Here is a 117,248-nt window from a genome sequence, read left to right as displayed (position 1 = left end):
TTTTAAACCCGCACATCGGGCAGATCCTCATCTAGTATATCATAATTCATAAATAAGGTTTGGAACTGATTTTAAATTTTAAGAGAGTTTTTTTTGTTTTTTTCAACCATTGGGCCACAACTGGCCGGCCCATTAGCCAAATTTCTACATTCGTAGGAGCCGGGACTCGATCTCGGGTATGATGGTGCCTTCTACAAATGGACTTACCTCCTGCCATGCACTAAGGTCACTTCACTTAAGAGAGTTTTTTTTTTTCAAATGTGGCGCAGCAATATTTTCTTAAAAACTGACTAGTGAATTAGTTTTATGAATTAATTTCAGAATGTGACTTTGTCTCTTAAAATCTCTCTCATAGTAGTAGTATGATTTGTTTGCTCAAAAAAAAGAAAGTAGTAGTATGATTTAAGAGAGTTTTTAAGAGAGTTAATGAATTACTCATGAACAAAAGTTGTAAAATTTACTCATGAACAAAAATTGTAAAATTCTAAAAAAATGAATATCAAGACCCAGATCCATAAAAATCGAAGCAAAGATAGCGAAAAATGATAGATATAAAACGTCTTAGTAGTGAAGAGGGGAAAAGAGAGAAAGTTTCTATAATAGTCTTCAATTCTGAAAGCAAAATCTTCAAGCTTAGGACTCTCAAACCTGAAATCAAGTAATGACAACATTTATCACAGTTTGACAATTTTTAAAACAAAGACAATAGAGACCCATTTGAAAAACATGAATGTCTTATTTAAGCAAGAAAAAAAATTATGTTTGGGTATGTAGCGGGATGAGTTTGTGTATTAATAAAAATTAAAAATTATATCATTAATTGTTAGTAAATCATCAGTTTATTATTTTGTTTAAACCATCGACTTAGAATATTAGGCGTATCTAATTGAGTTTATTAAATTACGATTATGTAAAATAAACAAGCAGTACTATGTTGTATCACGGGTTATATTCTGAATTTAACAATTTAAATTGGTAAACCTAAATTTTTAAACCGGTAAACCTAAATAATATATAGATATAAGGAATATACATTTAAAATTTACAAAACATTAGTCATATATATATATATATATATTTAATCTACTAAAAATTTATATTTATATTTTACTTTTAAAAATATAGTCACGTGGTGTACCGCGGGTTAAAATCTAGTTATGTATCATAAATAAGGTTTGGAACTGATTTTAAATTTTAAGATAGTTTTTTTCAAACGTGGCTCAACAATATTTTCTTAAAAACTGACTAATGAATTAGTTTTATGAATTAATTTCGGAATGTGACTTTGTCTCTTAAAAACTCTCTCATAGTAGTAGTATGATTTAAGAGAGTTTTTAAAGAGTTAATGAATTACTCATGAACAAAAATTGTAAAATTTACTCATGAACAAAAGTTGTAAAATTCTAAAAAAATGAATATCAGGACCCAAATCCATAAAAATCGAAGCAAAGATAGCGAAAAATGATAGATATAAAATGTCTTAGTAGTGAAGAGGGGAAAAGAGAGAAAGTTTCCATAATAATCTTCAATTCTGAAAGCAAAATCTTCAAGCTTAGGACTCTCAAACTTGAAATCAAGTAATGACAACATTTATCACAGTTTGACAAATTTTAAAACAAATGGTTAAGAAAGACAATAGAGACCCATACCAGTCACATCACACATATAGAGAAAATCAGTCACAAGATTTTCTCGCCGGACAATTCTTATATAGCTCCATGATCAATCCCATTACTATCTTGCGTATCCCAGAATGGTACCCCATTACTATCGGTTCCAAAACCTGTGATTAAGAGAAAATGTCCATAAGATACTTTTCAAAGTCATCATCATAATCTTCACCCTTTGGAAATCAATAAAATGATTGTAATTAACGTGTTTTGTAGATGCTTTGAACCTTCTGCCAGGCGTAGGCAGCTTTTCAAATGAACTAAGTCTTCTAGTCTAGATGTGTGTTCTACATACCTTGAATAGTAAAGTACTTTTGTTTTTTTTTTTTTTTCATATTGAAGACAAGAACTTGACATATGCAAAAACTTCAGACGTGGTGTTTTCTATTTTTTACGTACATTGAAACAAAACCGCCTCCGTTGTCCTCGTTGTTGCCTTTCGGATATATAATCAATCTCCTGAATTATATATATACATATATATATATATATATATATATATTAGCATAAGTAAGTAAGAAAGATTAATTGATATTCTTTTTCTATGATGAAGTTTGAACAATTTTGGAACTAATGTAAATATAGTAAAATCATCGTCTATACGTATTTCATGCATACATGTCTCATAAAGTCATAAAACATAAATATTACCGATGGAGTACTAAGCTACGTAGGCCTGCTAATGTAAAGGCTAGATTCTAGATACATACCAGACACACCCACCTACCCTGAAACGACGAGATTAGTATTTTTCATTGTTAAGTTGTGTGAGATTCTCAATTTTGACGGAGTAGGAAGAAGGAGGATGTTCCGTTAAGCTGTTCACAATCGTAGAAGTTGGATTTGACCATGTTGTTTTGCCGAATGACACTACAAGAAAATAATTTTATTAAGACGAAATATTTAGTCACAATACAAAGTATTTAGTCACAATATAAACATTGTTACGAATTTGTGACGATTTTTGAATGGTTGCAATACAATGGTCACAAATTTTTATTTGTAACAAAAACGTCACAAGAGTTGCAACGAATATATTAGTAACCATTTTGTCATCAATAACTACAACACCAAAAAGTAACAAAACTGTCTTAATTACAGACTAACAAAACGTCTTTAAATCGTCACAATTCGTGTTTAAAATAACGTTTTAATTATGTATCTTATTGTTACGAAACTATAGTCTCAAATGGTCACAAATGATAATTAGAAATTTGTTGCAAAATTTTAACAAATACTCAAAAATCATGATATTTTGTGACTATCGTAATGTCCAATTTTATCATTAGAAGTTATTTTCAAATGGTGTTATTAATAAAAATTCATTGCATATGATAAAAATTATAACTAAAAAATCAATCTCAAAACAATATTATTTTTTAAATTTATTATCATACAAATTTTTTATAATCATAAACATTAAATATACATTATAAGCTATCTTTATTCTTAAAAAAAAAAAAATCACAAATTCGTCCAGATGAACATATTCGATGATAACTTCCATGTTATAACTCCTATGGAAACTATTTCAGGCATTCTGGAAAGTTAAGACTCAGATCTTTCCAACAGTTGGTAGATCAGCTTCTGGTTCAATTTGTAGCAGTGGGAAACGATTTCACAAGATGACTGATGTTAATTCGCGGATCTGCGCAGAATAGGTTTGAGAAAACATGTATAACTTTTAATCTACAAAAGGGGTTACAAAATATTTTGGGGAAAACTTACATCTTTGGGTTGGGAAATTGATCACCAAAATTCGTCCATAAAAGAGTCTGTTTACCCCTTATTTTCCACCATCTCCTAGAACATGTAATATCTGTCCTTAATCTCAATTGTGGCTCCTTGTTCTATTTCTCTCAAATGGTTCACTCTCTCTCTCTCTAGGTTATGGAGGCACGAAATTATAAAGAATAAAACCCTAATCATCTCTTAAATAAGTCTGGTTAAATTAGGGTTAGAGACTTGGCTTAATGGGCTTTGTATAAATGACATAACAATTTATACTATTTTATGACTAATGTTTACTCATTTTTATGTCACAAACTGTGACTTGCATATCTTTTATAAGTTCATAACTAATTTGCAACAACATATTGGTCACAATGTAGTCATAAGAGTGACAATTAATATTATCGTAGCATATTTGTCACTAATTGTGACAAACTTTTGTTACTGAGTTTTTTCGTCATAATATAGTGACGAAAATACTATGAATTTGTTACAAATAAACTTAGTCATAATATCGTATTTAAAGTGTCACAAATTTGTGACGGAAATTTTTTGTCTCAAAAATACGTCTCAATAAACTTATTTTCTTGTAGTGTGAGTACGCTGTTTGCATACGAAATTGAGTTGCCCATTCTTTCATGAACCTTAGAAAAGCATGAAGAATGTTTTGATAGATAGAGATATCCTACTATATTAATTGGGAAGTACAAATATAAAACTAACTTTAAAATATGTAAAAAATTACATTTAATTGTCATTAGGAAAACTTAATTAAAATTAATTAATTAATTAAATAAATGTAACTAATTAAAAAACAAAAATAGGGGACACATCAAATAAAATAAATTGTAAAAAATAAAACAAAATCTATTAGAATCAAAACTAATTTATACTTTAAAAATTTTAACAGATAAGATTTAATTGCTCTTTTTTATATGTTACTTATATATTTTTACTTCACAACTATAGCAAGAATTTTGTTTAATCGACAAAGGTTTAAACAATTTTACTCATTACATGCAAATCTTTTATTGACAGATTTTCAATAAACAATTTTAAAATACAAAAATTATAATATAAGCAACATAATAAATAACATAATGACAAAATAAATTATTACAAATGTTCATAAAAAAAAAGTTCAGCCCGCGGTTTTCTGCAGGATAGTATCCACTATATATATATATATATATAGAAAAAACACAATCTCTTATAATATATATTTTTCAACTGTTTAATGTTATTTAATCAAAGATTCATCGTAATCACTTTGTTATTTAACTTATATATTTCAACATGTAGAATTCTTTCTCTACCTTTCCTTTTTTTTAAGAACAATACTTGGGTTCACTCCTAGGGATGAACCTCTCCATTCACCCCCTTATAAATAAGGAAATAAAATCTGTATACATTATTATAAAATTACAAAATTTAAACCGCTCTTTAATAAACCCAAACCGACACATATAAAATCTAAACCCTAACCATCTCATTTGTGAACCGAAACCGATATATAATTTCGTTCTACTTGTAAAATCTAAACCCTAACCATCTTATTTGTGAACCCAAACCGACATATAATTTCGTTCTAATTGTGAAATCTAAACCCTAACATCTCATTTGTGAACCCAAACCGACATAGAATTTTGTTCTACTTGTAAAATCTAAACTCTAACCATCTCATTTGTGAACCCAAACCGACATATAATATCGTTCTAATTGTAAAATCTAAACCCTAACCACCTCATTTGTAAATCCAAACCGACATATAATTTTGTTTTATTTGTTAAATCTAAACTATAACCACTTCATTTGTAAACCCAAACCGACATATAATTTTATTTTAATTTTAAAAATCTAAACCAAGCCAATATTTAACTTTCCTTAATTAAAAGTATACAAAATTTGTTTCCTTAATTTGATTTGCTTTTTAATTTAATTTTGATTTATTTTTTAAATGAAATATTAGATGGAAGATTCTGATTGGCTGAAAGAAGAGGGGGTGAATGGAGAACCTAAGTATTTTTTTTTTTTTAATATAAAAAGTTAAAAACAATACAATCTTACGATATCATTATCTAACTAAAAAAATGATTGCCAAGATTTTGTAAGTAATATATAGGTCAAATATTTATAAAGTGAGAGTCAACATAATTTCGTATCTTGGCTTAAAATTGTAAGTTGATCCAATGGTAAAAAGTATATCATCCAGTACCATAGTTCATTGTGTATTTGTGTTTATGTGATCTTCCATCTTCAATCTTCAATTGCTTGACCGTGATTGTATTCAAAGAAACCCCAAATGGTATTAACTGGCGAAGACCACAATCATATAATCAAATCAGTGTAGTTATCTATTTAAGTTGGGGCTCTTGCTAGCTTTCCCGTTTTGAAAATTAAGACAGTTCATCGTTTTGCGTTTTAGTTTGACAAATATTAATCTCAACCAAACCGCAAACCTACTTCGACTTGAAATTCTCGCCGAGTTTCCCGACTCTGTCCTTAAACTCTTCTACAGTCTCCTTAGCCTTCACTATAGATACACTTCTGATCTCATCAACCCTCAAGCTCGTCTGTCTCCACACTTCCTCTGCTTTAGACTTGGTTTTCATTTTCAGGTCTTTGGTTTTGTTCCCTATTCCATGAACTTGTTGTTTCAAGGCTGATATCAGAAGGCTTATTTTCTCAATGATCGAGTAGATTACTTCTTTGGATTTCTCTCCTACATCTTCCGCCATCTTCTTGAGCTTAGCAATCAGACTTCCAGCTCTTTTCATGGTTCCTTCGACAGGATTTTGCTTTCCTACGTTCCGCCAAGTAGATTCCGTTGTAGTCTGTTCATGGAGGTCACTGTCAACAATCACTTTTAGGCCATACTTCTCCCAACGTCCTCTAGCTTCTTTCAGCACTTTTGCTTGTTCTCTTGCTCTTCTCGCTTCATCCTCAGCCCAATCCCTTTAAAACCAAAACTCAAAACCGTAAATGACCTGAAAGAGCTAAACTCTCATATGTTTGACTAGTCACATTTCTCAATATAAAAGCTTTTGAGTGTAACTATTCAATGTAGATCAAAAGAGTACAGTCCATTCCTCCTTTGCTTCTACCTCACTGTGTAAGATCTATTCATGCTCATTTGATTTTGCTTGGAAAAGATAATATATTCTATACCTGGCTATGGATAAAGCGTTCCTTTCAACTTCAAGCTCGTTTTGCAATCGGAGTATCTCTTGGTTTTCATCCTCCACTTGCTTTTGAAGTCTATCAAACCTCTCTTTCTCGTACGACATCTCTGCCTTGTTACTCACAAGGCTTTGAAGTTGTTCCTCAAGCTCATTTCGTATCCTCGCAAGAGCCTCCATTTCTGTTTCAATAGATGTGCGTTCTCTCTCCAATGCAAGAGTCTCCTCTTCTTTCTCAACTCTAAGTCTCGCCAGCTCCGACTTTGCTTCTTCAGCCATTTTCTCCACTGCATCTACTAGTTCCTTTTCTCTTAAAAGCTCTTTCTCGAAGCTAGCATTTATATCCTTCTCGACCTGAGCAACCAGCGCGTTATGTGCAGAAACCACGTTTTCAGCCATAGCTTCTGCTTCAATACGAGCTAGCTCCTCACCAACTACTTCAAAAGCGTCACCAATTGCAAGAGAAACAGCTGTTTGGGCTTTTGTAACCGCTTTAGACGGCTGAAACAATCTGGTACGCCCTAGAGGGAAACATGACTTTTAAAATACAAAACGCGGTTGTGGAACTCTGATGATATTATTACTTAAGAAGCAAGTGAATCTCACTCACCAAAAGCTAGTGCTGTTATTCCATGTTCTCCAGCGGATAAGTCAGCTAAAAGGGCAGGCCACGCTTCTGGGTTTATTTTATCAATGTCAAGAAAACCAGATAGTTGGTATAGCTTCTGAAAAAGGAAAAGTAGTTGTGTAAGGTTTACGACACTCTAAATGACTAAATGTGGAAAATGCGAAAGAAAGGAATAGAAAAAGAACCTTGCTATCAGCTTCTGGGAGCTGTCGGTATTCCAACGCCATCTTCCAGCTCAGAAGATCCTGACGTGTTAGAGGGCTATAGAGAAAAAAATAGATAAGAAGAGTGGAAATCACATAGCAGTAGCTAAGCTTTTATAGCTTATATGGTTGGATGAAAATAAATAGCATTTCTACCTTTCTGGAGAGAACGTAAACCGACTGCTCTCAGTAGAAGGCACGTTTTGGTTAGAGAGGTTGCTTGAAATAAGTCCTGCCTCTGCCAAACCTATACTTTCCAATTAAAATGAAGAAATCAGATCAAATATAACTAACTTCATTGACTCAGATTAAACATAACTTCATTGCTCAGTATGAAGGTAAAAGATAATCTAATGATCACCTTGAATGAATGGAAAGTCAGGATCTTCAGGTGTGATATCGTCAAATGCAAGTTCAGTAACATTCTCAATGTACATGGCAGGATATACTTTTGATGCTGAGTTCCTGTAATGGATGAAGGTAAATTTCACGATGTGAGACATTGAAACATTTCACAATGTTTCAAGAGAAACTTTTGAGAATTACCTCGACAGAGTATTGCTTGCAGAAACCACCCAACGAGCAAATTCACGGCGTGTACATAAATCATAAGGCAGAGCATGGGATTCAATAACCTGGAAGAGCAATCAGTTCTTATCAACTCACAAAATTGTTGCATTCATAGTAATCTGGAAGTTAGAAAACAGTACCTTCAAAGCTTGTAAAGCTGAAAACATTTGACTTTGAACTGGATCCACAATCGTCGGAAAGATAGGTTCCATAGGATCTACTTGTGGAACTGTAGAAGGAGCAGGTATCCCTGTATAACGGCGGGTCTTCAGCTTTTCGTTCGGGGTTTCAGAGGTATGCGTACCTACTCCATCCAACTCTGTTGATGAGGTGTATCTCTCAGCTAAGCTTTCTGATGCTTTCTCACCCTCGTCATTTTCTTTGCTAGTAGACTCAGATTTCGACACCACATCTATGTCACCCCGAGATAAAACAGAAGAATCTAAACTAACATCCATCAAAAGGAACACTTATGAATAAACAGGCAAGTGACATTGAGAGGTAAGATAATGAAATATTGGTTGCAAGACTTATCAAGCTTGGTACATTCGTGTGTCCATACCTCTAGAGCTTTCCTGGTTACCTTGCTCCGTTACATTAGATCCCTCATCCCCAACACCAACAGTGCTGATTTGATCACTTGAACTTTCAGCAACAGTAGTCACTAAAACTTCTACTTTTGGTCCTAAACATTTATCAAAAATTCGAACTTTACTAGTTGGAATCAACTACATTGTATCACAATTCCCATTGAAACACATACTTAAACCATTGCGCTTGTAAGATAAAGCCGCGTAAGTTAACCCAACAAAGAGAACCATCCCAGCCACTCCAGATAATAAAGTTCCTAACAACAAAAAAAAAAAATCAAAACTTTAATATGAATCAACCAAAGTAAACCCATCACAGTATCTAATCATAAAAATCGTACCTTTAAACCAATCTGCAGTGTTCTCGTCGTCATCTGAATCAGCCCACCCACGAAATCGATCCGACCCACCCAAATCGCGACCCGGTTCAGCGTTCTGTGCAACGCTTGAATATGATGATGATATCCGAAGACGGCGACTGAGCTTTGTCATCTTCGCTCTTGCCGGAGCTTTGAAGGTACCGTAATTGAGGGCAATTCTGAGCTGGAGAGAGCTTGGTGTCGTCCATGTCGCCATTGTAGACGCCATAGTTGTTGTTCAGTAAGATTTTTCCCAGACGATGATTACATTTTTTTGATTCGTTGCTTCATTAGACAGACGAGACAAAGAAACGTGATACGAACCTTTTCGTATAATTACGAGAAAGGCCCCTTTGATATATACTATTTCCAATTTTTACCCACCGTAATTTATTAGTTTTTTATTCGCACATCATTTATTTTACACTTACACATTAATGACTATCTACAATGGTTACTCATTTACAACACCCACTTTTTTCCTTTTAACACTCCACATCATCTTCTCTCTTCCACATCATTATTCAACACATACATAACTTTTACTCTCTACAATGGTTTTGTTTAACAAAATTACAACACCTTACCCCACCATTTTTATTTCATATTTTTTATTTTATTACGATCACGCTAAAACAAAAAAGAGATATTTAAAGCTAAAACAAAAGATTATTAGAGACTAAACCTTTTTTTTATCTAAAGAAGGGTTTTTTTTTTCTGTGTCCAAATCAAATGAAAGTAGTATCAATTTATAGAGAATGAAAAGTTATAAATTTTGATATAAATTTTGATATATTTATTTATAAATATTATGAAATAATTGAAGTTATATAATTTGAGATAAAAAAAACATAAAAATCTAAACAACCAATCAAAATACAACATCTCTCACATTTATCTTCTTCCTTCCACTTTCACGGGTGTTGATATTTATCAACACAAAATTTGCCACATCACTTACTTTTCATTTACCACAAACCATTGTAGTGGGATTTTTTTTTCAACTGTTGTAATATTGTTTACAACGAACCATTGTAAGTGGTCTTAGAGGTACACATCACAACAGATTGTTGCCTAGCTAGTTTGTCACTTTAGGTAACCTGTGGGAAGCAATAACAGATAACAATTGTTAATATTAGGTATTTGATAATCATAACTAATCATTTCATCAAAACTAATACAACTATAATTTATATATACTCACATTTAATAAATGATATATTACAAAATAGTTTTAGGTGAAGAGTAACTTAAAAAATTTAGATTAAGAAATCACAATAAAATTTTAGGTGAAGAGTAAAAAAAAAATACTTTTAAAAATCACATTAAAAGTAAAATGACACTTTCAGTAAAAAAAACCAAAACTCCAAACATATTTATACATATTTTTAACTCTCCATCCTCCTCGATCAAACTCCCTAAATCATTGCTAATAATAATACTCCCTCTGTTTCATAATTTAATATGTTATAGATGAGATTTTTCTTTCATAATATAAGATGTTTATAATTTTCTATGCAACTTTTAAATTAATGTAATATTTTCTATTATGCAATATTGTTTTTTATTGGTTGAAATTTTTAAAAGTAAAATTTTTTTAATCTACGTGTTTTTAGTTAAAATATCATACATTTTAAAATAGAAAAAATATTATATTTATTTCAAATTAGTTGTCTTTTAAACTTTTTTACACATATTTAATAATTATGTATTTTATTACTCTTAATGCATTGTTTAATTTGATATTATCAATTAATAAGGTTTAATGATAACGATAAAATTGAAAAACCTGTCAAAAATGTGCAAACCACAACTAATTTGAAACAATTTTTAACCCAAGAAAAGAAAACAAACACCATCTTTTTCTGAAAAACGTAAATTACATTAATTAGTGAAATTACAAAGAAATACAAGCAAGAGGTAATTCCCGTATCCGGAAAAACAAGACTCATGTGTACAACAAATATACTATCTATATATACATTTTTTCAGACATTTATGAAATAAATCCTAGAGTTGGAACTTATTTACAATCATGCCATTAACATTAATTTTACAATTAATTTTTATTTTAAATAATATAAAATTTGGAATCTAACTAAAGAAGATTTTCTCCTATTCAAATTTCCAAAAGTATCAGACCAACACCCACTAGCATTTAATATTTTATATTTATACATTCTTTAAAAACTGTTGATAATAATTTATTTTCATGTGTTTGAAAGCCAAGTGATTAAACTATTTGATAATAACTTTAATTTTAAAAAAATTTGGGGCCCAAACTGACACAAATTGTTAAAAAAAACATTACGTCGTCACCGAAGTGTTTTTCAGTAGCTAATATATTAATATATAGATTTTTGATCCATACTAATAAGAAACAATTGATATAAATAAAACTTTACAAAAAAACACTCTACCATTTTAATTGACTTGCACAACTATAAATACAAAAGTATTAAATGATATAGAGATAAAACAACCAAAATTACAAAATCAAATTATAGCATACTCATATAATTATAAAAATAAAATATATTATGTAATACTATTATCTCTACATTGTAAATGAAAAAAAAAATTACAAAAAAAATATATTTTTTGACTGAATTAAATTTAGTGAATTAATAAGGATATCCTAACTTGTATATAATAAACCACTACATGTAGACAACGGAAATTATACACTACATAATGTATTGATGTAATACTATAGTTGAAAGGACCTATCCTTTTTTTTTAATAATAAATAATAAATATAATATAGTATATAAACTACAACTAGTGGTCCCATATCCACTAGCCACCTAGCCACAATCACAAACAACATCGGAATAACCATACCAATATCCAATAATAAACCAATAATAATCCAATATTATAGCATAAACAATATTCCAATACCAAACAACAAGAAACATGAAACTAGCAACCTAGCAATATTTCTAATGACTCAACTCTAGCAACCTAGCAATGCCAGACAACATCCAATCGAGTCCCTAGAACATCCTCCTCTTCATTGCCTTGATTCCACGATTACACTTTGCCTTTACCTGCACCACAAACACAAATTGAGATGCATGAGTATTTGATAAACACTCAGTGAGGCAATCCTCCATCTACTGGGCTATACACACAAGCAATAAGATCTCTACATGCCACAATCAACAATCAATAAAACAAACCAGCCATTATACAAAGCATGCAACATCCGTCGTAGCTGAAAGAAGGGTGTTGATCGACACTGACAATCTGGTGTCGACCGACACCATGCCCGACACTCCCAAAAACCCTAGTTTGTGTCGACCGACACCTCTACATGGTGTCGATCGACACTCACCAAAGTCTCGAGCCGTCCTTGCGTTGGTGTCGACCGACACCCCAACTAGTGTTGACCGACAACGATGATTTCCTTCGATCAAAAACTCCGAATCTCGCCTCCAATCTTCTCCAATCCGCTCCATGCGTTCCCAGAAGCCAAAGCCCAGCCATAGCAGCGACGAAATTCCATAGAGAGCTCAAAGAAACTACCACATAAGCATCAAATCACAGAAAAACTAGAGATCTTAGCTTAGATAATCCATGGTCATGCACTCACCTCTTGCAGGAAGTTTCTGACCAACAATGGACGAATCCACACTCTCAGCAAGCTTCCCACACGATCCTAGCCTTGAATCCTCACTCCCACAGCAAGATCTCTCCCACAAAGCTTTGAAATCTCACAAACTCTCTCTAAAACCTCAAGAACCAACTCTCTCTTTTGTTTTTCTCTAAAAGCGGCGAAACAAGACAAAAACACGACCCTAGGTCGTTTTCCCCCTTTTACAACTCGGTTCAATGGTTTCCTTAAACCAAACCGGCCAAAATCGACGATTAAAACAATACGATCGAACCAGAAAAACAATGGTGTTGACCGACACCTCCTTGGTGTCGATCGACACCCTCACCCAAAACGCACAATTTAGTTTGCGGGTGTTACAATAGTAGATTAAAAAATACAAAATATATTATACTATATATACATTTTTTGAGACATTTATGAAATAAATCCTCGAGTTGGAACTTATTTACAATCATGCCATTAACATTAATTTTACAATTATTATTTTTATTTTAAATAATATCAAATTTGGAATCTAACTTAAGAAGATTTTCTCCTATTCAAATTTCCAAAAGTATCAGACCAACACCCACTAGCATTTAATATTTTATATTTAATTAATACATTCTTTAAAAATTGTTGATAATAACTTATTTTCATGTATTTGAAAGCCAAGTGATTAAACTATTTTATAATAACTTTAATTTTAAAAAAATTTGGGGCCCGAACTGACACAAATTGTTAAAAAAAACATTACGTCGTCACCGAAGTGTTTTTCAGTAGCTAATATATTAATATATAGATTTTTGATCCATACTAATAAGAAACAATTGATATAAATAAAACTTTACAAAAAAACACTCCACCATTTTAATTGACTTGCACAACTATAAATACAAAAGTATTAAATGATATAGAGATAAAACAACCAAAACTACAAAATCAAATTATAGCATACTCATATAATTATAAAAATAAAATATATTATGTAATACTATTATCTCTACATTGTAAATGAAAAAAAAAATCACAAAAAAATATATTTTTTGACTGAATTAAATTTAGTGAATTAATAAGGATATCCTAACTTGTATATAATAAACCACTACATGTAGACAACGGAAATTATACACTACATAATGTATTGATGTAATACTATAGTTGAAAGGACTGACCCATTTTTTTTAATAATAAATAATAAATATAATATAGTATATAAACTACAACTAGTGGTCCCATATCCACTAGCCACCTAGCCACAATCACAATCAACAGCGGAATAACCATACCAATATCCAATAATAAACCAATAATAATCCAATATTATAGCATAATCAATATTTTTTTTTTGAATTACTAAGAGGTTCCGGGCCTAGGCCCGTACATCCTCTCGGGCCAGGGACCAGAGCATTTTATATGGTCCCCTCCCAAGCGCCGTCCCTCGAACCAGCGACCTCTAGACTTTGCCAAAGAGTCTTTACCAATTGAGCTATCGACGCTTGGTTAGCATAAGCAATATTCCGATACCAAACAACAAGAAACATGAAACCAGCAACCTAGCAATGTTTCTAATGACTCAACTCTAGCAACCTAGCAATGCCAGACAACATCCAATCGAGTCCCTAAAACATCCTCTTCATTGCCTTGATTCCACGATCACACTTTGCTTTTACCTGCACCACAAACACAAATTGAGATGCATGAGTATTTGATAAACTCTCAGTGAGACAATCCTCCATCTACTGGGCTATACACACAAGCAATAAGATCTCTACATGCCACAATCAACATTCAATAAAACAAACCAGCCAATATACAAAGCATGCAACATCCGTCGTAGCTGAAAGAAGGGTGTCGACCGACACCAGATGGTGTTGATCGATACTGACAATCTGGTGTCGACCGACACCATGCCCGACACTCCCGAAAACCCTGGTTTGTGTCGACCTACACCTCCACATGGTGTAGATCGACACTCACCAAAGTCTTGAGCCGTCCTCGCGTTGGTGTCGACTGACACCCCAACTGGTGTCGACCGACACCCCAACTGGTGTCGACCGACACCGATGCCGAGCATCGATTTTCTTCGATCAAAAACTCCGAATCTCGCCTCTAATCTTCTCCAACCCGCTCCATGCGTTCCCAGAAGCCAAAGCCCAGCCATAGCAGCGACGAAATACCATAGAGAGCTCAAAGAAACTACCACATAAGCACCAAATCATAGAAAAACTAGAGATCTTAGCTTAGATAATCCATGGTCATGCACTCACCTCTTGCAGGAAGTTTCTGACCAACAATGGACAAATCCACACTACCAGCAAGCTTCCCACACGATCCTAGCCTTGGATCCTCACTCCCCCAGCAAGATCTCTCCCACAAAGCTTTGAAATCTCACAAACTCTCTCTAGAACCTCAAGAACCAACTCTCTCTTTTGTTTTTCTCTAAAAGCGGCGAAACAAGACAAAAACACGACCCTAGGTCGTTTTCCCCCTTTTACAACTCGGTTCAATGGTTTCCTTAAACCAAACCGGCCAAAATCGACGATTAAAACAATTCGATCGAACCAGAAAAACAATGGTGTCGACCGACACCTCCTTGGTGTCGATCGACACCCTCACCCAAAACGCACAATTTAGTTTGCGGGTGTTACAATAGTAGATTAAAAAATACAAAATATATTATATACATACTAGATAAGGACCCGCTCGATGTGCGGATCTAACGTTTTGTAAATTAAATTAAATATAACAAAAATATATTAAAATTTGTTGTAAGTTCTTTATAAGTTTTATTTTTTCTATAATACACTGATTTATATCTATTTACAAATATTTTATGTATGTTACCATTAAAAATATATTTTTTACATCTAAATATGTTGTATGTTACAAATATATTTTTTACCACCACCTAGAAAATGTCTGTATGAATACATTAAACCAACTATTATATATTTCTTTACTTTCACTTTTGCATAGTTTTTTTATTTACTAAAATTTTTGGCTCAAAAAATTTTTGAATAAAAAGATATTACATATATACTAATCAGTGATGTATCATCACAGTAGTGTATGACCAACCATGGAGAGAACCTCAGCTCCGCCCTCCTCCCTTATGAAGAGAACCTTGCATCCAAACTCCTCCACCATGGAGAGAACCTTGGCTCCGCCTTCCTCCCTTGGGGAAATAACTTTACGTCTAACATTCTCCACCTTCTTCCCTTGGGGAGATAACCTTGCGTCCAACCTCCTCCGCCATCGAGAGAAACTCGGCTATGCCCTCTTCCTGTATGGAGAGAACATGTTCACGTCTTTTAGCTACCTAATAATGGGTTGTTGCGACAACCAATGAAACTAAAGACCTTTTTCTAACGCCGCAAAATTTTTTGATAGTAGCTAATGTTAAATTTTCCAATGTCTTCGTGGAAGTGTCTTTGAAACACCATGATGTAGCCTCTGTCCACTCCTAGTCCATGTGTCTACCTTCCTTGGTGGATCACACATCTAATCACGGCTTGTTGGACCACCCATATCTAACGACCGGTTTATTACGTTCAGGAGTTTTTAGATACTTGTTTACCGACCCTACACATCACCACATGATCTTTTCCTGTGTTTTTTCCTCACTCACACAGTTCCGACAGTCACTTCCCGGAAGGTCACCTATCTTGAATCTACTCCTGCTCAAGGACGCTTAACTCTGGAGTTCTCTTAGGATACTTGACCGAAAAGATAATTGAACTTTGGTGACATAGGTGGCCAAATCAATTTTTTTTAACTTATCCGCAAACCAGGGTGTCACAGTCTCTGAGCTCCTATGGATCTATCAGCAACTATTTATGTTTTTCCAACCTATCTATTTATGTTTGTTGTAAGCTTATGTTTGATTAGCCTATTTTATCCAACCATTAGGTTGATGAGTTTCTACTCGTTATCTCCCTTTAAGATTGAATGAATGATAACAATTATGTTTGTACAAAAAGGTCTACGATCAACCAATCAAGGTTGAAAAATTAGAAAAAAATTAGTTTGACATAATTATAGAAATAATAGAAAATTATAAGCACGATAATATGAATCCCAAATAATTCAAAGATGATAAATATATATTAAATAGAAAAATCTAAAAATACTACAATAAAATTTTAAAATACAGTATTAGAAAAAAGATATATATATTAATTTTTTTTTGGGTCTTACGTCTTCCAAACTGAAAAAGGAGAAAGTATGTGAAAATTTTGGTTAAAAAAAAATAAAATAAAATTTACCTTTCCATTAAAATAGGTTTACCAATAAAACAAAGTTAAAAGGAGTGTTTTTGAATAAAATATTTTGTAATTTGAAAAAATGAGACGATCGATGTTTATATAGAAGTGAGTATTTACAAAATTAGAATTAATAATTAACTGTATATTTTTCTTAATCCCATTTCTATTTTTTGTAGAATTAATAACTTAAATTGAAAAGAAGTAAATAATGTTATAATTTCAAATTTTATGAAATATATATAAAGTCTCCTCCTAATTTTTTTTTTTAAAAACTTTTTAATTTTTGAAATTTTTTGATATTTATCCTTTCACATCATTAATATTGTTTAAAACAAAATATTCTAATTCTTTTGTTGTAATCTCAAATCCCAATATTAACTTTTACATATGTCAAAATCTTGTTAATGACTAACTTTTAAAACCCAACTTTATATAATAAGATATAGTTAATATAATAAAGAAATTTTAATTTGTATTTCTAAACAAAAAATATAGTCCCGCGGTGTACCGCAGGTGAATATCTAGTATATAAAAAAAAGTCGAGACCTTAAATTTTGATCTGCCGACCAAAAAAAAAAAAACTGATCCTAATTAATCAAACTCAAAAAATATCTAGCTTGTCGTTGTGCGTTAGGCGCAGGCGGATATAGCCGGAGAACCTCGTTCATCACCCAACTCATATGCATTTAATGATCACAAGTTTTGTTTCGTTGGGGCATCCGCAATGGGGGAACACTTTTGGGTATTCTTAGAGTAAAAATATTATGAAAATAATGTAAGATTATTTAGATCTTTTCATAAGAAGTTAGTTATTGGGAGAACATGTTTAAGATCATAAGATTTAATAATATAATATTCTTAAACATATTACAATTATAAAAACTTATAAAATAACATTTAAATTGCAAACTTATAAAACTTTTACTAAAATTCAAATTACAATACCAAATTTTTATGAAACAAAAAAACATTGTACATAAAATAAAATGAAAACCAAACAAACATATTACTTAATTAATTAAAGCACACAAACATTTTATTTAATTAATACATAGTTTAGTGTTCAAATTTATTCCATATATTCTCAATCAAATCCTCCTTTAATTTGTGATGTGCTTGTCTATCACGAATTATTGTATGGCCATCATCTAAACCATCAAAATTTGAAGGCATATTTACTGAAAACGTAAGATCCGGAGTAGTTCCGGTTCCATCTTCTTGTTGGAATTCTTGTTCGTCATAGAGTGTGTATGAATTTCGTTCATCTTCGACAATCATATTATGGAGTATGAGACATGCTCTCATAATATATGCAATTTTACCCTTTGACCATAAAAGAGATGGATTTTTAATCATGGTGAATCTAGATTGCAGAACTTCAAATGCACGCTCAACATCTTTTTGTACACCTTCTTGACGTTCTGCAAACAAATGATGTTTCGGGTGTTGTGGTTGTGGGATGGAATTAACAAATGTTGTCCATTCGGGGTAAATAGCATCCGTCAGATAGTAAGCTAAATTATACTCACTTCCGTTGACATAGTACGTAACTTCGGGAGTTCGTCCGTAAATAATGTCATTAAATACTGGTGACTGATCAATAATATTTAAATTATTACAAGTACCTGGAGCTCCAAAAATGCGTGCCATATCCAGAGATCTTGTGAAGCTACCGCCTCCAAAACAATTGTTGGTTTACCGGTGCCTCGTGAATATATTCCTTTCCAAGCGGTTGGGTAATTTTTCCACTTCCAATGCATACAGTCGATACTTCCAACCATCCCGGGAAAACCCCGCTGTTCTCCATAAAAGAGTAGCCTTTGAAGATCCTCTGGTGTGGGTCGGCGTAGGCATTCAGTGCCAAACAAGTCAACTATTCTAAACATTTACGAGCAGTCGATTCAGCAAGACGTATATATTCGTCAACCGAGCCCGACCCAGTCCCATATGCTAATAGTCGAATTGCTGCAGTACATTGTTGTAGCGGTGATAAACCATTCCGGAAGGTTGCATCCTTTTTTGGTTTAAAATATGGAACTTCTTCACTGAGACGATTCACGATACGCAAGAACAATGACTTGTTCATTCGAAACCGTCGGCGAAATTGCCTCTCTGTGTAAGTCGGATTATCAGAAAAATAATCGTTCCACAAACGTTCGTGCCCTTCTTCCCGTTTTCTATCGATATATATATATATACGTGTATTCCTTTCGACCGGAATTTCCTCTTCAGCAGCTTCAAATTGGTTACTAAATTGCTCTTGAAAAAATTGGTTTAAACTATCATTATGCAGATCATAATGGTAGTGAAAATTGTTGGAAGAAGATGCCATAAAAGCTATGTATTAATAAGATGAACAAAAGAAAATAATACAAGAGAATAAACTTGCAATTTGTAGATAGAGAGAGAAGAGAATTGTATGTTTTTGGTGAGAGAAAGAAATTGGTTTATGAGAAAATGTATGTTTGATTTTGATGATTTACACTCTTGTGCTCTTCTGATATATATAGAGGGTAAATACATGAGCATGTGATACTTCAAGTTCAGTGTGACTCTGTCTTTTTAATACATGTGATACTTCATTTTCGGACAAACACATGTGAACTTTGGTCTTTGTTGATTTCCAAATTCTTGTGACTCTGTCTATAAAACTAAAATCCAAACAAAGAAAACAAATTCATGTGACTCTGTCTTTAAAACTAAAATCCAAACAAACAAAACAAATTCATGTGACTCAATCTTTAAAACTACAATCTAAATACCAAATTGTGCCTACAATCATACATTAGTCGATCCACAGCTTCACTACTAGCCGATCAAAAGCCTAATCTAATTTACTTAGTAAACAAGATAAATACCACTAGCAAAACACTCATACCGAAGCAAACAACAACTACAAATTCAGGGGCCATTTGAAACAATGGTTTCTTCTCTCGTGCCTCAGTAACAAGCCTCTCCAGGTTCAACAACCTCTGATTTGAATGGTTTTGTTGGTCCTTGAGCTGGATCAGTTGGTCCTTGAGCTGGTTGAGTTGTGTCTCAAAATCATGAAGTGGTTCAGCTTCACGGCTCCATAGACTTGTGTATCCAATCTCAGTTGATGGTTGCGGAGGATAGTAACAGGTCTTAGCCTCCTCCTCTTCAGAACTATAGTCTAATGGGCTGTTTATACCATAGTCGTATAAAGAGTCCATGTCTTCTTCAACCTGAAACCAAAAACACATAGATAAGTATAACAATGAAAACAAAAACAAGTTTGTGAAGGCTTGCCAACGATTATGAAACAGGTAATAAATCAGAATGCAATCAGAATTCAAAAACAAAAGAAAGATTTAGGAACCAAACATAAGCCGATTCATTAAAAACATAAACTAGAGTTAAAACAAACGTAAACATAAGACAAACATACTTAAAACAAACATAAACTAGAGTTAAAACAAACATAAACTAGAGTTAAAACAAACATAAACATAAGTCTTATGCCCGCGGGCATAGCCCAATAAGACACATAGCGGAGCGGGCATGGGCTTAGTCATTGAAGCCCAAATATTCGCGGGCATAGCGGGCTGGCCCGTTTGGTCGGCGGATTGAAGCGGGTTTACCCATCGCGGATTGCGGGTTTGCGGATTACCCGATAGAACATTCTTCTTCTTCTTCCGTTCTTCGTCTTCGTCTCCCACAGTCCCACTTTCGATCACGTCTTCCATCTTCTTCTTCTTTCTTTCGACCACTTCTTCCATCTTCTTCTAAAACTAACAAGGCAATTAGAGATTTACATCTTCTAATCGAGTAAGTGGCACTTACCATGTCCTCTCAATTTCTAAAAGTAACAAGGCAATTAGAGATTTAAAACTGATTTTTATGGTCAGATGATTTCAAATTGTACTAGCAAGAGTTACAGAAATCGTGAACTTAAGTCTCAGTGGCGTTTATTTCATCTGTCAGGTTCTTGAGATATTGAGTCATGGTAACAAGAGAGTGAAGCATCAGATTGGTATGACTAAGAACATACGCAGGCCTTAGTTTTATAGCGACTCTGGCTGTAATTTATCATGCTTTCAGTAGTAGAGGCTAGTTCCTAAATCTTAATCATCGTCGTCAGTCGTCACTCGCTATATATCTTTGCGATTTTATCCAAGTTCTAAAGCTGTTTTTTTTTGTTTTTTTAGTCCCTCACCTACGATCGTGTGATTTTCGGTTTGTATGTAAGAAACTGGGTTTTTGGGTTTTCTAAATCATCGTTTAAGGTTTGATTGAAACTATGAAGAAAGCTGAGTTTCTATGCTTCTTCTCTGCTTCATAGGAGCGTCGTTTCTAGTGGTAAGACTTGATTTATAATTAAAAAGACCACATCTTTTTACTTGCTCAGATCTTGTAGGCATAAAATGTGTTCTTAAGAAGTTGATGTAAAGACTTCATCTTTGAGATGTATGAATAGATTTTAATATTGTTTCTCTCGTCAGGATTTCTATCAGGCAACAGATGGTGGCACAATTGTTTTGGATTGGTTAATGCATTATGATGGTTGGTGTTAACAAATAATAATAACACATTTGCTGTTTTCAGTTTTTTGATTCATGGTATTACAACTATTTGTTGTTCTCTGTAGTTGTGGAAGACATATCACAGGTGGTCAATGGCTCAAATCCTGGAACTGATAGAACTCCAATTGCTATTGTGGTGCTAGGGCTCACTAGTGATTCTTCTGCTGCTGTAAATTTCATCACTCCTTTCTACTTTATTTCTCTGTTTCAGTTTCTTACTCTTTCTCATGTATCTCTTGTTTTTGTTCTGTTATATTTCTACTGTATATTAAACATATTGCGTTCAGGTTAGCAAAGGAAGGATGGAATGTTGTTGTGCAAAACCATCGTGGACTTGGAGGGATATCTTTAACCGTGAGTTTCCTTGTATTGATATTGAGTTCTAGGTTTTGTTTTATTTGTCTAGATGATATTTTGGATCACAGGTGCGTGGCTGTACTGATTTTATATATTAATTAATGACTTGCTAGAAGAATATGATCAATCTTGCTATCAAGTTCACCATTACATGTTCTGGATTAAGCATGACAATATCTTTGATCTTATTAAAGGGATTTATTGGCTTTGCAATCTTATTTCCTTTTCATAAGCATATCATTTTTGAGGTTGATTTTATTGAATATGCATGTGGTTTGGGTAAATTATGAATCATTGACTGACTCTTTAAATCATTAATCAGTCGGACTGTGTCTACACTGCTGGGTGGACAGAAGATCTTCGGAAAGTAATTGATCACATCCATACTCAGTTCCCAGAGGCTCCTTTATTTGCTGTTGGAACAAGCATTGGTGCCAACGTTCTGGTATACCACCTCTTATTTACCTTTGGTTACCCCTTAGTCTTGCTTCAAATATAGTGGTTACGTTTAGGTTCATATACTCTAATAACATTGAACCATGTAATGTGCACCTTACACTACACATATTGACGTATTGTACCTTACACTACACATATTGACGTATTACGTATGTGCACCATTTTGTATTGAACATGTTTACTAGAAATGTAAATGCCCGCGGGCATGCCCGTTAGTCCGCAAAGCTAAGCGGGGCGGACATGGGCAGTGATACGTCGCCCGCCGCCCGTGGCGGACCTGTCCGCGGCGGATCACTGAAAATACGGGACCGTCACGGTCTGTCCGTTCGGGCGCGGGCATGCCCGTTTGACACCCCATAAGACAAACATACTACAACGGACATGTCATCATTTGTTTCATCTAAGTTAAAACAGTTCAGCATTAGCTTCTTCTTTAGAGCTTTCTCATCTTCATCTAGAGTTTCTTTCGTGGCAATGAGAGTGTCAAGAATGGACATCTTTTGAAGTTCTTTCATGCCCTCTAAATCCTTTTTTTTGATCTCCCATATGTGACTAAACTCTGCAGATGGTGCAGCCTTCTCTTTACCTTTGTTCCTTAATTTTTTCATTGCCTTTATGTCAGTAGGCCTGCTCTCGTGCTCACCCACAATAGACCCTGAAGATGGTGCAGCATCATCGGCTTTTCTTTTGTTAGAGCTGGTTGTCTTTGGAGTGGGGTTCATAGCCTCCAGATTAATCCATTTCTGTTCATAGCGGAGCACATTCCAAGCATACTCCAAACCAAACTTCCTCTTGTACAACTTAGTGTAGATTTGGTGAGCATTCTGCAGAATGTCCAAATCATTCATGCCACTAGCTTTCTCGCCCTTTGACTCTGCATAAGCTCCACAGAACCTGCTCACTTCCTTGCTGATTTTTCGCCATCTTTGTCTACAATGGTCAGGGCGCCTTAGTTCACCACCACCAAGTACATGATCACTTGATGCATAATAGTCACCAATACGCTTCCAAAAGTTTCCAAGCGGTTGGTCATTCCCAACTATTGCATCCTTTGATGTGTTTAACCAGCCGCTTATTAGGACTAAGTTATCTTGTGTGGACCATATCCTTCTCTCCCTATGCTGTTCTGCTATCTCTTCTGGTTGACTAGGAGGTTGACTCGGCTGTGAACTAGTTTGTGAACTAAAAGAAGGGATTTGAGAGGAACCAATGTTTACATTGGGAGCAAATCTGTCATATGGGAAGTTAAGAAGGCTAAAGTAGGATTAAGTTAAGAAGGCTAAAGTAGGATTGAGACTGACTATTAGGAGTATTATTTGATTCCATAGCAATCAGATTTAACACGGAAGAAGGTGAGGAAGAGAGATTATTGGAAAGTTCTTAGAGATTGGTAAGAAAGAAGGAAATAAGATTGGTTAATATAGAGAAGTTAAGAAGATCATTAAATTCAAAGTTTGGTGTTGTTACAGACTTTTAATTGTAAATAACCATTACCTACTTTAGTCAAATCAGAAGTAAATAAAGGTCATTGAGTGTTAATGCATTGAACTCAGTTTTTAAAGTTTAGTCTCCTATTAGCCGAGAACATGACTAAAACCACTCAAACATATTATACAAGAGATAAACCAATTAACCATCCGAGACCATCACAACTAAACTCTGAGAAACTCACTATACAAGCAAACAACACTGTACAAGCAACTACAATCACCTAAAATCTGTGAATAACCACTTACTACACTACTACACAAACCACTCAAACATATTATACAAGAGATAAACCAATCAACCATCCGAGACCATCACTACTCAAGACTGCAAAACTCACTATACAATCAAACAACACTTTACAAGCAACTACAATCACATAAAATCTGTGAATAACCACGTACTACACTAACCACAACACCACTCAAATCAGGAAACCAAGCTGGTCCAATCTTGCATTACATATAGTGAGTTTGACTTACCTTTTACTTTCGAGTAATGCAGGTTTGTTGATGGTTATCCGATTTAATTTGTCCTGGTTAACCTCACCTAGAAGCCTCAGAAACAAAGCAAAATCGATTAATGTTCATCAGTGTAAGGTTGATTTCAAATACAACAAACGACACTCAAAATTCACTCAAACAAATCCTATATCGATTAATCAAAATCTTTTACTGACAGATGATCTGAAACCCTATAACATGATACTAAATCGAAACCTAATTTAGAGATTTCAAGACCCTAAATCGAAGAAACATCAATGAAACAATAAAGAACAGAGGACACGACGGGACTACCTTGTCTATATCGCCGGAGATGAGATTTGCGAGACAAAGGAGACGAGGAGATCTCTTGAGCTTGGCGAGACAGAGGAGAGAGAGGAGACGAGGAGATCTCTTGAGTTTGGCGAGACAGAGGAGATGAGGAGATCTCTTGACTTGCGAGACAGAGACGAAATTGCCTCTCGATTTTGGTGTTTTAATGGCCGAAAAACACACCTTAATTGGAGAAATTGGTGACCAGAAAGCTATCGCCGTTTGGGAGAGAAACAAGAAAACCCTAGCAGCCACGATATCAAACAAAATGAGAAATGAAAAGATCTCTCGGTTGCAAAAAATTGTTTCTAATCAGAGTATGCCACTTCACACTAGAACTAGGCCAAAAACAGTTCTAGTTTAAAATCCATCAACATGTTCTAAGTCCACTTTTACAATATTTTTATTTTAAAAAAAGCTTTAGAACACCCAACATGTTTTACCGATAAAGGTGGCCTTAATATTTATACAAAAATCAAAGGTAAGCGATTCAATTAGTTTTTAACTATGAAATGTTAATATTTAATTAAAGTATGACTAATGACACTTGTGTCACACGTTTTTGTCATGGATGAGAACAGATAGAATATGCATTATGAGTAAAGATATCAGATAACGTGGGTGCTTCACTTATTTGCCAGCGCAGTCGTTGACTAGTTTTGATCTAGAGAGGCGACGCGCCTCTATGCTTTGATCATGAGACTTCTTTGTGACCATGAGACTTTGACCACAGTGGTGTATATTAAATAGGCTTAAATTTACCTAAGGTGTATATTAATTATGTAGTATCAGACTACAATATATCCACATTTACGTGCATTAACTTCCTCTATCTTTTTTAAAATAAAGAAAAAAGAAAATGTGAACATGCCAAATTGTAGATTATTTTGTAAACGCGTCCAAATATAATGTATGCATGCATATAATTAAGCACGTGGATTGTTGTGTACTGTGTTTGGTAACGTACCTTTTTTAGTCCGGCAAGTTTGTTATATTCAATCTTGGAATCTCCGATGAGTTGTCTAATCTCTTCCCTGATCGAGTCTTGCCACTCGGGATGAATCGCGAGAAGCATGAACGTCCACGTAAGTGCTAAAGCCGTCGTCTCGTGGCCAGCGAAGAAGAACGTCTTGCATTCGTCCACAAGCTCCTTTGCCGTAAAATTCCCTGTATGATCCGCTTTAATCAACATTCCGAGAAGATCGTGGCCTTGGTCGTCACCTTTGACTAAAGACCTCTTCCGTTCGTTTATGAACGACAAAAGGCGACCATCGATCTCTCGGCCTAGCTCCTTTGCTTTAACGTTTTGCTTGAAATTCAAAATGTTGCTGAACGGTACGCCTACGTAGCGATTTGAGTTGAAGAGAGCGAATTGCACAGCTCTTAGGTTTTTGAGGACTTGAACTCCATTTTCTCCCGTGACTCCGAAGCTTGTCTTAGCGATTATTTCACCAGCTGTTCCTATGATCTCGCTTTCCATGTCAAATTCGGGATTGCCCGAGTTTATTTGTATCGTCCATCGATCCAACATGTTGGAGATTGATTCCACCATCATGTTTGTCATTGCCTAATAATTAAGACGATCAATTAAAAGCATTGAGAAAATGAGAAATATTCTATTATGACCCTTTGAATTGAATGAGTCTAATAACTTTATCAATAGTCTTTTTAACACCATAAGACCTTGAAATTTATTTGTCATGATAAATGGTGGCTCATGCTTTTGAGGAAGGACTATAAAGTCTAATTTGTTGAAATAGATTAGTCACCCTATTAATTTTCTACAATATTTTGGACTCTTGCCAATGTAAATGGTAAAAAAGAGTAATGATTATAATTATACCTTAAGATTAAGAGGGGCAAATGCAGGTGTTATGATGTGGCGATGTCTTGTCCAGTCGTCACTTTCGACCATAACCAAACCGGTACCAAACATAGGCTCTCTGTCTTTCTTGAAAACATTTGGTTTCCCCCAACTCTTCCCCAATACACCTTTCGACATGACACTCAAGAATTCAGGATCCGCAACGTACACGAACGGCTCTATCCCTAGCCAGTAAACAAACACTTTCCCTGTGTTACATAAGACGTAACCAATGATAAATGTTAATAATTACATAATGTTGGTAGCCAAACCGGTCATATGGTATATATCAATGTCAGGAACTTAATAAGATACATGTAAGAATGGAGACTGATTAGTTACCGTAGTCTTGTTGCCACCGAGCGAAATGTGGAAGTGCAATGGAGTGTATGTCATGGTTGATAATAGTAGAAGATTTGCTATTATCTACCATTAACGAAGCCATCTTCAGCTTCTTCATGTCATTAAGGTTTCCTAATGGAAAACTAGGTTGTGGACCTAAAAATCCGTTATCTCTAAGCTTCTTTTGAGTTCGAACTGGCAATATCCAGCAACGCAAGGAGAGCTTGAAGAACACAAGGCAAAGAACTACAACGGAAACGTTGAGAGGAGCGTCGCGGCTCGGGTTGTTGTGTGGTGGGAAGATGAGTTTAGAGAGGAAGAAGAAGTAGATGAGAGTGAGGATCGTTACGAGACCACTTGCGGAGAGAACGATGATTATTGCGAGGATGTTTAGTTGCCGGAATGAAAAGAAGCCGGTGGTTTTTCCGGTTGATGGTGTTTGGGTTTGTTGATGATGTTGTTCTTCTTCTTTTGGTAAGGTTATGTCGTTGTACGTTGGACCGACACCTCCAGACATTGTTCTTCTCCAGACACCTCCAGACATTATTTGAGGAAATATTAGCATAGGCTATATAGGCGAATATTTCTTCCCTATGTCACGCTAATTCTGAAAATTTCCTCAAAATGCTGTTTTATTATCTGACTAGATTTATTGATTTCTGAATTCCAGCTCTAATATGTAGTAAGTTATTCTTGACCTAAACATAAAAATAAAAATAAAAAAGAGGAACTATATAAAAACAGCAGTAGCGACGTAATTTTCTTAAAATGTGTAAGTACCTTTTGAGTAAAGAATTACTTGTACCAAAATTTAATATATTTCAAGATTTGGGCTGTGGAATGGAACATATAATTATGGAGTTGTTAAGGAACTTTTGTGGGATAAATAAACATGTTACATCTTTGTGGGATTTTTGATGCTTTATCACAGAGGTCACACTAATTTTATTTATTTATTGAATTTATTCTCTCTTTTTTTCACCAAAAGTAAATTTCATAGATTTGATATGTTTTGTATTTTCATGTATTTTAAATTTTATTTCGGAAAAACTAGACAAATAAAAATTATTTGTAACAACTTATTTTTGATATGATAGTTATATATATGTTGTAGTAAGCTTATTAAAAATATTAGCATAGGCTATATAGGCGAATATTTTAAGCTTAACATTGGTTGACTCCTTTTGCATGAAAATATTAGATCATAGGCAAATATTATTTGTAACAACTTAACTTTGGTTGACTCCTTTTGCATGAAAATATTATTTGTAACAACTTAACTTTGGTTGACTCCTTTTGCATGAAAAAATTAGATCATAGGCAAATATTTTAAGCTTATTGAAAGTTTTGGGCTTTTCGATATATTTTGGTGGGCTCTCGGCGGTGGCGAAAACCCTGATCGGATAGTGTATCAAATTTCTGAACCCTAGCTTACCATAATCGTTGTTGATATTCTTCTATGGAGAACAACGAAATCCCAATTCGGCTATGTAAGTCCCTTCTATTTCTTCGTTCTTTTTTGTAGATTTTAATTAGTTTTTTTTTTCTTTTTCTTTCCAGTACGAGGCCGGTAGGCTCTTTTCCTTGCTTTTCCTTATTTTTACTTGAATTTCACACAGTTATGTCTCATCCCCAAAAAGCTAAACTCACCTCTTATGAGTGACTTGAGACCTATAAGCCTGTGTTCGGTTCTATACAAGGTGGTAGCAAAGATCCTAATGGCCAGCAACTCGTTGAAATCTTCCGTGGAAAATTTAGTGGGAGGAAGGTTAAAAAGATCTTCCAAGTAGCTCAACAAAGGGTTAGAAACTTTTGCTGTTGTTACATCTTGTGTCTATTGTACATCTAACATTAGTAATTTGTTACAGATGAATGAAAAATATGAAGCTGATGCATTCATTGAGTCATGCGTGAGGAAAATTGATCGAGCTATGGAGGCTACAGCAGATAAATATGCAGATTTCCAATGTGTGTATGATGAGTTAAAGTTGTGTTTAAGAAAATGCTTTACAATATCTGAGATACAGAGTCATATGGAGACTTCCTTTGGCTTACCTGGAAATGATACTGAGGAGTTAATTATTCGCGCAATTCGTCCGTTTCATACGGCTTATCTTCTCTTTGCCGAAGATGCTTCTCGACAGCGACAAGAAGTACCAGAGGTTGAGGAAAACACTGGTGGGAATGAAGGTGGAGAAATATATGTAGAGGAACCAGAGGCAGTAATTGCTGGAGGGATGGACGAGCATCATGTTGTTACTGATGCTGAGAGTGCAAGTCAGTCAAGTGGTATCAGGGAAGGTCAGGTTGAAGTAAATGCTGGAGGGATGGACGAGCATCAAGTTGTTACTGATTCAAGTGGTATCGGGGAGAGTCAGGAAATTTTAAATCCAAATCCAGTTCTAAGCCGAAATCAGAGGAAAACACAGAGGAAGAACCAGAGAAAGCAGGAGAAAAAGAGGGAGACAGCCAATGTTGGTAGAACTGAGCCAACCAATGAGACCACCAGTGTTGCTAAAAATGAGCCAACCAATGAGACCACCAATGTCGGTACAAATGAGTCAACCAATGAGCCAACCAATGTTGGTGGTGAGCTAACCAATGTCGGTATTCTTTCTTCTCTTAAAGAAGTTGTGGAATCTGTTGAGATTCTAAAAAGTGAAATGAAAGGAATCAAAAAGGACTTGAGTGTACTAAATTCACTCCCTATGGAGTTGAAGGAGGTAAGTTTGATTTTTACTGTGTGTTATTTACTGTGTTTAAAAAACTCTTGATTCATTTGTCTCTTTTATGGCAGATTCTTCATAAGCATAATGAAGTGCTTAAGATTATTCCGGATTTGCGAACAAAGCCCGAACTATAGAGATGGTCGAGTCTTCTTTGAAGAGGCTTGTTGACAGTTCAATAGTTTCCACTTTGGCGGAAGCAACCGTAAGAGCAATTGGCACTGGTATTTTTAGTAAGGATTCAGGAAGGGTTGAAAGGGTTTGAAGATTCTGTTGTGGAAAATGTCACGTCAAAGTATTTGCAACGCTCTTCTTCTCTCTGATCGTCTCTAGATGTTGCTGTTTCAACTGTCTAGGGTTTTACATTTTTTCACTCGCCTGGAAATCTATCGAGTTATGAAGAAATACTCTGTTTTTATTCAATCGTCTTATTAGTTGTTTTTTTAAAATTAAGAAGTTTGGGCCATTGGATATTAATGTAAGCTACAAAATTGTCATAAAAATTTTTTTCATCGGGTCAACAGTAAAAAAAAAAATCATCCCCTATATATTAATAGAGAAGCATTTTCAGATGTGTCGTCGCCAGAACATTTGAAGATTTAATTGCAATTAAGCATCTCAAGATAAACATATTTACAAAAATAAGTCTTTTGATTTATTAAATGTGCCATTAAAATATATAAGAAAATCTTTATTTTATTATTATTTACATAAATGTGTCATTAGAATATATAAGGTAATATTTCTTTCTATTAGTTTTTTAAAATGAAAGACTTCATCAACTATTAAAAAAAAGAAAATATAGTTAATAATTTAATTATCAGTTTCATAACATAATGAATTATTTAAAGTAAATTTTATTTCATAAACTATTAAAAAACTTATTCATCTATTTAACTTTTTGAAATACAAAACTTATTCTCCGATTTTAAAAAAAAATGATGACTATTTAAGTACTCCCTCTGTTTCACAATAAGGTGGTGTTATTGAATTGTAGATTTTAAAAGAATCTGATAGATTTAGAAATCCAGTGTTATTGAATAGTGTATTTTTAAAAATCCATTAAAATCTAGGGTTATTCAATATCCATTAGATTTTGTGTTAATTTGGATTTGAACGTACTTTGGTTCTCAGATACAAAGAAACACAATACTACACTTTTGTCAGGGATTTCTTTTCTTTTTTCTTTCTCTCCCTCTCTTTTCTTTCTCTACTAGTGTTTGATTTGGAATTTGAGAGCGTGATTCCCTTTGTTCCTTCACTTCTCATGTTTCTGATTGAAAATCTCTAGATTTGGTTTTGTAGTATCTCGATCGGATTTGACTATCTTCTCTTTGTTTCTTTTACTCATCCAGTGAGAAGGAATCGTCTTTCATGTATTCTTCTGTGTAATCGACTGTCTTGTTTGGTTAGAAGCTCAAGGTAAACCTTAAGTTCTTCTTTTACCTTACTTATTCATCGGATCTGCGTATTTTGGGAGTTTTTTTCGTGTTCTTTAACCTTTTTTTTCTTTCTTTCTGAGTCCTAGGCTCCTAGGTTTATAGGCATGATCTGTAACTTCATCTCTGTTAGGGCTTAGGGCTTTAGAGTTATTAACTTTTGATTCTCATGTTATGGCACTGATAATCATTCAAAGGAGGATCATCGTCGAGCAAATCATTAGATGAAGGAAGTGCTTCTGGTTCAAGAAAGAACGGTTCAAAGCATAGTAAGAATCTGAAAGCAGAGGAAGCTTATAAGAATGGTGAAGGAGCAGTTCAAGTTGAGAGTGGGAGGAAAGTGATGGTTGTTGTGGACACAACTTCACAATCAGTGAGAAATTCATCTAGCCAAAGATAATTTTTTTTTTGCTTCTCACTATTCCTTGCGCTGCATGTTCATCTTAAGTTAAGAGCTTTCATTTCTCAAAGCATAGGTTTTATAGTTCACCTGTCTTTGTTTTCCAGTTTATACTGCCTGATCATCTTCTTTGCTAAAAGATATCCTATACTGATAGAACAGCTTTCATCTGAATAATTTTTAAGTTTCTTGGGATGTTTGGTACTAATGTTCACAGACTGAAATGACAACTGCCGAAAGAGAACTTGATCAAAATACAAATTTTGATTGGAACCGTATACAAGAGAGTGGAAAAGAATTGGTACCAGTTTTTGGACCTGGATAACCGGACGACTTGTCAATCTTTGGAACAGGTACTCTTTGTGATGATATTTGTTTTCAGGGATTTCATTTCCTTGTTGATGTCTTATGCCCATTTCATTTCCTTTGCCAGTTGCTACTTGGCAGCTACGATGCAAGTTGTTTTCTCTACCCCTTCATTTATTTCAAGGTAGATGCCACTGCCCATATTTCTTGTTTTTTTCACTTGTATAACTTAAATCAAAACAAACCTTTTGCTTCTTATCTCCACTATAGTAACTTTTGGTTCTGAGATTGTTGCAGATACTTTTCACATCAGTGCTTATAAGATGGCTTTTGAGATGGCTCCTGCTGATCCTGGCTTTGGATGATACATGCTTTAGTTTCTGTTTTTTTTTTTTTTTTTCTCTGTTTGATTTAATATGATCAAAAACAAAGGACTGAAGACGATGATGAAACTGCAAAACAACCAGAAAAGACAAGGCAAAGATGTGATGATGTAAATGGTAGTAATGAAGAGAAGAAGACTATGAGTGATGATAGAACAAAGGAAGCAGAGTGTTTGCTCCACAAAGATAGAGAAAAACATAGATGCATTGAAAAGCTTTGCAGTTTAGTTAAGATGGAAGAAGATATTGATGAAAGATTGAGGCAGAGAAAGCTTGCAATAAAGGAGATAGGAGTAAAGCTGGAGGCCCGTATGATCAAGGTGGAGAAGAGTTTGGCCAAGATTAGAAAATGGAAAACCAGACCAAAAATGCAGTTTCTGCCTAGCTAGTTATGCCATTTGATCTGAAACTTTTCAAGAGTATCCCCTAAGTAAGTCATGGATATTAAAAATTAAACAATGTCCCTTACTCGCAGGCAAATGACAAAACTTTATGGTGCTAGTATTAGAAATATATATCAAATGTGGGGAATCAATACTTTCGCTTTTGGATTTAGGTGTCAGAGAAGACTATTATCGATAACTTGTTATGCGTTTTTGGTTAAACGATAAATTATTTTAATATTTAACTTAAAAAAGAAAATCTATAACAATCATCAAAAATAAATTAGTAATGACTTTCAAATCCACTATAAAATCCACACAAATACATTGGACTTTAAAATCCACTATTGTCAAATGTTAATTCAAGTCCATTAAAAACCTTAATCCAATAACATCTCCTATTGTCAAATGTTACAATAGTGGATTAAGGCGTTAACTGATATTTGTGGCATATTCTTATCTTCCCCTTCACTATCTCCCCATAACACTTCTTCAGCATCCACAAATTCCTCCTCCACCTCCATACTATACAGTTGAGTCTTCTTATGAACCAAATAATGTTCTGGAGTGTACTTCTCATCGCAAAGGAAACAAAGCCCTTTTGCTCTTCTCTCACTCATTTCCTGTTGAGATAACTTCTTTGGAGTTTGAGCAAATGACTTAGCAGTTCCTTTTCCCCACTGCGACTCTGTCTTCACTTCATTATCCCTTATAAAACGGGCAGGAGGAGTAACACTGTTTGCTTTAGGAGACCAGGTTGTATTAAAAGGTTTCTTTGGATGCGCCTTTTCATATAACCGTCCCAACAACAAACAATGTCTAACAGTTCTTGGTTGAAACATTCTAACATGCATTTGAGTATCCAACCGCAGCCCCGCTAAGTAAGCACTCACCAAATACTCCTCTGAGAGTTTAACACGCAACTTAATCAACTCAAACCTCTGGTGATACTCCACTATACCATCAGTCTCTTGCAACTGCTTGAGTTCAGCCATCGGATCATCACATACATCCTCAAACCTCTCTTTCAACAACAGAACATACGCATTCCAATCATATAAAACTTCTAATCCTTCCCTCGTCTGCACAAACGAGTGATGCCACGCCGCCGCATGACTATCAAAATGTATCGCTGCCGTTTTAACTTTCATATCCTCCGGCGTAAAATCGACCCCAAAAAACTCCTCAGCCTTAAACAACCACTCCTTCATGTTACTACCATCAAACCTAGGGAAGTCGATTCTACCTAACCTCGTAACACCAGCATAATAGTGTTGAGCATCAGATCTTACCGGATCAGTACGTCGTTCTCTTCGCTGCTCCGAGCGAGGTGCTACAGGCGTTGGAGATACAGGATCTACTAAGTCTGGTGAATATGGAGCTCCATGACTCGGACCAGCCACTCCATGACTCGGACCAGATTCTCCATGACTCAAACCAGGCATCGATCTACCTTCGTGCACCACCTTGTAAAGATCCGCCAAATATTTCAACGTTTCCTGATGTCGCTCTTCCATCCGTGATTCAAGCTGAAACAGCTCCAACCTCGTCGCACTTTGGTTCTCTAACTCCGATTCCAAATCCGCTGACATCGCTTCCTTCTCCTTCTTCGTATCTGCTCCCGATCTAGTTTCCACCATTTTTTCCGAGGAACAACCTCGCTCTGATACCTTTGAAGCAGTAAAACTCACAATCGCAAATACAGAACAGTAACCTCAAGAATCCAATTGAATAATCCACTCAAAGTAAAAGAAATACTCAATTTGACATTCATAAAACACCAAATCGAAATCGCCAGCTCTCGAATTGAGAGAAACCCAGCAAGAACTTTTTAGAGAGTTTTTTTACAAGTTTTTTTATCACAAATGATTCGACATAATGAAAAACGTGAGTTCCTTCCTCTCTTAAAGCCTCTAACGACCAGTTTTGATCGTCCAATCCTTAGCCGACACGCGTCTTTTTCTTATTTGCTACCCACACAACTTGCTACTCGCACGTGTTAGTCACACGCTCCCTGGTTCTGCATCATAATCATAAAAATCGTACCTTTAAACCAATCTGCAGTGTTCTCGTCGTCATCCGAATCAGCCCATCCACAAAATCGATCCGACCCACCCAAATCGCGACCCGGTTCAGCGTTCTGTGCAACGCTTGAAGATGATGATATCCGGAGACGGCGACTTAGCTTTATCATCTTCGCTCTCGCCGGAGCTTTGAAGGTACCGTAATTGAGGGCAATTCTGAGCTGGAGAGAGCTTGGTGTCGTCCATGTCGCCATCGTAGACGCCATAGTTGTTCTGTTTAGTAAGATTTTTCCACAGACGATGATTACATTTTTTTGGTTCGTTGCTTCATTAGACAGACGAGACAAGAAACGTGATACGAACCTTTTCCTATAATTACGAGAAAGGTCCCTTTGATATTATACTATTTCCAGTTTTTACCCACCGTAATTTATTAGGTTTTTTACCCACACATCATTTATTTTACACTTACACATTAATATAGATGTTAGAGATACACTTCACAACAGATTGTTGCCTAGCTAGTTTATCACTTTAGGTAAACCAGTGGGAAGCAATTACAGATAACAATTGTTAATATTAGATTATTAGGTATTTGATAATCGTAATTAATCATAGTATCTATAGCTAATTAATTAAGGATAACAATTACTAATATTAGATTATTAGGTATTTGATAATCGTAATTAATCATTTCACCAAAACTAATACAACTATAATTTATATATACTCATATTTAATAAATGATATATTACAAAAATTAATTGAATAGTTTTAGGTGAAGAGTCAGTTAAAAAAATTAGTTTAAGAAATCACAATAAAATTTGAGGTGAAGAGTAAATTTTTTTAAAAAATAGTCTTAAAAATCACATTAAAAAGTAAAATGACACTTTCAGTAAAACAAAACTAAAACTCCGAACATATTTATATATTTTTTAACCCTCCACTCTCTTCAAACTTCCTAAATCATTGTTAATAGTATTACTCCATCCGTTTCATAATATATAATGTTATAGTGAAGATTTTTTATTTTATAATATAGGATGTTTTCAATTTTCTATGCAATTTTTAGATTAATGTAATATTTTTTTGTTGGTTGAACTTTTTAAAAGTAAACATTTTTTAATCTACGTGTTTTAGTTAAAATATCCTACATTTAAAATGGAAAGAATATTATATTTGTTTCCAGTTAGTTGTCTTTCAAACTTTTTTACACATATTTAATAATTATGTATTTTATTACTCTTAATGAATTGTTTTATTTGATATTACTCCCTCCGTTTATTTTTACTTGTCGTTCTGGACTTAATTTTTTGTTTCATATTACTTGTCGTTTTGTATTTACGATGCAACTTTATGAATCAAATTTTCAGTTTTACCGCTAACTTTTAGCCTATTAATTACTTATATCAAATGAAATAGTGTATTAATGAAGGATAAAATAGAAAATTTAAATGTTTTCTTAATATGTGTGAAATTGGCTAGAATGACAAGTAATTTAAAACAGAGGAAGTATCAATTAATAAAGTTTAATGATAACGATAAAATTGAAAAACCTGTCAAAAATGTGGAAAACACAACTAATTTGAAACAAATCTTAACCCAAGAAAAGAACACAAACACCATCTTTTTCTGAAAAACGTATATTGCATTAATTAGTGAAATTACAAAGAAATACAAGAAAGAGGTAATTCCCGTATCCGGAAAAACAAGACTCGTGTGTACAAATATAATTAAAAAAAAAAAAAAAAAAAAAAAGTCGAGACCTTAAATTTTGATCTGCCGACCAAAAAAAAATGAAAACTGATCCTAATTAATCAAACTCAAAAAGTAAAAAACTTTTTGTTCTCGTAACTTGTGCGTTAATGCAAGCTAAAGTGGTTTCACAATTAGAGGCAAACCGTAACCTGGTCTAAGAGAGAGCATATACGTCGGCGAATGACGATAACCGGGCGAAACCGAGATTTCGAACCGGGACAAAACCAATGACAAGACAATCTTATACTCCATGGTCGTCAAATTCCGACCGATACACATCCTCCCTCCGAAACCAAACGGCATAAAACCCATCTTGTTCTTACAACCACCGTACAAATCGCCGTCGAATCTCTCCGGCTTAAACTCGTTAACGTCGTCTCCCCACAACTCTACGTCGTGGTGCATCGCCACCACATCGATCCAAATGTTTGTTCCATTCGGAATCACTCGGCCGTTCACGTCAATGTCTGTCCTAGCTTGTCGTTGTGCGTTAGGCGCAGGCGGGTATAGCCGGAGAACCTCGTTCATCACCCAGCTCATCTGCATTTAGTGATCACAAGTTTTGTTTCGTTAATATTTATACAAAAATCAAGAGGTAAGTGATTGAATTAATTTTTAATTATGAAGTGTTAATATTTAATTAAAGTATGACTAATGACATTTGTGTCACACGTTTTTATCATGGATAGAATATGCATTAAGAGTAGAGATATCTGATAACGTGGGTGCTTCACTTATTTGCCAGCGCAGTCGTTGACTAGTTTTGATCTAGAGAGGCGACGCGCCTCTATGCTTTGATCTACTACGTTTCGTATATTTTGACTTCTTTGTGACCATTAGACTTTGACCACAGTGGTCAGATGTATATTTGTTAGGCTTAAATTATACTTTAGGTGTATATTAATTATGTAGTATCAGGCTACATTATATCCACATTTACATGCATTAACTTCTTTTTTTTTCTTTTTCTTATAAAGAAAATGTGAACATGCCAAATTGTAGATTATTTTGTGAACGCGTCCAAATATAATGTATGCATGGATATAATTAAGCACGTGAATTGTTGTGTACTGTGTTTGGTAACGTACCTTTTTTAGTCCGGCAAGTTTGTTATATTCAATCTTGGAATCTCCGATGACTTGTCTAATCTCTTCCCTGATTGTGTCTTGCCACTCGGGATGGATCGCGAGAAGCATGAACGTCCACGTGAGCGCTAAAGCCGTCGTTTCGTGGCCAGCGAAGAAGAAGGTCTTGCATTCGTCCACAAGCTCCTTTGCCGTAAAATTCCCTGTATGATCTGCCTTTAGCAACATTCCGAGAAGATCGTGGCCTTGGTCGCCACCTTTGACTAAAGACCTCTTCCGTTCGTTTATGAACGACAAAAGGCGACCATCGATCTCTCGGCCTAGCTCCTTTGCTTTAACGTTTTGCTTGAAATTCAAAATGTTGCTGAACGGTACGCCTACGTAGCGATTTGAGTTGAAGAGAGCGAATTGCACAGCTCGTAGGTTTTTGAGGACTTGAACTCCATTTTCTCCCGTGACTCCGAAGCTTGTCTTAGCGATTATTTCACCAGCTGTTCCTATGATCTCGCTTTCCATGTCAAATTCGGGATTGCCCGAGTTTATTTGTATTGTCCATCGATCCAACATGTTGGAGATTGATTCCACCATCATGTTTGTCATTGCCTAATAATAAAGACGATCAATTAAAAGCAATGAGAAAATGAGAAATATTCTAGTATGACCCTTTGAATTGAATGAGTCTAATAACTTTATCAATAGTCTTTTTAACACCATAAGACCTTGAAATTTATGTCATGAAAAATGGTGGCTGATGCTTTTGAGGAAGGACTATAAAGTCTAATTTGTTGAAATAGATTAGTCACCCTATTAATTTTCTACAATATTTTGGACTCTTGCCAATGTAAACGGTAAAAAAGAGTAATGATTATAATTATACCTTAAGATTAAGTGGGGCAAATGCAGGAGTTATGATGTGGCGATGTCTTGTCCAATCGTCACCTTCGACCATAACCAAACCCGTACCAAACATTGGCTCTCTGTCTTTCTTGAAAACATTTGGTTTCCCCCAACTCTTCCCCAATACACCTTTCGACATGACACTCAAGAATTCAGGATCCGCAACGTACACGAACGGCTCTAACCCTAGCCAGTAAACAAACACTTTCCCTGCGTTACATAAGACGTAACCAATGATAAATGTTAATAATTACATATAGTAATGTTGGTAGCAAACCGATCATATGGTATATATGAATGTCAGGGATTTAATAAGATACATGTAAGAATGGAGACTGATTAGTTACCGTAGTCTTGTTGCCACCGAGCGAAATGTGGAAGTGCAATGGAGTGTATGTCATGGTTGATAATAGTGGAAGATTTGCTATTATCCACCATTAACGAAGCCATCTTCAGTTTCTTCATGTCATTAAGGTTTCCTAATGGAAAACTAGGTTGTGGACCTAAAAATCCGTTATCCCTAAGCTTCTTTTGAGTTCGAACTGGCAATATCCAGCAACGCAAGAAGAGTTTGAAGAACACAAGGCAAAGAACTACAACGGAAACGTTGAAGAACATGTACCAAACTCGAGGCACCTCAAGAAACTCCATCCCGGTCTCTCAAAATATTTATGTATAAGAACAAAAAAAAAGAAAAAATATGCGTGTACTTTTTTTTTAGTTCTTGTGAGGAATTGTATACGAGGGAGTGATGTAGGTGCAATATGGGGTTGTTGTATTAAGAATGTTTGCTGGTGAAATATTGGAATGAACCAAATGAGGTATTTATAGATGTTATCTAGGTTCGGGTCTTGAAGAATGTCAGACTTTGACCAATAGACTCCCGCTTCCTCTATATTGTATTTTTATTTTAGTTTATGTTGCATATAACATAACGTTTCTTTACCATTTTTTGGTCAAACATTATCGGCATTTTGCTTCTGTGTCCTTTTTTGTTTCCATTTCTCTAATAGTATCATTCCTTGCACAGTTTGTATCTCCCGGCTGCTTTTTTGAATAAATGAAAGTTATGTGAATGTGAGTTATGTTGTTGTCTTTTAATCCTTTTTGGCAAAAAAGGTTATAAAAAATAACTTTCCTCTTTTTTAATTATTATTTTTTTGTCAACTGAAAAAAAAAAATTGTTTTCTTTTTGAACCGATAAATTACTTACTTACGGTATAACTTTTTCTGTATTACTTAGGTTATATAACTAGTAGCTATGTTTTAAACTAAAACGCTAACTAAGCTTATATATACACGTACGGTTTTGCCTTGTTATGGTTTTTTCCCTTATATTTTGTATTGCTTCAATAACACATATGTAAATAGAAAAAAATAAATGACGGTACAACTTCTATAAATTGATACTATTGAGACGATATTTATCTCAAAACTTAAAAACACAAATTAATTGATAAATATAATTTATTGACTTAGTGAAATTTTGCCTTAAAATTAGATTTCTTTCTCTTTTAAAAAAAAAAACTTTTCTTGAAAAATTATGCAGTGCTAACTCATTAAAAAAGTATTCATGAAAAGTAAACTTCTTTGCAATAGTTATTAGTCATATTATTGATGAATTCTAAATTTCAAGAACGATAACTGAATACTATATATTAGAGTTATAGAAAAATGTAAATTGCAAAATAATGTATCTATAATCATCTTTTAATATGTTTTCTTATCACGTATGAAAATCTGAAAATTGGATTAATTAGGAACAAAGTGAGTATGATTTAAAAAGTTGGTTAGTGAAAAGTATAATATTTGGTTTACAATATAAAAATTACGTTTCAACCATAATCAAGTGATTTTTGTTTGTCAACAAAATCAAGTGAATTTGTACATGTGAAATGCTATAGTTTTTGGACCCAATATGTGAAATCGATGAGAGTCACGCTACCTAACTATAATTGTGAGAAAGAATCTTAAATGCTCTAACAGTTCAATGTGAAACCCTTATGTTTTTAATCTGTTAGCCCAAATTAGATCGAGCCACACATCAATCTACAATCTATTATAAACCACATAACATTGTTATATCTGGCATGGACCACTGGATCTCTTTCTCAGTAGGACACATATTTTTTTCTTTTGTCCTTTTTCCATTTTTTATGGAGTTGACAAAAAAGAAGAAGAAGACACATGTGCGTTATATAATAAATATGGTTTATTAGTTACTTATTGTTACAAACCTTATTATAATATATGTTTTAAGTATCGAGTTTAGAGAGTAATAGTCAAAGGTTTCGCGTATGAACTTACTATGAATGATGAACCATATTTTTTTAATCACACGCGTAGAGCTGCTACGACTTGTACTAAGAACACAAGACCTGACATATACGAAATAAGAACACAAGACCTGACAAATACGATAATTAGGTCCTCTTTAAACAGCCGTTTTTTTTCCTTAACAAACAACTTTTTAAAAAAATTTGGTTTGTAGATGGTAAATTCTGTTTGTTCTTCTACGTTTAGAGTCTAATCTTTGTACCAACAATACCATCTCACACCAATAGTACTACAGCAAGTGGTGACACATTAGTAGCACCAATCATTTGAAAACTCTTTTAAAACATAAGATACCAACAGGTCCAACACCCACCAAAACAAAAACACATAAGTTATGCGTTTACTATTAAATTCGAAATTTAAAATATTTTTTTTCCAAAAAAAAACATAATAATTCAAGTCTTCCAGAATTTTGTTTTTATTAATCCTAAATGCAAAACGCTCGATGTAAAAAAAAAAAGCACCATATACAAACAATTTGTTTCCGTTGGACATTTAACATTTACTATCGACAAAATTAATTTTTGTTTAAAATGCTTAATATTGTTAGTTCATTTGGAAAGGAGTAGAAAAAGTAAATGCAAACAATCAATTAAAAAATATTTTTTTTTTACTCTTTCTGTTTCATATTACTTGTTATTCAAGATAATTTCACGCATAATAAAAAAGGAATAATTAAAATTTCTGTTTTACTTTTCATTAGTAAACTATTTTATTTAATCTAAGTAGTAGTAAGCTAAAAGTTAGAGACAATTGAAAATTTGTTTCATAAATTTGCATCCTAAATACAAAAAAACATTTAATAACAAAAAATTAATTTTAAAAGGATAACTAAAAAAATAGGAGTAATATTTACTTTTTTTTCTTTGAACAACCGAGTAATATTTACATATGTCAATTTTCTTAATTCAAATTAATCACACCTTAGTTTATTTGGGGGAAAATTAAACTTTTTCTAGTAATTTCTTTTTACTATGCCACTAAACAAGTCAACGAGATCTAACACCGTAGGATAACACTATGGCTCCGACTGATATAGTTTTAGAGGAGAATTAACAGGAACAAAAAGAGAAGATAAGAAAAGTTACTATAAATAGAGTAAAAGAGTATTAAACTTTTTCATTTTGTAAAATACTAGCCTCAAAGTTGTAATTTTCAATGTTGTATAACTACCCATGCTCATCTGGAATTGTACAAAGTATCAAGTTTCGACTAGATGCTCTTATGCATATGCATGCTAAATGTTACAGCACTGTCATATAAACACTTTATCTTCTTTCTTTTTTTTTTTGTTGAAAGACTTAACACTTTGTCATTTTCTTATTAACGGAATAGCGATGCGACAGTTATGTGACAGAAATTGTCGTATATTTAGATTTAACCACTAAAACTCATGTGAATGAAACCAAAAGTAGTTGTTTGTTAGTGTTCTTGATCGAGGCCAGTTTATGTTTATAGGTATATAGGTCCACCAGCTTCCTCATTTAAGATTTTTTTTTCTCTAATATATATATTTCTATTGGAGAAATAAATAAATATATATATATGTATATGGTTATTAGAAATATATATACGTATATCCGTATATGGTTGGTTACACACTTACACCGCGTAGATTGGTCGGAGTGAGCTAGTTAGTATAAGCACCCAACTATCTCTGTTTTGCCCCAAAACTACAAATTAAGATTACATCTCATAATCCATATCATAAAACTCCGCAATAATCATACAATTCATACAAAACCAAAAACGATAAACGTTTGGAACTGCATCACACGCGTTACGTATTTCATTTATACATATATGCCCTCAAATACCAAAAAGGCAAAAATATTTTTGGATTTCTTTTTTGTGTGTGTAAAAATTGATAAAAATTACTGAAAGTGGTAAAAATTGACCGACATGAGTTTAATCGCCGTCCAATCCATGATATATATAAGGGTCAGCGAATCTTTTTGAATTTTCCAACCACGAAAAGGGTTTATTCGCAAAATAAAAGAAAAAAAAAATATTTATCTCATGGAATCGTGCACCGCAGAACAATTTATGTCAAACTTTTTTTTGAATAAGTTTTACCACTTTCAGAATGAAGAGTGGTCGGCGAGTTTATAACTTATAAGGGTGCATGTCAAACTCTATAAGCTAGAATAAAAGCACATTTATATAGACATTAATTAGTAATCATCGGGATGCAAAGTCAAACTCTAGATAAGCTAGACATTGATAAGTATAAGTTTATATTATATGTTCACCAAAGTTTTCCCAAAACAATATAATTATCTCCTCCATGCCAAAGTTACAACATTATCTAATTGGTTTGGGATTATATCGATCTATAATACGTCTATATATAACTTAATACGTACATATTGTCTCCTACTTCGTTTTCCCACGTGCATCACGTTACTTAAGTCTAAAGGAGCTTCAAGTAATAATTGAAAATGAGTATATTATACCTTTTGTTTTATTGAAAATACCATATTAATAATTCATACCGTACGTTTGAAGCCTCAATTTCAAACAGTTTGTTGCACTCAACTATTCTTTGCATATTGTAATAATTGATGTTTTAACCCAAACATGTTTCACTTGAAGTGATGTTTTATTTTTAATGTATTTAAAATCAAGAAAATTCTCAAAAATAGCACCAAAATAAGTTTTTTTTTTTAAATTTAGCACAACATCTCTAAAATTTCAAAATAGCAATATATTTCAAAATTAATCTTCCAAAATTAAATTCTAAATTCAAAATACTAAACCATATCCCTTAAAACTATACCCTAAATGTGAAATTGAGAACCCAAACATAAAACAAAATTCTAAAAATTATTTTTAAATATTTTAATGTGTGAAATAGTGCTAATTTTGGAAATTTATGGAATATGTGTGCTATAATTGTCCATAAAACTTATTTTTAATGCTATTTTAAAGTATTTATCTAAAATCAATTAATTAATTTATGTTTTATAGTTACAGCTTGTATATTCCAGTTTGTTTTTTTCTTGGTTAAATAGTGATTAAAAATAATAATAATAAATGATTCCTTAATATATCTGTTAAAACTCTAAACATCAAATAAAATGATATTAGATGGTGTAAAACTTTAGACTTATACTTACCCATATAATCAATATCTTTCTCATAATTTGATAAATTAATATCCAAGTCTCATGATCGCCTAAACCATAAATTTTAGAGACCATGTTGATTACGAAAGTATAACATTTTTTTAAGAATGTCACTAACAAATACTTTTAAAATTTCGTATAAAATAGTTTGAAAAAAATAATTGATATTTTTTACATTTTTAATAATTTTAATTTATATTTTGTTAATATGTATTAGTATTTTGACATTTTAATTTATATTTACGAAACAGGATATCCACTAATGTCAGGAAATCTAAATCTGGATAGCTTTTTTTCTGAGTCTGTTGAATTTAATTCCAAATCTAAAAAGAAACTTAGAATATCTTAGAATCTTTGCTTCTATAAAGTTTCCTTCCATCCACACAAGTTGATTCATCTGTCTAGCGATCGCTTTCATGATTTCACCAACATGTAACTCGTTGGGTTGATTGACATAATTGAATCAGTGCACGCAATAAGTTATTTGTATTGACAAAATTGAAGCATCAGTGCTGACGCACAAACTAAGTTATTTGTTTTGTAACCAAAACAAACGGTATTGAAAAGTACATAATTTTTTCTTCATTCAACAAAGTAATGTTACATGCATTAATTTGATAACCAGTTTCATTTATTATTTATCGTTTCTTTTTGATATATACAATTTTAGAACTAATTTAAAATCAAAAAATAATTTATAAATATAATTCCGTTTTCATTTTTTTTTTCTGAATTAGCAGAACTAACTTGCGCTACTCTTTAAGTAACCATTCTTCTATTTATTTTATGAGAAACTTTTTTTTTTGTATGAGATCAAATATGGTAGTTAGAATACCAAGCTAAGGGGAAAGGTTTCATTTCGTGATTCCCTTATTTGTTTAGACACATTAGTCTAGTACTACTCATCCAGTCACCGTGTTTCAGTGCTGTTTGAGATTAAATAAAAGAACAATATTTTCTTAGATTCACCTACTGGTTTTTTCTGAGATTCTTTTCGTCTACACTATTTGTTCTCCAACACTCCAAAACTAGAGTGGACCGATCGTTTACAAAGAATTCTTGGGTAGGAGAAACAACTCACAAGAGTCTGAACCTGTCCTCTAAGGTACATAACAATCCAAACAAATTAGAAGTAAAAAGAAGAATAAGAGTCTATATCGGGATAACGTGATCATGATGACTGATATATATACTTTGTCCATGAATATGTTAGTAGAGATCAATGAAGGAATACTTCAACTTGAGGGTCAAAAAGGTTGGTTCGGGTCAAAAGGGTTGGTTCTCTAACACCATAACATAATTTATAAACGCTTCTTTAATTCCATATACATGTAGAACAGTAGAAGTGATCTTGTATCTATACATATTGAGATTTCCTTATTCTGTACGTATTTTCAATTTCCACAACCCGTAATAATAACCATCAATCTTGATTTTCACAAGTCCTTTTCTTTTAAATGCTTCTACAGCCTTAAAAGCCATGCTCCAATCAGCCCTCTAAAACTCAATTCAAATTCTTCAAAAATCAGAAGTGATGTAATCTAGCCTTGATACATAATCATTGAATGTATATTCTCCTTAGGGTCACCACAATATCTTATTAGTACCTGATTGTCTTGTATTGGCCAATGGCCAACATACCAATTTAAGACTAACAATGTTCCGTACGTATGGAAAATCTATTGGATTGAATGGGCTATTTCGTTTGCCGGCCCATGGTTTAAATGTTTTAACAATACTGGCGTGGTTGATTGGTTGTATGTTTTATTTGTATGGGTTGAATGTTTCAGCATATAAATATAGGTCATATGTATAATAGTAACATGATTCCTGTCGCTATCACGTTTTGATTCTTTAGTGCAAGGTAAAAACGAAAAAGAGAGCTGTGGCCCATATACCATTGGTGAAATGACACGATACCTCGCTAAATTAATTATGGTGAGACTTTAGTAAACCGCTAACCACATGATACATATAGGACTGTTTGTCTAATAAAGACACAGAGGTTGAGAACATGACAAGTTTTCTTCTTTGTCGAGGAAACTATGGAAGTTTCCTAACGGTACCGAAATATATTAAATCTCCTAATTCTATAGTTGACACGTAACAGAAAATCGACATCAAATCTTTCTACTGTGAAATCAGTTATAGTTAACTAATTATTAGAAATATCTCAAATGATAAAGGTACATACATTATTTGTTATTCCACATGCAAAGATCCGGAGATAAATAGGTTTTGTCTAAATTTCATGATTATATATTAGTAATATATTGTTATAAGAAATTCACTTTTTAAAAGTTGAGCTGCTAAATGAAGATAGATATTTAGAAGCATATTAAATGTGAACTATAATTTTTTTTTGAATAAAAAATGTGAACTATAATTGTATCATATTAAGTACGTATAAGAAGGTAAAACACGTACGTTTTTGAATCCTACATATATTGTGGGAGGCATAATTGATTTGATTGAATAAAATGCATTAGATTTGGATTACATGTTCTTCTCAAAGGAGGCGTCCCGGTCCTGCAGTCTCCACTATCTCCTGAACCATTTTCCAGTGGACTAGGTCGCTATGGTCACCGCATCACGACCGTTGTATGTCGGCCTTCTTAAAACTGATCGGATTAAGTCGTAACTACTAAACCAGTCATAGAACCTTAAAACAGACAAAGTCAGTTTTGGTTAGGTTTATGGAACCATATACTGATCTCACGTATATTTAACGTCTAGCGTAATTTCTGGACAACAGAATTTTGGATCTATTTGTGTAAAATAAATATCTAACTCCTAAGGACGACTCGTGACTGTCCCATTAAGTTTCACTGTCGATAAAGCATGGTACAAAACTTTGGCAGTAATCTCCACGTCTCGACTATATGCCGTCATTTACGGAGAAACAACATCTCTTTTGTTTGTTTTTTTCCCCATCCGAACTACTTTTCTCACCTTATTAAATAACTATGCATTATAGTATCAATCAAAATACCCTATAAATTCTTACCAAAAAACAAAAAAAAAAGAATCCCCTATAAAGCTTACGTACGAATTTATAGATCTATATATATTGTTTTCTTGGTCTATACATATATAAAATTAAGTAAAAAAGACTCAATTAGTCCACCAAAATTATTACCTATGGAGAATATGGTTTTATGCCAGATTTTGGGAAAAAGTGAGTCAAGGTTTCACATCACGACTTTGACTGCATAATCTTCGGCATTAACAACGGAATTATTATATACGTCAAGCAGAATTTTCCATTTTACATACTTTTCTATTGAGATGGAAACATGGTTTTTGTTGATTAATCAAAGTTTTTGCCTAACTAATTTAACTACGATTTTTCAGTGACCATCCATCCATCCATGTAAAACGATCTCCTTGGTGTTTCATTTGTCAAACAGTACTGTCGTTACTCATTGAAATTAGTGAAAGAATATAAAAATGTATAAACCTTTAAATATTTTAAAATTAAAATTATTCATTTGTTATCCTTCTATAAATAGGCTATCGCTCCAACACCTATACACCACAACCAAAAGAAACCTTTCCTCTTCGTTAGGCAAATTTGCTCTCAACATTTTCTTTTATTATTCTCTTTGTGTGTCTCCACTTCACAACATGGCTTTGAAGACGGTATTCGTTACTTCTATGCTTCTCCTTGCCATCTATTCGCAAACGACGCTAGGTAAGTTTCTTCGCTATCTATATCGAAATTATCTTACATGTATACAAGTTACATAATACTATTATAAAACATGTTGAACTTTTTGCATCGTTAAATTGGGCAAAGCTGTATTAGTAATTTGGTACTTGACTATATGTTCAGCTTAACTAAAGAAAATTTTAAAGGTATATATACACTATTGTTATTGCATGTACAAATGTTAAAGTAGCAATATTTGAATCAATGTTGTAGGGCACGAAGTGAAGTGCGAGAATCTTGATGAAGACACGTGCGCCTTCGCAGTTTCGTCGACAGGAAAGCGCTGCGTTTTGGAGAAGAGCGTGAGGAGGAGTGGGATCGAGGTGTACTCGTGTCGATCATCCGGGATAGAATCAGACAAGGTCACAAACATAATTGAATCAAACGAGTGCATTGAAGCGTGTGGTCTAGACCGCAAATCTTTGGGTATATCTTCGGACGCATTGTTGGAATCTCGGTTTACACAGAAGCTCTGCTCGGATAAATGCTTCAAGCAGTGCCCTAACGTCGTCGATCTCTTTTACAACCTTGCTGCTGGCGAAGGTACGGTGTTAAGAGACCGATTCAGTTTAAATTACTATTTTCTCTAATAGAGTTCTGTTTAATTGGTTTGTTTGGTTTACAATTAATATAGGAGTGTTTTTGCCAAAGCTATGTGAATCACAAGAAGGGAAGACAAGAAGAGCAATGTCAGAAATTAGGAGCTCGGGAATTGCAATGGACACTCTTGGACCAGTTGGACCGGTCAGGTTGGGTGAGATGGCACCGGAGCCGGCTACTTCAGTCGACATCATGCCTAATGTGCCGGCACCTTCACCGTACTAATTAAGACAAAAGATAAGGGGGGAGATCAACACGTACCATGTCATGAGTTCCCAAAGAGAATAATCAAGAGATTTATGTTTAGTCCGATATCGATGTAATGTTTTTGCTTATATATATGTAGTATTTCATAAAACACACCACGATCCACGAGGTAAGATTAGGTGCGCGTTCTTGTATAAGTTATATGTACGAGTAACGTCTTATATTATATAATCAAATAATTTGAGTTTTCTCATTAGAACAAGTAAACGTTTTAACCGTGCACTGTGTCCATTCCTAGTTGATACCGTAGTAAGGGAAGCATTCTCTCATACAGTGGGATAAGTTTTGCCATGCTTATGTAGTAAAGTTAGGCAGGACACATGACTCTCAAACAATACTTTGACTTTGGTCTAAAATGTGAAATAAGCCCATCAATTTTACAATAATTGCAAACAAAATCATGTATAAAAGTCAAGTATGGTAAGAAATTTATCATACCATCATTTTCAGAAAATTGGTAGGATTTCACCATGTTATAATACACGTCTGTTGAAAATAAAAAGTCCAAAAACCAAACCCACATGTAACATGTTTAAGCTTTTTAATCATTTACTGATCTACACATATTTTGCAACATCAAATATTTATTTACCAATAACAAACAGAAAAAGAAAAGAAAACATTAAAACATTAGAATTTTAAAATGTTGATTCTAGACACGCTCTCTAACCACGACAAAATTGTGTTTAAAAGCCCAAAGAAAATTATTAGGTTTAAGAAGATTTGGGCCTGATGAAGCCAAGCCCGTTAAAAAAACACAACATCCCCTAGCAAGTGCTTCTGCCTGCGTCTCTCTCAACGAACCAAGAAACAAACAATTTTGTGTCTCTCTCTCGTCTTCACTGCCTCTATCGCCGCCGGCGGAAAAATCAATCAGTCTCATTCCCTGTATACAGTTAGTCGAGAATGGTGAACCAAAGGCGGAGACTTGCGCAGAAGCGTTACAAAGAAGCTCATCCAGAGCTGTTTCCAAAAGCAGAACCAACGCCACCAAAGGACCCTGACAAGAAGAAGAAGAAGAAGAGCTTGTTTAAGAAAAAGAAACCTGGATCCTCCACTGATAGAGCTCAGAGAAAAGGGTCTTCGACGAGGCATCCTCTCCGAGTTCCTGGTATGAAACCTGGAGAAGGCTGTTTTATCTGTCACTCCAAAACCCATATTGCTAAGCTCTGCCCTGAGAAAGCTGAGTGGGAGAGAAAGAAGGTTTGTTCTTTTCTGGAATTTCTTCTTTAGTCAGTGGTTTTGAGATTAGGGTTTTGGTTCAATTTGGTTTTAGGATTTGAGTAGGTTTTTGGTAGCTCTTGTGAGAATCAATTTAGGGTTTAGTTAAGTTGAAAGATATGTTTTTGTTGTTTCTTAGACCAAAATGGCACAAACTCAAAAGATGAGAAGCTTTAATGCTTTGTTTTAGTAGTTAAGGTTTTGTTGTATTGCTTGTAGATATGCTTGCAATGTAGGAGAAGAGGGCATAGTCTTAAAAACTGCCCAGACAAGAAAGATGACAGCCTTGAGAAGAAGATCTGTTACAATTGTGGAGATACTGGCCATTCACTTTCTCATTGTCCTTACCCTTTGGAAGATGGTAAGTCTCCTTTTATTTTCTCTTATCAGCTATTATGTCTTAAATCAGGATCGGGAAGCTTATTGTGTTTCTTATTACATTGGATAAAAGTAGCATTAAGAGTTGTTGACTGAAGTGTAGTTCATGTTATTTGGAGTGTTAGTAGAAGTTACCCATGAAATTGTACTTGTGGCTCTACTATATTCATTTATGTCTGTTAAAAAGTCATTAAGGTTTGATAATGGTTTCTGTTTTGATGCTTTTGTAGGAGGGACCAAATTTGCAAGTTGTTTCATATGCAAGGGACAAGGGCACATAAGCAAGAACTGTCCTCAAAACAAGCATGGAATCTACCCAATGGTACAATGCTCAAATCTTGTTTTGATCCTTTTCCTTTTCCTCAGAGAAGACGATTTTGATATGTTGATGGGCTTTCTTTTGCAGGGTGGGTGTTGTAAAGTATGCGGGAGTGTGGCGCATCTCGTCAAAGACTGTCCCGATAAAGCTACCCAAGAGTCAGCCCAACCAAAGAGGAGTTCAAGTAACGTTTTCCTTTGCTACACTCTTTCAATTGTTGAGCTTATAACTTGTTATTCTAGATTCCTAGTCAAGTAGTTTCTCTTTCATTTGAACTTACCGTTCAAGTGATTTGGGATAGTAGTAAATGGCAATCTCTTTTTATCTTATAAAGACCATAACTTGATCCCTGCCTTAAACGACAGGATTTGATGCTACACCAAGAGGAAAGCTCACTAAGCTTAGTGGGGACGATCTTGAGGACGATTTCACTGAAGAGCCCAAAAGCATCAAGATCTCTGATGATTCAGATGAGAAGACACCTAAAAAGAAACAAGGTCCAAAGATTGTCAATTTCGTTGGATGAACACAAACTGAAACCAGAGGATCTAAAAGGGTCATCAATTTTGTAGGAAGTATCAAATTTTTGTTCACTATCTGCGTTATAGAGTTTGTGTAAGGACAAATTGTTGCTATTTAAGATTCTGAACAATGTTATGTAATGGAACCAAACCACAGAGTCAATTCTCTTTTTGAATTATCTTCTATACCGAAAAAACCAAACCGTAAACTGATTTGTCAACCCAATCCTAAGACTAACATAGTCTCGGATAAGGATGTTAATATGCTAAATATAGAGTAAGAAGCAAAATGTCCGGAAAGAAAGGATTGGTTAGGCGAGAATTTGAAGGACAGAGAGGAAAAAAAGGTATGGTTTTGATGTTAAAAGAGGATAAAAGCATTAATGGTTTGTCCGAGTTCGTCTCCGTTGGCCTCTTCAAATCAAATTAAGAAGTTTTTTCTTTCACAAAAATTTTTCATTTCCCTTTTCCTTCATTCTATTATTCATCTCTCCTCCCACAAAAGAGGACAAAACCAAAAAAAAAAAACTACAAAGTCCTATTTTTCTTTCTCCCATTGATTTGTTATCTTAGGTTTTTATCTTCTTCATCAAGCAAACGCCATGGTGTGTTCTCTCTATTCTCCTTTTCTTTTTTTTTTTGTAATAAGATTGCAGTTAGATATTTCCAACGTTGTTTATGTTCGCGTTTACATATTTAAACAGTGTTTTTTTCCATGTAAAACCGTATCTTTCAGTATTTTAAATTGGTATTTGCAAGAAGAATAAATGGAATAAAATGAATGTGATTAGAGATGAATTGAAAATGGAAGTTAGAGAGACGTAGGAATGGGATGTATATAGTTTTGGAATTAGGATGAATGTTATATTTTATTTCACCTCTGAAAATGTTATGTAAACGCACAAAATGATAAGTTGGCGCATTTGAAATAAACATATAGATGACTTAACGGTGTTTTTGATTAATATTTTTGGGTTTGACTGACGTAAAAAAGGCGAATGCGGCATCTGGGATGGCGGTAGAGGACGAGTGTAAGCTCAAGTTTTTGGAGCTAAAAGCGAAGAGAAACTATAGGTTCATAATATTCAGGATAGATGGACAACAAGTGGTGGTGGAAAAGCTGGGAAGCCCCGCGGAAACCTACGACGATTTCACCAATGCCCTACCGCCCAATGAGTGCCGCTATGCTGTTTATGACTTTGATTTCACCACTACTGAGAATATCCAGAAGAGCAAGATCTTCTTCATAGCATGGTAATATCATATACATACAACTTTGAACATTCATTTTCATGTTACATTGATCATATAAAACATGTTATATTTATGGATGATGAACTTTAGGTCACCGGATTCGTCGAGGGTAAGGATGAAGATGGTGTATGCGAGCTCAAAGGATAGGTTCAAGAGAGAACTGGATGGGATTCAGGTGGAGTTACAAGCTACTGATCCGAGCGAGATGAGTCTTGACATCATCATAAGTCGAGCTCTCTAGATATTATATATATCTTCTCCCTGCTTTTCTATATATATTCATAAATTAATCATGGTCAAATCAAACAATTCCTTCATGTTATATGTAACTTTGAGTCTTGGTTTCATTCATTCTTTCTCCTCTTGACTATTTTTTTTTTTTTAATTTTTAAAATTTTTAAGTTACTTTTTTAAATTGACATGGGTTTGTTAAACACTTTCTCGCTTGGGACAAGATGAAACCATGTTCGTGTAATATGTTGCATACATTCGTTGAAAAATAAATAATTTATAAAAGTGTTCAGTTCATTTGTTTCAACGAGATGTCGATATGTCCGAGTGGTTAAGGAGACAGACTTGAAATCTGTTGGGCTTCGCCCGCGCAGGTTCGAACCCTGCTGTCGACGATTTATTTTGTACTTTTTTTCTTTAATATATCTCATTAAGCCCACATCGATAAAAATGACATACAAACAGGGAGTTTTGGAGGTTACGGAACCGGGTGGTTGGGGGAGAACCAATTAAAACTCTCAAACTCAAACCATCTTGCACAAGGGTTGTTATCTGAAATCATCAATATTACAATTACGGAAACCACAACAAACAATAAATGAAAACAAGTCCACATATGCTTCAATTATAAAAGCCAATAGAGAGAATGTAACGGAAACAAATATTATTACATTTGTGTATTTTGGGTTCAATCCAAGTTTTGTCCTTCGAAGAAATCGTTAAGCATTCGCTCAAGATCCTCAGGAGTGAACCTTATATACTTCTGTGGGTTCTTACCATCTTCTACGATCGGCCTGAGACAAACAAAGCAACAACATTATACTTTTTTTGTACTTTCTTCAAGGACAAGAAACCATACAAATTACTAATCTTACAAAATTGGTTAAAAGTTGTATGTACCTGTTAAGCTTGAGAAAAGATTTGTAGGGAGGTAAAAGAATCTCTGCAATAGCAAGCCTAAGAGATTCGCGTAACTCAATGTCCGGAACTATCCATTGGCATTGTCTCTGGTGAAGCTCTTCAAATTGAGAATTGAAAGTATTGAATTTGTCTTCTAGTAATGTTTTTGTTATATTTTCATCCTCTATCGAACTGCTCCCACTCGATTGAACCGTGATACACTGCAAAAGCTGCATATATGACAAAACACTCTTAAATAAAAGTGATGCAAAACACTCTTTACCATATGTGACAAAAAAAACCTAGCTATAAAGTGATGCAAACCTTATTACAAGAAATTGTCTGGTACCGCTGTGCGTGTTGTTGTACGATTCTTCCATATGTTTGAACCCAGTCATCACCCAACCAATTCCTTGCTTCTTCAGTCCTGTGACAAATAGTAGTTAGTCTCTTTGAGATAACATGGTAAAAGGCTTTCGTTATATATGTTTAAGAGAAATTGGAGCCAAAGAAGCAGAACCAAACCTTTTGAAATTTCTCACTATGTAATACATATTATTCATTAAGAATAGTTGAGTTAATGCTGCATCTTCGCACTGTCTTGATTTACCATCCAAATTGTTCCGTAAAGCCCTCATGATCCCCGTTATCGCAGATTTCAGCTCGGTATCAGGATCCTTAGCACTATCAAGCTCTTGAATAAGTAGCCTCAAGGTCGATTTGTAACTGTTTCAAGTTCCAGAAATAGTCATGCAAAAATCACTGATAAGTTGTTTTTGAGAAAAAAAAAATACTCACTCGAACAAGTACTTGACGTATGTTACAACGTAACTAGTTAGCGGATGTACGGATCCATCCATAACAGCAGTTTCAGTCGTATCCATTTCAACAGCGTCTTCGAAATCAGCAATAGTTTCTTGCACTGTCTGAGCTAAGAGCTTAGTCAGATTCAGTGCATCTTCTTTCATTTCGGTACAAGGTTTGCTTGCAAAGAGCAACTCAAACTATGTTTCAAATCAAAGGAAAAGAAAGATCAGATGTGCTAGCACAACAAACACTTGGAGGAGGGTGTAAATAAATGTTACCTCTGATTGAAGCTCTGTCATTATCTCATACATATCTATCATAACAAACTGTTTATCCGGTGATCGGCTAATGGCAATAGCATAGCCGAAACTAAGAAGCATATCAAAACTAACTGTTGTGATTTCAGCAAAAGATTGATCCCTGAGTGGCTCCACACCATCCATTATTTGGTTGCAGATTTTTTTTTCCATAGCAAATAACAGTTTCACCTGTTTTCAACGTCAACAAATCAAGAGGGATCTCATTTACAATCTATAAGGTACAGATATTCTATACATACATATAAAATGGTTTTATTAGTGGGTTTAATTCGTACTGATATTCGCATGTAATGGATCCAGTTCTTAATCTTGGCGCCTAAGATATCCCACTTCATTTTGTGAACATCATCTTTGCTAAGTCTCTCGACACCTAATTTCTGAAGGCTCTGCTCCAACACTGCCTTACGAGTATCCCTTCAAAATGACGAAAAGTAATATATTATTAATCACTACTGTATATAACCATTTAAATGAGTTTCTACTTTCTACTATATATATATATAAGTGTTAGAAGTTAAATAGATATTGGACCTGTAAGTTTTGATAAGTTGTTGCTGATGACCAGCTTTAACCATCTGTTGGGCTAAATCATGAAGCAGAGGCAAAACCATTGGTGGGATGCTTGTTGGGACCGAATAGCCGGCTTTCTCTAAGCCACTACCTTCACCGTCTGGTGATGGCCAAAGATTGCTTGGGAGACACTCAAAAAGGTGATCAGGTTCTATTGGCTTGCTACACATTTTGAAGGAGATAATAAAAAATGGTAAGACCATTTAATTCTTTATAAAAAAAAAAAAAAAAGATAAGTAAAAACATACATAATAGTGTTGAAAAAAGCAAATTTGAAGGACAATCAAATTGTATATTTAAAGACGAACCTGTAATTTTCCAGAATCTCTTTGAACTTACACGGATCATATATTGTGGTTATATCATCAACCTTACCATCTTTATGTAACACAAGATCATGTTCATCTATAAAATGAGCGTTGTCTTTTCCTCTTTCGTCTACCTTGATAGATTCATCGTTGGGTTTGTCTTCAAATGCTATCAACTCATGAAGATCAGACTTGTGCAATACTTGAGACATTTGTGTTATATGTGTATGGGTCTGTTCATAATGACTAACGACTACTTTGGTTAAATATAATTAATGTTCATCATAGTCATGACGACTTTTTCCTCATTTGCCACTAGCTATATATTTACACGACATTGACTTAGCATGTTAGTATTTCCTTAATGCCATTTGAACAAAACTATAGGCTAAAGAATTCCCACATTTTCTACAACGAATAGAAGCTCATTTAGGAACCTAACTACCGTATGTACATTATAATATGTATGAAATTAGTTAACACAACTACGACATGTTTACAATTTGTTTACATACAGAATGTCAATTTTACAATACATATAAATTAGTTAAGATTTGCATAAATCAAGATACATAGCATAAATCATATATATAAACTCTACTACACCATATAGTCCATATACAAACCTAATCAATTGGCATTAATTATATAAAATCATGTCTAATGTCCATGATCATGACCTTTTTCTCGTTTGAATTCTTCTTTCAAACTGTAATTTTTCTAGTTGCGACTTGTACTATTTAAAAAAATTAAACACTATATTAAAAGAAATCTGACTTAGCAATTTAGTATTTATTCATGCAACTTGAAGAGTATACTAAAGAAGTTTAACATTTTCTGCAGCATTGTATAAACTCGGGCGCGCGGATGCGTAGTTTTAAAACTTTGATAAATTTAGTATTGATACTACGAAAATGCAAATGGGCTGAATCATTGAAATAGTTCTTATTTAAACATTATACGGGATATAGCCAATTCACTTTTACAGCTCAAAAAACATGACTTCATCAATGATTCAATGTTACAGTTCGAAGAGAAATAAATCTAAAAGGAGGAAAAAAAACCTTACAGAAAAGTTGAGACCTTAACTTATAAATAGCAAAACAAAAGAAGAGAATGTACAACAAAATGGAAACAAACATTAATACATATCTATCTCTTGGGCTCACTCCAAGTCTTGCCTTCGAAGAACTCGTTAAGCATCCGCTCAAGATCCTCAGGACTGAACCTTATGTACTTCTGTGGGTTCTTACCACTTTCTATCATCGGCCTAAGACATATAACAGAAACAAAGCAACAACATATTTATTACTTTCTTGAGGAGCACGAAACAAAATCTGTCTACAAGTGTTTTTTGATCATACCCGAAACGTTTGAGAAACGATCTGAAGGCAGGTAAAAGGACCTCCGCAACAGCAAGTCTAAGAGATTCACGCAACTCGCTGTCAGGAACTGTCCATTGGCATTGTCTTTGGTGAAGCTCTTCAAACTGAGAATTGAAAGTTTTAAATCTGTCTTTTACTGATGCTCTTGATATATTAGAGTTGTCTACCGGACCGCTCCCACTCGACTGAACCGTGAGACACTGCAAAATCTGCAGAAGAAATGGCTATTCAGAAAAAATACTATTAGATCTGTTTCAGAGCATAAACCTGAAACGTTTTAGTAAACCTTTGCCCAAGAAACTCTCTTGTACTGATTTGCGTGTTGTTGTACAATTCTTCGATGTATTTGAACCCAATCATCACCCAATAAATCCTTTGCTTCTGACCTGTGAAAATGTAAAGTCTAATTCAGGATTACGTTTTAGGCTTTGGTTTTGTTAAGATCAGAACACAACCCATAGCAAAAAACCTAACCTCCTGACAGATCTCACAATGTAGTGAACATTGTTCATTAGGAAAAGTTGAGTTAATGCTGCATCTTTGTACTGTTTCGATTTACCATCCAGATTGTTCTGTAAAGCGTGCATGATCCTCGTTGTCACAGCTCCCAGCTCAGTATCAGGATCTTTACAGTCAAACTCTTGAAAAAGTAGCCTCAACGTCGATTGATAACTGTGTTTCCAAAATTCCAAAAAATTAGTCCAACAAAAACACAGACAATTTCTGTTGCATTCGTAAAGTTTACTTACTCGAACAAGAACTTGACGTAATTTATGACATAGCTAGTAAGAGGATGCACGGTTCCATCCATAACCGCGGTTTTCGTAGCATCCTTTTCAACCGCTTCTTCAAAATCAGCAAAAGTTTCTTGAGCTGTTTGAGCTAATCGCTTTGTCAGATTCAGCGCAGAATCTTTCATCTCGGTACAAGGTTGGCTTCCAAAGAGCAACTCAATCTATATAAATGAAAAAAAATTAGGTGCGGTAAACACACATATTTTTTTGTGTGAGACATTAAAATATGTTACCTCGGGCTGAAGCTCTCTCATTATTTCATACATGTCTAACAGAACAAACAGTTTCTCAGGTGATCTCTTGCTTTTAGCAATAGCTTCCCCAAAACTAAGCAGCACAGCTACACTATTTACAGTGACTTCACCAAAACACTGATCTCTTAGAGACTCAACTCCATCGAGTATTTGATCACATATTTTCTTTTCCGCAGCAAACAACAGTTTCACCTGTCCCAAAGCAAGTGCCGTGTCAATGAAGGAAACCGTAACTAATATATGAAGGTGTTATTGTTTTTTTCTGGAAGAGTGTTGTATACTGATATTCGCATGTAATGGATCCAATTCCCAATCTTGGCCTCTAAGACCTCCCATTGCATTCTTTGAACATCATCTTTGCTAAGCCTCTCCACACCTAGTTTTCGCAAACTCTGTTCCAACACCGCAGCTCGAGTATCCCTAATAAATTACAAATACTAACATAGATCGGTATACACATCTTATGAAGTTACTGACAGAGACTAGCCTTGAAAAGAGGAAAATGTATTAATATCAGTGGAACTAGAAAAAGTTGGACCTGTAAGTTTTGAAAAGTTGTTGCTGATGACCAGCTTGAACCATTTGTTGAGCCAAATCATGAAGCAGAGGCAAGACTCTCGGAGGAATGACTGTTGGGACTGTAAAAATAGCGTTTTCTAAGCTCTTATGATGCGGATCATGGCTCTTTCCGCCGCCACCACCACCTTCACCTTCTGATGATGGTCTAAGATTGCTTGGAAGACATTCGAAAAGGCGGTCAGGTTCCATTGGCTTGCTAAAATTGTTGAAAGAAAAGATCAAGTGTTAGTAAACAATCCTTGCACAAAGCAAGCAAATTAGCTTCATTGATTAGGCACAAGTGTAAATATCTGTATAATCTAAAGTAAGAGAACCTGTAGTTTTGCAGTATCTGTCTGAACTCATCCTCTAGCTTTGATAGAGCTTTAGAGAGTAAACCGGTAGCATGACTAATAACTCCACTGGCACTCTTGAACATCTTGTTGTTGCTGAAAAATTTGATAGTTCCTCTCAGTTGATCAATTGCTTCTAGGTAACTTTCAAGATCCTCATGTGGTCCTCTCAGTATTTTAGCTTCCGCCTGACAAACATAGATGAATCAATCTTTATTCAGCTTAGTTATTAATTCTGCCTTACACACACAAAAAAGAAACTGATCTTAGATTTAACTGAAGATAAAACCCTCCTTCTTACCAAGAACAGAGTTTGTATTAGTAACAGAATATATCACAATGTGACCTACTAGCCAAAGAAGAGCTTGACAACAAACCTCAAATTACCAAGCTTTACGTGTTCAAGCTAGATTAACAATAACTAGAGCCCAGAGCTTGCCAAATATTGTGGACCAGATTACTATTCATCTTAGTCATTTAACTCATACAACCCACTCAAAACCTCTTACCCGGAGAAGAGTACAACATGAACCTCGAATTCTCCACATTAACACTTGTTAGGGTAAAATCAAGTTAGATAACCATACATAGAGATAAAACCTTAAAAGCCGCTTAATCATTTAGACTCCTAACAGAAAAAAGTAAGGGTTCACTGCATAAGAAAGAGACATTGCTACTTTTGTTTACATGTTGCATTCTCCACAAAAGTTTCATGTGGACAGATAAAGGAAAATTAACATTAAAGAGAAATTTTAAACATCATCATACAGGTCTTAACAGAGTCAGGGGAAAGGAATGATTACTTGAAAGACAAGCAAATAAAAGGAGAAGCGTGTATATAAGGGAGAGTGTAAGAGAAAAGACCAAACCTTTTTAGTGAGATCAAATTGATCCAATATAACCTCAGCTGCTTTTAATGTCTTGTCAATGTTCTCGTGAGCTCTCCTTATAAAATGTGTTCTTATCTACACAAACACCATTATCACACACAACAATAAATAGATTAAAAAAAAAAAGCTAAAATACCAAATGAAATTAGCCAAGAATCCAAAATTCGATTTCGACAGAGATAGATCTTAGATTCCCACAAACCTAGAAAACAAATGTAAAGAGACCCTAAAATCCAAAAACAGAGAGATGAAGAAATGGAACCTGGGTGGGACGCATGGCTGTTTCAAGAGCCGAGAGACGGTGGTCAAAGGAACCTAGGATTCCGACCATGTTGTCGGTGATGGTCTGGCTCTTTTGTAGAGACTCCTTCATCAAACCTGCTCGTTCGGTTAGGGCCTCCATCGCTTGAGCCACCCCCATTTTTTTTTTTTTGTTTTTGTTCCTGATTTTGGATCGAAGAAGAAAGAAATATGGTGAAATTGATCAACAGAGATTGTGTGGGAGAATTCAGAAGTTTTTTTGGGGATTGGGAAAAATGCAAAATGTGGTGGCCGGTGTGTAGTTGGAGACGCTCCTCTAAGATTTGTTGTGAGAGGATTGATAAAATTAAAATGTCTTCATACGATTTTGCTTAAGCTATCGTTTTTGCGTACTTTTTTGCTTTTCGTTTTCACCTTTTTAGGTTGATTTTGTGGGTCATCATCGTATACTTGTTTTTTTATTTATTTTTTATTTAATTGGGTAACAATTAAATTTAGCCACGTTTAGTTGACGGTGGTTTTGGGTTTCCATAAATTTTGGTACCCGATACTTATAATTGGAACCAAATTTTTAAAAATAAAATTCAATTAATAAAAGGGTTTTCTTGGTGGTGTGATAATTGATAACTATGGGAGACATTTTAAGTGATTAATTTATGTAAAATTTATACATCATATACTATTTAATTATTGATTTTTTAAAATATTCTGAAATTCACTGTTATTGAACTAATGATATAAAAATATACTTTAAAATCTAATGTTATTCAAATTAGTTTGTGGATTTAGACTTTAATAATTTTTAAAGATTATGAAGAATTTGAGAGGATTTTTTTAGTTAAAAATACATATATCCAAATTTTTATGGTTTTAGGCAGCATTTGAAAGAATTTTACAATAAATCATATCAATTTTCCTAAAACCATCTAAATCATTTTAAATTTCATAAAAACTAAAATCACTTCGAATATTAGATTGAATATATCCCTTATAATCTTGCGAGTTGTTCGAGTGAATCTATGAATTTAAAGACTTTAGGCAAAAAAAAAAATTATGGTTTTGCTTAAGAAAAAGACTCGGCTGCGTTCAAGATGCTCCAAAGACTTGGATACATCTTTTAAATAATTCATGTGTTGATTCCACACTCACCATTTTAAAAATGCTTTCATAGAAACGGGTCACATTCGTTATTATCGATTTGGTTTATTAATTTCATAGAATACATATCTTTTGTAAACATCAAATTATTGAATTAACCAACATTTGATGATTAAAACCAATCTGTAGACGTCGACAAAAAAAAAAAAAAAAAAAACCAATCTGTAGACAAATTGGTTTAGAATAATTTACGGGGAATACTTTTTCTTTCTATTATGTGATTTTATAGTTGTCACGAAGTTTTTTACTATTCATTATTTTATGAATGACAAAAATATAAGTTTTTCACTCATGGATAAGTGATAGTGGCAAGAAGACAAGTGATGGAAAAACGAGCATGTGTGACAAGTGTCGCGACCATGTTTTGTTTGATAAATATCATAAGCATGCATGACAAGTAGTGGTATAAATTTGTCGTCCGTACTATATAGAAGTTAGTGATTCCCACTTGTCATTCATGCTTTCGTTTCTACTTTAACAAATATTTAAAAGTAAATTCAAAGAACTAAGATATTTTTTCACATATAAAATATGTGAATTAGTAAATCGTGAAACAACACAATAATCACACATACTTGAAAGAATAAGTTTATGCGTACGCAGAGAAAAATCTATTTCTTATTATATAAAGATCAAGCATTCATTTTTCATCCAACATTCTTTTTGAGAGATACTTCGCTTACACTAAACAATGGTATTTTGCTAACCAACTTTTATGTCTATCTGTATTTAGTTAACTAAGATGTTTAAAGATTTTGAGTTTACGTCACTAATTTCTACTTGCAAATTAAAGTAGCTACATGTATTGTCCACGAAAATAGTTGATTCTACCCTGATATATCTCGATCATTGTCATGATTGCGGTTTGATCAGCATGGTTTTAACGACGTGTCTTGACATCTGCGCGCTCCGGCCATTGGATTGAGGGGAAATTCTAGAGTTTAGATATGTTGACCAACAAATTAATTACTGTATCTAGGGAATTCCAAATATTAATTGATGAAGATCCCTTACATAAAAATGGCAAACTCTTTAGGATAGTGAAGAATAAAATTTACAGTCATACCAAAAATAAAACATCTATTTAGGTTGAATATAATTTATTTTAGGCAAATAAAATATATTCTATCTAAAATTTAATATTTGTAAGGACTGTAGTTTATTTCTATCCTTGTTACTATAACATTATTATCATCCTATGTCATCATTGAGAAGTGTTTTTTTTTTGTTTTTTTAGTGTCTACGCTCTCCGAATCATCACAGTTTCTATGGTTCATCTCTTTCTTCGTCTTCTTCTCACTATTTTGTAATTTCCATGTCAATCCGATCGATATCGGTTTTGATCTTTCCGATCGTTGGTTTCATCTGAGTTTTGTTAAGTTTTTGTAGTTGATAGAAATGAAATATTTCTCCTCTAAATTATTCTAAGGTTGGAATTTAGGGTTTTTCACACATGAATTGATGTAGGGTTTAGGGTTTCGATTTAAAGCCACGGTTTCGTTTGGCTCACGGAAATACATTAGAAACGAGTTTGAGATAGCCAAAATCGTTTGTTCTTTGTTCATTTTAGTGATCAAACCAATTGATAATTTTCAGCAAACCTGATATTTTAGACTAGGAACTTGTCAAATCATGTAATATCACATTTTTTTCTTACGTTTTTACAGAATATTATTTTCCCTAATCGTTAATTTTTTTTTTCTCTTTTGAAGAAAAGAGAGCTTTGATTGAGAATGGCAGAAACTGATCAGGTGGATGATGGCTATGGTAGGTGTTTGCGTTACTCTCCTTTTCTTTTTGTTTGGGTTTGTGCTTTGACATTATACCTTTGTGTTACAGCAGTTTAAATGTGTGTGTTTTTTTTTCTTTTCCCACAGGCCTTAAACCCTCTGAATTATTTGGAAAACATACATTTAAGATTGAGAATTTTTTAAGAATCGGCAAAAAGACGATCCGTAGCCGTCTTTTTGAAGTCGGCGGCTGCGAATGGTAACATGGCATCTTATTATCTTTCTCATCTTTATACTTTGTCGCAACAAAAACTTGGTGTTATGGTTTTTTAAGCTTTTGTTTTGTTACTTTTATATGTCAGGTATATTTTAGTTTATCCCGAGGGATGTGATGTTTCCGGTTTTCTCTCCTTATTTCTCTGTGTTGGAAACTATGATCAACTTCTTCCAGGTTTGTATTTTTGCCCACTGGTCTGCATTGCCCCTTTGCTCTCTCTGTCTCTCTCTCTGGATACTTAGTCATGTATGTTATTTTGCCATCTTGGACACTAGGCTGGAGTCATCTTGCTCAGTTTACTATTTCTGTGGTGAATAAAGATCCAAAGAGGTCTAAGTTTTCAGGTGATTATTTTTAGTCTACGTTTGCTTGCTTCCGTTTCAAATATGGCAGACAACTGAGTTCATCTCTTGTAAGCAGATACGCTGCACCAGTTTTGGAAGAAAGAGCATGATTGGGGATGGAAAAAGTTTATGGAGTTACCGAACTTAAAGTATGGGTTCATAGATGATTTTAACTCTCTTACAATTACTGCTCAAGTTCAGGTGATCAGGTAATGCAAGATTGACTCTATATATGTACTCCCAATTTAATTTAAACATATGTGATAAGTTTATATTCTTTCTTTCATCCGGTCTCACTGATTTATGCATTGTGGATTATAAAATATCCCTATAATTGGTCCTTGCAGAGAGAGGGTGGACCGACCTTTTCGCTGCCTTGATTATGGTTACAAGAGAGAACTTGTTAGGGTGTATTTGCCAAATGTAGAGCTTATTTTCCGACGTTTTGTGCAAGAGAAAAGAAGCAAGCTTGAGAAGTTAATGGAGGACAAGGCAAGATGGACAAGGTATATCACATTGCAACTTATACCCTTAACTCCAGCTTCCGGCAATAGAATCATACTGGATGCTATTTGTGATGATAAGTACTGAGCAGGATGTAGCTAGTGTTATATGTTAGAATATAGGGTTCCACCAAGAGTTTGGTGTACTGTTTCCTTACTTATTTCTTGTGATATCATTCTTGGCTGCAGCTTAGGTGCTTTCTGGTCAGGGATGGACCAAGACTCTAGGCGTGGGATGTCCAAAGAGAAAATGAACGTAATCTTAACCGGAGTTGCGAAATCCTTTTTCATAAAAAAGGAAGTTACATCCACTTTGGTGATGGATTCCTTGTATAGTGCGTTGAAGGATCTTGAAGGGCAAAGTCAGAACAAGAAAGCTCCAATAATGTTAGATGCCAAAGAATTGCCTGCTCCGATTGTTACTGTGGACAAAGATATGTTCGTATTAGGTGATGATGTGCTGTTACTCTTAGAGAGAGCTGTTCTAGAGCCAATGCCTCCAAAAGATGAGAGAGGTCCTCAGAACCGTATAAAGGTCGGCTTCATAGATCATATATATATATATATATATAAATTTTCCGTTTGGGAGGATTTGTTGCATTAATTATTATCTACTAGAAAGTTCCATGTATTGAGAACTTTGGTTTTGTTCTTTGATGCAAATCTAGGCTGGCATTAATGGAGAAGAGTCTGACAAGGAAGCCTATGAGCATGATGAGATGCATTTAACTGAGTTGGGTAGACGAGTTGTGGAGATATGTGCTCTTTTCCATATCTTTAGGTAACAATGCAGAATATACATACATATGGTTTGCCATTGTGTTCGTCCTTATTGTGTTTATGTTTTGTATTTTAATATCTCTGACAACTGCCTGTAGCAAAATTGAGGTTGCACATCAAGAAGCTATTGTGCTAAAAATGCAAGAGGAACTTATTCGTGAGGAAGAGGAAGCTGGAGTTGGCAGGGGTGGGCAAAAAAAACTAAACCAAAGAAACCGAACCAAACCAAAGCGAAATAAGTGATATGTTTTGTCTATGGTTTGACCTAGAACCTATTTGCTTATTGTATTCTTTTCAAGATTTTGGTTAAAGTTTGATTTGGTTTAAAACCATAAAACTGAATTGTTTTTATTGGGTTTCTTTTGTTTAAATTGGATTTTATCATTGATAGCTCTTATTGAGTTTTCTTTATTTGACTTTTTTTTTTTGGTCGGATTCTTTATTTGACTTGTCATATACTAAAATGAGACAAAAAAATTTGTTACTTTTACCTGTGAATATGCTAAAAAACAAAATTCAACTACTTGTGTAATAAATAATTCATAAATATTTCTGACCATTGTCACATTACAACAACCAACCGGCTTACCAATTCTAGGCAGCTAAATATAACAGGGAAGTCTTTTTTTTTTATTTTTTTTTTGAAATACCAAAAGCTCTATAATATATACTATGAGAGAAATCCTAAACTATAAATGAAAAAAAAATAGCTTATTTCACATGTTTAAGTGCGTCGCAACAAATCTTATCGATCCGTCTCTGAAGTCGCTCAATCTCTGCTTCGGTGCGAGCCTTCACTTCATCATTTTTTGCTGTGTGTACCAAACTCTTTAATGACGTTATTTTTGTATGGAGACTTTTTATCTACAAGTCAATTTTAATAGATACATTATTAAACTAAATGGAGAGCTAAAAACAAAATTTAAGAAAAAAAAACTGAAAGTTGTTTATAATGATTTGATTCAATTACCTTACGGTGAGGCCATCGCATTAGACTTCCTTTCCGACATATCTTTTTTAGAACTGTTGGACAAAGATTCATCTGCTTCGCTGCTGTTTCGATAGGGAGATGAAAAAGCATATTGATATCCTTCAGTGTCAAACTTTTAGTCCTTTCTCTCTGTTCTTGTCCTCGGTACACAGTAACCATAAAACCAAAGATTAGTAACCTCTCTCTTCAATGAAACCTAGAAAAAAAAAATTCTTGTAGTAATACAAATTTTAACCTGATATAATTCTATATCATCTTTGTTTTAGGATTAAGACTCTATAATAAGATCTTTAATTTGGTAAAATCTTATGTACGCAGTACGCTATAAGTTCAGCTGTTGCTCTACGTAATAAGGTACCAAAAGGCCTTATTTTAACGCAATGATCATGTTTTCAAACTAAAATCTAGACATAATTAATCACTCTTTTAATACCTTTCCTTGTAGTGCAAGTAATATATCTCCAATCTAAAGGTAACCCTAACAAACCGTATAATGTTATAATTGGTTATACACTGAGAAACAGAGACAAAACCTGTGTTGCAAGAGGCGTTTTTCGCTTTTTCCTTTCTTTCCGCACGCCAGTGGTGGGTTCCTCTCTCGGTCCAACATGTAGCGGCACAAGTGGAACATCTAGAGCTTCATCAGGCGAAACCAAATACATTGGAACATCGGTGCGTAATGGTATTGTCAACATAGGCGGCAACTGGTAAAGAAGGAGTTAGCACTCACTGCTTGATAGAAAGCAGCATTAGTGTCTTGCACAAGTGATAAACCACTTGCTACTCTCTCGGAACAATAGTCTTCTATAAATCTCTTTACTTCTTCCATCGTTAAATCCTTCAGATGAAACGTTTGAGATTGACGTTCCGTCGAATCAGAAGCAAACCATTGAGTCAGCAAAATCGCATGGCAAAAGAAACCAATCCCTCCAAAGATTTCCAGTGTACTCATTTCACCATCTATATAAAATCATACAATATAAACCAATTAATATTGCAACCAAAAGATAAGTCAGTAATTCCAAAATATAAATGAGAAATATTTATACCCTTGATATGAACTAATTCTCGGAGCATTTTGCAACAAGAGCATACGAGCATTTCATCAGAGGTTGTCGATACCAGAAGATCCATTGTTGATGTACCACCACTTTCAAAGTCTGGACCATTAGGATCACTGAAAACTCGAGTGCTCACTTCAAGTTTTGTAATTTCACCAACATTGTTAGTACCATTATCCTTACCAATCTCTCCTAGGACATCATTGTTGATGTTTTCGTTAAGATCATCATCATTCGAAGGTTCGAACATGTCCCAAGATATGGTAAACCCATCGTCCACAAAAGACAATTCCTCGAACTCGTTGTTGATGTCGTAATCAGCGATTGAAAGATCAAATTTGTGTAACAACTTAGTTTCGTCAACATCTATGGCTAGTGTAGAAAAGTCCAGAGGAGGCGGCGAGTTCTCGAGAAATGACATGTCCATCAAATTGGGATTAGGGTCTGCCATGAAATTTGAGAAGTCTTCTTCCGTACACTGCTCGAACCCACCAAATGAATCATTGTATGGATCTTCACCCTCGTCGACTTCAAGAGCGGATGATTGCACCAAAGGTCGCAAAGATTGGTACTAATTGACACATAATACCAAACAATTAGACTTTCACCAAAACTACTCATTTTTATTCTACGTTTATATTCTTATATTTATTTTGGATTCAGATTTGAAGTTTAAAAAACCATAAGCCAATTCTGCTAAACCCTAAACGCACCTTGGTCATCATAATGACAATAACACTTTTCTCTATAACTTTGTTCGCCTCCATTGTTGTTTCATCTCTAAGCACTTTCCCTTTGTGACTAAGTATTTGTTGTGCAGCAGGATATGTACTATCTCCGACCACATTCTCTATGTTCTTCTTCACTTTAGCAACCTGAGACAAAACAAAAGAGACTCGTGACTCCAAGTATTACGAAACGAAACCGTGTTCAAGAAATCATCAATTTTAAGATTCTACCATTATGCATTTTTCTACATAAAACAGTAATAGTGACTACAGGCCTGTTCTGAACCTTGTCGCTAACATTATATAGCGACCAAAAAATGCTTTATAAACAAGTTCCTTGGAAGTTGGAAGGAGAGTATAAGGGCCGACGTTGATATCGGAGATACTGCCACTAAAACCAAAAAAAAATTAAAAAGAATTGGGCCTTTGTTAAACAATTTGGTCGCTTGTCTCGATCACGCGACAAGAGACAGAACAAAGTTACAAATCAAGAAAAGAATGGTTAAAGAGAGAAGACCCTAATCACCGCCATATCAAAATCAAACAATCAGTGAACAAACTTGCACCGTAATGAACAAGTAATCAAGCGAAACTACTTCCCTAGATTACGAAATTTGAGTGTGTTTTCTAAAGCACATATAGACGAACGAAGATTTGTACATACCGAATCCTTGAGTGCAACTTCGATCTCGAAGCGAGTCCCCTCTAAAGTTTCGACAACTATCTTCATCCTCTTTGATCAAATGAAGAAAATAGATTCCGCTTCCGATCAATCGCCGCCGGTAAGGAGAACATCCGAGTGAAGAAACTGCGAAAGGAGAAAAAAAAAAATGGCGCTCGCTCGATCACATATGCTTTTATAATCTTCTTCCTCATCAACAAACAATTACAAAATTCTCGTAACTGACAACAACGTCTCGCTCTGTTATTGGGCCCTAAGTACCCATTTATAGCCATGATCATTTACGTCTATTAATCGGCCTAAGTATCCATTTAAAGCCCATTGTACCCTTCCCTTGTTGATATTTTTGTTTTTGTACGGGTCATCATATATTCAAAGTTCTAATTATATAAAGTGACTCAATTATGTGACATTGTGACGTATATACCACATGTAAGACTAAAGAATCTAAGAGAGTTACACACGACACAACTTTGCATCCATCACAGCTCATCCTCATCTTGGTTCCCTCCAATTCACTCTAAAAACCTGGCGGCTCTGATCCGTTTGACATCCCCTATATATTAATAGAGAAGCATTTTCATATGTCGTTGCCAGAACGATTTAGATATTTAATTGCAATTAAGCATCTAAAGATAAATATATTTACAAAACAAGTCTTTTGATTTATTAAATTTGCCATTAAAATATATAAGGAAATCTTTATTTCATTATTATTTATATAAATGTGTCATTAGAATATATAAGGTAATGTTTCTTTCTATTAGTTTATAAAATGAAAGACTTCATCAACTATTAAAAAAAGAAAATATAGCTAATAATTTAATTATCATTTTCATAACATATTTAATTATTTAAAGTAAATTACATTTCATAAACTATTAAAAAACTTATTCATCTATTTAACTTTTTGAAACACAAAACTTCTTCTCCGATTTTAAAAAATTTGATGACTATTCAAGTATTCATTCTGTTTCACAATAAGTGTTATTTTGACACATTTCACACAAATTAAGAAAATATTTAAATATACATATATACCTTATTTAATAAATATTTAATGGGTTAATTTAGTCATAGATTAAGGGTAAAACTAGAAAATCTAATGAAAAAGTTGCATTGAAAATATAAAATAGTGCATTGGAAATGTAAAATGACACTCTTTGTGAAACAAAAATAAAATTCTAAAATGACACTCTTTATGAAACAAAGGGAGTATATATATTAAAAATTAATTATTATAAAAATCTTAAAAATAAATAACATTATCACAATTATCACAATAATTAACATTATTTTTCATATTTTACGGATGAAATATATTTTTACACAAAATAATTAAATGTAAATTTGAATAAAAAAGTATGTGTAAAATTATTATTATGATACTTTAAATTCCAAATAATAATTTTATTTGAGTCGATTTATCCCGCATATAATGCGGATTGTTACCTAGTGCCATAGTATTGGCTAATGGCTATAAGCAGAGCCGGCACTGAACTTTCTAGGGCTATAAGCCAAATATATTTGCAGCTATGGGTTTCGAACCTACGTTGTGGTGTCAAAATCAGTTCAACTAGACCCCCTGGACTAAAGAAAACTTTTACAAAAAAAGGGTCAAAATTTAATTTTATTATTAATGGTCGCAAACTCATGCTTGGCTTACTTGACCTCTTGACTGATTTTGGCTATAAATAGGGCCGGTGTAAACATCCCCAAAATTGTTAGGGTCCCTGTTCAAATTTTGAAAAATAGGCATTATTTACATGTAAAATTTTTTTGAAAATTTTTTTAGACCTTAAAATACTCTACTTTTTATGTTAATTTAGAGTGGTCCCAGTGCAAATGCACCTGTATAAATTAAGATTAGACTAGACTGAATTAGCTTAATGCAACATCAGTGACTATAACTATCCATGTACTTAAAAATGATATTTTTTACATCTGGAAACGCCACCAACAAAAAACACACACACATAAACTCAGGGACAAGGATCTTGTTTAGATAGTTAAAGATATGTGATAAGACATCGATTAGAAAGCTACACAGTTATATTCAATAAATGTATGTCTATGTACATCTTTTCTTTTTCTTTTCCAATTACACCATGTTAGTGGCGGAGCTAGTGAACAATTACCTGATGAAATTTTAAAAATTAATTGAATTCTTATTGGAAGAAAAATTTGACCCTTATCCAATAGCACAATTGACCGTGGTGAAATTTTGCCCAATAATATAATTGACCCATATGAAATTTTAAAATACAATAAAGCTTAAAACTTATATGGAATATTGACCCCAACTAATTTTATTAAATATACAATTGTTTAAGAGTCCATCTAATATTCTGTTTTTTTCTTTCTACTTACGTGAATCTAAAAACGAAAAACTGTTCAGCTTCTCCTTCTTTGTGACAATTTTATGGTTTTAGTTAATTTTTTTTGCTTAAAAGAAATATGACCCTTATAGATAGATTTTCGGGCTCCGCCACTGCACCATGTGACTGCACCCTGTGAACACCTTTAGTTTTCTCTTTCATTGCAGAAACTGATTGAGGCATGTGATCTTTGAGTGTGAATGGTTGCAGCGGTTGGGGCGGACAAATCTGTTTGCAGACTGGACCGCTTTTTATTTACCATTCAGCAAATATAGTCCGCAGTGGTGCGGTCCAAATAAAGCAGAGATAAGACCGCTGCAGACCAACTGCGGACCACTTTTGCTTACAAATAAAGTTGGTCTGCAGCGGTCTGTAGACTGCCCCAAAAATAGAACGGTCCAGACCACAGATGGATTTGACCGCCCTGATCGCAGTTACCATTCAAACCCTTTGATGTATTTCTCGAGTCATTATGAGATCTAATATACTGGTTAAAATTCAATATGGGTCTACTGAAATGATGGCCCTTTAAAAATCGTCCACAAGTTCGTCTCATCAATTTGTGGATAGTAGGTGGTACCGACATCAACATATTATGATGGTGTACTGTACGCCTTTACCAGGTTGGATTTGATAGCTATAAGATCTAATAATTCAAAAAACGTGCATATTTCAAAATGATTGAAAAAGAGTTTTACAATGCCAATAACATACAGATGAATATATTTGAATAGACCTCACCCGGGCAATCAAATGCCAGACCTACGTACTTCAACATAATTTTTTTTTTAAACATAAATGAAAATAAAATAGTTTATGGAGTATATACTATTTACGTTAATGTTTGTGATTTCATGGTTCCAAAATATTTTACTACATTAAATATAACAAAAATAGTATACAGTATATTGATATCTATGGTTTTTTTTTTAGTTCACATGTAAACGTCCATCTTGCTTTGTAATTTGTATATAAGCTCTTCCGTACTCAAGATAACATTGATTATATATTTAAAATAAAACATTGCTTATCTTTCTGAATCAACCTCCTTATACTATGCCTTCAATTAGCGTGATTGGAGTGTCCATAGCCATCATTTTCTTTCTCATCCTCCATCGCTTCCTCTTCAAGAAACCTCTTTACATGTTCATCATGATTAGCTGGCCAGTGTTGGGGATGATACCAGGTCTTTTGTTCGTGCTCCACCGTGTCTTTGACTTCGCTGTGGAGGCTCTTGAAAACAGTGGGTTAACATTTCCATTCAAGGGACCGTGGTTCGCGGGAATGGATATGCTGGTCACAGTTGATCCGGCTAACATTCACTACCTACTAAATTCAAACTTCTCAAATTTCACTAGAGGTTCTGACTTCAAAGAAGTCTTTGACGCCTTCGAAGATTCGTTACTCACAAAGGACTCGGACGCATGGAAGAATCTGAGGAAAGCTTCTCAGGTCATGATCAACCATCAAGGATATCAAAGATTTTCAATAAGTACCACGAGAAGTAAACTCAAGGACGGCCTTGTTCCTTTTTTTAATCATGTCGCAGAGGAGGGCACGACTGTAGACTTGCAAGATGTGTTCTGGAGGTTTGCGTACGATACAACTATAGTTACGGTAACTGGGTGTGATGATCCTAGATCTCTCTCCATCGAAATGCCAGAGATTGAGTCCGCTACAGCTCTCAACAATATAGGAGAAGGAGTTATATATAGGCATGCTAAACCTAGATTCTTGTGGAAGCTACAAAACTGGATCGGAGTTGGGATAGAGAAGAAGATGACAGAAGCTGGTGTCATTTTCGATCGAGTGTGTGCGGAATACATATCAGCCAATAGAGAAGAGATAAAAAGATCACAAGGGATTAGTCATGACCATCTTGATGGAGAGAGTGGAGATCTTTTGACATCTCACATGAAGCTTGATCCAACCAAGTACCAACTCTTGAATCCTATCAATGATAAATTCCTTAGAGACACTATCGTAGGTTTTTTACTTGCTGGGAGAGATACCATTGCCTCTGCTCTCACTTGGTTCTTCTGGATTTTGTCCGAAAACCCTAGAGTGGTAACTAAGATTCGTGAAGAGATTGACTCATCAATTCTACCAAGAGGTAGTAGTGGCCAAGAAAGGCCGTCTTATGATGATCCAATGGAGTACTTGGAAAAGTTAGTGTATTTACATGCTGCATTGTGTGAGACTATGAGGCTTAACCCACCAGTTCCGATCGAGCGTATGTCTCCCGTTAAATCAGATGTGCTTCCAAGTGGCCATAAAGTCGAAGCAAACTCGAAGATTTTGATCTTCATTTATGCGTTGGGTAAGATGAGAGCCATATGGGGAGAAGATGCATTAGAATTCAAGCCAGAGAGATGGATTTCAAAGACCGGAGCGTTGAGACATATACCTTCCTTCAAGTTCTTAGCATTCAATGGCGGCCCGAGAAGTTGTCTAGGTAAACATATAGCTATGATTCAAATGAAGATTGTGGTGGTGGAGATATTACAAAACTATGACATTAATGTTGCCAAAGGGCAGAAGATTCAACCAGAGAATCATATGATTCTTAGAATGAAGCAGGGACTTAAGGTTACAATTAACAAGAGATGCTAAGAAGATGTTCATCTTTAATTCATATTTTGAAATTATTGAAATAATTAAGTTTATTAGAAGTTCTATTTTTTCGAAACCATAGCCTAAGAGTATTAATAATGGCAGAAATTAAAGTGTGATCTACCTTTCTAGATTCCTATGGTTTTCTATTGTATTCCCTTTCGTATTACCGGAGCGTACGTAAGCACACATAATGATGACACATATTTAAAGAATGTATATAACACGTTTAATGCATGCTTACTACATTAACTATTCAGCAGTCTTAAATCGATTAGGAGGAGTTAGGTCGTCCCACGCGACAAACTATGAATTCTATTCAATTTATCATTGTGCTTATTCATTCATTTTAAGTTGGACAGCGGGTCAGAATCACCAAATTAATTATGCAGGACAGCTACGGGTTTGGTATTGAAGTCCCCCAGGCCTGGTGGTGGGGTGGGTCTTTGCCGGCCAAAAACATGAACGATCCTAGGCAAGCGCCAGGCGGGTCTGATCCTTTTAACATGTCATAGTATTGGCTAATGGCTATTAGGGTTAGATTAGACTAGACTAGACTGCATTAGTATTGATCTAGGAAACGAGATCAAGGTTGTCCGTACGAATGTCCGTACAAGCGTCCGTACGGTCTCGGCCCTTAGGCCATGGTTCGGTCCAAGTAATAAGAAGGAGAGGCCTTAATGATATTGAAGCCCAAAGAAGGGAAGGATCTAGAAGAGAAGAGAGCAAAATATCTTATGAGAAGAAGTCACATGTTACCTTAGGGACAAGCATAATCGAGTCAACTAAGGAAAGAAGGGTCGCTATCATCATTAATGCCGATCAAGACTAATCACATGAGAATATCTCCTTACTTTTGTATCCCAACGGCTAGTCCCTTTTGTATATATATATATGACTATGTAAACAACCTAAGATATATTCTAATTAAGTCTTTTGATTTCACATTCTCTTATTCTCTCGATTCTCTTCCCTTATTAGATAATTCCGCAATTCTAACATGGTATCAGAGCTAGGTTTCTGTTCTTGACAAAACCAGCTCCATTCTCTTTTATTCTCGCTTTGATTCTCCATTCTTGTGTTCACTTTCTACTCCCGTTCGTTTTCTCACGTTTATCCACCGGTCCAAAGCTTTATCCGGCGGTCAATAGCATTCTACCATGGAGAACACTAAGCCACTTGTTCTACCAACTGTCCTCAAAGGAGGAAACTATCTGTTTTGGTCAAGAACCACCAAAACAGCGTTGTGTGGCCGCGGGCTTTGGAACCACATCGAAGGTGGGAGAGTTCCAAGGAAAGTCACCAAAGAAGGTGGAAAAGAAACCATCAAAGAAGATGAAGAAGAGGCTAAGCGTCAAGAAGATGCTAAGTGGTTTTAAGAAGACCAAACCGTCCTCTCCATACTTCAAAACTCCCTTGAGGCTCCCATACTAGAAGCCTATTCTTATTGTGAAACGGCCAGCGAACTATGGGAGACCCTCAAGAATGTCTTCGGCAATGTCTCCAACCTCACCCGAGTCTTTGAAGTCAAGAAGTCTATCAACGACCTGAGTCAAGAGGATATGGAGTTCAACAAACATTTTGGGACGTTCAGGTCACTTTGGGCTGAATTCGAAATGCTCCGACCGAACACCATGGACCCGGCCGTACTCAACGAGCGAAGGGAACAAGACAAGGTCTTTGCTGTGCTACTCACCCTCAACCCGACTTTCAACGACCTCATCAAGCATATCCTAAGGTCAGACAAGCTCCCAAGCCTCGATGATGTGTGTGCACAGATACAAAAAGAACAAGGCTCTCTTGGCTTGTTTAGTGGTAAGGGGGAGCTTGTTACAGCCAACAAAGGAGTCTTCAAACCAGAGGATAGGAAGCCAAAGGGAGGATGTGAGCATTGTAAGAGGAAGAACGATACTAAGGAGAAATGTTGGTTTTTTCACCCTCACTTGCGCTCAAATCACCATCACAAAGATCCGCGAGCCAACGTGACTCACACCAAGGATGAACAAGCCCAGACTGGCGGTTCCTCAAAGAACGGTGAAGAGGCAGCCTCCGGAGACTATGTGAGGAAATCCGACTTGGAGGCCTTCTTCAAATCCTTGGCTCTCAAGGAGTCAAGTGGTAAAACATTTTCTGCCCTCAAGCTTAATAACTCCTTAGTAGTAGATTCGGGTGCTTCTCACCATATGATTAGTAACTCGAACTTGCTAAATAATATAGAACCGGCTAAGGGAAATGTAGTTATTGCTAATGGGGAGAAAATACCGATTCAAGGCATAGGTGACTTAAGATTGTTTAACAAAGAGTCTAAAGCGTTTTATATGCCTAAGTTTACTTCAAATCTTTTGTCGGTTAAAAGAGCTACTAACGATCTAAATTGCTATGCTATATTTGGGCCTAATGATGTTTACTTTCAGGATATTGAGACTGGAAAACTGATTGGTGAAGGTGGAACCAAAGATGATCTTTATATTCTTGAAGATAGTTCACCAAGTTTATCAAAATCTGTTTCTTTTAGTTCTTGTCTTGGAGTTTCTTTGAATGCAATGTGGCATGCTAGGCTAGGTCATCCTCACTCTAGAGCTCTTGAATTAATGCTTCCTAATGTCTCTTTTGATCACTCTAGTTGTGAGGCTTGTATACTTGGCAAACATTGTAAAACTGTTTTCTCTAAGTCTACTACTTTTTATGAAAATTGCTTTGACTTAGTTCATTCAGATGTTTGGACCTCCCCATGTGTCTCTAGGGATAGTAACAAGTATTTTGTGACATTCATAGATGAAAAATCAAAATACACTTGGGTAACTTTACTTCCCTCCAAGGATCGTGTGATTGATGCATTTATAAATTTCCAAAACTATGTCACTAATCAGTTTAATGCTAAGATTAAAGTGTTTAGAACAGACAATGGAGGCGAGTATACAAGCAATCGATTCAAAGAACACCTAGCAAAGCATGGCATTGTTCATCAAACAAGTTGCCCCTACACTCCTCAACAAAATGGTATAGCCGAAAGAAAGAACCAACACTTGATGGAAGTAGCAAGATCAATGATGTTTCACACCAACGTTCTAAGAAGATATTGGGGAGATGCGGTGATGACGGCCTGCTACCTAATCAACCGGACTCCTACTAAGATCCTAGAGGATCGATCACCATTTGAGGTACTAAACCAATTTAAACCATCACTTAATCACCTAAAAGTGTTTGGTTGTGTTTGTTTTGTCTTAATACCAGGTGAGCTACGGAATAAGCTTGAAGCCAAGAGCACCAAGTGCATGTTTCTAGGCTATTCCATCACTCAAAAGGGTTACAAATGCTTTGATCCGATCAATAACCGCACCTTCATCTCACGCGATGTTAAGTTTCTTGAAGACTAAGGTTACTTTGACAAGAAAGATTGGGCGGGCTTGAAGGATTTGGCCACGCCTACGGATCAGTCTGCCGGTCTCAAGTTCTTACTAGATCATCTCGGTGTCTCGACCACTCAACCCTCGCAATTGTCCCAGGATACTTCACCTGACTCGCTTCCCGGCATCTCGGAGCCTCTGCCCGAACCATCGTCTATCCCGGCTGATGTTGTGCCTCCGGAGCCGGAGGGGGAGAACAATGATGGGCTACAACAACAAGTCTCTGACGAACCAACTTCTGTAGACCAAGCACTGCCTGCGCCAGCTCCTGAACCACAACCAGCTCCACAACCAGCTCCACAGCCGTGTCGAAGTACTCGCGTCCGGTCACATCCGTCCACATGGAGAGATAAGCGCATCTACTACAACAACAATGCTATAGCGCATCCTATACAAGCTGTATGCTCTCTTGCGCATTTACCAGCTGATCATCAAGTGTTCCTTGGGAAGCTAGACGAATAACCGATACCAAACACCTATGAGGAAGCACAAGAAAGCAAAGAATGGCTTGGAGCCGTAGATGATGAGGTGGAGGCTATGATACAAAATCACACATGGGATGAAGCTGATCTTCCACCAGGGAAAAAGGCAGTAAGCTCAAAGTGGGTTTTCACAATCAAGCATCTAAGCAATGGAGACATCGAAAGATACAAAGCTCGCCTAGTGGCGCGTGGGTTTACTCAAACATATGGTCAGAACTACAAAGACACGTTCGCACCAGTGGCCAAGCTTCATACGGTGAGAGTAGTCTTATCCTTAGCTACGAATCTATCTTGGGAGTTATGGCAGATGGATGTCAAAAACGCCTTCCTACAAGGAGAATTAAAGGAAGAGGTTTACATGACACCACCACCCGGTCTTGAAGACATGATCACTCCGGGAAAGGTATTGAGACTAAGGAAAGCTATATATGGCTTAAAGCAATCACCACGAGCCTGGTACCACAAGTTGAGCACCACACTTGTTGGTTATGGCTTTAAGAGAACCCACTCGGACTACTCTCTCTTCACTCATCAAAGCGATAAAGGTATAGTGGTTGTTCTTGTTTATGTAGATGATCTTATCATCTCCGGGGACCACCATGAAGGTATAAAGGATATCAAAGCTCATTTAAATTTTGTGTTTGATATAAAAGATCTTGGTGAGCTTAAGTACTTTCTTGGGATTGAAGTGTGTCGTTCTCCGGAAGGCCTATTTCTTTCCCAACGAAAGTAGACCCTTGATTTACTTTGTGAAACAGGAATGTTAGGAGCTAAACCGGTTGACACTCCGCTCCCTGATGGCTACCAAGTTGAACGCAAGGGGGAGAGGAATGATCCTCCATACGAAGATCCCTCTCGCTATCGCTGTCTAGTGGGTAAGCTTATCTACTTAACACTTACTCGACCTGACATTTGCTATGCTGTGAATCAGGTTAGCCAGTACATGAAAGGTCCAACAACATATCACTGGAGTATCTTGCAAAGAATCCTTCACTATCTCAAGAAGAGCCCTGGCCAAGGCATATGGATGGGCAAGAATGACAATACCGAGCTTGTAGGATATTGTGATGCAGATTGGGGTGGTGATAGGACGGATCGAAGATCAGTCACAGGCTATTGCACCTTCATAGGAGGCAACCTAGTCACGTGGAAGACCAAGAAGCAAAAGGTGGTCTCGATGTCGAGTGCCGAATCCGAGTATAGAGCGATGCGGAAGCTGACCACCGAGCTCACATGGCTCAAGGCGTTGTTAGAAGAGCTAGGCATCAAACCATCAACACCAATTCCTATGCATTGTGACAATGAAACTGCAATCCACATAGCCACAAACTCGATGTTCCATGAAAGAACCAAACACATTGAGTTGGACTGCCACAAAGTTCGAGAGAAGATTGAAGAAGGAGTCACACTCCCATATCATACACCAAGCGTGGATCAACTCGCTGACTTCTTCACCAAGGCCGCCTGTCGTAAAGTTTGTGATCACATTCACCACAAGCTCGGACTGGTGGACTTGACACACCCTTGATCAAGTCTCCTACCCGTGACCATCACACTCTTTTTCCCTTAAGGTAGTTTTGTCCCATGTGGTTTTCTATTTTGAGGTTTTTTAATGAGGTGATGGCATACGGGGTTCTAAGCTTAACCGTTTCACCTGGTTAAGCTTGAGGGGGAGTATTGATCTAGGAAACGAGATCAAGGTTGTCCGTACGAATGTCCGTACAAGCGTCCGTACGGTCTCGGCCCTTAGGCCATGGTTCGGTCCAAGTAATAAGAAGGAGAGGCCTTAATGATATTGAAGCCCAAAGAAGGGAAGGATCTAGAAGAGAAGAGAGCAAAATATCTTATGAGAAGAAGTCACATGTTACCTTAGGGACGAGCATAATCGAGTCAACTAAGGAAAGAAGGGTCGCTATCATCATTACTGCCGATCAAGACTAATCACATGAGAATATCTCCTTCCTTTTGTATCCCAACGGCTAGTCCCTTTTGTATCTATATATATGACTATGTAAACAAACTAAGATATATTCTAATTAAGTCTTTTGATTTCACATTCTCTTATTCTCTCGATTCTCTTCCCTTATTCTCTAGATAATTTCGCAATTCTAACAATTAGCTCAAACCAACATCAGTGACAATAACTATCGATGCTGTTGCTGTACATAAAAAATGATTTTCTATATTTGGAAACGCCACAAAAACACGAGTTCAATGACGAGGATCTTGTTAAGATAGTTAAAGAGATATAATAATGAAAAAGATAACATATACGTAGACACAGATTTCTGAATTGGGAGGTTTTTTTTTTTTTTTTTTTGAGAAAAGTGATGGGAGGTTCTTAAGATATTATTTGAGTTTTTATTTGGACTTGATGAAATGATGGACCATTTTAGAAATCGTTCACAAATTCGTCTCATCCATTTGTGGTTAGTAGTTTGTACCAACCCCAACATATTATGATGGTGTACTGTACGCCTATAACATTTGGATTTGATATAGTAGCTATCAAATCTAGTCTAGTATTTCAAAATATTCACATCCCAAATAAACCCATATTTTTTTTAAACTATTTTCCAAAATAGACATATTTTAAACAGGACTTGTCTACATATAATTTTACATACATGCAGTAAAATAATTCTTTATAAACTAATAATTGATAAATTAATAAACATTGAAATTAATAAGATTAATCTAGACCCAAAAGATTTATTCCAAAGATTCTTGTTGGTACATCTTCAATTTTGATGACCAGGTGTGATCCAAATGTCTTTCTATTGAAATGCATGAGGATGAGTTCGGTGACGCGATGGATGGAGTTGCAGATGTTATTTTCAATAAACATCTCAAGCCGCCTTTCTTGTGGAAATTCCAATATTGGATCAATGTTTGAATAGAGAAGAATATGAGAAGAGGTCTCACGGTTTTCGATTAAATGCTTGGGAATATCATATCGGCTAAAAAAAGAGGACATCAAAATTCATGGGATTCATGATTCCAAAGGAGAGGCCATGGACGTATTAACATATTACATGACTATAGACACGACCAATTATAAACATATGAAGCCTAGTAACGAAAATTCACCAAAGACACTATTTTGGGTCTTTTGTTATACATATGCATGTAAGAGCTTAAGAGAGTTACACTTACACACATCCATTAAAGCTCATACTCATCTTGGTTCCCTCCAAAAATCTGGCGGGTCTGATCCGTTTAACAAGCCATAGTATTGGCAAATGGCTAACTATAAGGGTTAAGATTAGACTAGACTAGACTGGATTAGCTTAATGCAACATCACTGACAATAACTACCGATGATGTACTTACAAATGATCTTCTACATTTGGAAACACCACCAAAAGAAACACACACACACACACACACACACACACACACACACAAGCTCAAGGATTAGGATCTTGTTTAGATCACTAAAGAGATATGATTAGAAAGTTACACAGTTATATTCAGAAATCTATGTCAATGCTAAGACTATGCACACATTTTCTTTTTCTTCTCGTATTACACCATGTGATTGAACTCCTCCAGTTTTTTCCTTCACTGCAGTAACTGATTGGGAGCAGTGATCTTTGATGTACTTCTCGACTCATTGTGAGATATTGGTTAAACTTTAATATGGATTTAATGAAATGATGTACCTTCTAGAAATCGTCCACAAGTACGTCTCATCCATTTGTTGTTAGTAGTTGGTTCCGACACCAACATATTATGATGGTGTACGCCTTTACCAGTTGGATTTGATAGCTATAAGATCTATGATCTAATAATTAAAAAAATCGTGCATATTTCAAAATGTTGAAAAAGAGTTTTACAAAGCCAATAAAATACAAATGAATATATTACATACACTGATACCAAGTTAGATAGTACGAACGCTTCACCGAGGTAATCAAATGACAGACCTATTGACGTGACTACAAAAAGAACCAAACCGAACTCAAACCAAAAAAATTTAAAGACGAACAGAACGTCAATCTCAAAACTCGAAAATTTGAATTTGAATAGACCTCACCCGGGTAATCAAGTCACAAATGCCAGACCTACGTACTTCAACAAAAAAAAAAAATAATAATAAAAATTAAAAGATAAATGAAAATAAAATAGTTTATACTTACGTTTACGTTTGTGATTTCATGTTGCCAAAATTTTTTACAGAATATTAAATATCTTATATAATATGAGAAAGTTTTTCTCAACTTTTGTTAAGGAGATGACACTTGGATTACTATATTATTGACACATGTATATTTTTGTTTGGACCTAATTAACTATAGTTTAGACCTAATTAACTACATGCCCATAAAACCAAAAAAAAAAAAAAAACCATATGTATTTCCTTCCTTCTTTAATCAGAAACATATGCAACCCCAAAAATCTAAAGCCACCTTATATCAATCTGTGATTGATTTCATCTTAGAACTATATACCAACATTTAATTAAATTTATAGATTGAATTCTTGGGTTTAATTTATGTGTTTGAATCTTATATAATTTTCACGGGCACAAACAGAATCAAATTTAAGTAAGATGGTGGGTAGGTATTATTCAAGTAAATTAGTTTAAATTTTTTAAAAATTGTTTATGTAAAATTAAAATTTGTTAAGAAGATGACACTTGGATTACTATATTATTGACACATGTATTTTTCTGTTTAGACCTAATTAACTATAGTTTAGACCTAATTAACTACATGCCCATAAAACCAAAAAAAAAAAAATCATCTATATTTCCTTTCTTCTTTAATCAGAAACATATGCAACCCCCAAAAATCTAAAGACACCTTATATCAGTCTGTGATTGGTTTCATCTTGGAACTATATACCAACATTTAATTAAATTTATAAGTTTGAATTCTTGGGTTTAATTTCTGTGTTTGAATCTTATATAATTTTCACGGGCACAAACGGAATCAAATTACATAAAATTTCTAAGTTTTCATATTAGGAATTTCAAAATAAATTATGAACATAATCAGTTATGTTTTAATTTGAAATAATACCATCATTTTATGCATTGCCTTAAGATTTTATATAATATGAGAAGGTTTTTCTTAACTTTTGCTAAGGAGATGACACTTGGCTAACTATTTTTCTGACACCTGTACTTTTTCCTTTGGACCTAATTAACTATAATTTGGACCTAATTAACTAAAGACCCATAAAACCCAAAAAAAAAACTATCAACATCCCATAAAACCAAAAAAAAAAAAATCATCTATATTTCCTTTCTTCTTTAATCAGAAACATATGCAACCCCCAAAAATCTAAAGACACCTTATATCAGTCTGTGATTGGTTTCATCTTGGAACTATATACCAACATTTAATTAAATTTATAAGTTTGAATTCTTGGGTTTAATTTCTGTGTTTGAATCTTATATAATTTTCACGGGCACAAACGGAATCAAATTTAAGTAAGATGGTGGGTAGGTATTATTCAAGTAAATTAGTTTAATTTTTTAAATTAAAATTTTGAGCTTACTTTCTGGAAAATTACGTAAGAGTATGAGATGGTTTTGATATAATTCTATATTATTTGGTTCAGTTCACACTTATTATTTCAAACGTTATGTATTTTTGAATTACATAAAATTTAGAAGTTTTCATATTAGGAATTTCAGAATAAATTATGAACATAATCAGTTATGTTTTGATTTGAAATAATACCATCATTTTATGCATTGCCTTATACCCACTATTTCCTCAATTTTCATTTTTGTTTATATTACTTCTCATTTTTAACTTATTATTTTGAAACACTTGCGAATTTATGATCATTAATATTTGATTTCAATCCATCTCCTTCTTAAAGGCTCAAACATTCTATAAAGTTTAGTTTCTATTACCAGACAAACACATCCTCTTTCAGACTATTGTGAAAACTAAAACATTTACTTTATATTCTATCCTCGATTCAATCTCCAACGAACAACAAAACATCGGTAACAATAGTATCGTTGTTCGGATCATCCGTATTCGGGAAGTTCCTAACTTTAGAAGAAATATTGTCTTATTATGTCTTGAATATTTTTTCCAAAAATGTAAATTATTTTTCTATTGTTCACTTGTTGATGATTTATGCAATCATTTTATAATATTTATAAAAGAAAATAAATAATGACATGTGTATTTGATTTTAAAAGAATTTTAATATATAATGATGTTGGACGTCAGATTCTTAGAGTATGAATTGAAAGAAATCTTACTATATTATATCATCTTTTTTTTTTGGTAAGCACTATATTATATCATCTAATAATAAAGTAAAGTTTTCTTTTGGAAAGCTGCAAAAGATTGTCATGTGATGTTCTCTTCTTTCACAAGTGTCATTTTGTTTCTTTTAATTTTTAGTATAACAAATTTATTCAATTGAATTTACATGATAAAATTTTCGCTTACCAAATAACTTGATGATTAAATAGTTTAAGGATATAAGATTATATATATATTTGGGTTGTATAGGATAATGTCGAGTAATAATTGGTTGTTTTATTTCCACACTTTAATATAAATAATTCACATGATCTTGATATTACACTATTTTATTTCATTTTCAATCCATTATAAACTAAATTATATTTTAATTTATAATATCTAAATGACTAAATGAGAATTGAATATATTTTTTTGATAAAGAGATAAATGTATATATTTCTGTTTAAAAAGAGAAGTGAATATATATTTAAATTCATGATTTGAATAGCTAAGATGCCCGTTCATAGATCTATAGTTATAATATATAACTTTTGAATATATATATTTAAAACAATAGACAATTTCAGTTATTAATTCACAATAATCTATACTAGTATTTTTACAGCAGTTTTTGCTCAAAAATATTATTTGAAAAGTTTTTACATTAAATGCTATTTAATGCTTATATTCATATCCAAACAAATTTAGTTAACTTTCTCTACTATCTTTATAATCAAACACAATTAAAATATTTTAAATATCTATATTTATAATGTTCTATAATTAATATTGATATTGAGAAGATTTATTTCAGATTAAAAAAATTATTCTCTTATTATCTCTTTTTGATTTTAAAATTTTAATGTAGTGAATCATCATATACCACATAAAGTTAATATAAAAAAGTGTATTTTTCCTGCATATATTGTGATTTGAATTTTTTAAAACAAACATATATTACTCAATTAATATAAAAAGTGTGTGTTCAATATACATATATAGTAAATTTACTGTATATAGTAAATTATAAAATTTTAAGAAGTTTATAATTTATAGCTGATATATCTAAACTTAATAAAAAGTTTAAAATTAGAAATATTTAAACATATTAAATTTTCAAAATTACAGAAATGAGTTATATTACATGACGTGTTATATGACATTAAAGGATTGAATTGATAATACTAAAAAATAAACTATCAGTAATATGATATTTCAATACGAATTAAAATCCTCATTTTAATGTTTTAACAACACCAATATAAAATATGTCGAATCAAACTGTTTTAATTAATATTGTAGTAAACAAAAAATATTGTGCGGTATACCATGATTTATATATTAAATCACTAAAATTAACAAATTTAGTATATTAGAAAAAAATTAAAAAAAAACTTACACCGCGGTGTACCGCGGTCATAATCTAGTAATAAATATAATTTGGTTTCTTTTAGTTCACATATAAAGGCAAAATAATGCAGAAATTAGCGAAGTTAGGTGATCATAAATGGTTTGTATTTAACTATTTATTGAACCATCTTGCTTTGTAGCTTGTATATAAACCTCTTCAGTGATTATCTTTTTAACAACAAAACATAGCTTATCTTTATAAATCAATATCTTTTCTCATATATATGGATTCACTTAGCGTGATTGGAGTGTCCATAGCCATCATTTACTTTCTCATTCTTTGTCGCTTCATCTTCAAGAAACCTCTTTACAGTTTCCTTATAATTAGCTGGCCAGTTTTGGGGATGATACCAGGTTTTTTGTTGGTGATCCACCGTGGTTATGACTTCGCTGCGGAGGGTCTTGAAAGCAGTGGGTTAACATTTCCATTCAAGGGACCGTGGTTCACGGGAATGGATATGCTGGTCACGGTTGATCCGGCTAACATTCACTACCTACTAAATTCAAACTTCTCAAATTTTGTTAAAGGTTCTGACTTCAAAGAAGTCTTTGACACCTTCGAAGATTCGTTATTCACAAAGGACTCGGACGCATGGAAGAATCTGAGGAAAGCTTCTCAGGTCATGATCAACCATCAAGGATTTCAAAGATTCTCAATGAGTACCACGAGAAGTAAAATCAAGGACGACCTTGTTCCTTTTTTTAACCATATCGCAAAGGAAAGAACGACTGTAGACTTGCAAGATGTGTTCTCGAGGTTTAATTTGCGTACGATACAACTCTAGTTATAACAACCGGATGTGATGATCCTAGATCTCTCTCAATTGAAATGCCAGAGATTGAGTTCGCTAAAGCTCTCAACGATATAGGAGAAGGAATTTATTATAGGCATGCTAAACCAAGATTCTTTTGGAAGCTACAAAACTGGATGGGAGTTGGGATAGAGAAGAAAATGATAGAAGCTGGTGCCATTTTGGATCGAGTGTGTGCCAAATACATATCAACCAAGAGAGAAGAGACAAAGAGATCACAAGGAAATAATCATGACCATTTTGATGGAGAAAGTGAAGATCTTTTGACATCTCACATGAAGCTTAATACAACCAAGTTCCAACTTTTGAGTCCTATCAACGATAAATTTCTCAGAGACACTGTCCTATTTTTAGTTCTTGCTGGGAGCAATACCACTGCCTCTGCTCTCACTTGGTTCTTCTTGCTTTTGTCTGAAAACCCTAGAGTGGTGACAAAGATTCGCCAAGAGATTGATGACACAATTCTACCAAGAAATGTCGTCTTATGATCCAATGGAGTACTAGCCAAGAAATGTCGTCTTATGATCCAATGGAGTACTTGAACAAGTTAGTGTATTTACATGCTGCATTTTGTGAAACAATGAGGCTTTACCCACCAGTTCCGATCGAACGTCTGTCTTCTGTAAAATCAGATGTGCTTCCAAGTGGCCATAAAGTCGAAGCAAACTCGAAGATTTTGATCTTCATTTTGGTATTGGGAAAGATGAGGGCCATATGGGGTGAAGATGCATTAGAATTCAAGCCAGAAAGATGGATTTCAGAGACCGGAGCGTTGAGACATGTACCTTCCTTCAAGTTCTTAGCATTCAATGGCGGCCCGAGAAGTTGTCTAAGTAAACAAATAGCTATGATTCTAATGAAAATTGTGGTGGTGGAGATATTACAAAACTATGACATTAAGGTTGCTAAAGGGCAGAAGATTCAACCAGATACTCATATAATTCTTAGAATGAAGCACGGACTTAAGGTTACAATTAACAAAACATGCTAAGAAGATGTTTATCTTTAATTTATCTTGAAAATATTGAAATAACTGTTTGTAAATTTGTATTTTAATGATTTTGAAGGATTTAATAAGATTTCATCATATATAACTGTTTGCACAAATTTGATAAAACATCATCATATTTTTTTTATTTGGCATAATGAAATGATGGACCATTTAGAAATCGTTCACAAATTCATCTTATCCATTTGTGGTTAGTAGTTAGTAGTTGGTTTTTTTTGGACCCTTTTTCTTAAGAGTTTTAACAAAAACGATTTTGGACACTTGGCTTTTTTTTGCCCCTCTTGCCACACCCCCTAGAGATAGGCATGGTGGTACCGATCCCAACATATTATGATGTGTATTGTGCGCCTTTTACCAGTTAGAAGTGATAGCTATCGGATCTAGTTAGTATTTCAAAATATTCATACACCCCAAATAATCCACAAAGTTTTTTTAACTATGTTTCAAAATAGACATATTTTAAAAACACGATAAAAAATCAATAAGATTAACCTCTATAAATTAATATCTGATAAATTAATAAACATTAAAAATTAATAAAATTCTTCGATCTCAAAGGAGATGAGTATAAAAGTTAACAAAAAATGAGAAATAATAAGATAATATTTTTTTCGAATCTCTATGTAGTATATAGTCTTTTGTTTTGGTCAAAATTATAATCGTTGTATAATTAATAACTTAAATAACATAAAAAATACCATCAGCAAAATGGATACTTAAACCATAAAGAGATGAAAGTTTTTTGGAAATTTAGAAGTGAATTGTATAAAATAAATTATTGAATTTTTTATTAATATATATATATATATATGTTATTATATGTGTGATTATATATGTAAGGACCACACCAATTAATTTTATCCACCATAACTGACATACTAGAGTAGGATCCGCACAAGTTGATATTTTTACTGTATTTTTTTTTTAAAATAAACAAGTATAGCTTATACTGTTATAAGTTCTATATTGCTGTTTTTATTATATATCATGAAAATATGTTTTATGTATGTCGATTTGGTATAACTGATTATTACCTTGTTAATTTAGTGGATATATCCAGATTTTTTTTTTATTTTGTATATCTTTTATCTTGTTAAATTTGTTGATATTGTGAAAAGCATAAGAGACTTGTTTATATGTTTAGGTATAAAGAAATAATTTGTTTAGAGATTTGTTAAGATATACACTACTTTGTAAGAAATGATGTAAATCTTTCAAATAGAATGTTATATTAGCAAATGTACTTCCATTTTAATAAAAAGGGGATATACGGTATAACACCAATGATTAAATGTTCTTACATAGCCATGCATGCTATCATAGATATGATATAACTTAATTTATTACATGTGTTATATATATAGCAAACGAGTTCTCGTATAAATTACTCAATCATACGAAAATCCATTACTTTTGTCAACTAAAAAACAACTTTTTACGTATGCTATGATGGCCCATGATCATAGGCTTAGCATTCTCTTTCTTCATCGTCTACTAGTGTTTTTCGCTCCACAAGAAAACTCCAAAGCATATGGTCACGAACTGGCCGGTCCTTGGGATGCTTCCGAGTCTGGTCGTCCAAATCCCTCGTGTCTACGACTTGGTCACTGAGTGTTAAATTCCGGCTTTACTATGGGCTTCCAACTCAAAACCAATTGGGAATGAGTGGACAGGCTCATATCTTATATATACCACTTAAGATCCTACTCAACTTCCAATGTGGGATATTGTATCCTTAATATGCCCCCTCGTGATGATGGCTTCTTTAGGTATCAATCTCGGTATGTTCGGGCATGAATCACGGGCCAACTATTGGGCTGGGCCGATTGTGGATTGGGTTGAGTATGTGCGGACCGGACTCTGATACCATGTTAGATTGTGGCGGAAAATATGACGCTTTGTTTCATAGGGCCATGGCTTAGTGGAACAGACATATTGCTCACCGCTGACCCGTTAATATCCACTACATTCTAAGTTCAAATTTCGTTAATTATCCCGAAAGAAAGAAGTTTCAGAAGATCTTAGACTTCTTGGGAGATGCGATTTTCAACGCCGACTCGGGCTTGTGGGAGGATATGAGAAAATCCTCTAATGCCATATTTAGCCATCAAAATTTTCAAAGTTTTTCGGTGAGTACAAGCGTAAGCAAATTGTGGCAAGGGCTTATTCCTATTCTTGAAAACGCTGTTGAGAAACACACCATCATCGACTTGCAAGATTTATTCCAAAGATTCTTGTTCGATAAATCTTCAATTTTGATGATCGGGTATGATCCAAAATGTCTTTCTATTGAAATGCCTAAAGATGAGTTTGGTGACGCGATGGACGGAGTTGCAGATGTTATTTTCTATAGACATCTCAAGCCGTCTTTCCTGTGGAAGTTCCAATATTGGATTGGTGTTGGACTAGAGAAGAAGATGAGAAGAGGTCTCGCGGTTTTCGACCAAATGCTTGGGAAGATCATATCGGTTAAAAGAGAGGAGATCAAAATTCATGGGATTCATGACTCAGAAGGAGTATTGTGATTTCTTCTATATCACAGTCAATCAATCTCAAGGATACGATATCAATCACATTAATCTTCTGATTCAGTATTCATTGTATAATCTCTCACATTAGGAAACAGTCTCTTGTATATATGTAATGGTGATTAACATCAATAAGACAACACAATTCGACAAACAGTCTCTGCGTCTCTTTATGGTATCAGAGGCAAAACTAGAAACTTTATTATTATTATTATTTTTTTTTCCTTTCTTGACAATGAGCAACACCGCTGTTGGTGACCAACCCCCAACGAACTCGACCCCGACAAACTCGACTCCGACAAACTCAACCTCGACGACCACGACTCAACTGAACCCGACCATGATGGAAGTTCTCCGTATGATCTCTCCATACGATTTGACCGCCGCCGACAATCTCGCCGTTGTGATCTCTCATCCCGTGTTGAAAGGAACAAACTACGACGAATGGGCATGTGAGATGAAGACTGCTTTGGCTTCACGCAAGAAATTCGGTTTCTTGGATGGTTCCATCACACATCCTGACATCAGCTCTCCTGATCTAGAGGATTGGTGGACGATTCAAGCGCTTCTGGTGTCTTGGATTAAGATGACCATCGATCTAGTGCTGCGTTCCAACATCTCTCACCGAGATGTGGCCAAGGATCTTTGGGATCACTTGAAAAAGCGATTCTCAGTCACCAATGGTCCACGGATTCAACAACTCAAGGCAGAGCTTGCCTGTTGCAAGCAAATGGTCTTACCATTGAGGCATATTTTGGCAAACTCTCACGGATCTGGGACAGCATGTCTGCTTATCGCCCATTACGAGTGTGAAAATGTGGACGGTATGTTTGCGATCTTGGTACAGTCCAGGAACAAGACCGTGAAGACGACAAAGTCCATCAGTTTTTGTTTGGTCTTGATGATAGTAGTTTTCGTACTGTTCGATCTAGCTTGGTGTCTCGCACTCCAATTCAGTCTATGGAAGAGGTGTACAATATTGTACGTCAAGAGGAGGACTTGGTTCGCCAAGGAGCACAACCACCAGCTGATCAACCCGACGTCACTGCCTTTGCTGTGCATTCTTGATTTCGACGTGATGACAAAGACAAGGGAGTTTTGTGTTAGCACTGCAATCGAGCTGGACATCCCTCTGATAGTTGCTACGCCGTGATTGGGTATCCGGAGTAGTGGGGAGAGCGACCAGGGTCTCGCTCTACACAAAGTTGAGGACGTGGAGGCTCTATTGCTTCTTCTAGTGTGGGTCGTGGCCGTGGTGTCTCTTACGCTAATGATGTGCAAATCAGTGCTCCTATTGTAGAGCATGCCAACTACGTGCTCACCGATGCTGATCGTGATGGTGTCACTGCGTTAACCGATGCAGAGTGGAAAGGCATCAAGAACTTGTTAAACAAGCGAACTCCTCCTGCCCCCAATGACCGCCTCTCGGGTAAGTTATTGTTTCTTCTTGGATCCTTGATACGGGTGCCTCTCACCACTTGACTGGTCGGTTAGATGTTTTGTCTGATTTGAAGGCAATGGCACCAGTTATGGTTATTCTAGCGGATGGTAGGGAATGCCTCTCTGTTTTGGAAGGTGTAGTGGTTCTTGGGGCTGGTCTAGTTTTGCGATCAGTTTATTATGTTCTGATTTGATTTCTATGGGGCAATTGATGGATGAGAACCGGTGTGTTGTTAAACTTGCTGATCACTTCCTTGTTTTTCATGACCGCACTTCGAGGATGGTGATTGGAGCAGGGAAACGTGAGCGTGGGACGTTTATTTTTTTAAGCATGGAGATAGCCGGTTCTGTGACGACACGATCAAAGGAGACTTATGATTTGTGGCATTGCCGAATGGGTCATCCCTCTGCAAAAGTTGTGGGTCAACTTCATAATGTTTCAGTTTCTATTTCTTTAGAGAATTTGAATAATGCTTGCGATGTATGCCTTCGTGCGAAGCAAACTCGTGCTCCTTTTCCGAGCAGTATGAATAAAACCAATACCGCTTTTCAATTGATCCATTGTGATTTGTGGGGGCCATATCGAACTCCAACTTATTCAGGAGCTCGTTATTTTTTAACCATTGTGGATGACTTCTCTCGTGGTGTTTGGCTTTTTCTTCTCAACAAAAAGTCAGAAACAGCAACGCAGATCAAATATTTTTTGGCCTTGGTTAACTGACAGTTTGGTGCTACTTTGTGTGTCTCATCAAAACAGTAAAGACAATCCGCATCAATAATGGCACCGAATTTATGTGTCTCACTAGCTACTTTCGGGACAATGGGATCGAACATGAAACCTCTTGTGTTGGCACTCCCCAACAGAATGGTCGTGTGGAAAGAAAACATCGCCATATCCTCAACGTCGCTAGAGCATTGCGTTTTCAATCTAAGTTACCTATGCAGTTTTGGGGTGACTGTGTTTTGTCCCTCTTGCCACACCCCCTAGAGACAGGCCTGGTGGTACCAACCTCAACATATTATGATGTGTACTGTGCGCCTTTTACCAGTTAGAAGTGATAGCTATCAGATCTAGTTAGTATTTCAAAATATTCATACGCCTCAAATAACCCACAAAGTTTACTATGTTTCAAAATAGACATATTTTTAAAACACTATAAAAAATCAATAAGATTAATCTCTATAAATTAATATCTGATAAATTAATAAACATTAAAAATTAATAAAATTCTTCAATCTCAAAGGAGATGAGTATAAAAGTTGACAAAAAATGAAAAATAATAAGATAATTTTTTTTAGAATCTCTATATAATATATGGTCTTTTTTTTTTGGTCAAAATTATAATCATTGTATAATTAATAACTTAAATAACATAAAAAATACCATCAGCAAAATGGATACTCAAACCATAAAGAGATGAAAGTTTTTCTGGAAATTTAGAAGTGAATTGTACAAAAGAAATTATTGAATTTTTTTATTAATATATATATATATATATATATATGTGTTATTATATGTGTGATTATATATGTAAGAACCACACCAATTAAATTTATCCACCATAATTGACATACTAGAATATGATCTGTTCTAGAGCACAAGTTGATATTCTTACTGTATTTAAAAAAAAAAAAAAATAAGTATAGCATATACTGTTATAAGTTCTATATTGTTGTTTTTATTTTATATCATGAAAATATGTTTTATGTATGTCGATTTGGTATAACTGATTATTACCTTGTTAATTTCGTGGATATATCCAGATTTTTTATTTTATTTTGTATATCTTTTATCTTTTTAAATTTGTTGATATTGTGAAAAGCATAAGAGACTTGTTTATATGTTTAGGAGGCATAAAGAAATAATTTGTTTAGAGATTTGTTAAGATGTACACTACTTTGTAAGAAATGATGTAAATCTTTCAAATAGAATGTTATATTAGCAAATGTACTTCCATTTTAATAAGAAGGGGATAGACGGTATAACACCAATGATTAAATGTTCTTACATAACAATGCATGCTATCATAGATATGATATAACTTAATTTATTACATGTGTTATATATATAGCAAACAAAATCTCGTATAAATTACTGAATCATACGAAAATCCATTACTTTTGTCAACTAAAAACAACTTTTTACGTATGCTATGATGGCCCATGATCATAGGTTTACTTGAAATTTTCATAGCATTCTCTTTCTTCATCGTCTACTAGTGTTTCTCGCTCCACAAGAAAACTCCAAAGCATATGGTCACGAACTAGCCGGTCCTTGGGATGCTTCTGGGTCTGGTCGTCCAAATCCCTCGTGTCTACGACTTGGAAACTGAGTGTTAAATGCGGGCTTTATTATGGGCTTCCAACTCAAAACTAATTGGCAATGAGTGGAGAGACCCATATCTTATATATACCACTTAAGATCCTACTCAACTTCCAATGTGGGATATTGTATCCCTAATACGCCCTGATATATCATGGTTTTTAGGTATTTTTAGTCATGATATAATTCTTATTTATAAAGTCTTTTTGGTATTTTTAGAGTCTTTTGAGTCTTTATAGGATTTAGCATGGATGGGAGTATAATGGAGCTAAATAGGAAGATTTGGAGCTTAATCAAGCATTGAGGCTGAGCTACAAAGTTGAGAGACGAATTCAGAAGTAAGCATCGATCGATGCAACTGATGGCATCGATCGACACAGAGCCAAAGACGAAATCGGAGGTTTTTCTCACAAGTTTTGAAGATTTACATAACTGTCCCAAAGTTTTCCATATTTACATCATTACTCCATGGACGTGTTTTAGGCATATAAATAGGATTTTTATGGTCGTTGTTTAAACCTAAGCTTCATTTTTTCCTGCAACTTTTGAGAGCAAAACCCTGAGAGATTTTTAGAGAGCTTTTGGAGAGAATAATCAAGACTCCTTCAGAGAAGATTCAGAACTCCTTTACTTCTTCTTTAATCTCTTTTTTAATGCAATTTATTCAGAAGATGTTTTGTGTTTCATTGATTATTAGGTTTGAGTAGATCTGCTTGTTAGGTTTAGGGTTTCTCATTAGGGATTTCATGGATTGTTAAATTAATTAATTGTTTGGATTCATTAACTTTCTTGTTCTTCACCATAGGTTATTTTAATACTAGATCTTTGATTAGTCATCTGGATTTAGATCTTAGGATTATTAATTGATCTGATTTTCCATGATTTCCTAAGAATTTTCCTACGCCTAGCGTTTATTCCTATTGATTTACAACTCTTTTACTTTCTGTTTTATTTTGCAATTTAATTAAAATATTTCTGTTTAACATAATTTAAAGGTTATTAAATCTATTTTGTGAATATAGAGTTCTTTTGAATTTGATCCCTTAATACTACATTGACCTCTTAATTTGAGAGAGTAGCTCTAGGGTAAATTTGAGCATATCAAATTTTGGCGACGTTGCCGGGGACTCTTTCGATATGCTCAAATTTTGGCGCCGTTTCCAGGGACTCTTTTGATTCACCATTAGATTAAAGTCTTTGATTTTGTCTAAATTTTTCTTTTTCTATTTTACTCACACGCTTTTGTTTCTTTTCTCTTGTTTGTTTCAGGTACATGCCTAAGCATAGCACCAGGAAAAATCATACTGGTCCAGTTGTTAAGCTTACAAACCAAGAGTTAGGACAACTAGAGCGTGATAACACAAAAGCAGCCAAGTCAGTGAATATGGCCAATACAATCATATTGAGACCTGATGCGGCTGGAGTTTTGAGGGATCAAGAGGGTCATGTGCGCAACAAACAAGGCCAGAAACTTGATGTTGAAGGACAAGTTATTCAGGAAGAACTTGTTGTGGCCGATGGGAATGCAGGTTGCGTCGATCGACGCAACGATGGCATCGATCAACGCAACCAGGAAGGCATCGACCGATGCAACGTTGGCGTCGATCGATGCAATGTCGGAACTGGTGCGAATGGAGCCGATTTGGATGGTAACAACCAGCAGAACCTTCAGCCTAGACGGGACAACAATGGAGAGCTTGTCAAGACTCTTGCGGACTTCAACAGACCAGACTTGTTCTATGAGAACCGATCCGCAATTGTCCTTCCTCCATTTCCAAGGAATGATTTTGAGCTAAAGCCTGCCTACTTTGTTCTTGTTGGACAAAGACCATTCCAGAACCTGCCACATGAGAAGCCTCCAGACCACAATGAGCACTTTGAGGATATAGTCACAAGCATCAAGGCTAATGGAGTCACAGAGGACTATCTCTATTGCAAGATTTTCCCCTACTCTCTTGTTGGGGAAGCTTCTCATTGGCTAAGGCAACTCAAACCAGGATCTCTGAAGACCTGGAATGACATCAAGGTGGCATTCTTGAACTACTTCTATGATGATGCGATGTCTGATGAGCTGAGGATCAAGCTCTCTACCTTTAGACAAGGACTTGCTGAATCTTACAAAGCCGCTTGGGTGAGGTTCAAAGCATACTAGAGGGACTGTCCGCATCATGGGTTCTCAGAGGTGCAGTTGATTAGTATCTTCTTCAGTGGTATTGATTGGAGGTATCAGATGGTTTTGGATGCGGCTAGTGATGGGAACTTCAAGACAAGGTACCCAGATGATGCTGAAAAGTTGATAGAAAGACTAGCATCAAGCAATAGCACTAAGAATGCAGACCTAGAGTGGAAAAGAGCACATGAAGGCAATGGTTCAAATCAGTTTGCTGCAGTGAATGCTAAGTTGGATACAGTGCACAATCTTCTTGTGGGAAAGAACACTACAAGAAAAATGAACATTTATAGCATTACATTATAGCACGATTTACTGCAATGCTATTGTAGATGAGTTAGTAATTGTGTTATTATAGCATAGCGTTTTTCAAACGCTGTGGAAAAAATTTTACTAACCGGGAAACTAAAGTCACTTAGTCCGCCAAACACTTAGCCAATATTTCACAAATTTTAGACTTTACTCTTTTTTCCCCAAAAAAAAATCACTTTCACGACAAAACCTAAAAAAAACTCTCTCGAAACTTTCGTGAGACCCACCAAATCAAACCCACAAATCGCTCTCTCAGTCTTTCAAATTGCTTCACCAATCACGAATTGAACTCGCCGGAATCACCCTTGAAAGTACCGGCGACAACCAAGCTTTTAGCCGCCGACCCTATTTTCGCATATCCCGGATTTGAGCTTGAATCGAAGGCATGTCTTGCTTCCTCTTACTCTTTCTTTCTTTCTTTTACTATGGGTTCTTTTCTTTGATTGTAAACAACGATTCTATGTGATTTCATAGTTTTCCTCTTTTATTTGCATCCATATGTTTCGATTGAAGCTCAACTATGTTTATTTGTTTCGATTTCTTCTAGAAATTGGATAAATTGTCAGTTGTTTTGGACTTGCAATCTGATTTAAGAACATTAGTTTAAGATCTGAGTTTTAGTTATTCTATCCGAGTAAAGCTTCTCCATCATTTTTACATTTAGGTTGTGTATCTAATTTAAGAACATGTTTTGACAATTATTTGTTTACCGTGATTGTTTCAAATCTGTTTATTTGTTTGATTTCCTCAAAAATCCTATACTCTTTCTATACTTATTTGTTTGATTTATTCATCATATAGTAATTCAAATATTCTTTTTTTGCAAGTCTTGCTGATTTCAATATTGGATAGCTGAAGCAACTCTACTATTTTGCTGAAATCATACGACAGGTTGGTACAATTTCTTACCTTGTTATGTTGTGTGTTTGATTTCTGTTTCATTTATAACATTACTGTGAATGTGTTTGTCTTGTTTTTGTGGTTTATTTATGATAGTTTGTGTCTGAATGGTCTTTTGTACAAAGTGTTGCTGAAAGTAACTATTGGTGTAGTGTTGTTTTGGTTTTTGTTTTATTCGGTGTGATAGTTTTAAAAAATGTCTGATATGTGTTTGACATAGTGTACTTATCTGGTATATCTTTTTGAATTGTTGTCTACATTGATATATGCGATTAGTTTTATACAAGAGTTATTTTGTTATAAGATTTTTTCAATAACTCTGTTATGATATGATATTAAGGATATATACTAAAGATATTAATGATACTAAAGGTTTGAATTAAGCTTAGAACATATAATGCTGGACAAAGATTGGGTGCATCTTTCCAGGTATTAAATATAATTATATTTATAGATGTTAAAGTTTTCAAAAGGTGTTTGTGGATTTTTTTATTTATTTATTTTTTCTCTTCATTCTTAAATGAAGAGCTGATCCTGCTTATGTGAGAGGGGCTTCAAATTTTGTAAGAGATGTGGCTGCTTCTTTGGGAGATGTTGATTTGATTATATGTCCTTGCATTGACTGTCGTAATATAGATCGGCACTCAAAAAGTGTTGTAGTTGATCACCTTGTTATAAGGGGAATAGATGAGGCATATAAGCTACAGTCTGTATGGTATCATCATGAAGAATTGAATTCAGCGGTTGAAGGTGACAGTGACAGCAGATTCAGCAAGTGGAATGATGAGATTTTTAGGTTATATGAAGCAGCTGATGAATTTATGGCTGATGAGTATGGTAATATGGCTGACTTAGGTGATAGTGGAGAGGGTGAAGAGAAGAAAGAAGATGATCATGAGATGATAAGATATAATATAAGCATCATCAGACACATACAGTCAAAAACATAATATAAATGCAGAACATTAAGATAGATTATAACTTGCCTTTTTCTTTAGCCAATCCGCAAACTTTTCTGTATGCATCAGATCTACGAAAGATCCCAGGACAAAGATTTTATGCTGTGATATATCTTATCATCTAATGACAAAGATCTCCATATAATGTTTTTTGACTGTACGTTTCTGCATTACGCTAATGATGATGAACAGCCTGAAGGTGAGGTTCAGTTATCTGAAGAAGTTCAACCTAAGCGTAAGAGAAAGAGAGGACCAACAAGGATGAAAGACATCGCCAAGGATCCAAATGATAGGATACTAGTAGACTACAATCTCATGGGGGATCCAATCGGTAAAGGTTCAATTAAGATGGCCTCTTACATGGGTGCATTGATACGAGAACACGTTCTGTTCACAATTCCCCATTGGCCAAAAGTCCCTGAAGATTTGAAGACAGTTCTCTGGAAATCTATCCAGGTGATAAGTTATTTACATTGATATTTATTTAAGTTACAATGTCTGGATTTCAGTTTATAAATATAATCTACTTTTGTCCTTTATTTGATTGCAGGCCAGGTTTGAATTAGATGAGGAGTACCAAAAGACTGCAGCGCTTCATCAGATGAATTGTATATGGAGGTCATCGAAATCAATATTGGTTAAGGCTATTAGGGAAGCTGAGAATCACCAAGAAAGGATGAAGCTGCGGCCTAAGAATGTTACACCAACTGATTGGTGTAAATTTGTCAAGCTCAAAACAAGTGTTGCATTTAAGGTATTAAATTTCAGTTAAGTTTTTGCTGAGATAGTATATCAATATGAACAATCATTTAATTTGTTAGGTTGTGAGCGATAGCTTCAAGGCAAGAAGGCAGAAACAAATTCCTCACACTACAAGGAATTGCTAGACTAACTGAAGAGTTGGTAAGCATACTAAAATTATGTTCCTACTTCTCATAAGTTTTAATATTCTTTCAACTGATAAAGAGAGTTCTTTGGTATAGAAACAAAATAGTTCAGACCCATCTGAAATCACACGATTAGATGTGTGGGCGAAGTCGCGTACCAAAAAGGATGGGACACCAGTGAATACTAATGCTGCTGAAAAGATTGTGAGTTGCTTTAAAATCTGTAAATTAACTTATTTTTAAATCAGTTGTTGTTTTTATTTTATTATGATCACTGTTACATATTATGATTTGCAGGAAAAGGCAGCTGAACTTATGAAGTCTGCTGGTAGTCCATCAAGTACAGCATATGGACCAGGAGATGCTCTTACCCAACTTTTAGGTCCTGATAATCCTGGTCGAATGAGGGCAATGGGTAGAAACATGAACAAAACCAAACTATCTTGTTTCCAAATGAAGCATAAGATTTTTACCGAAATGCAAGAGAATCAAAAACATCTCCAGCAAACAGTCCATGAGCTACGTGATGAGATTGACAAACTAAAGAACCAGGTTAGCTATTCATTTTTTTTTGGCTGTTGGTTAACTGCTATATTATTATATGTTCGAATTAATAACTTTTTATATATGTTACAGAGAGTTGAAACTGAGACTGGTGAAAACTCAGCAGCAAGAGTAAGTATTGTAATTTATTAGTAAGTATACAGATTTCATTATAATTATTTAGAATATGACATGTTTTTGTTCTACTAACTATTTTGTAGAGTGTGAACAAAGGATCACAACCTAAGTGTGTCTTGATTGATTGGGCTGGTGATGATTTAGTCGTTGCTGAGGGACGCATTATTCCATCTGATCCAAAGGATATGGTGAATAACAGTCCATTAGGCCCTTACGATCTTAAAATACTTGTTGAGACTGCTACTGTACCAGAAGCATCCCTTTGGATACCTGCTCATCAAATTTTCACAATTGAGAACGCTGTTGGGCATATGATTGCCTGGCCAGCCAACAAGTGTGTTAATCTAGAACAGGAGCTGCAGCAAGATGATATTGCAACACTGGTAAAGGTTTTCTTTACTTTGTCATGACTTGATTAGTATCAGTTAACATAGTTAGGTTATTGACACAATGTGTTTGACAGGGTACAAAGAAAGATTCATTGAACAAATGCAAACTACTCGATTTGTCGAATGATGATGTAGTCGTTGCTGAAGGACGTGTTCATTCAGAAGATCCAAAGGCATTGGTGAATGGAGGGGAAAAGGGCCATTTCATACCCGTACACACTCCGAAAGTGCGAATTGCTACCTGTACAAATAAGGAGGGCCAATTTATACATGTACCCTAAGACATTTTAAATTTCATACCTATACTCACAAAATTGAGCCAATTTCACAGTCCACGTTAACGGAATTAAGTCAACCGTTAGAGATGCTGACTCAGAGTCCACGTGTGTATTGACTGCCATCGAAAATGCAAAAACAACATCGTTTTGTTTTCTTTGAAAAAAAATTGTGGAATAACCACACACTAGAGGTTCGAGACGTTGTTTTGTTTTCTTTGAAAAAAAATTGTGGAATAACCACACACTAGAGGTTCGAACCCACGACCTCTTCCATATTTAACATAAGACTTAACCAGTTTATCCCACAACAATTCTCGATAGAAACCAACAAACTTATTAATATAAACCTAAGGTAGCATCCATCGAAATCGAAAAAAATTGTGGAAATCCTCACTTCCGCGGGTCGAACCCAGGTACTCAGATACAGACAGCATAGGACTTAACCAACTGATCTCACAACAATCCTCAGTAATAACACACAACTTTATCTTTATAAACCTATAAGATATCTAAGTCCCAATTAAATGAATTTGAATTGGGGGAAAAATAAAAATCCTAGGATTCTTCTTCTTCTCTCAAATATAACTGATAAATTTATAAATTTATATTTAAATTATAAATTTATAATTTATAAATGAGAATTAAATATAAATTTATAAATTAAATATAACTGAATATATTTATAAATTTAAATTTATAAATTAAATTTATAAATTAAATTTATAAATTAGATTAAATGAAATTATAAATTATAAATTTATATTTAATTCTCAGTTATAAATTAGAAATTTAATATAAATTATATATAACTGAGAATATAAAGATAAATTTGTATAACTGTTAAATTTATAAATTTATAATTTATAACTGAGAATTAAATATAAATTTATAAATTAAATATAACTGAGAATATATTTATATTTAAATTAAATTAATTTATATTTAAAAATTAAATGAAATATTTATAAACCTTAAACCTTAAACCTCAAACTTTAAACATTTCATTTAACTGATAATTTATAAATTTATAAATATATTCTCAGTTATACTTAATTTATAAATTTCTATTTAATTCTCAGTTATAAATTATAAATTTATAATTTAAATATAAATTTATAAATTTATCAGTTATATTTGATAGAAGAAGAACCCTAGGATTTTTATTTTTTTCCCAATTCAAATTCATTTAATTGGGACTTAGATACCTTATAGGTTTATAAAGATAAAGTTGTGTGTTATTACCGATGATTGTTGTGGGATTAGTTGGTTAAGTGCTATGCTGTCTGTATCTGAGTACCTGGGTTCGACCCGTGGCAGTTGGGATTTCCACAATTTTTTTCGATTTTGATGGATGCTACCTTAGGTTTATATTAATAAGTTTGTATGTTTCTTTTGAGAATTGTTGTGGGATAAACTGGTTAAGTCCTATGCTAAATACGGAAGAGGTTGTGGTTTCGAACCTCTAGTGTGTTGTTATTCCACAATTTTTTTTCGAAGAAAACAAAACGACGTCGTTTTTGCATTTTACGTGGACTCTGAGTCAGCATCTCTAATGGTTGACTTAATTCCGTTAACGTGGACTGTGAAATTGGCTCAATTTTGTGAGTATAGGTATGAAATTTGAAATTTCTTAGGGTACATGTATAAATTGGCACTCCTTATTTGTACAGGTAGTAATTCGCACTTTCGAAGTGTGTACGGGTATGAAATGGCCCTTTTCCCGGTGAATGGAGTTCCAATCGGACCAAAGGCTGTTAAAGTATTTGTTGATGAGGTGCATCAGTCCGAGACATTTATATGGAGGCCTACGATGGAAGTGACATACCTTGAGGACTGTTTACTGTCTTTTGTTGCATGGCCTTATTGCAAAATTGTATTTGAAAACACCAACACAGATGGAGCATGTCAGAAATCTACAGAAACAGGTGAGAAGTCCCATATTGATACAACTACAGCAACATGTTCAAAATCTGCAGCAACAAAGACGAAGTCTACAGCATCATGTCAAAAATCTGCAGCAACATCAAAGGAGAAATCATCTGCAGCAGATCCTAAATCAGGAGAGAAGTCTCTAACAAAAGGATCAAAATCTCCTGCAACTGAAATTGATTTAACTTCACAGTCCCCTCTTCGGAGATCTCCGGTAAATAACAATACATGTTTTGAATTTATTATAGTTAGTATTCTCTCTTTATTAAATGGTTTATATTGTAAACATGTCAGAGGAAAAACATAGGTGGAGGTATGAAGGAAAATCAGAAGTGTAAGCTGATGGATATTAGCGGAAAGAAGCGGATTGTTGCTGAGGGACGTGTTCATAAAACTGACCCGGAGCATAAGGTCCACTCTGTTACATTGGGTCCTAATGCTGCTAGTGTTTGGATTGAAAAAGTGAAGGTAGATGATGCAGCAGTCTGGAAGACATCAGATGAGATCGAGTTTATGAGAGATGCACTTGGTTCACCTATCGCTTGGCCAATTGATAAATTGGTTTTCTATTGACGGGTAGAAACTGAGGTAAGTGTTAGAAATTGATGATTGTGAGTTGAGTATACATGTTATGCAGATGTTATTACAAAATTAATGATGAAAGAAATTTTCTTTGCAGGGAGTGAAGCAACTTTGGTCCAGCTAGTCTAACTAGCTACTTTTGTTTAGTTTAAGAATATGTTAAAGAACTATGTGTTTTGGATTCAGACTTATGTTTTATGTTATATTGGTTTCAGACTTATGTTGCTTCTTTTGGATTCAGACATGTTAATTTTATGGTTTCAGACTTATGTTATATGGTATTTTGGATTCAGACTTGTGTATTAATTATATTATGCAAATTATAATAATAGATAGCTATATTAAAATACATATAACAGCAAAAAAAAACGTTATCTTTATATATTATAGCGCTAAAAATTAGCTCTCAAAACCTATATTACAGCATATGTGTAGCTATTAATAAATTAAGTATGGCAAAACTCATAAGCTATCGTATCAACATATATTATAGCACTACAAAATACTTGTTAAATAATAAAATTGAGAAAAAAATGAGATGATAAGATATATCATAGCATAAAATCTTTGTCATTATATGGAGATCTTTCGTAGCACCTAGTAAGAGCTATTAAAAAAAACATTACCCAAAAATATATTGCTATAGTATAATAATTAACAGCGTACAGAAAACGTTATGTTATCTAATATATCATTGCATTAGAAATGTGCTATGGTAGGGGTAACCTCTACCACAGCTCCGGATGACACAGCAGTTAGTAAAACGCTATTAATAACATATTATAGCGAAAATCCCGTGCTATAAATGTTCATTTTTCTTGTAGTGGAAGTCTGTCCATTTTGCTGAAGATATTGAGACTTTTGAGCCAAAGCCAGAGATTTACGAAGAAGGTGTCAACTATGTGTATGGAGCTGGGTATCAAAATCAGAGATTTGGTCAGAAGAATTCCTTCACAGGAAATCCAAACAGTAACTTCACTAGGAACTATGGTTCTTCTTCTTACCAATCCCTCCCTCCACCCAATTCAGAGAGCAAGATGGAATCAATGATTGGACAGATTTTGGAAGGTCAACAGAAGTTAATAGTAGACTTCAATGGGAAGATTGATTTTGTATACACTGAGCTGACTGGGAAGTTTGATGCATTAAATACTTATGTCAAGAAGCTGGATAATCAAGTTATTCAGACTGCTGGGTCTGTTAAAAGACAAGAGGAACTTCTTTCTAGAAGAACAGAGTCGGACCCCAAGCATGCTTGTAATGCGATTTTGGTGAAGGAAGAAGACAATGATACTACGGTTGCAGAGCTTGCATCGACCGATATACAGATTCATCGACCGACGCAATCACCACCAAGCATCGATTGCACCATCAGCATCAATCGACACATCCCACGAACAGCTCCGGTTTCTCTTCAAGTTCCACCATCTGATTCAGAGCAAGCTTATAAACCGAAGGTTCCTTTTCCTAAGCCTAGGAGATCCAAACAGGAGATTGAAGAAACTAGATGCAAGGCTATGATGGACAAAGTAATGGTTGAGATGCCTTTGATTGATGCAGTCAAGTTTTCTCCTAGGATTAAGCGGTATGTCAAGAGAATGGTCACCAATGGTTTGAGTCCTGAGGAAGGAGCACTGCTTACAAAGGATGTCAGCTCAATTCTGTTAAAGCAGCCTCCACAGAGGAAGAAGGATAAGAAGCAAGAGGTGGTTGTCTCTAAGGAAGTAAGTGCAGTGATTCAGAGTAGGATTGCAGAGAAGTTACCAGATCCTGGAAGTTTTATGTTAGATTGCTCTATCTCCACAGGAAGGTTTCCTCACTCACTTTGTGATATTGGCTCTAGTATTAACCTAATGCCCCATTCTGTTGTTGTGAGACTTGGGATGACGGATTTCAAGCCAACTAAGATCTCTCTTATCTTAGCTGATCGATCCAAAAGGATTCTTGAAGGTGTCTTGGAAGATATTCTGATTCAGATTGGAGATTGCATGATTCCTACTGACTTTGTGGTGTTGAAGTATGACAAAGAGCCTAGTGATCCTCTCATCCTAGGACGCTCTTTCTTGGCTACAGTGGATGCCATCATTGATGTTAAGAAGGGACACATAGCTCTGAATATAGATGATTTGGTTATGAACTTTGAGATGGACAAGCTGAGAAGGGTTTCCACTATTGATGGTCAGACATTTTCTGTGAAAATTGCTTCTGATGATGATCTGCTCATAGAACTTCATGAAGACATTACTGCTGGGTATGTCAAAGAGTTGGAGACTGTTGAGAAAGTGAGTAAGCAAGCTGTTAAGCTTGAAGATTGGAGTGGAGATCATCTAATCAGTACTAGAGACCATGATGAGGTTCTCATCCATGACAAGTTGCTGGTAGATGATGTTTTTGTAATGAAAACACGGATTGCTGAGGAAAGCTGCAGAATCGTTGAAGAAACATGAGTTGCAGGCCCAGTATCGATCGATGCAGCTGTTGCATCGATCGACACACCTTCCAAAATCGGACTTGTCCAAAACCAAAGTTGCAGGCTCGGACTTGCAGGCTCGATCGAAACATGAATAAACATGAGTTGCAGGCTCGGACTTGTCCAAAACCAAAGATTCTCGAGTTGATTCCTTAGCTGCAAGTCCTAGACCAGTTATAAAGCTGAAATCTCACCATTCCATAATCCAGAACCCACAGGTAAGACCAAGGTATGCATCTCCTTCTCCCAAACCTTCTCCTATCATCCATAAGACTTTCAGAGGTACAAAAACTGTTGTGCAGTTAACCAAGCCACGAGATTATCGTAGAGCACTTGTTTCTTCTGTTGATAATTTTGCAGGACATAAAAGAAAGTCAACCATACCTCAGTCCCGCCCTGGTCCTGTTCCTCACATCCTTGGCAGATCTCATGCACATTCTGCTTACACACCCCCTTGGATGAAGAGGACATTCTCTCAGAAGCATTCAATACCATGTTCCAATCCACCGGATGCCTGAGATCCGACATAGTCAAGCTAATGACTAAAAACAAGCGCTTAGTGGGATGCAACCACTGTTAGGTTTTTTCTTTTTCCTTTTTCTTTTGAATTATTTTTATTTTATTTTATTTTATTCGCCAATCTCTTACTTGATAGCAATGGGGACAGTGTTGTTTAAGTCTGGGGGAGACAGTTACTAACTACGTTTTTGTTTTTGAGAGTAAAACAAAAAAAACAAAAAAAAAAACAAAAAAAAAGGTTTTATTGAGTCAAAATTTTGTTGGGAACTATGATTTTTCTTTTTAGTGTACTGCCTTGGTTGATTAATGCTGCAGATTGAATCCACAAATCCGAATAATGAAAAATCCAATGGCTGACCAGTGAACCAGAGACATCCGAATTTCCAATAGAATCCATAAAAGCTTGAGGTAATTTATGTACTTTTTTTTACCTCATCAAGGAGATTGATGTTCATAGAGCTTGACTCCTTGTTCATACTTGACAAATAAGGTTACAAAAGAAAATGGACTCCTCTCCCTTATTCAAGTTAAAAAAAAAAAAAAAAAATCATGAGAGCTTTGTTAAAAAAAAAAAAAAAAAAGAGAGAACAAAAAATGAGATGATTTTGAACAGTTTAGAGATGTAGGTAAATTACATGTGACCTCATTATTCTACTCTTGAGTCAAATGATCATACAAAGCTTGGAAGCGATGAGTAGGTAAATTACGGATGACCCCATTATTCGCCTACAACTTTGAGAAAAAAAAGAAAACAGAGCGAAGCTATAAGAAAGATAAAATATAATAAGTCTGGGGGAGAGAAAGAGTACCACATATGGTAAAAGATATGTCTTGCTTGTTATGGTATTGTACGGGAATGAGTCTAGAAGGTTCTTGATATTGATCAAATTGATGAGACCCACCGATGAAGGCTTAATGGAGGAAGTAGTGGAATTTGGTTTGAATTTGGGATGCTATGAAAGTCAACGGAGAAGTACATGGTGGTTTGATTTGGATTTATCAGCTAAGCATATGGATTATGGTTTGGATGATTATGACATTACTTTAAAAAGAAAATGAGTTCCCATGTTTTCAAACCTCTTTCACAGAGCTAAGTTTATGTTTTGCTTGAGGGCAAGCAAAGGCTAAGTCTGGGGGAGTTGATATATCATGGTTTTTAGGTGTTTTTAGCCATGATATAAGTCTTATTTATAGAGTCTTTTTGGTATTTTTAGAGTCTTTTGAGTCTTTATAAGATTTAGCATGGATGGAGCATAATGGAGCTAAATAGAAAGATTTGGAGCTTAATCAAGCATTGAGGCTGAGCTACGAAGTTGAGAGACGAATTCAGAAGTAAGCATCGATCGATGCAACTGATGGCATCGATCGACACAGAGCCAAAGACGAAATCGGAGGTTTTTCTCACAAGTTTTGAAGATTTACATAACTGCCCCAAAGTTTTCCATATTTGTATCATTAGTCCTTGGACGTGTTTTAGGCATATAAATAGGATTTTTATGGTCATTGTTTAGACCTAAGCTTGATTTTTCCCTGCAACTTTTGAGAGCAAATTCCTGAGAGATTTTTAGAGAGCTTTTGGAGAGAAGAATCAAGACTCCTTCAGAGAAGATTCAGAACTCCTTTACTTCTTCTTTAATATCTTTCTTAATGTAATTTATTCAGAAGGAGTTTTTGTGTTTCATTGATTATGTCTGAGTAGATCTGCTTGTTAGGTTTAGAGTTTCTCATTAGGGATTTCATGGATTGTTAGATTGATTAATTGTTTGGATTCATTATCTTTCTTGTTCTTCACCATAGGTTGTTTTTAATGCTAGATCTTTGATTAGTCATCTGGATTTAGATCTTAGGATTATTGATTGATATGAGAATATAATTGATTTTCATGATAAAATCTTTGGTGAGCAAAATTACTTTTTACAAAGATATTTGAATTAGTGATTTTGTGAACTTATCTAAATTTTATTTATTGCTGGTTTTTAGCTTGAATTTTGCAAAGAGATTTGGATTTTTTGGTTTTAAAACTTAGATAATATTTGCAGTGAGAACTGATTATTTTATAATTGTGTTTAGAGTTCAAGAACGATGTTTAATTGTTGAATCCTGATTGCTTAATTAATTGATCTGATTTTCCATGATTTCCTGAGAATTTCCCTAGGCCTAGCGTTTATTCCTATTGATTTACAACTCTTTTACTTTCTGTTTTATCTTACAATTTAATTAAAATATTTATGTTTAGCATAATTAAAAGATTATTAAATCTATTGTGTGAATCTAGAGTTCTTGTGGATTCGATCCCTAAATACTACATTGACCTCTTAATTTGAGAGAGTAGCTCTAGGGTAAATTTGATCATATCACGCCCCTCGAGATGATGGCTTCTTTAGGCATCAATCTCGGTATGTTCGGGCATGAATCGGTGGGCCAACTATTGGGCTGGGCCGATTGTGGATTGGGTTGAGTATGTGCGGACCGGTCTCTGATACCAAGTTAGATTGTGGCGGAAAATATGACGCTCTGTTTCATAGGGTCATGGCTTAGTGGAGCAGACATATTGCTCACCGCTGACCCCGTTAATATCCACTACATTCTAAGTTCAAATTTCGTTAATTATCCTGAAGGAAAGAAGTTTCAGAAGATCTTAGACTTCTTGGGAGATGCGATTTTCAACACCGACTCGGGCTTGTGGGAGGATATGAGAAACTCCTCTCATGCCATATTTAGCCATCAAAATTTTCAAAGTTTTTCGGTGAGTACAAGCGTAAGCAAATTAAGGCAAGGGCTTATTCCTATTCTTGAAAACGCTGTTGAAAAACACATCATCATCGACTTGCAAGATTTATTCCAAAGATTCTTGTTCAATACATCTTCAATTTTGATGATCGGGTATGATCCAAAATGTCTTTCTATTGAAATGCCTATAGATGAGTTCGGTGACGTGATGGACGGAGTTGGAGATGTTATTTTCTATAGACATCTCAAGCCGTCTTTCCTGTGGAATTTCCAATATTGGATTGGTGTTGGACTAGAGAAGAAGATGAGAAGAGGTCTCGCAGTTTTTGACCAAATGCTTGGGAAGATCATATCGGCTAAAAGAGAGGAGATCAAAATTCATGGGATTCATGACTCAGAAGGAGAGACTCAGACTATAGACATGACCAAATATAAACACTTGAAACCTACTAGCGATAAATTCATTAGAGACACTATCTTGAGTCTTTTGATAGCGGCAAGAGACACAACAAGCTCAGCTCTCACTTGGTTATTCTGGCGTCTCTCTAAGAACCCTGAAGCAATGACCAAGATCCGACAAGAGATTAAAGAGAAGATGCCAAATTTCGATCCCGCAGATTTAGATAAGCTCGTGTATTTGGAAGGTGCCGTGTGTGAGACGCTAAGGCTACACCCATCAGTCCCATTCAACCACAAGTCACCGGCAAAGCCAGACGTGCTTCCAAGTGGTCATAAAGTCGATGAGAATTGGAGGGTAGTAATTTCTATTTATTCATTAGGGAGGATGAAGTCTGTTTGGGGAGATGACGCAGAAGATTTCCGACCAGAGAGATGGATTTCAGACAGTGGAACGTTGAGACAAGAACCTTCGTATAAGTTTTTGACGTTTAACGCCGGTCCAAGAACTTGCTTGGGAAAAAAGTTAGCGTTCTTGCAGATAAAAACAGTGGCGGTCGAAATAATACGAAACTATGATATTAAGGTCGTTGAAGGGCACAAAATTAAACCAGTTTCTTCTGTTCTTCTTCGAATGCAACATGGTCTCAAAGTAAGAGTCACTAAAATTGAGTGATAATTCATTTGTGAGTTTATATCAGTGTCGTGCTTACAGGCAATAGGAGAGGGCATTTGCCCTAAGCCACCAAAAATTAAAAATTTGTTAGGCCACATTTTTTTAAGAACCCTGAAGCAACTATTTTACTTGACAACAGATTGTGAACTGTCTACGAGAGTATCAATAGGGCGTTGGATTGGGAAAACCGGAAAAGATGTTGTTGTTCTCTCTCTCCATATGGAGTCTAGGATTGTTTGAAAGAGATGCTTTAAAATGATTACCTTGTTGCCGTGCAATGTCATCTATCAAGCCTGGCTTCCTTGTGTTGTTGTACGGATAGGGCAGAGTATGGTAGCTTATACCCTAACTTGCAAGTATGTCCCTGGTTGAGTTGAGAAGCCCCCTTTGAGATCAAGCAATAGAATAAAACTACATCTTGGGATAGCTTGTTTGAACCAGATAGGAGAAACCCATGCTACATCAGGGTATTTGGCTCGGATATGTTTATAATCTATATATCTTCGTTAACAAATTATTTCCAGCCTTTTAAAATTTGAGATCACAATTATTTAAAAAAAAACAAAAAAACAAACAAGTCAGAAAAAAGTTCAGTATTTGATATGCCAAAAAATAGAAAAGATGATTATTTGTCTCCATCATCACACTAACAAGATCAGCAAAACTCTTCGGCTTAGTAAATCTTTCATGTTTACACCTTATCAATGTCAAGTAGATGATCAAGATGTTACGTTCCACTAAACTAAAACTATCGAATAAAGCTCGGCTAATCTCACAAATATTGTCTTATCAATCTATAAAAAAGGAAAAGTTTATCAGACTTAATGGGATAGACGTACTATTTTCCCCTCGGAACTATCATATCGTACTGGTTCCACATCGATCTTCAACCTCTTACTCTAGCTCCCTCGGACTTTCATTCTCCGTCTATTTCCCCCCGAATTCATACTTAAATTTCTATTTCCCCATCGACCTGGGTTTACACGGTTTTGGAACTAAACCCGATAGAAACCTATATTAAACCGGTATGAAATTAATTTATTACCCGGATAAGATATTCAACCCGATCCGACTTCTTCTTCTTCTATTTTAAATCGAGAACCCCCAAACTTGACACTAAGAACCCTAAAATCGAAACTGAAAACAAAATCTCTCTCTTTCTCTCAAAATCATGAGCAATGTCTCTGGATCTTCAAGTTGTTCGGCAAATGTCCGCGAAAGAGGAAGATTTGTTGGTGTGCCTAAGAGATGTTGGTGTGGAGAAGCAATTGTGGCAAAAAATTCAAAATCTAAACAAAATCCGTGTAGACGATACTTTCGCTGTGGGTATGCAGCTGCGAATAAGGTAATAGGAAGTTATTATTTGGCTTATGAATGTTGATAAGGTTCTGTTGGATAACAAAATCAATTGTCTATGTTCTAGCTTATGAATGACAATCATATTTTCAAGTGGATCGATGAAGCTTTGTTGGATGAGGTAGAGACAATGAAAGGGTTTAAAGATGAGGTTGAGAAGATGCAAATGAAGCTGCAAATGGAGCTTGAGAAGAAGATGGGAATGGAGGTTGAGAAAGAGTTATTTGAGAGAATTGAAGATTTAAAAGCTGAATTCAAATTCAGGATGAATGTGATAATTGTTTTAGTATTTGGTTGTATGATCATCTTTGCTCTAGTGAAGCTAATATGATGATTTTTATGATGAATGTGATAATTGTTTTAGCATTTGGTTGTATGATCATCTTTGCTCTAGTGAAGCTAATATGATGATTTTTATGGATCATCTTTTGTATTTGGTTGTTAATGTTAATGGATCATTTTTATGAGACAATATGTTTAAAAGAAGAGAACATGTCAAGAGAGTTCAAAAGATCATACATAGACCATTCGAAACCGAGTTCAAAGAGACCATTACATAGACCGAGACCATACATAGACCATCCGATTTCTAAAGGTTCAAAAGGTTCAAAAGAGACAATACATAGATCATCCGAAGGTTCAAAGAGACCATTACATAGACCATATTAAGACAGAACAACATTCATGTTCTGAAACAAGGTTCATAAGAATAGACACATTAACATCAGTCCTCCATCCCATAATTACTTCTCTTGAGTCAAACAGCCTTGAGAAGATTCGACTTGAGCTCCAGCCTACAATGTTAATCAAATATTAGAGTCAACCCATGAAACAAAGAAACGATATTCACATTCTAAAGGGGAAATAACTAACATGTGCCTTCTTATTCTTATTCTTATTCTTCTGGTGGTACCTACAATTATGATCAGCTGCACCACAAATCCCACAATGCATGATTCTTTTCTTTTGTTTTGGTTGCTTCTTGGTAGGTGACTCATTAACACCTTTCTTCCTCTTCTTGTCTACCTTTTCATCGTCCGGCCTTGGTGATGGATACATATTTTCACCTCCAGTGGAAGGCCAATAGCGTGGACCTCTTTGTGGAACAATCCCCTCGGTGTAATTCTCCTTCCACTTAAATGTTCTGAACCATTCACACACATAATCTTCAGCTTCCAATTTTTTGTTGATTATCAGTCCATAAGCATGTTCGCAGGGGATTCCACAAATCTGAAACTTCATGCAGGTACAAGTTCTGGAATTCAAACAGACCCTGTGTTTGTCATATCCCAGGTAAACTTCATATGTTCCATTTGTACTGGGATATACAGAGCACTCAGAAGCTGCCTTAAGCTCGTCAGCAAGGAAAAGTTTCACATATGGAGTGCATATCCCTGACAAATTCGAAAAAGAACATTAGACCACATTCGAAGAAGAACATTAAACATTAGACAATACATATAAATGATAAAAGAAGTACAGTGTTACTAACCTTCATGTGCATGAGAAATAGCAGACCGTTTAGCAATCCTCACCATGGCAAGCCTTCTTACAGTCTCCAACATAGCCACAAATGGTTTCTCTCTTGCCTTGTTGATTGTACTATTGAAGGACTCCACAGAGTTGTTTTCAACATCCTCACAGTAGCTGCCAATCTTGTGGAATGCCCTACACCAAGTCTTTGGTTTAGTCTTCAGGACATCTTCATATACTTGACTATCATATGCATGGATCCTCTCCAATCTCTCTTAGTAATGTTTAGTGTTGTAGCTCCAAGCTAAATCCCATAGGAGTTTCTTTAATTGCTTCTTATTCGGATGTGCCTTCTTTAAGTTACCATAAATGTGTCTAACACATTTTCGATGCTCTATCTGTGGTAACTGTAACTCAACAGCCTTAATCAACCCCTGGAACAAAGATAACATGATTATAATCTGATTAAAACATTGTAACCATCTTTATGAAAACATAAACCATATCTAAAACACATACCTTTTGTCGATCAGACACCATAATGTACCCATCTCCATCACCTAAATCCAAGTCAATTTTCAGCCTATTCACAAACCATGACCAATTATCTTTGTTCTCAACTTGAACAACACTCCAAGCCATTGGGTAGATACCATTGTCTGCATCTCTTCCTAAAGCAACCAACAACTGTCCCTTGATCTTTGCTTTTAAGAAGCAGCCATCAACTCCTATTAGTGGTCTACATGATTTTTTCCATGTTTTTCTAAGAACATCAAAGCACACATAGAATCGCTTAAACACATCCTGACCAGCATCGTTCTTCACTGTATCAATCTCTACAACAGAACCTTGATTCGCTTCCAATATCTCAGCCCCATAGTCTCGAAGACGTTCAAACTGAGTATTCACGCTCAATCCATCCCAATGCCTTCCTCCTAGCAGCTTGACACTGACCTCTAGTAGCTGATATCTTCCACTTCTCCATTATAATCTGCTTCATCTTTAGAGGCAAGTAATAATCGGGTTCTTCTCTTATCTTATCAAGAAATAACCTAGCTATTACTGGGACCTTAAACATATCACACTTTCCATTAGGTATGCATATATGCTTGCTCGTGTAGACTGTAATCCTCCAAAACGACTCATTATGAAGACAAGCAGCATACACTTTCCACATACATTTCCCCTTAGCACCAATACACTTAAAACCGATTCTATCTTTATCGTACCTGTATTGTTTCAGATTATGACCTGTTGTGAGTGCATAGTCAGTCACACACTCCTTAAATGCGATTCCATTGTAGAACTTTTGCCCTTTATACATTGTGCCATCACCACGAGCGATGGGTGTCTCCCTTCTCGCCGCACCACCACGAGTACGTTCTTCAGCCTCGTCGTCACTTTCTGGGTACACGTTGTGACGAATCGATTCCTCCGCTTCTGTAAAGTCTGTCACGATCTTTTCGATATGAAATTCATCTCGATCCTCAGCTTCTGCGTCGAAATCGACTTCAATAGGTGGATTAGGAACAGAAATTAACGCCATCGGAACCACTAAGAGAGAAGAAACGAGAAGAAGAAAGAAGATACGATTTAGGGTTCTGAGGTTCTAGGGTTCGTCGAGAAAGGGGGAAAACGATTTGGGGATTTTCTGATTTTTAGGTTTGTTTAGGTTTAGTTTTGTAATCGGGTTGTAATCGGGTTATAATCCGGTTTAATATGGTCTAATTGGATTAATAAGGTTCGTTCGTTGGTTAATCAAACCAGTAAACCGTAAAAACCAAATCGATGGGAAAATAGATGCGAAGTTTAAGTCCGATGGGGAAATAGAAATTTAAGTATGAATTCGGGGGGAAATAGACGGAGAATGAAAGTCCGAGGGAGCTAGAGTAAGAGGTTGAAGATCGATGTGGAACCAGTACGATATGATAGTTCCGAGGGGGAAATAGTACGTCAATCCGACTTAATGATGATGCATGCAATGATAAATAGTTCACAATTTACCTTTTTTAAAAAGCTACTAGTAATGCAAGTTGGTTATGCATGTTTAATTACTTTGCTATCCTTGAATCAATAAACGCCTTTCTCTGTAATAGCCATTTTCACTTTTCATGACCCTTCTCACTAAACAATCAATTTTTTTTTTTTTTAACATAACTCATGGTGATCCCTCAGTCCACGACTAATCATTGGGCCCGAAAAAACTGGTTTAAATTTTTCAAACAATGTGGTCAATGCTACTCGAATCTACGTAGCAATTTATAAATAAACAAACAGTCCATTCATTATTTTGAGCATATATAAGTGTCGCTTGAGTGGATTTAAACAGTAAATATAATTCAAGAATCAAGATACATATTTTGATATCTCTTTTGTACCAAAATCATAAGTACTACATTTATATGCTTGTCATCTTTTGGTGAGGTTTATAATGTGAATTCCGACGAATACTTCTAGAGCATTGAAGGGAAACTTTATGATTCAACCCACTTTTAAGTTATAGAGTTAACCAAATTTATTAACCAAATTTCTTTTTCACACAAACGAGGATTATATCATAATACATCATAATTCATCAAAGTCGAAACAAAAGACATCAAACATAACATAGAAACATTCAAAGTAAACCCAAATCTTAGTTCTCATATTCTCAAACTCCCCTCTGCACAGGTACAGCTCCGCCACCAACGCCAGTCTCTCCTAGCTCACTTCCACTGGACTCCGGAAACCCCTTAGTTCCTATCATTGCAACAAGACATTTCAGTAAGAGAGAGTTTAAACACCAAAATCTTAGATTAAACACATATCAAGGAAGAGAGAGTTTTTACCAACGGTTGTGCCAAGTGATTGTGTAGACTCAGAGTCTTCAACAGAATGTGGCGATTTTGGCTTCACCTCCTCCGTCGCAGCACCACCAAACCATCCTTTAATCATCCCAACCATTCCTCCTCCTTTCACTTCCTCTTCACCCGCCTCACCGTGTTCTCCCTCTACTGATACCTTCTCGGTAGGGGTCTTCTCCACCGTCACATCCACATCCTTGGTTGCCGTAGTTTCCTTCTTCTCTTCTTCTCCTCCAATCTTAAGTTTCTCAGCGATCACCTCAGACAAAGCCTTGTCTTCTTCTCCAGGTGTCAGTTTCTCCGCGAGATAATCCCTACCGGACACATCTTTCTTGTCCCCTTGTTCCGTCTCCTCCACTCCACTTTCACCTCCAGAAAAAGGTAACTTCCTCGTCACGGCAGACTCTGTTTCTTCATCCTTTACGTTAACCGGAGTCAACTTCTCATCCTCATCATCAACAGTTCTCGCCGCTTGAGTTTTTTGTCCCTCGGGGATTTCTCCGGAGTAACCTAGCATTGAAGCAAACTGTTGTGCGTAAGTCTTAGGTTTTGTCTCATCTTTCGTCTCCTCAAAATCACCTCTCGACTCCTCAAACTCATCTCTCTCATTAGGACGAGAATGTTCCGGTGCGAGTAATCCATCATGAGTCTCCGTCGATAAGTCTCTTCCCAACTCAGTCTCTACTTTCACATCATCACTTCTCGCCGTCGGTAAGTTTCTCTCTTCTGATGCATCGCCGTATCCAGGTCTTCCCTTAGCTAGAAAATCTGGTTCCCCGTCAAATCCAGTCGGCGTATCCTTGTCTACTCCAGACTCTTCCTTCACATCCAACTCATGGCTTCTCACCGGAAAGTTTCCACCCAACGGAGCTCCTAATCCGGTGTCAGATTCCGGCGAATACTCGTTTCTTCCTGATCCGATCTTCTGCTCAAACTCATCTCTTCCCACCTCAGCTCCTGATTCACTTCCAAAACCCATTGGATAGTTCTTTTCGAGTCCAGACTCAGTCTTGAGATCAAACTCGTGGCTTCTTGATGGAGAGTTCTTGTCCATTCCAGATTCAGTCTTCATATCGAAGTCATGGCTTCTCGTCGAAGAATCTTTCTCAAGCTCAGCTTCTGATTCACCTGAAAATTTCGAAGGCGAGTCCTTACCGAGTACAGAGTTGAAGTCTTGATCGAATTCTCTGAATTCTTTGCTTCTCCTCGATAAGTCTCTTTCGAAACCTTGTCCTGGTTTCTGATCAGCAGACTCATCTGTCACTTTCATCAGACCAAAAGACTCGGCAATCTCGGGTACTCCACCTTCTCCACCTATAACATCAAACACAAACAGAAACATAACAGAGTTAATAACACATTCATAAACCCTAAGAACACACAATCCTAAACCTCACAGTCAAAGATCTAACCTGCTTTGGTGGGATCAGAAACTTTGGATTCGTAACTAGATACACCACTGAGATAATCTGACCCTCCTACTGGAACAGCTGGATCATCCTCGATCTTTATAGGAGTCTCGAAGTTGACCTTCCGTTGACCACCGAGATGATCATCTTCACCACTTGGAGGAAACGTCCTCGAAACATCCTCTGTTCCGGAAAGCAGAGACACAGGAGTGTTCAATGACTCATGATGAGTCTCTCTGCTCTCTTCTCTATCCGAGAGTTCGGGCACAGGATGACGAATCGGTACATCTCTGCTCTCTTCCTTGTCCGATGTATCCGTTGTTTTTGGATGATTAAACAATCCCTCGTTTGCGTAAGATGAATCATGTATTGGTACAGGTTCAGGTGGTTTGGAGTAATCAGAAGATACAGGTTCAGGTGGTTTGGAGTAATCAGAAGATACAGGTTCAGCTGGTTTGGAGTAATCAGAAGACACAACAGGAAACACCTTTGTCCCAGGTGGAACAATCTCCTCTGGTGCCGGAACACTAGTTTCTCTGGGATGACTCAGAGTCTCAGGTTTACCTGTTACACCTGCATACACAATTACAAAACCGTTAATGTTACAAAAACATAAGTTTTAGGTTACAAATAATAGATGGAAGATTATAAAATAAAAAGTTACCATGTGCACTGTTCCCTTCTGATTCTAGCTCATCATCTTCGTCGTCGTCATCATCTTCAACCACATCGTGATCTTGCTCTTGGCCTTGACCATGTTTAGTAAGACTGTTCTTGAACTTCTTAGCTCTTGCCTTCACTTTCCTAAACATCTTAGTCGCACCATTCTCATGATGTTCAACTTCTTCTGTATTACACAAATCACAATAAATCAAGTAAATTAAAACGAATGTCACATAAATAATTTTTTTTTTCAAAAAACTTCTGAGATTGGACTGTATAAAATAAAAATATATACCTGGGTGCTGCTGTTGTGTTTTGAGTGGTTCCCGTGGTTCCTCTGTCTGATCCATTTTCCAAAGATTTTTTTCTTTCCGAGGGAAGTAATCAGACTCTTTATTCCTCCTCCTGATGAATGTTTTCTAGTTTGCATATTTTGAGTGAAACAGAAGAGAGTTTCACTAAAGTTTATAGAGATACTGAGAGGGAACAGTGGACACGTACAAGGCGTCTGTTTCTTGGTGCCACGTCAAAGTCTTTGGCTCTCTAACACGTGTCTATGTCGGCTTGATCTTTTTTCTTTTTTGGAACTGATGTCGGTATGATCTTTTTCTCTTTTCTAGTTTTTTTTTTTAAATTAGAAAAACTGATGTCGGTATGATCTTTATTATTACTATATCCTACACCTTACGTACGTTTCTATTAATAGTAGTTGGTCCATGTGTATTGGCTGGCCCATCATGTGGTTATTTTTACGTTTACAAACTTTGGGGCCGTTAACAAATGGCACGTCGTTCTCATAATTAGAAAACGTATTTGAGATACCAACTGTTTTACATGAAAGAAAAATGGCAGATCGTCCTCATTTGACATCGAAGGTCGACATGTGAGATAGAACGCATTTTTATTAGAAACTAGGTTTGAATCCCTGCGGAACACATTATTTCTATTCAGTTATAATATTTTTTTACATGTTTTAATTCACTATATTTATAAAAAATAGTTATATATTGTATTATTATTATTATTATTATTATTATTATTATTATTATAATTTTATAATATTATGATAATAATAATAATGTATATAATAATAATAATAATATTATTATTATTACTATATATTGTATTTTCATCACGACGAAGTGCCTATTCGACTACGTAAGTCTCTTGAGATTTATTTTTTTGTTTTGTGTAGATTCTAGTTAGTTTTTTTTTCTTTTGATATCGTCGTTTTGAATTGATTGCCTAAGGCTCAGTATCTGCAGGAGCCGAAAGTGTAAGCGTGAAAATTTTAAATCAGATTTGTGTTATT

At 35.0% G+C, this 117,248-nt stretch overlaps 15 protein-coding genes, 2 long non-coding RNA genes, 2 other non-coding genes and 5 pseudogenes across 44 annotated transcripts; 14 read left to right on the top strand and 10 right to left on the bottom strand.

Moving 5' to 3' along the window:
• Positions 1–5,734: 5,734 nt before the first annotated feature.
• Positions 5,735–9,655, bottom strand: LOC104775102 (uncharacterized). The gene is made up of 11 exons (XR_015581410.1): positions 8,913–9,655; positions 8,745–8,828; positions 8,544–8,666; positions 8,122–8,423; positions 7,958–8,046; positions 7,773–7,876; positions 7,568–7,658; positions 7,394–7,469; positions 7,191–7,305; positions 6,570–7,101; positions 5,735–6,356 (listed from the first exon to the last, which is right to left on the bottom strand). It is a non-coding gene; the product is annotated as an uncharacterized LOC104775102 (long non-coding RNA).
• Positions 9,656–19,466: 9,811 nt separating this feature from the next.
• Positions 19,467–27,271, bottom strand: LOC109128758 (cytokinin hydroxylase-like). 4 transcript variants are annotated; one of them, XR_015581414.1, is made up of 6 exons: positions 26,669–27,271; positions 26,306–26,535; positions 25,430–26,029; positions 24,445–24,706; positions 24,130–24,196; positions 19,467–20,005 (listed from the first exon to the last, which is right to left on the bottom strand). XR_015581414.1 is itself a non-coding variant. In XM_087486789.1 (4 exons), exons 1-4 carry the CDS (start codon positions 27,183–27,185, stop codon positions 24,647–24,649), a joined length of 1,407 nt encoding a protein of 468 aa, XP_087342915.1. In that variant the 5' UTR covers positions 27,186–27,207; the 3' UTR covers positions 22,040–24,646. The 4 variants fall into 4 exon arrangements, 1 of the variants encoding a protein (XP_087342915.1); XR_015581421.1 differs by having other exon boundaries at positions 24,130–24,204; positions 26,669–27,207; XR_015581417.1 differs by having other exon boundaries at positions 24,130–24,706; positions 26,669–27,207.
• LOC109128757 (uncharacterized) lies at positions 20,301–25,409 on the top strand. Of its 17 annotated transcripts, none has more exons than XR_015581432.1 (8): positions 20,301–20,588; positions 20,745–20,869; positions 20,969–21,119; positions 21,263–21,323; positions 21,409–21,512; positions 21,631–21,697; positions 22,023–22,145; positions 25,044–25,409. XR_015581432.1 is itself a non-coding variant. In XM_087486798.1 (7 exons), exons 3-7 carry the CDS (start codon positions 21,081–21,083, stop codon positions 22,073–22,075), a joined length of 324 nt encoding a protein of 107 aa, XP_087342924.1. In that variant the 5' UTR covers positions 20,301–20,588; positions 20,745–20,869; positions 20,969–21,080; the 3' UTR covers positions 22,076–22,327. The 17 variants fall into 17 exon arrangements, 5 of the variants coding, with proteins under 5 accessions (XP_087342924.1, XP_087342955.1, XP_087342937.1 ...); XR_015581430.1 differs by lacking the exon at positions 25,044–25,409 and adding an exon at positions 22,782–23,849; XR_015581435.1 differs by lacking the exon at positions 25,044–25,409 and adding an exon at positions 22,785–23,698.
• Positions 22,471–24,237, bottom strand: LOC147948986 (uncharacterized). The gene is made up of 2 exons (XM_087469463.1): positions 24,197–24,237; positions 22,471–23,389 (listed from the first exon to the last, which is right to left on the bottom strand). The coding sequence occupies exons 1-2, from the start codon at positions 24,235–24,237 to the stop codon at positions 22,471–22,473; spliced, it is 960 nt and encodes a 319-aa protein (XP_087325589.1).
• A 775-nt stretch (positions 27,272–28,046) lies between the features above and the next one.
• Positions 28,047–29,897, top strand: LOC104727405 (uncharacterized). Of its 2 annotated transcripts, none has more exons than XM_019235678.2 (4): positions 28,047–28,158; positions 28,288–28,469; positions 28,537–29,391; positions 29,466–29,897. In XM_019235678.2, the coding sequence occupies exons 3-4, from the start codon at positions 28,537–28,539 to the stop codon at positions 29,529–29,531; spliced, it is 921 nt and encodes a 306-aa protein (XP_019091223.1). In that variant the 5' UTR covers positions 28,047–28,158; positions 28,288–28,469; the 3' UTR covers positions 29,532–29,897. The 2 variants fall into 2 exon arrangements, with proteins under 2 accessions (XP_019091223.1, XP_087342920.1); XM_087486794.1 differs by having other exon boundaries at positions 28,077–28,238; positions 28,369–28,469.
• A 629-nt stretch (positions 29,898–30,526) lies between these two features.
• LOC104727412 (uncharacterized) lies at positions 30,527–32,473 on the top strand. Its single transcript, XR_015581461.1, has 5 exons — positions 30,527–30,816; positions 31,031–31,206; positions 31,451–31,586; positions 31,667–31,723; positions 31,837–32,473. It is a non-coding gene; the product is annotated as an uncharacterized LOC104727412 (long non-coding RNA).
• Positions 32,474–35,956: 3,483 nt separating this feature from the next.
• LOC104727422 (cytokinin hydroxylase-like) lies at positions 35,957–38,865 on the bottom strand. Its single transcript, XM_010446529.3, has 4 exons — positions 38,417–38,865; positions 38,050–38,279; positions 37,176–37,775; positions 35,957–36,627 (listed from the first exon to the last, which is right to left on the bottom strand). Exons 1-4 carry the CDS (start codon positions 38,718–38,720, stop codon positions 36,202–36,204), a joined length of 1,560 nt encoding a protein of 519 aa, XP_010444831.2. The 5' UTR covers positions 38,721–38,865; the 3' UTR covers positions 35,957–36,201.
• An 8,199-nt stretch (positions 38,866–47,064) lies between these two features.
• Positions 47,065–48,306, top strand: LOC104727386 (uncharacterized). Its single transcript, XM_010446484.3, has 3 exons — positions 47,065–47,228; positions 47,460–47,789; positions 47,881–48,306. Exons 1-3 carry the CDS (start codon positions 47,162–47,164, stop codon positions 48,069–48,071), a joined length of 588 nt encoding a protein of 195 aa, XP_010444786.1. The 5' UTR covers positions 47,065–47,161; the 3' UTR covers positions 48,072–48,306.
• Positions 48,307–48,895: 589 nt separating this feature from the next.
• On the top strand, positions 48,896–50,731 carry LOC104727376 (uncharacterized). Its single transcript, XM_010446471.2, has 5 exons — positions 48,896–49,316; positions 49,554–49,695; positions 49,943–50,034; positions 50,119–50,215; positions 50,397–50,731. The coding sequence occupies exons 1-5, from the start codon at positions 49,020–49,022 to the stop codon at positions 50,555–50,557; spliced, it is 789 nt and encodes a 262-aa protein (XP_010444773.2). The 5' UTR covers positions 48,896–49,019; the 3' UTR covers positions 50,558–50,731.
• A 215-nt stretch (positions 50,732–50,946) lies between these two features.
• Positions 50,947–52,322, top strand: LOC104727370 (actin-depolymerizing factor 12-like). The gene is made up of 3 exons (XM_010446459.3): positions 50,947–51,157; positions 51,547–51,806; positions 51,897–52,322. Exons 1-3 carry the CDS (start codon positions 51,155–51,157, stop codon positions 52,045–52,047), a joined length of 414 nt encoding a protein of 137 aa, XP_010444761.1. The 5' UTR covers positions 50,947–51,154; the 3' UTR covers positions 52,048–52,322.
• Positions 52,323–52,350: 28 nt separating this feature from the next.
• Positions 52,351–52,432, top strand: TRNAS-UGA (transfer RNA serine (anticodon UGA)). The gene has a single exon. It is a non-coding gene; the product is annotated as a tRNA-Ser (tRNA).
• A 153-nt stretch (positions 52,433–52,585) lies between these two features.
• Positions 52,586–55,175, bottom strand: LOC104725748 (exocyst complex component EXO70A3-like). Its single transcript, XM_087477617.1, has 9 exons — positions 54,943–55,175; positions 54,596–54,796; positions 54,340–54,478; positions 54,023–54,232; positions 53,736–53,941; positions 53,463–53,663; positions 53,262–53,364; positions 52,938–53,167; positions 52,586–52,831 (listed from the first exon to the last, which is right to left on the bottom strand). Exons 1-9 carry the CDS (start codon positions 55,152–55,154, stop codon positions 52,726–52,728), a joined length of 1,608 nt encoding a protein of 535 aa, XP_087333743.1. The 5' UTR covers positions 55,155–55,175; the 3' UTR covers positions 52,586–52,725.
• Positions 55,176–55,922: 747 nt separating this feature from the next.
• LOC104727362 (exocyst complex component EXO70A1-like) lies at positions 55,923–59,901 on the bottom strand. Its single transcript, XM_010446447.3, has 11 exons — positions 59,439–59,901; positions 59,156–59,251; positions 58,269–58,474; positions 57,914–58,150; positions 57,657–57,795; positions 57,355–57,567; positions 57,077–57,282; positions 56,802–56,999; positions 56,614–56,713; positions 56,307–56,536; positions 55,923–56,212 (listed from the first exon to the last, which is right to left on the bottom strand). Exons 1-11 carry the CDS (start codon positions 59,595–59,597, stop codon positions 56,095–56,097), a joined length of 1,902 nt encoding a protein of 633 aa, XP_010444749.1. The 5' UTR covers positions 59,598–59,901; the 3' UTR covers positions 55,923–56,094.
• A 1,218-nt stretch (positions 59,902–61,119) lies between these two features.
• LOC104727343 (TNF receptor-associated factor homolog 1b-like) lies at positions 61,120–64,640 on the top strand. 4 transcript variants are annotated; one of them, XM_010446421.3, is made up of 10 exons: positions 61,120–61,289; positions 62,308–62,362; positions 62,473–62,584; positions 62,688–62,776; positions 62,878–62,946; positions 63,023–63,155; positions 63,294–63,452; positions 63,639–63,984; positions 64,118–64,230; positions 64,328–64,640. In XM_010446421.3, the coding sequence occupies exons 2-10, from the start codon at positions 62,329–62,331 to the stop codon at positions 64,470–64,472; spliced, it is 1,200 nt and encodes a 399-aa protein (XP_010444723.1). In that variant the 5' UTR covers positions 61,120–61,289; positions 62,308–62,328; the 3' UTR covers positions 64,473–64,640. The 4 variants fall into 4 exon arrangements, with proteins under 4 accessions (XP_010444723.1, XP_019091205.1, XP_087342877.1 ...); XM_019235660.2 differs by lacking the exon at positions 61,120–61,289 and adding an exon at positions 61,763–61,866; XM_087486751.1 differs by lacking the exon at positions 61,120–61,289 and adding an exon at positions 61,789–62,024.
• A 102-nt stretch (positions 64,641–64,742) lies between these two features.
• LOC104753200 (uncharacterized) lies at positions 64,743–67,808 on the bottom strand (annotated as a pseudogene). Its single transcript, XR_015581376.1, has 6 exons — positions 67,674–67,808; positions 66,995–67,156; positions 66,270–66,852; positions 65,754–66,180; positions 65,200–65,349; positions 64,743–65,093 (listed from the first exon to the last, which is right to left on the bottom strand). The product of XR_015581376.1 is annotated as an uncharacterized LOC104753200 (transcript).
• A 3,164-nt stretch (positions 67,809–70,972) lies between these two features.
• On the top strand, positions 70,973–72,849 carry LOC104727334 (alkane hydroxylase MAH1 pseudogene; annotated as a pseudogene). Its single transcript, XR_015581372.1, has one exon. The product of XR_015581372.1 is annotated as an alkane hydroxylase MAH1 pseudogene (transcript).
• Positions 72,850–73,842: 993 nt separating this feature from the next.
• LOC147948985 (uncharacterized) lies at positions 73,843–76,551 on the top strand. Its single transcript, XM_087469456.1, has 5 exons — positions 73,843–74,054; positions 74,145–74,959; positions 75,128–75,316; positions 75,917–76,038; positions 76,096–76,551. Exons 1-5 carry the CDS (start codon positions 73,843–73,845, stop codon positions 76,549–76,551), a joined length of 1,794 nt encoding a protein of 597 aa, XP_087325582.1.
• Positions 76,552–84,426: 7,875 nt separating this feature from the next.
• Positions 84,427–86,105, top strand: LOC104725744 (alkane hydroxylase MAH1-like; annotated as a pseudogene).
• Positions 86,106–87,223: 1,118 nt separating this feature from the next.
• LOC104753166 (alkane hydroxylase MAH1-like) lies at positions 87,224–108,192 on the top strand (annotated as a pseudogene).
• Positions 94,383–94,489, bottom strand: LOC147948984 (small nucleolar RNA R71). The gene has a single exon (XR_015586233.1). It is a non-coding gene; the product is annotated as a small nucleolar RNA R71 (small nucleolar RNA).
• LOC147948983 (uncharacterized) lies at positions 96,902–101,392 on the top strand (annotated as a pseudogene).
• An 861-nt stretch (positions 108,193–109,053) lies between the features above and the next one.
• LOC147948982 (uncharacterized protein At4g04775-like) lies at positions 109,054–109,883 on the top strand. Its single transcript, XM_087477605.1, has 2 exons — positions 109,054–109,537; positions 109,616–109,883. Exons 1-2 carry the CDS (start codon positions 109,364–109,366, stop codon positions 109,877–109,879), a joined length of 438 nt encoding a protein of 145 aa, XP_087333731.1. The 5' UTR covers positions 109,054–109,363; the 3' UTR covers positions 109,880–109,883.
• A 408-nt stretch (positions 109,884–110,291) lies between these two features.
• On the bottom strand, positions 110,292–112,567 carry LOC104753156 (uncharacterized). Its single transcript, XM_010475447.2, has 6 exons — positions 111,976–112,567; positions 111,541–111,878; positions 111,386–111,455; positions 111,041–111,295; positions 110,422–110,942; positions 110,292–110,342 (listed from the first exon to the last, which is right to left on the bottom strand). Exons 1-6 carry the CDS (start codon positions 112,565–112,567, stop codon positions 110,292–110,294), a joined length of 1,827 nt encoding a protein of 608 aa, XP_010473749.2.
• A 944-nt stretch (positions 112,568–113,511) lies between these two features.
• Positions 113,512–116,581, bottom strand: LOC104727322 (low-temperature-induced 78 kDa protein). The gene is made up of 5 exons (XM_010446398.2): positions 116,232–116,581; positions 115,938–116,120; positions 115,277–115,846; positions 113,850–115,178; positions 113,512–113,760 (listed from the first exon to the last, which is right to left on the bottom strand). The coding sequence occupies exons 1-5, from the start codon at positions 116,284–116,286 to the stop codon at positions 113,672–113,674; spliced, it is 2,226 nt and encodes a 741-aa protein (XP_010444700.1). The 5' UTR covers positions 116,287–116,581; the 3' UTR covers positions 113,512–113,671.
• Positions 116,582–117,248: the final 667 nt, after the last annotated feature.

This window comes from Camelina sativa, chromosome 2 (assembly GCF_030686135.1).
Source record: "Camelina sativa cultivar CO46 ecotype springtype chromosome 2, ASM3068613v1".
Lineage (NCBI taxonomy): Eukaryota > Viridiplantae > Streptophyta > Magnoliopsida > Brassicales > Brassicaceae > Camelina > Camelina sativa.
Note: the sequence above shows the minus strand (reverse complement) of the source record. Positions and strands in the feature narration are given on the sequence as shown.

Coding starts and splice junctions, on each gene's coding strand:
- LOC104727422 (XM_010446529.3), bottom strand. CDS start 38,720: ATGGAGTTTCTTGAGGTGCCTCGAGTTTGGTACATGTTCTTCAACGTT. Junction 38,280..38,416: donor TCGGTGGCAACAAGACTACG/GTAACTAATCAG, acceptor TATGTAACGCAG/GGAAAGTGTTTGTTTACTGG. Junction 37,776..38,049: donor TTGCCCCACTTAATCTTAAG/GTATAATTATAA, acceptor CTTTATTATTAG/GCAATGACAAACATGATGGT.
- LOC147948982 (XM_087477605.1), top strand. CDS start 109,364: ATGAGCAATGTCTCTGGATCTTCAAGTTGTTCGGCAAATGTCCGCGAA. Junction 109,538..109,615: donor GGTATGCAGCTGCGAATAAG/GTAATAGGAAGT, acceptor TCTATGTTCTAG/CTTATGAATGACAATCATAT.
- LOC104727362 (XM_010446447.3), bottom strand. CDS start 59,597: ATGGGGGTGGCTCAAGCGATGGAGGCCCTAACCGAACGAGCAGGTTTG. Junction 58,151..58,268: donor CAGATACTGCAAAACTACAG/GTTCTCTTACTT, acceptor CAACAATTTTAG/CAAGCCAATGGAACCTGACC. Junction 57,283..57,354: donor TGAGAGAGCTTCAGCCCGAG/GTAACATATTTT, acceptor TCATTTATATAG/ATTGAGTTGCTCTTTGGAAG.
- LOC104727322 (XM_010446398.2), bottom strand. CDS start 116,286: ATGGATCAGACAGAGGAACCACGGGAACCACTCAAAACACAACAGCAG. Junction 115,847..115,937: donor AGAAGGGAACAGTGCACATG/GTAACTTTTTAT, acceptor TTGTGTATGCAG/GTGTAACAGGTAAACCTGAG. Junction 115,179..115,276: donor TTCTGATCCCACCAAAGCAG/GTTAGATCTTTG, acceptor TTGATGTTATAG/GTGGAGAAGGTGGAGTACCC.
- LOC109128758 (XM_087486789.1), bottom strand. CDS start 27,185: ATGTCTGGAGGTGTCGGTCCAACGTACAACGACATAACCTTACCAAAA. Junction 26,030..26,305: donor TTGCCCCTCTTAATCTTAAG/GTATAATTATAA, acceptor CTTAATTATTAG/GCAATGACAAACATGATGGT. Junction 24,707..25,429: donor AACTTGCCGGACTAAAAAAG/GTACGTTACCAA, acceptor CGTGGCTGCTAG/GGTTTTCTTGTTTCTCTCCC.
- LOC147948986 (XM_087469463.1), bottom strand. CDS start 24,237: ATGAACATTAATCGATTTTGCTTTGTTTCTGAGGCTTCTAG. Junction 23,390..24,196: donor TTTGTTTCTGAGGCTTCTAG/GTGAGGTTAACC, acceptor CCCATATGACAG/ATTTGCTCCCAATGTAAACA.
- LOC147948985 (XM_087469456.1), top strand. CDS start 73,843: ATGGAGAACACTAAGCCACTTGTTCTACCAACTGTCCTCAAAGGAGGA. Junction 75,317..75,916: donor TCACTCTAGTTGTGAGGCTT/GTATACTTGGCA, acceptor TCTTAATACCAG/GTGAGCTACGGAATAAGCTT. Junction 76,039..76,095: donor GCACCTTCATCTCACGCGAT/GTTAAGTTTCTT, acceptor GCGGGCTTGAAG/GATTTGGCCACGCCTACGGA.
- LOC104727343 (XM_010446421.3), top strand. CDS start 62,329: ATGGCAGAAACTGATCAGGTGGATGATGGCTATG. Junction 62,585..62,687: donor GAAGTCGGCGGCTGCGAATG/GTAACATGGCAT, acceptor TTTATATGTCAG/GTATATTTTAGTTTATCCCG. Junction 63,453..63,638: donor GACAAGGCAAGATGGACAAG/GTATATCACATT, acceptor TCTTGGCTGCAG/CTTAGGTGCTTTCTGGTCAG.
- LOC104727370 (XM_010446459.3), top strand. Junction 51,807..51,896: donor AAGATCTTCTTCATAGCATG/GTAATATCATAT, acceptor GATGAACTTTAG/GTCACCGGATTCGTCGAGGG.
- LOC104727386 (XM_010446484.3), top strand. CDS start 47,162: ATGGCTTTGAAGACGGTATTCGTTACTTCTATGCTTCTCCTTGCCATC. Junction 47,229..47,459: donor CTATTCGCAAACGACGCTAG/GTAAGTTTCTTC, acceptor TCAATGTTGTAG/GGCACGAAGTGAAGTGCGAG. Junction 47,790..47,880: donor CAACCTTGCTGCTGGCGAAG/GTACGGTGTTAA, acceptor CAATTAATATAG/GAGTGTTTTTGCCAAAGCTA.
- LOC104725748 (XM_087477617.1), bottom strand. CDS start 55,154: ATGTCTCAAGTATTGCACAAGTCTGATCTTCATGAGTTGATAGCATTT. Junction 54,797..54,942: donor GAGATTCTGGAAAATTACAG/GTTCGTCTTTAA, acceptor CAAAATGTGTAG/CAAGCCAATAGAACCTGATC. Junction 53,664..53,735: donor TACGTCAAGTACTTGTTCGA/GTGAGTATTTTT, acceptor AACTTGAAACAG/TTACAAATCGACCTTGAGGC.
- LOC104727405 (XM_019235678.2), top strand. CDS start 28,537: ATGAATGAAAAATATGAAGCTGATGCATTCATTGAGTCATGCGTGAGG. Junction 29,392..29,465: donor TCCCTATGGAGTTGAAGGAG/GTAAGTTTGATT, acceptor CTTTTATGGCAG/ATTCTTCATAAGCATAATGA.
- LOC104727376 (XM_010446471.2), top strand. CDS start 49,020: ATGGTGAACCAAAGGCGGAGACTTGCGCAGAAGCGTTACAAAGAAGCT. Junction 49,317..49,553: donor CTGAGTGGGAGAGAAAGAAG/GTTTGTTCTTTT, acceptor TATTGCTTGTAG/ATATGCTTGCAATGTAGGAG. Junction 50,035..50,118: donor AGCATGGAATCTACCCAATG/GTACAATGCTCA, acceptor TTTCTTTTGCAG/GGTGGGTGTTGTAAAGTATG.
- LOC104753156 (XM_010475447.2), bottom strand. CDS start 112,567: ATGGCGTTAATTTCTGTTCCTAATCCACCTATTGAAGTCGATTTCGAC. Junction 111,296..111,385: donor ATGTGTTAGACACATTTATG/GTAACTTAAAGA, acceptor AACATTACTAAG/AGAGATTGGAGAGGATCCAT. Junction 110,943..111,040: donor TATTTCTCATGCACATGAAG/GTTAGTAACACT, acceptor CGAATTTGTCAG/GGATATGCACTCCATATGTG.
- LOC109128757 (XM_087486798.1), top strand. CDS start 21,081: ATGCTTCTTCTCTGCTTCATAGGAGCGTCGTTTCTAGTG. Junction 21,324..21,408: donor TTGGTTAATGCATTATGATG/GTTGGTGTTAAC, acceptor TGTTCTCTGTAG/TTGTGGAAGACATATCACAG. Junction 21,513..21,630: donor CTAGTGATTCTTCTGCTGCT/GTAAATTTCATC, acceptor TATTGCGTTCAG/GTTAGCAAAGGAAGGATGGA.